This window comes from Vigna umbellata, chromosome 4 (assembly GCF_029865625.1).
Source record: "Vigna umbellata cultivar VRB3 chromosome 4, Vumbellata_1.0, whole genome shotgun sequence".
Lineage (NCBI taxonomy): Eukaryota > Viridiplantae > Streptophyta > Magnoliopsida > Fabales > Fabaceae > Vigna > Vigna umbellata.
The window spans coordinates 34581628-34716790 of NC_142168.1; the positions used below are offsets into that span (position 1 = coordinate 34581628).

The 135163-nt window shown below is 30.7% G+C and overlaps 11 protein-coding genes, 1 non-coding gene and 1 pseudogene across 17 annotated transcripts; 7 read left to right on the forward strand and 6 right to left on the reverse strand.

Moving 5' to 3' along the window:
* The first annotated feature begins 11519 nt into the window (after nucleotides 1-11519).
* LOC124827534 (MYB-like transcription factor EOBII) lies at nucleotides 11520-15156 on the forward strand. The gene is made up of 3 exons (XM_047300612.2): nucleotides 11520-11706; nucleotides 11810-11939; nucleotides 14370-15156. The coding sequence occupies exons 1-3, from the start codon at nucleotides 11550-11552 to the stop codon at nucleotides 14767-14769; spliced, it is 687 nt and encodes a 228-aa protein (XP_047156568.1). The 5' UTR covers nucleotides 11520-11549; the 3' UTR covers nucleotides 14770-15156.
* A 6287-nt stretch (nucleotides 15157-21443) lies between these two features.
* On the forward strand, nucleotides 21444-21515 carry TRNAP-UGG (transfer RNA proline (anticodon UGG)). The gene has a single exon. It is a non-coding gene; the product is annotated as a tRNA-Pro (tRNA).
* A 4246-nt stretch (nucleotides 21516-25761) lies between these two features.
* LOC124827532 (PWWP domain-containing protein 3-like) lies at nucleotides 25762-30520 on the forward strand. Of its 2 annotated transcripts, none has more exons than XM_047300609.2 (2): nucleotides 25762-26202; nucleotides 26510-30520. In XM_047300609.2, the coding sequence occupies exon 2, from the start codon at nucleotides 26551-26553 to the stop codon at nucleotides 30340-30342; it is 3792 nt and encodes a 1263-aa protein (XP_047156565.1). In that variant the 5' UTR covers nucleotides 25762-26202; nucleotides 26510-26550; the 3' UTR covers nucleotides 30343-30520. The 2 variants fall into 2 exon arrangements, with proteins under 2 accessions (XP_047156565.1, XP_087968509.1); XM_088112383.1 differs by lacking the exon at nucleotides 25762-26202 and having other exon boundaries at nucleotides 26281-27670; nucleotides 27743-30520.
* A 295-nt stretch (nucleotides 30521-30815) lies between these two features.
* On the reverse strand, nucleotides 30816-33339 carry LOC124827533 (Adenine nucleotide alpha hydrolases-like superfamily protein). Its single transcript, XM_047300611.2, has 4 exons — nucleotides 33103-33339; nucleotides 31925-32046; nucleotides 31292-31410; nucleotides 30816-31174 (listed from the first exon to the last, which is right to left on the reverse strand). The coding sequence occupies exons 1-4, from the start codon at nucleotides 33278-33280 to the stop codon at nucleotides 31066-31068; spliced, it is 528 nt and encodes a 175-aa protein (XP_047156567.1). The 5' UTR covers nucleotides 33281-33339; the 3' UTR covers nucleotides 30816-31065.
* A 3133-nt stretch (nucleotides 33340-36472) lies between these two features.
* LOC124827528 (uncharacterized) lies at nucleotides 36473-44365 on the reverse strand. The gene is made up of 2 exons (XM_047300602.2): nucleotides 44158-44365; nucleotides 36473-37595 (listed from the first exon to the last, which is right to left on the reverse strand). The coding sequence occupies exon 2, from the start codon at nucleotides 37570-37572 to the stop codon at nucleotides 37084-37086; it is 489 nt and encodes a 162-aa protein (XP_047156558.1). The 5' UTR covers nucleotides 37573-37595; nucleotides 44158-44365; the 3' UTR covers nucleotides 36473-37083.
* A 3900-nt stretch (nucleotides 44366-48265) lies between these two features.
* LOC124827531 (uncharacterized) lies at nucleotides 48266-49997 on the forward strand. The gene is made up of 2 exons (XM_047300607.2): nucleotides 48266-48707; nucleotides 49346-49997. Exons 1-2 carry the CDS (start codon nucleotides 48368-48370, stop codon nucleotides 49879-49881), a joined length of 876 nt encoding a protein of 291 aa, XP_047156563.1. The 5' UTR covers nucleotides 48266-48367; the 3' UTR covers nucleotides 49882-49997.
* A 1703-nt stretch (nucleotides 49998-51700) lies between these two features.
* Nucleotides 51701-56377, reverse strand: LOC124827530 (NAD(P)-binding Rossmann-fold superfamily protein). Its single transcript, XM_088114272.1, has 5 exons — nucleotides 55920-56377; nucleotides 53539-53705; nucleotides 52722-52916; nucleotides 52441-52594; nucleotides 51701-52203 (listed from the first exon to the last, which is right to left on the reverse strand). The coding sequence occupies exons 1-5, from the start codon at nucleotides 56167-56169 to the stop codon at nucleotides 51899-51901; spliced, it is 1071 nt and encodes a 356-aa protein (XP_087970398.1). The 5' UTR covers nucleotides 56170-56377; the 3' UTR covers nucleotides 51701-51898.
* A 1006-nt stretch (nucleotides 56378-57383) lies between these two features.
* On the reverse strand, nucleotides 57384-60173 carry LOC148199994 (uncharacterized). Its single transcript, XM_088112808.1, has one exon. The coding sequence runs from the start codon at nucleotides 60171-60173 to the stop codon at nucleotides 57384-57386; it is 2790 nt and encodes a 929-aa protein (XP_087968934.1).
* Nucleotides 60174-68361: 8188 nt separating this feature from the next.
* On the reverse strand, nucleotides 68362-69204 carry LOC148199995 (uncharacterized). The gene is made up of 2 exons (XM_088112809.1): nucleotides 68794-69204; nucleotides 68362-68685 (listed from the first exon to the last, which is right to left on the reverse strand). The coding sequence occupies exons 1-2, from the start codon at nucleotides 69202-69204 to the stop codon at nucleotides 68362-68364; spliced, it is 735 nt and encodes a 244-aa protein (XP_087968935.1).
* Nucleotides 69205-78265: 9061 nt separating this feature from the next.
* Nucleotides 78266-93362, reverse strand: LOC124842890 (Protein kinase superfamily protein). 3 transcript variants are annotated; one of them, XM_047319485.2, is made up of 22 exons: nucleotides 93029-93362; nucleotides 89618-89698; nucleotides 86724-87322; nucleotides 86124-86378; nucleotides 85731-85855; nucleotides 85599-85643; nucleotides 85388-85469; nucleotides 85218-85286; nucleotides 84958-85128; nucleotides 84809-84874; nucleotides 84602-84670; nucleotides 84340-84486; nucleotides 84154-84227; nucleotides 83385-83582; nucleotides 82814-82905; nucleotides 82590-82666; nucleotides 81981-82103; nucleotides 81849-81891; nucleotides 81725-81771; nucleotides 80295-80353; nucleotides 80160-80211; nucleotides 78266-78854 (listed from the first exon to the last, which is right to left on the reverse strand). In XM_047319485.2, exons 3-22 carry the CDS (start codon nucleotides 86889-86891, stop codon nucleotides 78810-78812), a joined length of 2007 nt encoding a protein of 668 aa, XP_047175441.2. In that variant the 5' UTR covers nucleotides 86892-87322; nucleotides 89618-89698; nucleotides 93029-93362; the 3' UTR covers nucleotides 78266-78809. The 3 variants fall into 3 exon arrangements, with proteins under 3 accessions (XP_047175441.2, XP_087968393.1, XP_047175440.2); XM_088112267.1 differs by lacking the exon at nucleotides 89618-89698 and adding an exon at nucleotides 92068-92163; XM_047319484.2 differs by lacking the exon at nucleotides 89618-89698.
* Nucleotides 93363-115044: 21682 nt separating this feature from the next.
* Nucleotides 115045-123222, forward strand: LOC124842886 (ATPase E1-E2 type family protein / haloacid dehalogenase-like hydrolase family protein). 3 transcript variants are annotated; one of them, XM_088111371.1, is made up of 11 exons: nucleotides 115052-116130; nucleotides 116722-118082; nucleotides 118772-118885; nucleotides 118983-119259; nucleotides 119614-119702; nucleotides 119787-119895; nucleotides 119971-120201; nucleotides 120328-120453; nucleotides 121294-121392; nucleotides 121848-122039; nucleotides 122339-123222. In XM_088111371.1, the coding sequence occupies exons 1-11, from the start codon at nucleotides 115735-115737 to the stop codon at nucleotides 122933-122935; spliced, it is 3591 nt and encodes a 1196-aa protein (XP_087967497.1). In that variant the 5' UTR covers nucleotides 115052-115734; the 3' UTR covers nucleotides 122936-123222. The 3 variants fall into 3 exon arrangements, with proteins under 3 accessions (XP_087967499.1, XP_087967497.1, XP_087967498.1); XM_088111372.1 differs by having other exon boundaries at nucleotides 115053-116130; nucleotides 118775-118885; XM_088111373.1 differs by lacking the exon at nucleotides 119971-120201 and having other exon boundaries at nucleotides 115045-116130.
* A 652-nt stretch (nucleotides 123223-123874) lies between these two features.
* LOC148199996 (putative disease resistance RPP13-like protein 1) lies at nucleotides 123875-127686 on the forward strand. The gene has a single exon (XM_088113472.1). The coding sequence runs from the start codon at nucleotides 124213-124215 to the stop codon at nucleotides 127684-127686; it is 3474 nt and encodes a 1157-aa protein (XP_087969598.1). The 5' UTR covers nucleotides 123875-124212.
* A 3229-nt stretch (nucleotides 127687-130915) lies between these two features.
* LOC124842881 (putative disease resistance RPP13-like protein 1) lies at nucleotides 130916-134626 on the forward strand (annotated as a pseudogene).
* The last annotated feature ends 537 nt before the right edge of the window (nucleotides 134627-135163 follow it).

Consider the following 135163-nt stretch of genomic DNA (forward strand, 5'->3'; position numbering starts at 1 on the left):
TAATTTCCTTCTATACTTTCATAAACAAAAAGAAAAGTATTTCCTTCATAAAGTTTCATGGAGCAATATAATGGAAATAATTTTCTATTTATAATAATAACTATTTTAATAATCAATAGTTTTTAATTTATAAATTAATATCTAAATTAGTTATTATAATAACTAATTATTTTTTATTTTAAAATTTGTTACTATTTAAAAATTTTATTTCGTAGTGTATGTGACACAACACTTCAAAATACTAAGCACTAATCTAAGAATCACTTTTCATGTTCCTTATAGGTTGTGAGAACCTGATAAATTAATACACACTAATTCATTCTCTGATCATCAATTAATGCACTGTGCCACGTCAAAACTCCACTCACCTTCACACTGCATGCGCCTGCCATGTGTCACGGTTAGAGCACTCTGAGAATGTTAGTGGAAGACAAGTGGTGTGTGGAGAATGGGAGTTAGTTTTTGTGAAGGAAGGAAGTGAATTTTCAGGAAAACTCTTCCCATTCTCTGCATGCAATCACCTTCTTCCTTACGAAACTCTAGCCTTTCTTCATCTCTGACTTCTCTCTAAACCGTTCCATCTTCTCTCTAAGATAACTCACTATCAATTCCTCCAATCCTATTTCAGACACCGTAGAAACCTCCTCAGCACTGTGAGCATCATTTTGATCCGAACAGAACTGAGAACTGATCTGGTAAGTTCTCGTCCCTGCACTTGGTCTGTTTTAGTTCATGCGAACCAAATCTTGGTTGCATGCATGGGTTATAGGTTTGAATCTGATGTCCTTTTTGGTATCTTAGATTTAGTGAAAGTCGTGGAGTGATTCATTGGGTAGAAAGTTGTTATTGATCGAGAGAAAACCTTAAGCATTTGGAAGTGCACTGCTAGACCAGGTAAGGGAAGCTTTAGTAATTTAATTTAATACTTGTTTGATTTGTATGAAAGCAATGAAATGTATTGGATGTCTGAACTGCATGAAACAATTGATGTTTAAGTATGCGCGAATGAGCATGGTTGCACTGGATGTATATTATTAATGTTGTTTGAACTGTATGCAGAGAATGAAATGTGTGAGGTTGAATATGATTGAATTTCTGTATGGTTTGGAATGAAAATGTTTTGAACTGTATTGATGATATGTTTGAACTGGAAAATGGAAAATTCTGTATTGATGAGATGATGATATGAATTCTGTAATGTATGAGAATTATGTTGGAGATAAATCCTAAGTTATGGTTCGTATGAAAACTGTGAAGTTAATATGAATGAAAAATCTGGAAATCTTATCTTCTCTGATTGATCATGTACGCTCGTTATCGAACGGTCTTATACCGTTCGGTTTCCCTGGAACATCACTTAGAATAAGGATTCTTTCATTTGGATAGGACTCTGATTAAGAACGAGCGTTATTGGTGTCAAGAGTTAGGTGTGAGCGTTCGGCTTAGCCTAGGGTGTCCAACAATTGAAAATAAAGTGAAGTGTAGTTAGGACGCTCGGTTTTGTTTACCAGCGTTCGTCATAAGCAGCGCTTAGTATTATACTGAGCGTTCGTCCAAATGAACTCTCGATCTTAGATTGAGCGTTCGTCATCGTTAGCGTTCGGTCTGATACCGAACGATCGTTCAAATGCGCGTTCGTTCTATTTGGTGCCCGGTCATTGACCTAGCGTTCGTCCTAAGGAGAGTTCGGTTTATACTGAACGCTCGTCCTTATTATTGCTTCGTGAGCGAACTTCAATAGTGTTCGTTCAATTTATTAATTAACGTTCGGTCTTTGACTGGCAGTGCTCGTTTCCGAATTTATTAATACTCTGATTATTTATTTGGATTCACTTAAACCGTGATGGTCCTTTTCATTTAACCTCAAGTCCTTATACTTAGAATTTTCCTAAGTATTATTCTGATATTTTAAACTCAATCTCAGTTACATTACTCCTTTGTCTTAACGTCCGTGAATGGGTAATGGTTCGTTTCTTTTGTTCAGAAACGTGACATCAGTGTACTGTAATACATTCGTCTGGATCGATTAAACGATAAACTTGGTTTAAATTAAGAGAGTGGAACATAGAATGGAAATCTGAATAAGAGGAATGTTTAACAATGTGCGAATGATAGTGTGAATGGATTTATTGGATTGGATTGTGAATGAGCGTTTCAAGGAGGAACGTTTCCATGATGTGAATATGAGAAGTAGTGTAGTATGACCATGGTAAAATCGCTGATGGCTGTTCATCCTGATATTCCGTGATTGCTCATCCTCATGTAGAGGAGAGTAGTTCATGCGTGGGAATGGCAGGAGGCACTAGTCCTACATAGTACTTTGGGCTGATAAGGGTTAACCTCGGGTGGCAGCTGATGCGAATTCCAGTTACTACATCACCCGGGTGCACGAACGCCTGCGGTTACATGGATCATACAGTCCGGACAGTCTTTAATTATGAGAATTTGCATGAGTTACTGTATGCGTGGATATATGTATCTAATGATGTATAAATGGTATGATTGATTTACTATGTTAAAAATTATGATGATTGTATTGAATTAAATTACCTAAGCTTACCCTTGCAATTTTCCTTGTGTTGTCTACTGTATCTGGATGTCCGTCTTGTCAATGCAATGATCATCCGTTGTGGATGTGAGCAGATGGAGAGGCACCCCTGGAATCAATGCTAGAAGAAGAAAATTTGGAGGATGCCAACTTGGTAGAAGTTGAAGTCAAAGCTGAGCAGTAGAGGCTCGTTCCGTAGTAGATATTAGATTTTTGTGCTGTATTTTGGCAGTCTGTATATAGTTTTGCAGAATAGATTATTCAGCACTGTCTTTGAATTGATCATGAATTCTGAACGCTGTAATTTGCTGTACGTGCTGTTTTCTTTTGGAGCAGCTGTTATAAATATTAAGACTGCACTGTATTTACTGTAAATGTGATTAGTTCTGATTAATGGTAATTACTATTTATTGGGATGTTACATAGGTGTTGTCCTCCTAAGGTTTATCTAAAATATAAAAAAAAGTGAACAAATGAAAAATGAAATTCTTCACATGTTCAACATTATTTTATTATATAAATCACTTTTATTTTGTTCCCTAAATTTAATTGAATATTTTTAAATAAGACAAATAAATAACTAAATTACTACTCTACAATGAAAATATAGGTTTTTATGATAAAAAAAATAAGTCAAGAGATCCAAAGACATATCTAAAATTATTTCAAAACATCAAAATTAAAAGAGTTAACATAATAGTAGGAAAAAACGAAAATAAATGTTTATTGATTCAACATTAAAAATAATAATTGATTCATCCTAAGTTCTTCAACCAACATTTTACAATTCATTGGGTATTCAACTTAAAAATAATAATTTATTAAATAGTAAAAAAAATCAAACCTATATTAGAACTTATATAAACTTAATTTAATACAAAATTTGCCACTCATAAATCATATATAAAAAGTGTCATTATTAAAAATAACATAAAATGTACTTTGATTTTATAAAAAAAAAAATCAATGAATGTTGATATAGGTTAGACTTCTTTCTGAGTTCATGTTTGTTAGATGTTCTCAATGAATGTCATTGTGGTTATTAAAGTTTATTATTTTTTGTTCATATTTGAGAATTTGAATAGTAATTTTTGTATTTGATATTTTTGAATTGATTATTGAAATATTTGATTTAAAAAATTAAAATTTAATAAATTTTATTGCCTCCATATATAAAATATTTTAAAAAAATAAAATATTTAAAATCAATACATTTTTTAATTTATTAAAAACTGTAAAAAAAAGTTATCCATGCACAACTTAAGCTTAAAATCAAGTTTTATATTAAGTCTTTTATATTTGTTTTAAGTGAATGTCCAAAGCAAGTTTTGTATTAAGAAGTGTGAAAAAAAATCCAAATTTTGAGATTTAATTTATAATATAATTGAATCAAATCACAGTCTAAGTTTATTTTTGATTGAGTTGGTCTAAGTTAAAAGTTAAATTGAATTCATCTCACTAAGATTAATCAAGTTAGTTTAAGTTAAAGTTCAACTCGAGTTGATTATAGCTGAAAGTCAAGCTAATATGGTACAATTATAGGTTTATATAGTTGATTTTGACTACAACTTTATCTCAAGTTGGCTCGGATCGGCCTCAGCCAAAGATTGACCCGGGACAATAATTGTAGGAGCTAGTTCGACTTGTATCAATTGCACTTAAAGGTCAACCAATGTCAACCACGACCAAATATTATGTTATGTGTATTTATTCTAAACAACTTATTTATTCGTGTTTCTTCTTAAATCTATCTAAAAACAATTCACTTATTTTCATCCAATTTATCCAAAAGTAATTTTCTCATTCATATTTCTTTTTCTTTTTAGTACTTTTTAAAGTCATTTCTATTTTTAATAAATTTATACTTAAAAATAATTAATTAAAAAAAATATATTACTTATTTTAAGAAAGAGACTTATAAAAATTATTATTTATACTAATTTTGTTAAAAAAAATAAAATTATTAAATTTTTTATGTAATCCGTTGGTCGACTCACAAATCCGCAGAAAAAACATTATAAAACATTATGTAGAACAAACAAAAAACCTAGCTTGCATTTCTTTTGCATTTCTTTAAAAAACTAATTGTTCATAACTTTTTTTCATATAAACGAACAGTGAGAATAATACTACACCTTTTCTTTATTCTCTAGCCCTTTTTTTTTATGAATACCAACATTTAATTGTTTTTTTATGAGAACAGTTACCATCAATATAAAGAGAAAATCAGAATAGCTTTTACAAAGTTTTGATTGTTCATGCTTTTTGTTGTATATCTCAATTGTTTTGAAAATCGCCTTATAAACCTTATTTTTATGAAAATAGGAGAGAATTAGTGTTAAAAATACTTGATGATAGTGACTGTAGTTAAGGACTAGTAAAGATATTGTTTAACATACTTATGTTTTTTATCACCATATATTGTATCAAGGGATGATAACATGTTTTCGATCGGTAATAAAAAAATTTATCCGTTATTAATTGAATATTTGTTTAAAAAATAAATGTGAATATTTAAAAAAATAATATTTTATAAATTTTTAAAATAAAATCTAAATAAAACTATTAAAAAATATATAAAATATCATAAATTAAATTAAATACAAATTAAAATTTAATTTTAATTAAATTTAATCTAATATAATATAAAATAATTTTAATTTTAATTTAATTTAACTTAATTTTATTTTATTTTTTTAATAAATATATGGGGATATAAATAATATAATACTTTTACTTAACTTATTTATAAGTAAATATTAAAATATCTATTACTCGTTATCAATAAATAATAAATAGTCATGTGTACTGGAGATTTTATCTACAGATGTTTGTAAACATATTTGCATTAATGTCATGAAAAGACTGACCTACTTCTATGAGATTAGTTAATATAATCATATTTGTACTTATCCTTTTCTATCTTTAGAGTTTTCAGTGAAACTATTGTTTATAATTATATTTGTTAAAAACATTTTAATTTCACAAACTCGCCAGTTAATTCTTAGTTTTCTGTGTTATATATTATTTTAACTTATATTTACAAGTTTTATAGTAATTATTTATATCCAAACATAATGAATAAATTCTCTTCTTTTTTTCCCACTGACAAGCATATTAGATTAATATTTCCATGGTTGTATCTTCTGTTTATGCTTGTATTATATAACGTTCATGATTATAATGTCAAGTACGAATCGATTTTTAAGACATTTTTGAGTAAAATATAATTTAAAAAATTCGTTTTTAACTTTTTTTTTATGAACATACACTCGATTTTGTTAAGTTTATAAATAGTTTATTTCTAGGTCAATGAAATTTGAATTTTACTTTCTTTTACAAATAATCAATTTTATATAAAATGATAATCTATTATATTGAAAAAATAATACTTTATAATTTTTTTAAATAATCAATTATGTTTAATAATAATTTATTATACTAATTCACAACATTTTTTAAGTTACATGATGTAAGAGTCTGTAAATGAATAAGGGTAACTGGATCTTGTGTGGGCAGCCAAGTCCATCAGCCTAAGGTCAGCTTAATCTTAGGAATAGCTCCTTAGAGTTCTTTTTCACTTTCCTGACCTCTTTCCCTTTCTCTCTAAATAGAAACCCTTTTTCCTAAATAATTACTCTGCCTTCTCTCTAAAAGATCCAAACACTGAACCGTTTAAATTTTAATTTGAAGGTGCCTAAACGATCGCGGTGGCAAGAGCTTCATTTTGAACCGAACAATTTCCTGTTCCGACCGGTAAGTTCCCTTTTCCCTTTCTCTTTCACTGTTCTAGAACCTAGGGCATGCAACTTTGTTGGGTTCACGTGCCTTGTACGTTTTTCCTTCCATTCTCTGTCTATTCGAGCTCTAAGAGTTATGTTTTATCACCAATTTGGTGATCTGTAGGTTCTGTCAAGTTCCGCTCTGTGTGGAGGGTATTGTTAGGGCATCTACTGTGAATTGTATTGAGCAACCCAAAAGAAGAAGGTAAAGGGAGCTAATTATTTTTCTTTGAATTTATTTCTTGAATCTGCTTTGTAAATAAAATGAATGCATGTTGAATTTTGGACTGTCGTGCGGTTTTGTACGGTACTTTGGATTTTAAGTATATAGGATGACTTGAATTGAATGGTGTAATTGATGAAACTGTGATTGATTGCTTTATAGTGAGTTTGATGAACTTAATTACTGTATTGTATCATGTTAGAAGTGATTTGGAGTGTGAAATCTGTTGTAACTTTAGCTAGGTAGAAAACTTGGTGATTCAGTAGTGTTTTAGGTTCTTTTAGAGGAAGTGAGGTAGTGAATTTGAGAGTTAGGGGTTCTGGGTATAATTGGGCTATTGGGGCAGTCTTAGCAAGTGGATTGTGACTTGTTTGAGTCACCAAATTGGTCAGAATAGGTACAAAGTGTTAGAATTGGGTTTGGGGTCCTCTAGTTATTGAGTTTGATGTTTTAGAGTAGAAATTGAGTTGGTTTAGTACATCTAATTTCTATCCAAATGACCAATGCAATACTTTACTTTCATCTATAAACATGTTTCATATCAATATTAGTGTTACAAATTTTAAATTGCTCATTTGGATATGTCTAAGATGCACCAAAACCAGAAAAATCACGTTGTTGTAAAAAACTGATAAGAATAATCGATTATCTCACTTGATAATCGATTATTCTAGTCAGAGAGTTGTATCATCTTCAAAGCTCTCGCAAATAATCGATTATCATTATCGTCGGAAAATCATCCAAGACAGTTTTAGGTGGTTTTCGGGGCTCCGGATATCATTTTTGGACGTTCTTTAGGTCATTTTAGGGGTTTTGGGCCTTTCTGGTGATAGTTTCAAAGTTATTTTCCTTGTCTAAGTATGAGTTTAAGGGGTTTTGTGTTGTTTAGTAGGTCTTCTTGGACTGTTATGTCTGTTAATGTACATGGAATGATTTCATGTGATTTTTGATGACTTATTAAGTTGTTTGTGGTCTTTTGAAGTGTAATTAGTATTATATCTATGGTTGTATGCAATGTAAAAGTGAAAGTATGTGATTTCAAAGTATGTTTGATGGACGTAATTCCATAGACCTCACAGGGGGGTTACATGGTGGTGCCTCATGTTGTGATCCACAGTAAATTCTCTTGTTGAGATTCAAGTATGTTTAGAATGAATGTAGGAGCTCAGTCTTGGGGGTCATCCTGAAACTCCAATGGTCTTTCTTCTCACGTAGAGAGGATTGAACCATGTGGTGAGGAGTAGTAGAAGGTCTTAGTCTCGGAGGTTTCCAATATGGGCCAAGGCGCGGAACGGACTAACCTCGTGAGTGTGGCAGGGTGGGGAACCCAAGTTTCATAAGCCACCACGGGTGCATGACCCGCCATAGCTCGACTCTCATTCTAAAGTCCGGACAAGTCAAGTCTAGTGTTCAACATGTTAGGATACCTGTCTTAATCTGTTTTGATTTGAGAATAACTCTTGTAGATTTTATGCTTGACATGATGCATGTTTTTATATTTAATTAGCTCACCCTTGCTTGCTTGTGTTTGTGCATGTTGTATGTGTTTCCTTTTGCGATGATCATCTACTTGGGTGGGAGCAGATGACGAGGAGGATACTTTGGAAATAGCTCTTGATGGGGACGACAGTGCTGCAACTTAGATTTGCTAGCTTTTATTTCCATGAACTCATATTATTTTTGAAGAACTTTAGTGCATTTAAAGTTTTAAATTCTCTATAATTTTCAGGAAAGAACTCTAATACTCTAGTTTTTAATTCCACACTATTCTAAGGATGACTGTAATCGTAATTACTCTTGACTGTTTTCCTATATTATGCATGATGACGTTTTTATTATATGTATGTCTTTTCTATATATTTTGGGACACATGAATAACGTATTAAGCTATCATATATTTTCCAATTTGTCAAGATAGAAATACACTTTCAACATTTTTCAAAAAGAATATCGTAATTTTTTTGAGAATTTGTATGAAGAATTTTTCTCCACACTTTGCTGAAAAAGATTTGATGAGAATATCTATATAAAGATTAAACATGTTATAAGTTTCTCTTGCAATGTTTTCTTTAATAATATTTGTCATTAGGTGATATCTTTCATCTTCTTTATATATTTTTGTGTTATAGTACATAAGTATTTGGTGTTTTATTATTAATTAAGTGTTTTCATTGTCTTTAAGTTTTTTAAGGAGTATTTCAAGAAATATTATGTTATTCTTATTTCAAGGCTTTCATGTTGGATACAGTATATGGTTTGTATTGCTGCATTTACTTTTTTAATTATAAGAGGTCATTTATTTAAACCAATTTACCTCTCCCGTAATTTTAGCTATACTTTCTTTTACATTTTCATTCTATTAAATGATACTTTTTCAAATAAGAACTAGATTAATAAAATTAATTTAATTATAACATGTACAAAGTAATGTTTGATTCAATAAAATTTTCATTCTCCAAATTAACTATTTTTTTTTCTTTTTCTAATAAACTGAAGTTAAATATTAGATCGGCTTTCCTTGAAATTGTCTTATTTTAGGTAACAACTTTAAACATAGAAGGATTATATAGATTTTCCAATTCGGTTTCACCAAATCTAATTCTAAAATTATACATAGTAGAAATATACCCTTTTTCTTATTATAACTATTGGGAGTAATTTAATAGAAAAATAATTTTATTCAAGCAAAACTAGACCCATAAATATGAATAAAAAATTAAATAAAAACACACAATAAGTTTTAAGTGATATGCATTTTAAAAACTACATCCACGAATACTTAACAAAAAATTACTGCTCCACATGCAATATTTCTGGTAAAAACTGTATCTAATACAATTTTCCTATCAAAAATTATAATTTCTCATAAAAAAAATTTCTAGACAAAATTGTGAACACTCTTATGGCACACAATTATCTAATTCCTTCATTGGGTTGTGGTGATAACTCCAAATTTAACTTTTTATTTTTATAGTATTTTTCTGGTGTTCTCTTCTTCATATTACTCGATGTAAGGTTTTGGTGAATATCTATTTGATAACCAACATATCTTTCCTTCATCTAAAGTCTTGCATGTTATGAAACAAACATTTGACACTCTTATCATAAGTGATCTACACCACACATTGACAACAGTAATCTTTTCTTGTCATCAACATCACTGGCTTGCACATCAGGCTCGTTGTCGAAAATTTATGCATTGTCATTGACAACTCATTAGTAGAATCCATCACCAACACCATATCAGCCAAATCATACCAAACTATAATGTCATTACATAAAAAGAATCATCAAATCTAATCTATCTTCAAAGGCACAACATGCAATGTTGATTATAGTTAGCATGTCAAACTTCTCGTCTTCATCCTTTGATTAGAAATTATGCTTTGATATCACCATTGGGAGTTACTCAGAAGAAAAATAATTTCTCCAAGCAAAATCACTTCTACAAATAATAGTAGAAATGTATATAAAATCACACAAGAAATTTTAAGTGGTTTGGTATCTCAATGCCTACATTCATGAATACTCAAAAAAATATTATTACTATGCAGTTTTTCTAACTATAATTACAAACCATCTCATGCAATTTTTTTGCAAAAATTGAAAACCTTCTCATATATTTCTTTTGCAAAATTGAAAATCCTTTAATAACACACAACTACCAAGTCTCTCATTGAGTTTTGATAATAACTTAAAAATTAACTATTTATTTTTATAATATTTTTTTACTAATTTTCTCTTCATATTAATATGTGAGATTTTGGTGAATATCCACTTTAGAATGAACAATATCATATGCGATGACGAAAATTACATATACAATAGAAATGAATAAAAAAACAATTTCATATTTTAGTAAAGAGGAAAAAATAACTCAAATTAAAATTCTAATTAGACAATATTAATCCAAAGTTGATTATTTCTAAATTGTGAACTCTAAACAAAAAGAAAGGTAAAAAATAAGAATGGTTTAAAAACTTATAAAAAAAATCAAATTAATAATTATAAAAAGTATATCTTACAATCGTAACATAAAAGCATAATGCAAAAGTGTCCAAACATATTAAAATGAACCAACCATAATCATGAGTCATTTCAATATAAAAAACTATTATGTCATTTAAAAATAAGTTAGTAATAAACAAAAAAAAAAATACATCAAATTTGTAAATTTTACATATCAAAATAAATAGAATATAGGTTAATCTATTCCAACCCATCTCAAAAACAATCTTATCGCATTAATTACATCATATACTACAATTTTAAGAAAAAATAATCTATAAAAATGAAATAATATTTTTATAATTTTTGGCTAAGTATAAATTTCTCTCTCAATGAACTATAAAGTATAAGCAAACTATTTTTTTATTATTCAAATGATATGTTTTTCATTTTTTTTTTTCTGTAAACAATCACATAAATGTTAATAACTTAAAAGGAAACACTTATAAAATCTTAATTAACACTTTAACAATTATTCAAACTCCTATTATACATATATTTTTTTCTTCCACTTGGTCTCTCTATATTTCATATAGATTTGTAGGCCTATAATTAATTTTTCATACTTTAAAGGACTTAAAGGTTACCTTATTCCATTATCCATAAGACTTGTGATACTTGAACTAAATGTCGTAAATTTCTTTCCTCTTTCGAAAAATGTACAACACACATCACATGCTTCTGATGCATATGCTTTTATGTCTTCAGAGGATCCAAGGGTCACTATTGTCTACTAAGTTATAGTTTATCTCACAATCAAAAAGTAGTCATTTTTCTAATATATATTAATTATTGCGATATTCATGCATGCATGCTCATATGATGAACATGGTTAGGCCGCAAAACCTAGTGTTATTACAAAAGGACAATGCATTATTATAATAAATAATCTTAAATTTAATTATCCTCTATTTAAACCCTCCAACACTCATTATGATTTCCACGTCTTCTCTTCTTCTTCTTCTTTTTTTCTCTCTCTTATGTGTATATGTACAACATAATGGACAAAAAACCATGCAACTCAACATCATCTCATGATCCTGAAGTGAGAAAGGGACCATGGACCATGGAAGAAGATTTGATCTTGATCAACTATATTGCAAATCATGGTGAAGGTGTTTGGAATTCTCTAGCCAAAGCTTCTGGTAAATATATGTTAATTATTTTCTTATTCATCTTTTTTTTTGTTATAAACCCTAATTAGGGTTATATATATATCATCATGTTGATGTATGAATATTTGTGTAGGTCTTAAACGAACTGGAAAAAGTTGTCGACTTCGTTGGCTAAACTACCTTCGTCCTGATGTTAGAAGAGGGAACATTACAACAGAAGAACAGCTTTTGATCTTTGAGCTTCATTCAAAGTGGGGTAATAGGTGAATATATATATCTAAAAATATACATATACTAGCAATAAAGTGCACATTTTCAACTTTCTTATATATCTGAATCTTGGTATGAGAGGTATGTCATTTTAATCCCCAAAAGGAAAATTTCTTCTCCAACTTTCTCCCACGATTGAAAGATAGAAGAAGATGTTGACTCTATTCTAACATGTTATTGATTAAAGTTTATAAGTTTTTTATGAGCATCATTTCTAAATCAGAAGAGTTTATCTCTGAATAAAAAGTGAAAAAAAAATATAATGGTTTTCAAGCATTGAAAGTGTTATTTAGCATTTTTCTGTAATCTGAAAATATCAAATAGTTTGTAAAAGCATGTCAAGAACATAATTGGCAGTGTCATAGAAGATTATTAGAGTGAGAGAGATCTAATTTGTTCATGGTTTTGAATTAGCCAAGAAAAGGATTGGAACACATGGGGTGTTTGTAAAATATAGGTTAAAAAAAATATTACTATTAAAAATCGGTTCTCATAAGTTTTTGGAATTCTCAAAATGGATTTAACTCATATATATGAAAGAAATTAGAGGTTGTTTTTCCCTTAAAGATACATTTTTTTTGTATACAACATGACACATGCATGCATGTGCTTGGGAGGTGAGGGGGTTTTGAGATCTTGAACAAGAAGAGAATGAAGTTTTCGAAAAATTACCTTAAATAAAAGTTATTGTTTATGATTATTATTTTAATTCTTAATTTATTTTTCAAATACAAAAAACTATTAATTTTTATATTTAAAAAAGTGAAAGGTAAATATGTTTTAAAATTTCTCTTATTTCTAGCTTTAATTTTCTTTTAATCTTTTGTAACTTATCTTTGACAGTTAAATTATAAAAAATATATATATAAGAATAAGAAGATATTGATATTAAGATTGCAATAGTTAAGATATATGTAGGAATGAATAAAAACGACGAACCCCTAAATAAATTTATTATGTGCAGATCTGAAAATAAAAAAGTGAAACAAGTTGTAGAAGTTGATAAGCTATAAGGAATTAATGACACAGTACGCTAAAAAACAGTTATATGTTCTTAAACAAAAGTATACGAACGGGGATAGATGGGGTACCTCAATAAAATAAATTAGGTTTAATTATTCATCTAAATCCAATAAATTAATAAAAATATATTGAAAAGCATTAGAGTAAATATATTATTTTTACTATGTTTCTTTTCTTCTTCACATATAATCATTTTCAAGGACCCTTCTTCCTATGAGACAAAATTTTGTACGTCTAATTTTTTTCTGAAAAATAAAATATTTATTGTAAAATAAAAGAGTGAATTTAGAAAATATAGATAAAAAAAAGGCCTAAACTTGGATAGTGCACAACTCAACTCTAGTACCTTTCCCACCCTTAGTACTTCTTCCCATCTAAGAAAAAAAAAAACTCAAATATTTAAAGGAAAATTGATAATTGTTATTATCCCTTGTAGTTGGGATAACAAAGGAGGCACAAATTTAGGACACGTGGCTTTTCTTGGGCACCTAGGTAGCCCTACTTTTTTGTTTGGTAGAATTAAAAAAGAACTAGAATGGATTATAATAGAAATGGTGTATGAAAATATAGAGAAATAAGCAAAATTTTCAAAACTTTTTTTTTATTGAAAGGAAATAGAAAAAAAAAAAGATCAATGAAAAAGTGGTAATTAATTAAGTCTACCTTATTTTATTTTACTTTTCATTCAATCATACATCTACCATCATCATAATCTTATTTCTCTATCTCTTTCTATTAAAGAGGGTATTAGAGGAAAAGGCTCAAAAGAAATGAAAGTATCATAGATGAAATGATAGAATAGAATAAATAATGGAGTTTTTTATACATAAAAGTGTACATAAATATCATAGAAGAAAATTTTATGAGATGAATGTTGGAAAAAAAATCTTGAAAATTTGTATAAAACACAGAAAAAAAAACATTTTTATACTAATAGAATCTATATACAAAATATGAGAAACCTAGGAATGTTAGAATCAAAGTACACTATATATATTTACCTGGGGATTGCATTGAGAAATATGATTTTGGTGTTCTCAGATCCCATGTTGTAGCAAAGCAAATGCATCTCCAAAGGGAGATTGAGCAACTTATAGCCAAACTCTTTTATAAGTGAGACTCAAAAACCATCATCACTTTTATTCTCAACCAAGGAACGTGGTCTCAAATATAGACACGTGAAAAATGCAGAAAAAACAGACATGTGACATTTATTTAATATTGGTGTCTGTTTTTTTTATTATATTTTATTATTACCCATATAAAACGTGCCAACACTTTCATTTAGTATCGGTGTAACTTTATCATGACATTCCTTTTACCCCAAATGCACAAATTTCAGTTTGTCTTCTCACCATCACTTCAAATTTCAATTATCTAACATGGTTTCTCTTATTAAGGTGGTCCAAAATTGCAAAGCATCTTCCAGGAAGAACTGACAATGAGATTAAGAACTTTTGGAGAACCAGAATCCAGAAGCACATGAAGCAAGCTGAGAATTCACAGCAACAGGGTAATAACAGTAACATTTCAGAGACAAATGATCATCATCATCATCACCATCAACATCATCATCATCATCATCAAGCAAGCTCTAGCACAAGCCTAGCATCCAACATGGCACTGCAAATTGAGTCTTACTCCACACCCTCATATCAAGAAACTTTGGAGCCATTTCCATCACAGTTTCCTCCAATCACTGATCAATCAAGTTCATGTACCAATCACAACATCAACAGCAACACCAACTATTGGAACATAGAGGATTTGTGGTCTATTCACTTGCTCAATGGGGATTGAATAACCTACATGCATGCATACATAAATCATATATTTATATATATATGATATATGATATATGATATATGATATATATATCTATATTTATATATATACCTAAGTTGTTATTGTGTCATCAGGCTTAACTAATAACATCATTAGGCAAGTTTATGTGGTGTTACCATGCATTTGATGTGAGTCAAGGATTAAGTTACTTATGGATTGGAGTATATTTATATATGTAGGAACTTTTATGTATATGTGCATTATTGTATGATTATCGTAAATAATATGGTAGGTGTACCATATAAGATATGTTTGAGGTTTACAAAACTTTTGAATAATATGGCATGCTCGTGTTGTAGTAAATCCTAGTATGAATTATGTTATTTGTCTCGGCTTTATGTAGCTTAAGCTCAACCTAATCAGTTCTGATAAATTTTACGTAGAAATATGATTCTCCCACCTGATTTTATTTTGCCTAATAAATTAATTTTTCAATAGTAATCTTTTTTATAACTTTATAATTAATTTAAGAATTAAACATGTTTTTAATTTCTAAACTTAAAAATGAAATTGAAATTTATTTATATCTCAAATTTTGATAAATTTTAATCCCTAAAGTAAAAAAAAAAATTTAATCCAATAATATTAATTTCTTTTTCATATTAAATGGTGTATCGGACTTTTATTTGAGTTATTTATATCATTTAACATATTTTAACGCAAATATCAATTTAGAATATTGTTGAACAAGTGAAAATATATTAATATTGTTTTTGGTTTAAAAACCTTATATTTACTTATTTTCAAAGTTTGAAGACTAAAATATATCAAAATTTCGGAGAAGAAAGTTACAAATTTACATTCAAATTTAACAACTAAAACTATATTTAATTCTTAATTTAATCGGTTGAATGTTATATTAGATAGCATACCTAATGGATTAAAATCTTTTTTTTTCTTCTTCTCTCAAATAAAAACGTATTTCTTCTATCTAAACTATACAATTTTACATCAATCCAAAAATGTTAACTAGTATTGAAGGAAAAAGATAGTATGAAGTTTTATGAAAGATGTGATTTCCCTTCTAGAATACGTAAAGAGGTGTACGTGATGACGATGTATTTAACTATAGTGCCAGAAGTAGTCTTAAGCTTTTTGATGATTCACATAAATGGAAAGACAACGAAGCCATCATTGACATGAACTTGTATTTCCATTTTAGAAAAAGAAATTGTCATCATCACACTGCCTAACTGAACCTAAAAGAAATCTAACACTTCGTGAAATCCCAACCACTAACTCATTTCGATCGGTTTTATGATGATACGTTTCGATCATAGATGAGGTCTTAGATTTTGTTTCAGACCAGAGTTCATAGGTTCACACTACATGCACATGCACACATATATACATATGCATATACATATACATATATACGTGTATGTATATCATGGCCATGCGAGGCATTGGACTTCGACGTAAACCTAATTCTCGACAAAGATAGTGCATGGTTGAAAAGTCTTCACGTGCCCTTCTTAAATCATCTACCTGTTAAATAACATTCATAACATATAATTATTTAATTAATTCGCATCCTTTATAAAAGGGTGTAGAAAGAAACAAAGTTCAAACTGTGTCTCACTTTGGTTAAAAAGTATATCAAATTTTGGATATAACTTACTTGTTCAAGTGTTTTTTTAAGGTGTGGTTGAATCTAACCTTTTGTTTTTTTTATAATAATTATTATTATATGGCTTTTAAAAAGTTAATAAACATGTTGTATTTTTTACCTAACATCGATCCTTAAATGACAAGTAAATTTATTTTTTAATAACTTTATAATTGTATCTTTTATGTAGATCGACATCCTTAATAATTAAAGGTGAATTTTTACAATATGTTTAAGTTTAATTAAATAATACAAGAATATTATAATCAAGATATTTATATATTTACTTAGAAAGGCTCTTCCAATGAACTAAACCCTATCTTTCTTAAAATAAATAGTCTTTCGTAGAAATATATATTTGACTTATTTCTTTAAAAATGTCATGTTCTCACATAAATTTGAATATTTCAAGTCATAGTTATATGGAATAAGTGACCTATTTTCACCTCTATTAATAGATAAGAAAATCAAAATGGAAGATTCCTAACAATTACTACTATTATCAATAGCAATTTTGTACATAATAATCTAGTTGTCTTAGACATCTACACTATTCTCATGGATCATGATATTGGAGAAAAAAGGGTGTAGATTACTTGTCATTTGTGAGCACCAAGTTAGGCAAATGACAACATTAGAATATGGTATTTACAATTGATGTTATGACACACTTTAATTTTGATTAGCTTAACATATATATTGAAACAAAGGGAAAAAGTGGGTGACTAGAAACTACCTTATAAAGGAAAGAATTAGGGCAAGTTACCAGTGGGGTTATAACTTTGGCATGTGTGTTTTTTGTGAAAAAAAAAAAAAAAACTTTTCTCCATATCCAAAGGAAAACTCACATGTGAAGGATAAAGATCACTCAATTTAATATGTGAAGGATAAAGATCACTCACATGTGCTAGATATTGGGGTCGGCCACTTAAAAAAGTGATCACCGATTTAACATGAGATAAGTGCAATATTAAGTTTCTAATTAGGATATACTTAGTAAAAAAATTAGTGAAAAGATTAGATAAAAGCTAAAAAAAACTAGGTGGTAATGGAAAGTTATGTTTAACAAGATTCTTTTTTTCAATTCCATATCATATTGATTTTGTCTATGACTAAATTTGATTGGTTGACTTTGTGGAGTTTCTTCTCATAATTGCAAATTTTTTTTTCATATACCAATTGAAAAACCTTTTTGACCTTAAACAATTTTTTTAATAGTTTCTGGTTTTTAGACGACCTTTGATTAATGTTTTCCACAATGCTTCTTGTAACTTTTAACATTGCATATGTCTTTTTATTTTTCTATGGCCAGACTTCATGCTTTTATGTTTAAGTTCCTGAAATAACTTTTTTAGGAAGGAGTCTTTATGATTTAGTCTCAGATTTACTGATTAAAATTTTCCTTTGCAATGGATTTGCTTAATGGCTCGAGCCTCAATTTTGAGTTACACTAGTATCAATTTTGTTTGCTTGAAATTCATTTATTTTCTTTATTTTTTTTACTTTGACTCTCTATTGGTGCTAGAAATTACAAAACAAAAACTAAATTAAAGTGAATTTAACAAAAACTTAACAAAACAAAATAAGATAAATGTCAAATTCATTATTAAAATTAAATACACTTATCATAATACAAATAAAAGTTACAAATCCATAATTAAATTCATTATCACCATGTTTGTAGTGTATCAATCAGTCCATATTAAAAGAAATTTTAAATAATTTTTTGCAGTCTTTTTGTATACTTTAGAAGAAGGTTGGGGGACATGAAAAAAATTTAAAATTTAAGCTACTCCACAAAATTAATCATAAGAACACATCATGAATCCAATTTCATATTACTTCAAAAGTTCCTCAATGAAATAATTAGAAGAGAATATCTATGTTCTTTTTCAATTGACTAACAGAAAATTATATATAATATAAATACAAGGAGTACTTAAACTATATATATATATATATATATATATATATATATATTAAATCTAAGGCTATATCAATAAGTAAAGGATTGAAAGACCATTCAACATAAGAGAAATGAAATCTTATGCTTTCTTTCAAATTAATTTAAAAAGATTTAGGCTTAATAAGTTTTATAATCCAAGAACAATTTAAGTTATTTTTTTGAAATTTATAATATTCCTATATAGCCACAAAGACTGTATTATAACAAACCAGAACACTTCCCATGCAATTTGGCACTTTTTCCTTTGAGAAAATGGTATGTTGAAAATAGTATGTGATACTCTACTTATCTAATGAAATATCTAGCCAATTGTAACTAGACATTCACATAAAGAATATATATTATAAAAAGAAGTGACTAGGTGGTAGAAGGAACACAGTAATTCTTGTGTTGTAAGTTGCATGTTCCTCTTTTATATCCTAATTTTTCTAACAATTTCCTACAAAATATTAAATAATTATATTTTTGGGATTATTAAATGAAAGACATTTTAAAATATCTCATTATCATTGTCAATATTGACCATTTCTTTCTCATGGAGCTTAGAGACGAAAAATTGGGGGAAAGCTTGTGCGGAAACAAAAATTGGGAGAATGGAAGAGGAAAATCCCAAATTTTTATTTCATTAAGTCGATGCTTATAACGACAGTCTTAGTCCTTCGATAAACTCTCAAAGCCTTCGGTAATCAGCTACTAACATGACCGTCGGTACATCCTTCAGTAAATCAACTTTACCGAAGGCCTCAGAGGCTGTCGATTTTATTCCTTCGAAAATTAACATTTTTCCTGTAGTGTTATGTTCACCATTGTAGCATGTTCTAGACATTAATGACAATCAAGATTAGTGTTGTGCATTGTTTATAATATATAAATATATTGTCAAATAACTTATTGAATAGCTTAATTTTGTATGAAAAACATTATATTTTTTAGATTACTATAAAAAGGCTTTTTCAAATAACTAATCATATTCTTTTTAACTCACTTTCTTTGATTTACAAATTTCAAACCTAAGTACTTAAGTTGGTAAAGAGTACTCCAAACCATCAAACTACTCAGGTGACTCGTAGTAAGAAGTATGTGAAATAACTTTGATTTACACTTAATTTGTGTGTGTGTGTGAACGCGTGACTTAAGTGATATGTAACAAAACGTTCGTGATAGATTAAATGATTTTGTCTTACTTTTAATTATAAAAAATGTAGGTTTTCAATATTACTTTATAAAAGGTATTTTGAAATACCTCATTATGATTTTCAGAACAACTCTATGTACGAGTTCGAACCTAAGTGTTTAAATTGGTAAGAAGTGATTCTAACCATCAAACAAATGAGGTGACCCATACCAAGAAGTATGTGAAATAACTTTGATTTACACTTAATTTGTGTGTGTGTGAACGCGTGACTTAAGTGATATGTAACAAAACGTTCGTGATACATTAAATGATTTTGTCTTACTTTTAATTATAAAAAATGTAGGTTTTCAATATTACTTTATAAAAGGTATTTTGAAATACCTCATTATGATTTTCAGAACAACTCTATGTACGGGTTCGAACCTAAGTGTTTAAATTGGTAAGAAGTTATTCTAACCATCAAACAAATGAGGTGACCCATACCAAGAAGTCTATAGTATATACAATAATTTCATGTTACTCTTAATCATATAAATCAACCATTTCAAAAATCTAATTAATAATAAATTCTATACAAAATTTAAGATTATTTTTCACAATTAATAGACCTATTTAATTATATTATATTTTTATTATTTATTTTTTTGTATGGTATTTATTTATTTTTTATCAAACTAGTGTTTCACTTTTTCTTTAAGAAAATTGTTATTTTATGTTTCCAAGATTACTTTATAAAACTTATTTTGAAATACTCAGTTATTCTATGCACTCATAGAAGTAGCCATTCATCCTTATTAAATTTAACAAATCTTATATTAAAGAAAAATTTAATATATGAAAAATTTTAATAACTTTTTACAAAAAGGTTTAGAAACATAAAAATTTAGTTAAATCTTTATTAAATTTTAAAATTCGATTAAGCTTTAGTCAGATTTTGAAATTTCATTAAATTTTTATCGGATTTTGAAATCTAGTCTTTAATATATTTCGAACACATCGCAAAACAACATATCTTACGTTTATAAGTCGATACACATTACATTTTCAAACTTCAAATGCACATATCTAAGTAAAAAAGAAAAACAACGTATACTTAGTTTTACAGTCGTCGCAGGAAGAAGAACAACCTTCGTCTTTGTCCATTCACCAACAAATCTTCACCACCACGTGCTAATGCAACCTTCTAACAGTCGTTAAGAGGAAATGGTAGCAAATGAGGGTGCAGTTTTTACTTCTAACAGTCGTCAAAAGGGTTAGTCTTGGTATTTTTTGAAAATTTGAAGATGCGGGCAAAACTGTTGGAGGTGCATGGAGAAGTAACCTTAAAGCATCTATTATTTAAGCCCAAAACAATTCTTTATTAGTTAGGCTTCGGTCTTCTTTGGGCTTTTACTTCCAATACCCCTTAATTTATTTGAACACTCCCTCGAATTTTCAAAATGATTCATTTTGTATTATGAAAAATTGACTTTCGAAATACATATTTTGGAAAATTTTCAGAATAAATTTTTCGAAATCTCCATGATAAGATTATTGGAATATATTTTTCAGAAAAAAAAAATTGGAACATGCTTTTTAAAACAACATTTTCATGGCGTTCTGGAATGAAATTTCCAAAATAAAATTTTCAAAACTCATATATTACCCTTTGAAATAAATTCTCTGGAACATCCCACATAATATATGTTTTAGAAGTTTTGGATTGAACTTTACAAAAATATATGAAATATGTTTTGGAAAAACCTTTACGAAACGATTTTTTTTTCCCTGGATTTTTTCTCTTTTTCTTCTTCTGCTTCTCTTTGTCTTTGTCTGCAATAGTGATGACGATGGAAAGGGTTTATTAAGGCTTGTATATGTGGCAAAAGATATAATATATTATTAATTAGATATAGTTAAAATCAAAATAATTATAAAAAGGGCATTTGGTCTAGTGGTATGATTCTCGCTTTGGGTGCGAGAGGTCCCGAGTTCGATTCTCGGAATGCCCCATAATTTTTCTTTTATTATTTTCCATTTTCATATTCTTAAGTTTTCAATTTGCATTTTAATCCATGAAGTTTGGCTCATGTATTGTTATTTTATTGCTAAGTTTTGCATTAACTCATTTTTTAAAAAAGTTTAAAAGTTGATAGGATTTGGTGGAGCGTTCTAGGGTTGAATTTGCTGAATTTAATGTCATTTAATTGTTGTATTTTCTAGTCATGAATATAAACAAATTCATGAGTTTTGGTTCTTTTACCACATAATAAGGGGAATATGGTCAGTTACTATAAGAAAAGTTCAAGCTATTTAAAAGTCAAACTTTATGATTTAAAAAATGTTTATTATTGAAGCATGTTTAGATGACATAAAATTAGGATGTTGAATCATAAATCAAATATTTTTTATCTCAGAAACATCAACAACTAAATAAAATATTCATTAAAAAATGGGTGTTAAAATAATGTTACAGGAAAAGAAAAAACCGCAAAGAGTGAAATATAAATAATATTTCATTGGGACTGAAATGAAAAGAAAAAAAATTAAGGATTAAAAGCAAAATTCAAAAGTTTGTAAGCTTTGAGTAAAAAACTAATACACTTATTAATTCTTATTTGCAATTAGATGATGGATGAAATCAAAATATTAAATAAAAATCTACGAGGGACTAAAATAGAAAATAAAGTTTGTTCAATTATTAAATCAAGGGTTAAATATGTTTTTAGTCCCTAAACTATTGCGTTTCTGGTTTTCGTCCCTCTTCCAAAGTAAGGTACAATTTGGTCCTCATTCTTTAGAAAAACGTTCGTTTTAGTCCTCAAAATTTTGTTTTTAGTCCTCGTTTTAGTCCTCAAAACGTTCGTTTTTTCGACTAAAACGAACGTTTTTTAAAGATTGAGGACTAAATTGTACCTTACTTTGGAAGAGGGACGAAAACCAGAAACGGTCAATAGTTTAGGGACTAAAAACATATTTAACCCTTAAATCAATGATAATTTTGTATTGTAAATTCAATTTCACGTGTTTTTATCTTTTATTTATTTTTCAAAACGAAAATAAAAATTGTTTACATGAAATTCACTAAAACTTTCATTCGTTCCTTATTTATTACTTTAAATATGAAAATCGAGAAACAAAGGAGAAAAAAAATATTTAAATCAACATGGTTGACTAAAGATGAAATAAATAATAAAGAAAATATAAAGAAATAAAGAAAAAATATAAAGAAATAAAGAAAAAATATAAAGAGTGAAAGTAGGGTATTATGTTAATATCTAGATTAATCCTTTCATTACACTTTGTGTTTTTCTCTCCGCTGAGTTGCTCTCGTTTTCTCAGGCCGCTTCTTTCGTACACAGGTAAATAAATAAGAATCATATGCTAATCTTCTATCTAATAATTCATTAACATCATAATCTTTTATATATTTTTTTTTATCATTTTTTCATAATTGATTTTGATAAATCCTAAATCGATTTTCTTCATTTGTTAATTGCTTATTAATTTCAATTAAACATATCATAATTGATTGTCTTTCTTTTTTTAATAGTTATATATATCATTGGTTTTTGTGTTTATAGATTTTGATTATAATAAGATTATAAGTTAGGGATACTATGTATTGTTAACCTTCATCCCTTTAGTGAATTGAAAAACCTTGGAATAAATTTTAATATATTTTTTTCACAATTTTTTTCTTTATAATTAAACAACTCATAAATTCACTTTATTTTTTGGCTACTTCTTTCTTCCTTATGTATCCAATTCCTTGTGTTTGATAAAATTTAGTTAGACAAAAAATTAAAACTAGAGCATATAAATACAGTAGATAAGGAGTTAAGATAAAACAATTAAATAAGAACACGTGGGTTTGACATAAAAATAAAAAATATATACTTTTTCTCTTTTTATTTTCATGTATTTTACTTATTAAATAAGATTTGTTCAAGTTGTAAAAAAATATTGAATAAAATTGGTAAAAGTTGTAATGAAGTTATTGTCTATTATGTCGGTTTTAATATTCTCTTAATTGATTTTTACATACTATGCTAACATATTTCTTTGTAGTATTGTTGATAAATTTCATATTAAATAAGATTTATAATTTTTTATTTATATTTATAAATTTTAATAAAATTTTTCTTATTTTTTCATAATTAAATAACCTACAAATTTGACTTTAATTATTCGTTATTTCTTTCTTCTTGTATGTATCTATCTTTTTGTGTTTGATAAAATTTAGTTGGGCAAAAAATGAAAATTGGAGCATATAAATAGAGTACATAAGTAAAAAACATATGTTGTTTGGTTAAGATAAAATAATTAAATCAGAACAAGTGAGTTTGATATAAAAATATAATGCGTAATGATGTGGAAATTGGATAGTGATTTGGTTTTATATTATTGGTTAGATAAAAATTAGATATGTAATTTAAAAATATTTTTTTTTCTCTTTTTTTCTCGTGTATTTTTCTTGTTAAATAAGATTTGTTCAAATTGTAAACAAATATTGAATAAAATTGTTAAAATTTGTATGAAAATTAGTGTCCGTGTCAACTATTTGTTAGATGTTGATATTCTCTTAATTGACTTTCACATGCTATGGTAACACATTTCTTTGTAGTATTGTCACTAAATTCCTATTAAACAAGATTTATAATTTTAATTTATATTTATAAATTTTAATATTATTTTCCTTATTTTTTTTATAATTAAAGAACCTACAACTGTACTTTATTTGTTTGTTATTTCTCTCTTCTTTATGTATCTTTTTTTTTTGTGTTTGATAAAATCTAGTTGAACGAGAAATTAAAATTAGAGCATATAAATAGATTACATAAGTAAAAAACTTATGTTGTTTGGTTAAGATAAAACCATTAAATAAAAACAAGTGAGTTTGACATAAAAATATAATGTGTGATGACGTGGAAATTGCATAGTGATTTGGTTTTATGTTATTGGTTAAATAAAAAGATAGAAAAAAGAATTAGATCATAATTAAAGAATAATATTTTTTCTCTCTTTTTACTCTTGTATATTTTCTCTGTTAAATAAAATTTATTGAAGTTGTAAATAAATATTGAATAAAATTATTAAAAGTTATAATAAAGTTATTTTTCATTATATATCAAATATTTGTTAGGTGTTTGATATTCTATTAATTCACTTTCACATACTATACTAACATATTTTTATACTTTGTAGTAGTATTGTCACTAAATCTAACATACATTGTAAAGAATGTTTTAATATGCTATGTCATAGTTTTCCTTAAAATTCTCAACTTTACTTTTCTGCTCATTAAATGATATTACAAATTTAAAAATGAATTTTTGTCTTGTATGTTAAAGCTTATTTGAAACTGTAAAATGTATGAGTATCACGGTACTCACAAATTATAATTAATAGTTTTTATTCAAGTATTTTTTAACATATGAAGTTGTAGTTCTTTTTAGGAAGATTATCTTTTCTTAAAACTTATATTATGTGATTCAACTAATTTATATGTTTTAAAAAAGATTAAATTTATTTTCATTATTATTTGATTCAATACTTTTATTTAAATTATACATTGAAAACTATTATATTTATATAAGTTTATATTTTAATGTTTTTAAATTAAAAAATATTTATAAATATTCATAACTATTTATGTATATAAAAAATTCAAAGATATTTTTATTTTTGATATCCGACTTGGAGCGAAACAGATAAAAAAATAATTTTTATAAATGAAATTGGTAAAAAACAGACAATACCACGTACTAATGTTTTTGATCAAGTTATCTTTAAATGATATTAATTGAGAATGAAAAAAAAAACTTATATTCATTATACATATAATCTACAACTGATATATAATGAATAATGACTACAATTATTTTAATTATCAACTTATATAACGTATTCTTAGTGATTTTATTTGAATGCTTTTTTATATCAGGCAATCAAAATAAATAATTTTCCAAGGAAAACAATAATAATTGATAATTATTTAAAAAATATTTTTTATTCATATTCATGAATTAAAATTATTTTCAAAAAGGTTAATTTTATTTAAATTTACATTTTACAGCAAAATAACCATTTTTTTCACATTCCCTCCGTGTGAGGACAAACATGGCGTGAAAATAAAGCGTGTAGTGTTTTTGTTGTGTACTCTCGCGAGTTTCTCTCTGTTTCTCTCTCTCTCTCTCTGTCTGAACGCAACACAGCACACCATGAAAGGTTAAAATATCATTCTGGTTCTGTGACAAAGACAATCTCATCCCTCCCTCGTTCCACCATCTGTAATATTTCGTTGAGTCTTGTGCAGCAATAATGAAAATCAACAGTACCAAGAAATAAATAAAAAAAATGCCAATGAACTTAATCTGTCACCATCTCGAGAATCCTCGATATTTTCAAACACATTCCATAACTAGAAAATTTCCCTCTCTACTATACCTCTCTCACTCTACTTAATAATGTAGCTTTCATTGCAGTACTAGTACTTTTTTTTTTAAATTACTTGATTATTTTTATTTCTTGAAGGATAAAGTTTCAATATTTATATATGTTTTTTTCAAATTTATAATACCCCACAATTTCATTCTGCTTTCTCAGGTCAATACGGGGTATTAAGGATTCTTTCTGGTTGAGGGCACAAGTAAAAAGCATGCTACACTAACTAAACTACCCTTTTTCATTCTTCAGGTATTCTCTTCTCTTTATATTTATTGTCCCTTCTTTTGATCGTATTAAAAAAATTTACTACACTAAAGGTTTTACTGTTTTTTTTTCTTTGTCTGTTCCTTTTGTTGTTTGGTAATAATTTATTGTTGTTTTTCTTTAGTGGGTATTATGGTTCTTGCTTCTAAGTTCTAAATCCCCATTTTGAGTTATTTACATTCTTTCTTTCATTTCTTGTAACCTAAAGCCCTAGAAATGTGAGTGTGTAGAAATGTAGACGTGTAATGATTGCGGTTTTTTTTAACATGTCTTTTGGTGTGCTTTTTTTCAGAGTAGGTTGATTTTTGTTGGGAAAAATTTGATCTTTTTCAAATGGGCACGGATGATAGCGACAGCATGGTACTGGGTTCATCTCCTGTGCAAGAAAGTGGGAGCGTGGTTCGAGGTTCAGAGCAGGCGAAGGAGGCTAGGGAAGATGTTGGGGGTTTGAGAAGTGAGGAGGGATGCGGTGGGGTTGCTGTGAATGGGGATGGTTTTTCTAGCATTGAAAACCAAGGTTTGGGTGATGAAGGGGTTGTTAATGTTGTCAATAATAGTAATGTATTGGAGGCCAAGGTTTCGGTTGTGAGTGGAAATGATTGTCAAGTTTTGGCTGATTCTGAGGTGAATGGGGTGACCTCTTGGTTGGGAATGCAAGAAAGTGATATGAGCACTGTGTTTTCTAGTGATGGAACTGAGAAGCTGGACTATGATTATGCATCTGAGAAGATGGACTATATGTTTGCTTCTGAGATGGAAGAGACTGCTGTTTTGAGTTTGGATGGATCGGTTGGGGATGGTGGAGAACATGGAAGTGATGGAGGTAGGAGTGGTGAGGAAGGAAAATATGAAGATTGTGATGTCGATAATGTCACTCTTGGTTCGGAGAGTGGAGTAGTAGAAGTAGCTGTTTTGAGTGGGGATAGTGTGGTAGGGGCTGGTGCTGAACGCACAATAGATAGGAAGGAAGTTGAAGACTGTGATGTGAACATTGGGGGTATTGATACTGAGAGTAGAGGAGGGGTAGCTGCTGTCATGAGTGTGCATAGTTTGTTAGGAGTTGATGGTTGTGACAGAAGAGAAGAGGATATGAGCGAAGAGAAAGATAAAGACGATGATGGGAACATTGTGGTTGGGTTTGATGGGCAAGGCAGAAGAGAAGAGGAAGGTAAAGATGAAGATTGTGATGGGAATGATGTGATTACTACTTCTGAGAGTGGTCCAGCAGAAGCTGCTGTTTTGATTGTGGGCAAGGAAGATGCAAGAGAAGAAGATATGGGTGAAGGGGAAAGTGGAGATGGAGACTGTGATGGGAATGTTGTGACTGTGACTTCTGATAGTAGGCTAGCAGAAGCTGCTGTTTCTGGTGTGGATATTTTTGTAGGACTTGGCAGGGAAGACAAAAGAGAAAAGGATATCAGTGAAGAGGAAGGTGGAGACCAAGACCGTGATGGTAATGTTGTGACCATTACTTCTGGGAGTAGAGTATCAGAAGATGCTGTTTTGAGTGTTGATAGTTTTGCAGGAATTGGAGGACAAGACAGAAGAGAAGAGAATACACGTGAAGAGGAAGAAGGCAAAGACAAAGACTGTGATGGAGACATTGTTGCTGTTGCTTCTGAGAGTAAAGTTGCAGAAGCTTCTGCTTTAAGGGTGGATAATTTGGCAAATGTTGGTGGGAAAGATACATTAGGTGAAGACTGTGATGGGAATGTTGTGACTCTTGCTTCTCAGAATGAAGTTGGAAAAGCTGCTGACTTTAGTGGGGATAGTGTGGTAGGTCTTGGTGCATATGACAAAACAGTGGAGGAGTGTGAAGGCAAAGGAAAGAAAGCAGAATGTGGTGGGAACATTGTGACTATTACTTCTGAGAATAGAGCAGAAGATGCGGCTGTTTTGAGTGTGGATGGTTCAAAAGTGGTTGGTGTTGAGGAAGCAAAAGACGGGGGAGACAGTGAAGAGGTAGAAAAAGACAAAGATTGTTCTGAGAACATTGTGACTATAGAGGTTCCAATTGCAGAGACAAGTGAGAACATGGATGTAGACGTGGAGGACTTGAGCGATGAAGGGTATGGTTTTGCTGTTGGTGATTTTGTTTGGGGTCAAGCTGATAGTAAACTTTGGTGGCCTGGCCGAATTTATGACCCATCTGATGCATCTGACGACGCATTGAAGCTGAAACAAAAGAACAGACTTCTGGTTACCTACTTTGGGCATGGAACCTTTGCATGGTGTCATCCATCACAGTTAAAGCGTTTTGAGGATAACTTTGATGATATGGTTAAACAGAGTAGCTGCCTCGATTTTGCCAATGCTGTGCAAGAAGCTGCAAGTGAGGTCGGAAGGCTTCTGTCTATGAAGCTGAGTCGTTTAGTTGTTGACCAAAAAACAGGTTCTGAATCTGAATCTATTGTCCTCTTGGAGAAAAATTCTGGAATCAAGGAAGGAGTTGTTGTGCCAGAAACTGGCATAGATAGACTTTTATATAGTCAATTTGAGCCAGCAGAATTACTTTCTCATGTGAATCGAATTGCAAGAATTATTGATAGTGGTAGTAGTATTATGGAGCTGGAGATCTTAAAGGCTCGACTTTCTGCATATTATCTGTCAAAAGGGCATAAATTACCTGATTTTATGGATACCCAGCTGGTGCCTGGAGTTGGAGATAGTCTAATGGATGAAACAGTTGCTGTGGAGAACAGTAAAAGTACTGTGGAAGCCCCGACCCAAGGACCATTTGATGAGTTGGGTCATTCTCCAGGGCTTTCAGGGAGCATATCGAACCATGTAAGAAAGCAGAAAAGCATTGCTGAAATTATGAGGGAGGACAAAGATGTTCATACAGCAAGTAGGGAGGTGGAAGCAATTGGCTCAAATGGTGGAAAGAAGAGAAAAGGTGGTGAGGATGGTATGGCATCTAAACCTGTTCAGAAGAAAAAAGAGTTGCTGCTTGTAGACACTGATGAAGATGTGTCAAGTGCTGAACATTATGCCAAGGAAAACAGTGGTAGCATTGGCTCATGGCTGCGGTCAAAGGAGAGGAAAGAAGTTTTAGATGAAGGGAAGAGCGAAGAACGAAGCAGGAAGGGTAGTTTGTCTAGAGAAAGGAAGAAAAGTAAGTACTTGTCCCCTCCTTTCACTACTCCAATCAGGGGGCAAAGGGAGGAAAGTATGGAAGCAGAATCCTTTACAGTATCCAGAAAAGTTAAAGCATCACAGACAAGTGCAGTGGCTGCTGTTCTGCAATATCCTCCAGTTTATATGGGGAGGTTTTTTGATAGCTCAAATTACCAAACTGAAGAAGATGATGGGAAAATGGTTATTGATCCAAAGAAAATCCAGGCTCCTGTGGAGGAAGTTCTGTTCCAAGTCCGTAATGCAGCTATTAGTCCTCAAATTCGTAGGGAAGGCACTTCTCTTGACCAATTTGTTGACTTCACTTTTGTCTTTCGAAGTTCATTATATTCTGAAGGATCTTTACTTGATGTGTACGAGAAGAATGAGCCTGGAAGGAAAAGAAAGAAGCCAGAATCTGAAGAAGATGGAACGTTGAAAGAGGCTCATATACCATCAGTGAAACAAAAATCTGGGACAAAGAAGAAAAGAAAGGAAACTGCTTCAGGTAAGAAGGGGGCTGATGAAAATGCTGAAGGTGCGGTTCTTGTTGTTTCATTTTGCCCAGGAACATCTATGCCTTCAAGATCTGACCTTATCTCAGTGTATAGTAAGTTTGGAGCTCTGAATGAAGCAGAAACAGATATGCTCTACAATGACTACACAGCTAGAGTGTCCTTCCTGAGAAGTTTTGAAGCTGAAAACGCCTTCAACCATTCTAAAAGCAATAACCCTTTTGGATCTTCTGATGTCACTTTTCAGCTCGAGTATGGACAAGATGGTGAAAGATCAAAGAACACGCCTTTGCTAGCAGCTACACCACCATCAGTTTCACTGTCACAGGGTGGTGAAGCATCCAGATTGATCTTTATCCAGAAGAAGCTTCAAGGTCTGACTTTGATTCTGGAAGCATCAGGTGACAAATCTCCCGATTTGATGGCTAAACTACATAGTGAGGTGAAGGCTCTTCTGGAGGATGTCAACCAAATGGTTGAAGCTTCTCTGTTTTAGTCATTATTTAGCAATGATTAGGGTAGGTTTTGTGACTATATGCCCTTCTTTTTGGTTTTGTCGTTGTCTGAGGCCCCTTTTTGGGTTGACCTTGGCCTAGCTTTATTTGACATAAAGTTAGTTGGTATAGTTTGATGCGGGTCATGACATTTGGTATTTAATTTTATGGACATCGACATCTTTAGACTTTTCATTCTCATGGTAGTAATAATCAAACAGCTTTTTCTTATAAAAAGGTTATTCTATTCTGTTCTGATTATTTTCGTTTTAAATATATCTATGGTTCGACACTTTTTATGAAGTGTGTTGGTAATTGACAGAAGCTTGGAATGTTCTGATGCAAAATTTTCATTAGATTGTCAAGCTGTTATTTGAAACCCAACCATCTCTATCTATCTGTATCATATTTTAACAAATGGTTTATAATAAAAAGTCGAGACACGTGAGGTCCGACGTTACTTTTACTCAATCCATTGAAGAAAAGGATTATGGCTTTTGGTAAAATAATGCCTGCATCACATTTAAGAGTAATATAACAGCATCCAACTTACCGAATTACAAACACTTATGAACACAAGATAAAAGGAACAAGGGCAAAGAAGCACCAAAAGTAGGATTTTCTGCTGTTGTTCCTACTACTTAATCTTGAATGGTATTCATTTTTTTTTCTTATCACCAAATACGCATAGGTAATCTATCTTCAATGTCTGGTGTATCAAAATATCAGTCATCAACAGGGTCCTGGGGAGTTTCATCAGGTTTGCGTTTGATAGTAATCACAGGGCATTCAGCATGCTTCCAACAAAATTCACTCACAGTGCCAACAAAAACCCTGCAGAAAACGTTAAACATGATTCCTCAACAACACATCTCAAACTAAATTAAATTCTAGGAACTTTAATGCACTTCAAATCTCAGTATTTCTAACAAATAAGCGATTGGGGCATACTTTTGAAAAGGGCCGAGACCTCGGCTGCCCACAACCAGAAAGTCTGGCCTTAGTCGTTTCACTTCATGACATATTACTTCTTTGGGATCACCCTGCATTATCCATGCTTGGCAGACCACCTATAAATACATCAACATTTAGCTTGCGGAGAAGAGTATTATAAATAGATCTAATAAATAATAAATTTCAGCCCTTAAGTTGTAATATCTTCCTTAAATTATCCATAAAGTAAAATAAACAACTCAAGTAATCCTAAAAGTACTAAAAATCATGATAAATATTGGTTGTTGAACCCTAAAATACCACTAAGGGACTAAAGTGATGAATGACATTCAATTCTTAGGGATTACTTAAAGAAATTTCAATACCATAGCAATTACTGAAGAAAAAAAGTAATAATTCAAAGACAAAATTGATAGTTTATTCTTTATCATGCACACCGTCACTGAATAAAATAAATTTACGTAATACCTAATCAGATTTGATCATTTTTTAGGTCATCATATGTTCATGATTGGATGGCTGCCTAAAGATATTTTACAGTGATAATTTTGAAACCTATTTCACTTAGCATGTAATCTAGGAAAGAAGACAAGGACTAGAGCATGCGGGGGTTCAATAGAAAACCATTACCCCAATTTCGTGACACCTGTTGACAAAGTATTCCAGCAGATGAATCCCTCTAATTCTATCTCTCTGCTTCATGTTCTTAAAATCTTCAGGTGATGCGTAAATACTGTCTGTTTCATCAAAACCTAGCAAAAAAAAAAAGAGAATAAGAACAGCAGCACCATCAGATTACACGCTCCTTTCACTTCTCCCAGTACAACAAAACATAAATGCCCACTTCATTAGCTCCAAATTCAAAGAAAAATGACCAAACAAATCACAAAACACCACCAATTATCATCATAAAGTTCTCAAACTCAATCTATACTGAGTAAAATAAGGGCACAATCTTTTTCCTTTTACACATAAAAAAGTTAGAGCTAGAAATCAACCTTTGATGAATGAACATCTTTCCTTTTTAATCTATCCCGCCCAAGAAATAATCACTCAAGTCAGGTAGAATCATTATGTTTTCTTTTTCTGAATAATTAACATGCCTCCATCCAACCCTCGCATACTCAAGACTCCACATTGAAATCACTGATCAAACTAAAACAACCCTGTGCCTACATGGTGGTGTGATGTAACATCTATCTACATCACTAAACATCTACTGAATTAACTAATTTCACAACTCAATTCGGAGAGTAAATTAAATTTCATAAAACTTTTTTTCAAATAACTGGTTTGGGGTTTCCAACGTCTTTGACAATGACTAAATTTCATAACATGTTCGATTACCCTAAAAATTCGATCACACGTCAATTTTTTTGTTGGAAACTCAGTTTCGTAGAAGCAAAACTTGAGTCACTTTTTGCAAACTCAAGTTTCACCCAAACTTAAGTTCATAAATTTTAATCGAAACATACACTAAAATCTACAACTAAATGATTTTAACTAAATGCTCACATGATCGGTCCTAAGTTGAAGAATTGATTTTGAGTTAAAAACAATTTAATTAGGTTTCACATTCAAACAAGAACTTTTTGTATTGAGTTTTACTACTAACTTAAAATTAAATCAAATCACACACTTAAAAATCAATCTCACTCAAAATCAAATTAGCAAAGGTTCAATTTCACCAATATTGGACCCACTCTAACAGAAATTATAGGAATCACTTAAATCGAACCACCACTAACATAACAATCTTCACACAATCAGCAAAGAACAATTAAAAAATAGAGAGTGAGAGAGAGAACCATCTTCATCAGGAACTTGAACGTGAAGAAAGAAAAGGTTGAAAGCAGAAACGTTGCTACGAACAATCTTGTTGATGGTCCATTCGAAAGCCCCTCTGCTGCTGATCGAAGGGTGAGGGTAACCCTTGATGCTAGACTCGTTCACCGCCACCATTACCCGAGTCACCTCGTCTCCCATCTCTGAGTCAACTCGCTTCAACTCACTTCAACTCGCTTCGCTCTCTCCTTCTACTTTGACCTCGCGCTTATATTGAACGACCCCTGAGGCGCCAGCGTGATTAACCACCCCTGCGTAGGTTAGTCAATCTCAACCTGAGTTTGCTAAACTACGCGTGGACCCCTACTTCAAAAACGGTGCGTCGTTTTCATGTACGAATGATAGTGGGCCCTGGGCCCTGGGCCACGAGTCGTGCTGTCCTTTCTTTTATTCCTGGGCCGGGGCCCGAAACATCGAGAACAGAGCAAAACGACAACTTTCACAAAATCACATGCAAAGAGTTAAAAGGACAAAACTTAAAGGTAAATTTTACATGTTTTTTCCTAAAATACCTCCTTTTAATTTTTAAAACCTAAATTATTAATAGTTATTTTTTATAAATTATTTCTAACTTTGATTTAAAAAATTAAAACAGGATAAAAATAACCCACAAAAATAGTTCCAACTATTTGAAAGAAAAATAACATGTTCAACGCAAATATTTAAAATGTTTTCTTTGACAAAAGAATAAGTTTAACACGTTTACGTTAACTATCGTTGAGCATATCAACGTAACATAGTTTAATTAATGCATGTTGTATTATAATAATACAATACTTTGCGACTAATATAAAAGTCAAATTAATTATTTTAAGATTAATTAAAGTAACCTTGTTTAGGATATCATGTAGTCATAGTATATATTATATACAATAAAACTATGAGTTTATGATAGTTATTTTGAAAATTATATCCAAAATAATTTCTAGTCGTGTGAAAAATGTAAAGTATTTATACTTGCTGTTTTAATAGTTAAAATTTACATTCTTATTACTTAATTTTTTTTATAAACACATCTAACAAATACATCGCGTATTAGGACTTTGTTTCCCTATTATATTTATTAATAACGAAAACAGTTTCCTATAAAACTACCATTTATTGATTATATCTTGTTATCTGCAAAATCCCTCCTTGGAATTACCAGAATTAATATGACCATATATTTTGATGAATGATAAAAATGAAAATTTTGATAATTGATTTCTTTAATTATAAAATTTTATCAAGTTAATTATCATACTATATAAATTAAAAATTACAAAAAATTGATTATTTTATTGATAGATTTCATAAAACTGTCCTATACCTGTTGTTTTTACTTTTATTACTAAAAATTAAGTATTTTTAAGAATTAAAAAGTTAACGTTTCTATGAGAAAATGTGGGAAAGATTATTGTACTACAAACTGTGTTGAAAGGAATCCAATGAAGTATTTATATTTCAAATTGTACTACGTTGATATTATTATTATTATTATTATTATTATTATAGAAGGGGTTTTTTTAATTTGGTGTTGATTAAAGATAAAATAAATTTATAATATAAAACTAAAAATAAATTTCATTTTAAAAACTGTTAGAAACTAATACAAATCCTAAGTTTAAAGTTCACTTATTAAATTTGGCATCATTATTTTTATTATAGGAGTCTCTTCGTACTAAATCAATCTTTTAAAGTTGTATTTGATACTAAACAAATAGTGAAACATTTTATATTTTAGAAAAAAATGTGTCTTTAAAATTATTTAGAAGAATTTGATAACCTTTGGGAAAGTTAAAGAAATTGTGTTGAAAATTTTGATTCAAAGTTTAGTACGTGACATTATTACGGTCAATCACCATATATTTAAGATATTGTCTATTTTAAAAATACAAGGATCATCATAATTTTACCTTTAAAAGATATTTAAAAAATAAAAAGATAAATAATTATTTAATTTGTTTTATGTTTTAAACCTTGACTTCTCGTCATTGTAAGATTTTTAGACATTGAAAGAAATATTAACTTTTAGAGTAATGGTATCACAACATGTTTTTACATTCATTTGACACAGAGTACAAGAATAAAATGATCATAAAAATGTAAACTTTTATATTTTTTTTAAAAAAAGAGAGAATAAAATGTAAGAAAATATAATATCAAATGAATGTAAAAAATTTAGGTGTATCAAATAATCGTTACTCTAATTTTCTAATTTTTAGACAATGAATAGGAAGAGCATTTGTTGTTTGTTCCCATTATTGAAGTGTGTGGAAGATGGTGGAGAAGGATGTGGCATGGGGCCAATAGGAGAACATATAGGTTTAGGGTTGTGTTGTTAAGGACCAAACATTGCTCTGACTTGTACATCACTTGTCTTTGACAAGGTGCCTCCTTGACTCAAAATCTGGGACATCCTATTTTCCATTTTGAGTTCTAGACATGCCCTCTTCATAAAACATGCCAGTACATTACCTTATTTTCTTCCCCTTTTTACTATGTTGCCCCCAATAATTTAATGCATTACTCTATCACCTTCTCAGTAAGAGACAGCTACAGAATCATTTCTCCTTCAAATTTAACTTTCTCAAAAGGAAATATAAATCAATCTCACTTTACTCTTCTCATTTCTTCATTTCTTGTCATTAATTATATCCCTCTTTACCATTATTTCAATTTCTTAACGTTAACTTTCACAAATCATTCACAAGAAACTTGGCATAATCACATATCCTCTCCCATCTTTCACTTAAACTTGATCAAGGGAAAATGAGATTTGTCATATATTTCATTTGGGATGTTGAAAAACTCTACCTTTTCTTGAAAAGTTTGGTTATTTTGAAGAACACATTTACACATTGAATTGAATTTTTGTCTACAAAGAATCAAGATTTAGGTTGCTCTTGTAAATTTACTAGATTACAAACTTATATTTTGATAGGCAAAGAGGATTTGATGGAGACACAACAATAAATCATATGAACCTAAATTAATTACATAAATAATTTTCATCACTTTTAATAAAAAAATCTTTATAATAAATTTATGAATCTTGATAATATATTTTAAATTTTTAAAATATATTTAACATCTTAATAATTTATAGATCTTTCTCTTTATTTATAAGAAGTACCTTCACACTTAAATTTTTTAAAAATCCTTAACACAAAGTTAATTTTACAAACCTTATCAAAGCATATGCACTCAAAAGGGTATATTACCATGCAAACACTACTACCATTTATAGATAAATCATTAAATTAGAAAATAAATATCTCAAAAAAGTTTGCAATGAGTGAATAGAGAAGGTTAAACTACACCTAACACATGGAACCTGTAACAGTTGACTTGACAGGTCTAACTCCAAATTTCATTGGATCTCATCCCAAACACAATCTCAATTAGACTGCAAAACAAAATGTGTCTCAAAAAGACCTAATTGTACTACTTACAAAATGTTACATCGCCCTTTGCTCTAAAGATCCCATGCACAAAACCAAGACAACAATGTATAGACAAAGGTCACGGATCAAAGTTAAAAGCACCTGTCTTCAACGCAATCCCTAATAATTCATTCAGTGTGGGAGAAATCTACCATAACTACATTTTTCAACCTCCCAAAAATTAGGGCAAAAACAACCTTTTAGACCCTTATGAGATAACACAATAATACCCTTTTACTTCTTCAAAACAAGATCATCTCTTTCCAACTCTTCCAGTTCCTTCATCACATTAACACAGCATGCAATCCTTATTTCATAAATGATGAACTACAAAGAGATACACTTTTTGTGGAAAAAAAGAACTAAAAAGAAAACTTTGATCTATATCTATCTATATATATAGATATAGATATATATATATATAAAGATGAAAATTTTGTTGAATCCTAAAACTGATCAAATTTACCAGATGACGAACAAGAGCAATCTTTTCCATGATTGAGTGAATGGTAATGAATACTAATCATCATGTGAGGAAGAAACCCTCCCAAAATCCAAATGGCCAATCTGATAAAGCTCCCTCCAAACTTTCTCTGCATCAAAACCAGCATTGACAGTGACACTATCCATTTCCAAAACAACATCAGAACCAGAAACATTCTCCTTCACTTTTTCTTCATCATCATCATCATCGTATTCATGTCCCTTTTTCTTGTTCTTGTTCTTCTTCTTGCCCTTCTTCTTTCCCAACCTCAAACACTTTCTCCCCACAAGAAAAGGCCCTTTGACAAGAGCAAGAACACAGCAATGCAGCACAGCACAGGGACAGCAACACACTGCAACACAATCAGCTATATATCCGCCGCAGCTTGACCCACAATGCTTACCCGAACACCTGATCATTTCCCCACCACCTTCCTCTTCCTCCTCCTCCTTCACGAACCTTCCACGTGGCTTCTTCTCCACACCATCGTTCTTCTTCTCGCCATGATTCTTCTTCTTCTTCATTCTCAATGTGCTGTTATTCTACCCTGCAATGCAATGCAAGAAACCCCTTTTATTCTTCCAATCACTCACTCACTCAACAGTTCCATAGTGTTATTCTCAATACATTACCATCACAGTGTTTCTTCTCTCATTGTTCATAGGCTGTGTACATATATTTATATGTGTATGTGTATGTACGTATGAAATACGTACATGTGATCTTCATGCATTTAATGTATTATTTTATTGTTTGTTTAGATTTCCAAAAAAGTTTAAAATTCTTGGTAGAATTTGTTAATGAACACTGTGGTTTCATTTAATTTGGTGATTTAAAATAGAATACATTGTCACTGTGATCCACTCACATATACCATTTGTTGACTTTTATAATGACTACTTGAAATGTATTCCAACATTTTTTTTTATTTTTTATAATACAAAATTGGTACACATAAATAATATGCTCTAATTGAAGAAAAGAGATTAACTATGTTTTTAATCTTTTAACATAATTTTGATTTTCGTATATATTTCAAAAATTTAATCTTTCTACTTAAAAAAATATAGTTATAATCTTTCTCATCCAAATATATTAATGATATTTTTAGTGATAAACGACGACTCACGATAATCTTTTAAAACGTTGACAAAAAGAAAAATTTATAAATTATATATAAGGTGATTTGTCATTTGTATGTCAAAAACCAATTAATGCTTTTAGAGGAAAAATACTCCATGCATTTTTAAAATACAAATATCTAACATGATTAAAGTTTTAAATAGAAATCAAAATCAAATCACATTATATTTAGAAACTAAAAATATATTAAATCCAATAAAAAACAAAACGATATTGCTATCCGTATACACAGTTTTATTCATTCTATTGTTTATTTTTCAATGGCTTATTAGAAAACAATTAAAACGTGCTCATATTTAAAAGGGTTGGCTTGTGATTTAAAAAAGCTTTTATTAAAATTTAACTAATAGTAAAAAGAATATAAAAAAAATATGCATTGCTGCTAAACATAACTCTTAAAGATTATTAATATGGCCATGTTTAGAAAATTTTTTCATTACCATTTCAAGAAAAGAAAAATAAGAAGAATTAAAATAAAATAACTTTTTTTTTTCAAAAATTGTAATAAGTTACTTCGTACAACCCTTCTCATGCTAATTTTCCTAAAAAATACAGTTTTTTTAAGTCTATAAAAAAAATTATTTCATTATTTTCTTCATATAGAAGTGCTTATAAAAATACATTAAATTTAATCTCATCTCACTAACATGTACCACTCTTACTGAGAAATAAAAGAAAAGTTAGATTTGAATTATAAGATTTATATGAATCCATCCATAGAAATCATAAATGAGAGGGAGAGGTTGGTGCATTTGTGCTATATTTAGTGAAACATGCAGAGGGTTGAAATAGTTGAGTAGTGTTCTTGGTTTAAGGATACAGTGACTTGGTACTTGTGTTTGTGTGAAGTTGTGTTGCACAGTCCCTTTGAATAATGTTCTCATTGAGATGAAAATGGAACTGCTTTATCCATGTTTACCATTTTCAAGCTAAAAGTTTAAGCATTTTCTTTTTACTTAAACTCTTCATTAGGGTTTGGTATCAATACTAATAAAAAATAGTTTTGAAAATAAGCTCCAATTAAAGAAAATATTTTAGAGATGAAAGTAAAATTAACTTTATACATAAACTTTTTTAGAATGTAATTAATACAATAAACCTTTTATTAAAAATACAATGTTTTTTTGTTAATTACACATATTTTTAACCACTAGATTCAGTGCACATTTTCCCATTCAGAATATTATAGCACCACTCAAGTGCCTCAATGAATGTGGTCAATCCAATGGAGTAAAAATTGCTACTTCCAAAGTTAGCTCAATCTAAGGAATAAAGTCAGTACATTTTTTTTTTACACACAAAATTCAAACATTGAAAAATTCAATCTCATGATATTCCAAAAAAAAAAAGGATTTTATGAAAAATATTTATTGTAAAACATGTGCAATATATACTTTTTAAAAAACAAATTAAAAGTGCATGAGCACTTTAGCTTTTGCTGGTGAGTGAAACTTTTTGCTCTAGGTGAAAAATAGGGAATTTCACCTCTGTTGTGCACTTGTTATAGCCATTGCAGGTACAGAAGAAAGAAAAATGGAATCAATTCTTTAACAATGTGATTTCTACACAGATGAAACACAATAATGAATATATTACTTGTTGAAATAATTTTATTAAAATAATATGATGCTCTCGATAAATAATTATTTTTGCCTGTTGTAAATACAAATATTGATGCAATTTCTATAAAAATAAATTAAAAACAAAAAACTCATTTCAAACTAGAGGGTTAATCAATTTTATTTTTTTAAAATACCTAAAATTATTTAAAAATGTATGAAATGAAATAGACGAAAAGGGTAAATTAGGAAAATCACTGTGGTGATAACATGTTTTTACCTAAAATAAAAAAGTTATACTTTATGTGATTGTGATGAAACAGAACAATTAATTTATCTCTCATTCCTATTTTGGTTTGAGTTTGAAACTGCTACTCTTGTCTATATGCACTGTGCAGACTCTTGTTTTATGCCTTATTATTATTTATTATTATTATTATAAAGCATCTTGAATGATTCATATTATATGGACATAGAAAGAAGTAAAAAAATTGAATTTTTTTCATGCCCAATTGCAACTTAATGTGAATGGAAATGGCAGAGAAAAAGGTAAAATCCCATCAATTGCCTAATTCTTGAAAGGTCACTCAGTTTCTTTTTGCTTTGAGATTGAGATGGGAAGGGAAAATAAGAAACCCTAGTCAACATGTGTGACATATATGTCATACAAAAATTGCAATTTGAAATAAAGTAATTGAAAAAAATAAAAAAAAAATAAATAAATCATGTTAGAAGTGAAGAAAATGTATTTAACAAAAGAAGAAGAAAGAAAGAGATTTGTATATGGTTTAAGACTATGTTTCTCAGAAGACAAAAACACTATAACTGGCACAAAGATTCTCATTCACGTGGATTCTTGATCTAGAACAATATGATAAATATATAGGAAGAGCAAAGTGATGACCATTCTTGATCTAAACTAATTGTATATTTAGAAAAATGTAAAAAAATAAAGTAAATATTTGAAATAAGAAAAAAAAAGTTTCTTTTGCTTACTTGTTTTGTTTCAGTTCATGTATAATGTTGTGGATTTTTTGAGTAATTAGTGTAAATTTTTTACTTAAATATAAAATTTTACTTAAAAGATGGAATTCATTTAACTTATTGCTATGAATGGGTCTATATGTAAGAGGGTGTTGATAATTTTTGAAGACGTGTTAAAAATTAATTGATAATTTAATTGATCTCGTGAAATGTATTGAAAAAGGTTACTAATTGACCACATGTTATTTATTTATTTAATTAATGCATATCATCTTTAAGTTTATAACATGATCAATGTCGATGGCATCGCATTATTATTATATATCAAAATATAATGCTTAAATTCTTGAAAATAAGTGTAAACTCACGAATTTCCTAAGGATATTAGCAAGCATCTCCATGCTTCTAAGAAGTTATTTACTCAAAATAATCAATCATATGCAACGATTACTATCTAAATTGCTATCTTTTTGGATGTTTTAGAGCTAATAATTGCTATTTAAATTTGTTGATGGGTGTAAATTTTACATCTTAAATATATTCATGTTGAGTTTTGAATAACAAAAGCAATAAAAAAATGATTAATTGAAGAGATTATGTGAACCAAATAGTGGGAAAATATGTTTCAAACTTGACATAAGTGAATTGAAGAGTTCAATAGTTGTTTAGAGTATTAAATTTTAAAAGTGAATTAAATTAGGCTACTTTTGACTTGTTTGTTAGTATTAAATAGGAATGAGTTGTTTAAGTTTTTATACATGCATTTTAGAATGTAAAAAAAAAAAAAAGAGTTTAAGTTGTAGTTAAAGACAGAAAGGTTAGATTTTGCTAATTTGGAATAATATGCATTGTGGATGATTTTCTAAGAAATTAGTGGATTTCATCATGAGACCTAAGAAAAATGCTTTCTAAAATCACTTGTAGGAAATTTAATTATTTCAATCAATCACTACAATAAAGTTATTAAATAGCTACCAAGATATAAATAATAATAATCATTATATTAATTAACTTAGATACTATTTTATGAACAAAATGTATTAATATTTAAAATAAACTCTATTATTAATAAAACATTATAATTAATATGTGAATTAGAATCAACTATAATATAAGTAGTTAAAACCTTAATAGTAGAAAACAATTTATAGTTTAATTTATAAATTAAGTATAATTTTTTACTAAAAATTATTTAAATATTAATATTTTTTAATTAATAGAATAGTATTTAATATGATCAATATTTTAATTTAAATATTTTTAATCTTCGAAATTGATTGTTATTTAGTGATTTTTTTTCAAAGTAAACTCACCATAATGTACTTAGCTAAATATAATTGCCCTTACAGCAAAAAGTAAAAGAAAAAGAAAATTACACATTTGATGAATCGGTAAAAGAAAAAAAAAACTTAATAAAAATTGCAAATAATAATTATTAAGTAATAAATATATGGAAAATATACAACAAGGTGTACTATAGTCACATATTTGTTGACAATTAAGGTATATGTGAAATTGTAGATGTAACTCTATCTTGAAGTGATTTAGTGGAAGAAGAAAGAAATAAAATGAGAAATTAATAAAAAGGGTAATGAAGTAAAATGGATGAGAAAAATGAATTAATTTATAATATTATTACATCTAGTGAAAGACAAATACTCTCTCAATATTTCTATTGGAGTTTTCTCTTCTATATGGAGCAGTTAAAAAGCTCATTAAATTTATAAAATAATAAATAATAAATATGTGGCCTGAAAATTTTAATTTAATGTATAGTTCTCCCAAGAGATCTGCATCTGCCAGTAAACTTAATATATATATATATATATATATATATATATATATATATATATTAATTTTAATCTTACTATGATTAAATTAAATAGTTACATGTTTCATATATTCAGTAAATTTTATTTTTATATTTTAGTTTCTGAAATTAAAAGTTAATCCAGTTTTAGTTTCCTAGATAAAAAAATGATTCAATCTTTTGATTTCAAAACAATATTATTATAATAATAGCTTCAAACTCTTGTTTAGAAATTGAAAACGGTCTGAAAATGAACTTTAAACCTCTAAATCGAGTATTAAAGACCACAAGTTCATTTTTCTAATAAAAATCGAAATTAGTTCAAATTTTAGAAGTTAAAAGATAATTAAACTGTATCTCTATTCTTAAAACAAGAATGTATGTTATATTGTTATCTGACTAACAAGAATGAGACAGTCTTTAGTAATTTTAAAAGTTTATTAAATCAAAATTAATAAAATTTAAAGTTTGAAAAATTAAAAATATATTTAAATGTTATATAAAAATCTGCATCATTGGCCCCAATTCTACACACTATCGAGTAATAATTTGACAGTATAACAGTAGGTTGAGTGTGACATTCTAGCCACTGCTACCATAACCAATAATTTTCTCTTTCAGAGAAGCTATTATTGTTTACACAAGTGGATGACTTTTATATAATAAATATGTTTTTTCATCATAACATTATTTACTACATTTTTAAATAGTAAATCACCTTTTACATTAAAAAATTAAATATATGTAATTATATATTAATAAAAAAAATGCTACGTCAAATCTTTGTTAACAACTCTATTTAATTTAATTAATCTCAACATTTTAAATTAAATAATATAATATAACAGATCCTAAACCAGATTATAAAAAAGATTTTTCCAAACAGTTCATAAATAAAAAATCATGACAAATCTATGACTTTTAAAAGGTAAATATATAAAAATCAACAATCTTATTATACACTAATCTATACTTAGTTGACAGTGTAAAATTTTACACTCACATCACATTATTTTCTCAATATAAAATATTATATACATACATACATACATATATATATATATATATATATATATATATATGTATGTATATAACTAGTATTAATGCAGTATTAAATAAAAGACATGTTGCAACCCCCCAAACCTAAACCAAAACCAGAAAACAGAAACTCCTTCACATTCTAATCAAAGACTCATTACCAAGATTCAAGATTGATGAACAATGAGAAATTAAAAGTTTCACATGCAAAGCATACTGAAGAATGAAGATCCAAAATGCGAATACAAGGTATTGTAGGGAAAACTATGTGTATCTATATATATATATATATATATATATATATATATATATATATATATATATATATATATATATATGTATGTATGTATGTATGTATGTAATATGTGTATCCATGGAGATCTACTTTCAAATTTTCATAGCAGATTTCAACTGAAAACATCATAAACAAGGTTTGCATGCATGTTTTGAACCGAACACAGTTTGAAGGTCAAACTAAAGCAGCAGATAGGAAAAATGCAGTGGTGAAGAACAGTGAAGCTGAACTAAAAAAGTTGAAATGATTAAGAAAAAGAAGAGCTGAAGAAATTGGTTACCTCAGAGAAAGAGTTATATATGGTTGACAATGAAATTGGCGACTTCAACATTCAAGTGTAGGAACTCCAAAACTGGTTCTGAATCTTCTGCTGATAGAATGATGAATCTCTTTGAGGGTTGATCTGGTGAGTGATATATAAGAAAAACCATGGATTTGATGTAGAAAGAAGCCATGTTTATTATCTCAGAGAGGAATCTCCTTTCTCTCTCTGTGTGATGGTAGTTTATAATTTATTTTTATGGTAGTCTGAAACACTTTGTTTAATTAAATGGTAAACCTATTTTATAATCATCAAAGCTCAGATGAACAGTGTAACTTATTACTGTGTAGAAAAACTGTCTCAGAGAGTGTGATGAAGAGTTCCAATGAGAGGGAATTATATATATTTATATTTTCAGTGAGTCTGATCATATCGTATAGTTTGATTTTCTTACCATTTATCTGACCAATACTGAGGCACGTGAGAGGCAGAATGCACGTGCCCCCACATTGTCTGCTTTTGTTTTGCTTCTTTTTTTGGTTTTCCATGTATTCTCTTTTTAAGACAACGCTATTTGAGGCATTAAACTCGACATTTCTTTTAAGGAAGATTCAAATTTTGTTCACTGTGCTGTGGTAAATGAATTTCTTCTGTTGTCAGTCCCTTTAAATATTTGGTTTATGACAGATTTTTATTTGAATTTTTCAGTTTGGTTTGAATGAGGTTTTCTTTTAAGATAAGTTAAGGAGTTCCAAAACTTTACTTCTTTTTTCTTAAAGTGATTTTGTAACGACGCCAATTTATATACCATCTCTATTAATTTATATCATTTCATTTATTGAAAACAAGCACAATATACACAATAATAAGTATGAAATTTTATATTACAAGATTTTTTTTCATAATATTTTCATGGAGAGTTATTAAACATAATTATTTTCTAAACAAACATCATATAGAAATTACATATATATAATACAAGGAATAAACTTGTAAGTTTATTTTACTTTTAAGTTCTAACATGGTTGAGATCATCTACTTCCGTGCACATACATAATCACCGCAAAAAGAAAAGTACATTTAAAAAAAAAAAAGGAAATAGTAAGTCAGAAATTGATTTAAAAACTTAGGCCGTGGATTTGAGGGAGTGAATTTGAGGAGATTTGAGAGAATTTGAAGATAAATTTTTTTGTCATTTATTTGAGTGAATTTTGAGGTAAATGAGAGTGAATTTGAAAATAAAATTTGTGAAAATTAGTATTAAATTGTAATGACGTGATAAATTGTAAAAAAATTAGTTGAGAGTTGAAAATGAAATAAGCTTAAACGATGAAAGAATATATATTAGTTTTCACAAATCATAAACTAATAAAATTAATTTGTCGTCTAGAAATTTAGAATTTAAGTATGCAACTATTAAAATTCTTACATAAAACATCTAAAATTCAAAATTTTTCATAATCTCATTTATGTCCCAAATAATCATACATATAATCATCATAAACAAAATCATAGACACCAACTCTAAAGAATTGATGTATAAACTAGTATTAAGAGATTTTGTATCTATTATTTCTAAATTTCTTTTACACCCATAAGTCATAACCATAATATGTACAGATCGCAACCAACTCATTAAAAAAAAATTTGTACCCAAAAACCATAACTAATATATATATATATATATATATATATATATATATATATATATATATATATATATATATATATATATATATTGTTTCGGTTATGGGACTGAGTCACTGAATACCTTCACAATTTGTCCTTCCTTGTCGTCCAGTCTTGTTTGCTCGTCCGGCATGACAATGACAGTAATAAATGCACAATAATTTCCTCTACCTACCTTTTATAGTTTTTGGCATGGGCCTAGGTTAACAATATTTTAATCTCAACCCAATCCCGGTCCAATACCCTTAAACGCGATTTACCTTAATCTCCTTAACATTAATCATCTATGCTTAAGAGGCTAGCCGTCCCTGCTGGCGCCTTGTAACCAACCCTTTAGATATAGACCTCTCTCGACTCACCAGTCATAATGATTTCAAAAATACATTTAGTGTCATTTATACACCAAACTATGATTCTACATACAATAATTTTTCCTTAAGAAAATATAATCTCAAAGTTCATAACTAAATCACAAACTAAAGATCATAATTTTCTCATTCACCAATTCAACAATCCATATAATATACTTGAGAACATTATATATATGAATTGTTATTATTATTTCAAAGTATCTTCTTCCCTTCTTTTATATTTATTATTATTTTCCTTTTATATTTATTACTTTTTTTTTTCTTATAAACATTTTTACAATTAAATATAACATTAAAAATTATCATTTTATATCACTTTAATAATTAGGGATATTTTGGTAATCTTCAATTTCTATTAGTTAAACAATTTTGTTTTATCTGTCACATCAATCAAATCCTACACTAATTCTCACAAACTTTACCTTCAAATCTACTCTCAATTACCCACAAATCCACTCAAAAAAACAACAAAAAAATTATCCTCAAATTCACTCAAATTCATTCAAATCATCTCCCCCAAATCATCTCCCTCAAATCATCTCCCTCAAATCCATCTAAAAAAACACAGCCTAAGCGATAATTTACTCTCTTGAGTGAAAATTTGATAAAAACAATCATATATTAATTTCAACTTAGACTCGTATATATATATATATATATATATATATATATATATATATATATATATAACTTAATTTAGCTATGAAATCAACTTAGAGGTACCAATTTCACAACATAATTAACAATATTGAGCTTAAAGAAATTACAAAAAAAAGAAGAATTCTAGCTTCCCTTAACTTAAAATATCGATTTCTTATAGTTTAACTTTTGCTAAATGCTGACAGAACTGTCTTCTTTAGAGACTTTGTTTGAAAAAATCAACCAGTTTAAAATGCTCGACACTCTAACTATTCAGAGGTGCAATTGATTTCTAAAATGGATGAATAGAGGATGTAAATTTGAGCGCCCATAATTTTTTATCTCCTTCCTTCTTTTGTGTTTATTGTTTTATTATTATTTTTCTTTTATTATTACATTGTAAATGTTGTACATAAAAAACAACGTAAAAGCATTGATGGACAAATAAGATCAAAGTATATTTTAAAAATTTAGCATAAAAAGAAAAAAAAAGTTAGTGTTGAAGAATGAGGTGAAAGACGAAAAATTTGAGTAATGAGGGTTCAAAATGAAATTTACGGAAGTTACAATTATAACATTCAAAAGTGTTGATGGAAAAAAAAATTGTTTAGACCATTACTTTGCATAACACAAATTGGTTATATTTGAACATATTCACCAATGCATTTGTAACAGCTGAATAATATATTAAGATCCTGCAACTAAGATTTTGAATATATGTATGTTACTTGATCAAGTAAAAGTATAAATCTATTTTTATCTGATGGTTCTAAATTACTGAATGCACATGTATGTGTCAAACGCATGATATGTCAAATGCATAACATCTAGATTTTATATTACTTGATGTAGTATCTATTATTTGGACCAACTTATTTGAAAACTTTAACATGGAAGAAGCTAGGGGAAAAACAATTATATAAAAGAAAAAATAAATATTTTTAAACTTCTGATGAAGCTACAAGTGTTGATTTTCATTTATAATCGAAATTGGTATTTTATATAAATTGTATTTTTTTAAAACAGATTAATTATGTTTAGAAAAACCTACTAATTTGGGAATGAATTACGTTATTTTTTATAGTATTTTTTACAACCGTAGTAATAATAGTCAGCAAATACTGAAGAATATATATATATTTTTAATTGTTAAAAAAATGAGAAAAGAATAATGTTGTATTATGAAAAAAGAAAAGACTTTGGTAGATATCCAAATTTAAATTATTAATCTCTTACATAATGTTTTTTTGTTTTATGAATCGCCACTTCCCAAAAGTTAGGAGGTGCATTTAGTAATTATGGAGGTGTATAAAGCAAAAGCCTCGTGATCAAAACAGAGCAAAGCAATTTGGCATGGGCTTTATTTGAGAGCCCAAACCCAATGATCGAAGAAGACAAGAGAAGAGACCTAATTTCTTGATTTTACAATCGGGTGCTTCTGTGTTTGTCTAGGTGTGGGCGTTTCTGAGTTACAGTGAGTGTGAAGCGACAGAGAACATAATCGTAGAGAAGAAAGAAGGATTGCGGCGATGGCGGCGCATCACGCGGAACCGACGAAGTTGCGGTGGGGCGAGCTGGAGGAGGATGACGGCGAGGATCTGGACTTCCTCCTCCCGCCGCGACAGGTCATAGGGCCAGATGAGAACGGCATCAAGAAAATAATTGAGTACAAGTTCGACGACGACGGAAACAAGGTCAAGATCACCACCACCACGCGCACACGTAAGCTCGCCAACGCGCGTCTCAGCAAACGTGCCGTCGAGCGTCGGTCCTGGCCCAAGTTCGGCGACGCCGTCCACGAAGACGTTGGCAGCCGCCTCACCATGGTCTCCACCGAAGAGATCCTTCTCGAACGCCCCAAGCCTCTTGGTAACACCTCTCTGTGGAATCCACCTTTCTTTACCGTTTATATTACAATTTCTCTGTTTTCTTTAGCAATTGCACTGTGGAAATGTCTCTCATAAAAAGCTATTGGAGAAAATGCATAAACTGCAATTACATTGAGTAATCTCTTTCTGTTCGCAATTCTGGATGACCTTCAGAATTGAAACGCGTCATGATTTGTAGCATTTTTTTTTAACTTTCAATTTGATTTTCCGAAACTGACAATTACACACTGTTTTATAGAGGTTGTGTATGGGAGAAATTGAACATCATGAAAACTAAACAAGAAAGGAGAATTTCTCTATCAGTTGATTCTGATTTTTTATTTCAAAACACTTATATGTCTTGAACAAATTTATAACCCAGTAGATTTTGGATGAGAAATTGATTGCTGAATCTGTAAAGAAAATTTAGGGAAACAGTTTTAACACAAGAAAAATTACGGGGTTTTTAAAAACCTTTGGTTGTGCATGAGAGTGAAAAGGTGAACTTGAGATCAGTTTGTTAAGCATAGATATCTAGATTTCTTCTAAGTAATTATAGGATTGTTATAGAGGAGGATAATAGGATTGATCTATCCTATCATCAGTATTTAATTACTGTGTTTCTGTGATTGTTATAAGGCTCGAAAACAGAGGAGCCGAAGACTGGTGGAGACCCCTTGGCTCAATTCCAGAAAGGTGCTGTTCTCATGGTGTGTAGGACATGTGGGAAGAAGGGCGATCACTGGACCTCAAGGTGTCCATACAAGGATCTTGCCCCACCATCTGAGGGATTCGTGGATAAGCCTGCAACATTAGATGCTGCAGCAGCAACAGGTGGTGCAACCAAGGGAGCCTACGTGCCTCCTGGTATGAGGGCAGGTGCTGAGAGGAGTGGTGGATCAGATATGCGGCGCAGGAACGATGAAAACTCTGTGAGGGTTACCAACCTCTCTGAAGACACAAGAGAGCCTGATTTGATGGAGCTGTTCCGTCCTTTTGGTCCCGTAAGCAGAGTTTATGTTGCCATTGATCAGAAGACCAGCATGAGCCGAGGTTTTGGCTTTGTTAACTTTGTCAACAGGGAAGATGCTCAACGGGCTATCACCAAACTCAATGGGTATGGATACGACAATCTCATACTCAGAGTTGAATGGGCAACTCCAAGGGCGAGCTAGATGCTTTTGTGCTTTTTTTCATTTTTGTGTTTTGAAGAAGGTCCATCTATTTTTGTAAGTTAATGTACTTGATTCCTTTTGATTTACCATTTAAAAGTATAGATTTGAGATTTTAATTTGGTTATTTATAAGTGTAGAAGGGTATACATTTATAGAGTATCCTAAATATATTAATCTATCTTACTTAGGGTGAGTCGATCCACTGCATTTTTTACTGTTCGATAAAATCAGGTTTTGAGATTATTACTCATTAAGTATGAATACTTTAAAGTATATTAGTTAGAAATAATCGAGATATTGAAAATGTAAAAACTTTAGAAAATTATTATGAATTATTAATAAAAAGATATTCTTCAAATAAGTCTTTGTAATTTTTTCTCATAAATTTGATCTCCCTTGATAGTTTTATTGTATTCTTTGGAACCTACTCTTCAAATAAAAGTTAATGAATGTTTATATTGCTGCGTTAACATGTTTAATTGTAATAGATATAAATTAAGGGTTTCCATTGAAAAAGTATATTTAAGCTATTTAATTGGTGGTTTTAACATATCCAATACATTTTATCAAATTCAAAATCAATGTAAAATATTCATTAATCCATATTACGTATTGTATTCGTTGACTTATCAATTAATTATATATAATATGAAATTTTCAAAAAAATTAAACTTTAGAAAATGCATTTTTCGCAACCTCTTCTTACCTTAAAGGTTATTTTAATCTAAGTAAGATTTTTTTTTTCATTTAATAGTTCTTTGAACTAATTCTTAAATCCATCTTCAATATTAAAAATTATTATATCAATATTTTAAAATTAATTTCGTTTTTGAAACACATACAATATTAACTTTGTTTTTAAGTCATTTTTTTTATGAAATATGTCCTAATTTCTAATACACATTTATATAACAATCACAAGTTAAATCACCACCAGAAATAGAATCAAAGTTTAGAATTTGAAATTGAAATATACAATTTATTAATATGTTGAGGCTAGTCTAAAGGAACATTTGAGAACATTAATAAAATAATTCAAGATTTAGAATGTTTTCTTTTTAAGACATGATTCAATATGTTAGTTGGAATGAAGACAAAAGTTGTTAGTAGTTATGTTGAGTAATCATATCTTTTTGTGTTTCTTTTCCAATCTTATTTCTTATGTCATTTTCTATTTTATCTTTTTTTTTTAATGAATTAAGCTCACTCAAAAGTCAAAAGCAAATATCTTTCTGAACTATAATTTCTGGTGTAAACAATTTCTCAAAAGAATTTATAAAATTGTAATTTGTTTAATCTAAATCAACCATTTATTTTTTTATTTTTAATTTCATTTTTTTAAACTAAAGCATTAACAAATCACAGTTTAAGGCACTACATTCACCATTTATTGCAGTGAAGCAAATGGCATATACATTGACTTTGTGAGGTGTATAGTATTGCAATAAACTTTAATATGTTGTATACCAAATTCTGTTCTTCATAATCCATCATTTTTCTTTTCTGGTGCAACATAGAACCTACCACCAACTGTCACATTGTTGAGAAAACATAAACCCTACCTTACCTTTGAAACTGCTAACAATTCAATTGTTGTAATCTTTCACTTCTAACATGCTAAATTTTTTAGTTTACACTTCAAATCTACCTCACCATACTGATTTTAGTTTCCTGTATGAAGAATATTTCAGTTAATTCAGATTTAGTTATTCCTCAAAGCATTATTAACTGATTATTTAAATATTATTATTATTATTATTATTATTATTATTATTATTATTATTATTATTAAAAATGCAGTAGTAGCCAAGTTCAGAAGTCAGAAAATTTGCATGATTTGGTATACAGATGAATAGAATTATATATTACAATTAAACCATAAATGAATACAAACATTACTAATTACTGAATATACTATATAACATGCCTCATCTATTTTTCTCATCTAATTATATGGCTAAGGCAAACCATAAATAAATAAATAAACCAACCAACTTTCCCAGCAAACATAGTAACATTATTTCATCTGATATTCACTGTAACACCTGAGTGGCCTTGACATGAGTCTGCATAACTTCTCATTAGATAGTTCAAATCTTTGTACAGAACTGTTTGATGTTTCTCCACATATTTTCTCCTTAGGCATTCCAATCTCCTTGGCCAAATTCTCTGCCCCACTTTGTGAATCTATTACTTTATCAAAGCAAATGTATCTACCAGAAGCATTGTTGTTCATTGCCTTCAACACACTTGCATGAGCTTCTGCCAATTTGGTCAAATCCACGGTTGCTAGCAGACCAAGAGAATACATTTCTTGACCACCTACATCAGCAATTTTAAGGTTTTAGATTCTATTATGCTTTTTCAAAATAATAGACAATAACCAGTTGAAGATTGTTCTCAGATATATAACTTACATCCTAAGAACTCAAGGTAGTATATATACTAAAATAGCAGTTACATGAAAAATGAGATATGAGTTAGCAAAATACTGATTAAACTCAGAAACTTGATAGCCAATGGAACAAGAGATTGGACCGTTTTGGTCAATAGTAGTACCTTTGAGGTAAGCAATTGTTGCTGTTGGATTCCTGTGACAAAATTGAGGACCTGTAATTAGAGCTGGGCAAATGGTAGTGAGTTTCAAACCCCTCTCATTGGCTATTCTCCAAGCAGCCTTCTCTGCTCTCATCTTCCCCAGTGCATACCAGAGCTGCCATACAAATTCAAAACACAAAGCATGGTCATGAATGATCATTTTTTACCTACATAAACATGTTAGATGGTAAAAAAATCTAAGAAAATAACACCAATGAGGTGAAACCACTGTGCAAAGTTACCTTCTTTTCTATGCAGAATGATTCACTGCTCCAAGAGCCATGATTAATAACTGGGGTGTGGTCTGATTGTGCAGTGTCTTGCCACACACAAGCTGCTAGTGAGGAAGTGAACACACATCTGTTTATTGAAGGTGTTCTTGCACATGCTTCCATCACATTCTCAGCAACCCTTACTTCAATCTCAGCCATTGATTTCTAGAAATCAGACAAACAATTGCTCAGATATTATACAGTAATTTTTCTTCTAGATATTGTTAATAATAGTTCCTTGATGGTGTTTACATGAATGTAGCTCATTGTGATTTCAGAAACTTCTCTAAATCTTGCTTAGTGTGATTTCAAATCAGTGTTTAAGCCAAACCAGGGATAAAAAAGTATAAACATCTCTTTTATCTGTCTAACTAACAAAGTTTTGTGAAATGAAAATTTCAAAACACAGAGTAATTTGTTCAATCATGCACATGCTCATGAGCTCTTCTGTAACACTTATCCTGCAATAAGTTGTTTATGCATTTATTGGTGTTGTTGATGTCACCTAACCAAAAGGGTTTTTTCCAAATAGCAGTTATTTCCCAAAGAGACAGGTTTTTGGACATTCCAGTTAGGTAGATGAGGTGTCACATTTAGAAGGGTAAATAAAAAATTATAGATAATTTAATCAATCAAATTGCAGATTTTTCTAAAATGGAAAGACACTAAAATCACACAGTAAAAAAACCAGTTTACAGAATACAAATTTAATTAACCTAAAGTAATAAATCTAAAACCCTAACGAATTGTAATCTAGAAGCATTACTGCAGAAAAAAGTGTTCTTACCGTGTATCCAGAAAGACCTGCAGGATCTGTGAATGCAGAGGTGTGAAAAACTCCACGACAGCCCTGAAATGCTTTCTCCAACCCATCAATGTCAGTTAGCTTTGCCATTATTGCTTCCAACTTTCCTTCTGCAGTTTTCTCAATTTCCTTCACTTTCTCCATCTCCTCTGCACAGATCAACCAACCATTCTTAACTATTACCATCTTCTACAACATTCACTCAACAATAGAATAAAGATGAATTCTTTCTTCCTTTCTGTATCATTATTGTTGCTGCATTTATTGTTATGTTCATTGCTATTGGTGTTGCTGTTCCTCCATAGTAATTCTTAATTGTTTTACTTGCTGTGTTTTTTATTTATAAAAAACCAAATAACATATAAAAATAAAAGTCTAGAAATTTATTTAAAAATACTTAAATTAATAAAATATTTAAATCTTAATTAACTCTACAAAAATATTAATAATCACATGAAAACACATTGAAAACAATAGAAAAAGAATTTTCATGCATTTTAACTTTAATGAAAAAATAATTTTCACCTTTCACCCTTACACAACATCTACCATAAAAGAAATATGATTAAATGGCTCAATATATATGATGTTAAACATTTTAGTTTTTATATATACCATTTTAAATATTCTTAAATCTCCATCATCGAAATTCATGAAATTTAAATATAAAAAAATAATGAAATTAAAAATACAAGAAGTAGAAGTCAATAATTGCTCAAATTAAAAAAAAAAGTCATCTGAATCTTTTAATGTATATTATTGCAGTCAAAAAATATATCATATCACATCATATGCAGAGACATCTAATAATTATTGTGGACCGTCGAGATTAATTTGGATATGACGCGTACCAATTATATCCATTTGTATAGTTTGTTATGGGTTTATATTATCATATTAATTAATACAGATTATATATAGCACAGAAAATTATTTATTAGAAGAATAATTTTTTAATTAATCTCCAATTATATTAATATAATTTTCCCCTTAAATTAATGGAGGAAAAAGAACGTGTATTTTTTTTTATTCGATAACTTCTTGCATCAGCACTCTTTGGTTTGTCAGCATACACGATACACTTTACTACACCACAATAAACAAAATACTAATATGAAGACATTGAATTTATATATTTATATATATATATATATATATATATATATATATATATATATTTATATATATAATTTAAATAAGTCAATAAAAATGTTAGAAAAAAATTGACATAAAATTGGTAAATATTCTTTATTAAAAATATAAAAAAAATATAAGGAAAGTTTGAAGGAAAATAAATAGAAAGCCACTAAAGAAAGTATAAGATGAATAATAATATTATATATTGAATGTGATCTTTGGTATATGTGACTTATTCCTCATTCAAAATTTGCACACTAGAGTAATCAATTTGCTCATCTTATGAAACATATAAAAAAATTGAAAATTTTTCAATATATATAATAACATTATCTAGCAACTACTCTCGATACTTTGTTTATAATTAAATGTTGAATTTGTTCTTTCAAATATTAATATACTAATTAATATGATTTTATTACCCAAATATTTAATAAAAAAACTTTGAAAATTCAATTTTTTAAACAACTTTTAACATTCAAATTTTAATATAAAAAAAGATAAAACTATTTCACCAATTTGAATATTTGTTCCTTTGTGGACATGAAATTGCCAACTATGCACACTTTTTCATCACACAATACAATCATCTTCCACGCAACAAGTTTGAAAAACTCAAATTCATATTAAGTTTAATAAAACAACAAATAACCTAAATTTTGCAAACAAATAATTAATCAAAATGCATCTCACGAGTTGAGTTAACCCTGACGGAACTCTCTCATGGCAGAAGAATCAACTGTTTTTTTTAATAAATCATTTTTTAAATGTAAAGGTTTTTCATTTTCACACAGAAAAATTCATAAACTATCTAGTTAGATTAATTAATGAACTATTAGAGAATAATTAACGAATAAATAAAACGTTTATGCTACCTAAAGTTTGGAAAATGCGAATTAGGTGTTGAAATTTTTTATAAAGATCGTGTTTTCTGAATCTCTTCCCCTGTTTCCATCACAACTACCCAGTTAAAAATTTCAGCTTCAAAACATAAATTCAATGAGAAAATCATAAAACCATAAAACCATAATCAAATGGATCGTACCCAATAAACAAAACCCAGTTCAAGAAAGAACACCTAATAATCTTATCATAAGCTTTTTTCTTAGCTTATTCATGAACGAAAAAGAAGCAATTTTTCTGAGTTTTTAATTCGATTTTTGAAGTTTTTAAGGTTGAATCAAAGTGATTATGGAAAAGGAAACGAAAGTTGATGAAAAGTTTACCTGGGTTTTCAACTGTGATCCGAAGAGAGTAACCTAATTGCAAGAGATGGTTGACCAAGGCAAGTCCAACATAAGAAACACCACTTGTAACACACAACAATGTCCCTTTTTCATCACCATCTTCATAGTAAGAAGAAACAAGGTGGTGGTTTCTTCCCCCTTCATCGTCTTTTCTGGCGGCCACCACCAATTTCCGGCAAAAGGCCTCCATCTCCGTCTTCTCACTCTCCCATGTGCACATGACACCCATTATATTTAGACCAAAGTATAATAATATAAGATATAATATAAGGTGGTAAAGATTAATATGAAATCTAGGGAAAGGATTATTGAAAAAAGTGAAAGGAATTTGATGAAGTTGAAGATGATTTTAGGGTTTTGGTGGTTGATGGAAATGAAAATGGTGGTAATTTATAGAGGTTTAGTCCAAAGGGTCAAGTGAGAGGCTTGGTTGTGCTACTTTATCGTCAAAGTCCAGCAAGGTGGGTATATACCTATGAAATAATAATAATAATAATTAATAATTAATGATTAATAGTAAAAGTTGTAAAAGTTGCTAGATTCAAAGGAAGAACAAACTAAGAAACTAAAAGGAACAAACTAGGAAGTTTACACATTAGACCTTGTTTTGTGTTTGACTTTATTACTTTGCTTCTTTATGTTAGTGCACAAAAAAGACTTTCTTTTTAAATATTTTTCAACTAAAAGTGTATTAGGGCATTTACCACTTAAGTTTTATAAAAAAGAAGTTCCTATTAGAAAATATTGATGTGACATAAGTAAAAATGTTTTCCAATCTTGAAAATGTCTCGGACTTATTAATATTTTGTTTTATAATTGTTTCAGTAGGGATGTAGGGACCAAGATACGAACCTAACAACCTTACTTTCTTCCTTCTCTGTGTTGCTTTCACTATGTCGTCTTTCTCTCTTCTCCAAAGCTCTGAGTACGGTGGGCTGGGTACCTGCAAAGGCACTCCGACGCTCAAGTCAATAATGGTCTTAGTTAGAGCAACTGAATCTTTCTTAATTTTCTCTTAGGGGAAAAACGTACCTTTTTTCTGGTATGCTGTGTGTATTTAAAGGAATAAAATAAACCGTTTACCTGAAATCTCGGGTGGTTACTGGAGTTGGCTATCTATAAGTTATAACTGCTAGATATTGAGTCAAGTACTTCCATGATTCACGGCGCTTGTTAGCCAATATGCGTAACTGTTTATTTGTAACCGCTAGATCACGATGTCGCATATTGTATGTCGATCATCATGCGTGTCGATCTGGGCGGACGACGTGTCGATTGTCGAGCCTCAACTGGACGACAACGCCACATGGTCGTATGTTATTATAGTCGGTTGTCTAGTGGTCGACCACACTAAGTGGTCGGATGTCATTACGGGCATGAGAATGTCCTGCATTGGTTTAATTGTCGTCGGGTTATTGGTCGACAGTTGGAGGATTAGGTATCCTATAGTACAAGCCCCCCAAGTCCGAGTAAATGGGTGATGACAGAGTTATGAAGGACTTTTAAGTAATGTGTGAAGTGTATGACAGCTGTACGGGGCGTTACGAATTTTGGGTTTTCCCGCTCCTGTAGGGAAGTGAGGGGACGCGTCGTAACAGCCGTTAGATTAGAAAGGATCGGACGGCGCCTGACGATTACTTCATCCATAAGGCGTTGATAAGTAGCTCCGGCGTTCTTCAACCCGAATGGCATTACTTCATAACAGTAATTTGCGCGTTCGGTAATAAAGGCTGTCTTGCTTTGATCGGGCTCGTACATCGGAATCTGGTTATAGCCTGAGTAAGCGTCGAGGAAGCTTAGTATTACATGACCTGAAGCTCCATCTACCAGACGATCGATGCTGGGTAAAGGGTACGAGTCTTTAGGACATGCCTTGTTAAGATCAGTGAAATCGACACACATTCTCCATTGGCCGTTGGACTTTTTGACCATAACTACGTTTGACAGCCACGTAGTGTACGTCAATTCTCTGATGAATTGGGCATTCAGCAGTTTCCCAACCTCAGCTTGGATAGCCTGGCGTTTCTCTTCCCCGACTCGTCGCTTCTTCTGGGCGACAGGTCGTGCCTCCCGGAAGATGGATAACTTGTGGGCCATGACCCCGGGATGGATGCCTGGCATATCAGCAGCTGTCCATGCGAACAAGTCTGCGTTGTTCCGTAGAATGCGTCCCAAATCGTGCTCTTCGCTGGAGGTGAGGTCTCCGCCAATGCTAGTGGTTTTGGATGTGTCTGTCGTTAAGGACAGGAGTTTGACTTCGCCTTGCGGATGTAGACGCTCGTCTACGTTGGTGCGGGGGTCTAGATCGGCTGCCGCTGCCTCGGGTCCTTTTGTCCTTCTGGTTGGGACGAAGGGAGTGATTTTTAACCCGGCGACATAGCACTGTCGAGCTGTGCGCTGATCGGCCCTCACAGTACAAATGCCACCATGGTCTGTTGGGAACTTCATGGCGAGGTGAGGAGTAGATACGATTGCCCCAAACGCGTTCAGACAAGGTCGTCCTAGCAGGGCGTTGTACGATGCATTTGCCTCGACCAGCAGGAATCGAACTCGAAGTTCTGGTGCCTCTCGACTCGTTCCGAGCCGAGTCCGCAGGTCAAGGTATCCTCTGGTATCGACCCGTTCTCCTGAGAATCCGACAATCTGCTCATTAAACGGGGCGATGAGGTCCTCTGATAGGTCCATTTTCTGAAAAGTGGACCAATATAAAATGTTGACCGAGCTTCCTTGGTCGATGAGGACCTTGCTGACATCATACCGAGCTATATTAGCTGTGATGACCATAGGATCATCATGATCAGGATCGGGGGCATGGAAGTCAGCGTTAGTGAACGTGATGTCAGGGATCGACCGAGCCTGTCGCTCGACCATATGGACCGACTTCAACTGTCTCAAATGTCGCTTCCTCGCCGAAGCCGACACGCCTCCCCCCGCAAAACCACCAGATATGGTGTCGATTCGGCCTCGGACTGAGCGCTCTCTCTCTGTGCGTCGAGGTGGACTGCGCGATCGCCTACGGTGTCGATCATCTTTAGGGGGAGATCGCTGGGGACTGCGCCTAGGAGGATCTCTTCGGCGAGGAGTTGTTGCTCTAGCGGAAACTCTCTCCTTGACGTAAGTCTGGAGATAACCTGCACGAATGAGTCGTTCTAACTCGTCTCTTACTGCGTTACATTCGTCCGTGTCGTGCCCACGGTTCATGTGGAACCGGCAAGTTTTGCTGTTATCCGTGTTCTTTGGGGTGGCGCTCCGCCGCACGGTGAGAAGCTCGGCGTGTAAGGCCTCTTCTAGCACTCTCGCCCTTGGTGCGTTGAGAGTCGTGTAGCGATCGTATTTAGACGTCCACCCCGACTCCTTCCTAGGTGGTCGATCTGGTCTGTAGTCATTGGGGGGTCGTTTCGTTGGTTTTCCTGTTTCACGGTTAGGGGCATCTTGCTGGTGTTTCTTCCTGGAGTTACGGTGATCTTCGATGCGGATGAATTTCGCCATCGTGGATTGGAGTTCCTCCATGGATGCTGGAGGGTCAGCATATAATTGTTCTGAGACTTGTCCTGGCCTTAGGCAGGACGACAGGTTGCTGATGATAAAGGTGGGAGTAATATCTGGCACGCGCCGTGCCGTCTCGATGTACCGCTGCATGAAAGCTTTCAGGGTCTCATCTTTCTCTTGCCTGGTATGGACAAGCTCAGTAGCAGTCATCGCTGGTTTTTTATTGGCTGCGTACTGTTTTCGGAATAAAGATTCGACGGTTGCAAAGCAATCTATGGAATTACGGGGGAGTTTATGGAACCATTCTAGAGCTTCCCCTTTAAGGGATAAGGAGAAAGCTCTGCATATCACCGGATCGCTGTCAGTATAGAATGCCATGGCATCTATGAAATTACGTAAATGGTCATCTGGATCTTCAGAGCCATTGTAGCGTTCCAGAGTTGGAGGGGGCTTGTCTGGCATGGTTGCTTGCATTATGGCCTCTGTGAATGGAAACAGGTTAGTGAGGCGCATAGGAGTAGGCCCCCTCCTTCCTCCACCGGCTCGTTCAGAGGCTCTCCCATGATGACTGGCCTCGTTATCCTCCTGTCTGTTGGAGGCAGATAACTCTGTTGCGGGGATCTGTGCTCGCAGCGCGGCTATCTCCTCTGCGTGTTTACGTTGAGTCTCCTGCATGGTTTGTGCTTGTGCCTCAATTTGCGCCTGCAATTGCCTGATCAAATCGTGCGTATTTGAATTTTCCATTGCTCCGGTGGTCGTTGTTGGGATAGTAATCTCGGGCCCCACGGTGGGCGCCAAAATGTTTCAGTAGGGATGTAGGGACCAAGATACGAACCTAACAACCTTACTTTCTTCCTTCTCTGTGTTGCTTTCACTATGTCGTCTTTCTCTCTTCTCCAAAGCTCTGAGTACGGTGGGCTGGGTACCTGCAAAGGCACTCCGACGCTCAAGTCAATAATGGTCTTAGTTAGAGCAACTGAATCTTTCTTAATTTTCTCTTAGGGGAAAAACGTACCTTTTTTCTGGTATGCTGTGTGTATTTAAAGGAATAAAATAAACCGTTTACCTGAAATCTCGGGTGGTTACTGGAGTTGGCTATCTATAAGTTATAACTGCTAGATATTGAGTCAAGTACTTCCATGATTCACGGCGCTTGTTAGCCAATATGCGTAACTGTTTATTTGTAACCGCTAGATCACGATGTCGCATATTGTATGTCGATCATCATGCGTGTCGATCTGGGCGGACGACGTGTCGATTGTCGAGCCTCAACTGGACGACAACGCCACATGGTCGTATGTTATTATAGTCGGTTGTCTAGTGGTCGACCACACTAAGTGGTCGGATGTCATTACGGGCATGAGAATGTCCTGCATTGGTTTAATTGTCGTCGGGTTATTGGTCGACAGTTGGAGGATTAGGTATCCTATAGTACAATAATATTTTTGATTTATAAAATCTTTAGTAGTAAAATTTGAAAAAAACATTGTTTAGAGTTGGTTGTATCGAATAGAAATAAGATCAATTTAGAATATATAAATGAATAAAAATCTTATTTTACAAGTTGAATTTAGAGTATATAAATGAATAAAAATCTTATTTTACAAGTTGATTTTTATAAGATTGAGTTAGCTTATCTGTTTTAACTCGACATGTGTTTATTATTTAACTATTTTTTTTTTCTTTAAAAATTGTTATAATTTTTATTATGCAAATTATTTATATGTTTTGTCATAATTTGTTTTAATGTTTTGCAGCTATCCGTAAAATAGTACATGATGAAATGATTTCGAAAAATCATAAAGAAAATAAGATAAAAAATAAATTTTATTTTACAAGTAGATTTTTGTAAGGTTGAGTTAGCTTGTATACCTCGACATATATGTTTATTATTTAAATTCTTTTTCTTTAAAAACTGTTATAATTTGTATTCTTATCATGTAAATTATTTATACATTTTGTCGTATTTTCTTTTTAAGTTTTTGCAGCTGTCCGTAAAATAGTATATGACCGAATGATGTTACGCAAAAAAAATCATAAAAATAAATAAAATGAGATAAAAAATAAATCCATAATAATTCCTATTTTTTTTTCTAATAAATTTAATCGGTACATTTAAAATAGTTGAGCAAAGAGTTGGTTGTTAAAATCAGCTTTTATCTAAAATTAGCAATGGAAAGTCTTTTACTTTATTTATGCAAACAGAAAACAAATACAAAATTGTCTTTTATGCTTGTAAACCATTTTATTATTTGTTGGGATTAATTTACGTAACAAAGTATCCTAATATTTTGAGAAAACGCCAAGTTTAGTGTGGGTCACCGTTCCTTTAATTCTTTAAGTACACAATTAGTTATACCTTCTATTAATTAATATAGCTTTAATAGTTTTACCTAAAATATGATGTATCTATTATACACTACTTTACATGTTTATATTTATTTTATTGAAATTGAATCTGTATAAATATATTATTTAAATATTCTTAATTATATGTTAAGTATGGTTCGAGAATTCATAAAAGGTAACATAATATCTTATTAAGATAGATTTCATATATGATTCTAATATTAAGAAATAGAAAATTTTAATTTAATTTTAGAAAATTATTTATAATATGAGGTTTATATTTATATTTATTAATATATTATAAATATTTACAACAATCTCCTATCATTTCATTTTAATAGCATAATATAATTAAAAATAAAACATTTAATTATTAATATTTAGAAAACTTATTATCTAATGTATATCTCATATATTCATCCAACATATAAGACTATATTAATATAAGACATATTCATGTTAAGTTTATCCAACATATAAGACTATATTAATATAAGACATATTCATGTTAAGTTTCTAACTATGGTTCTGTTCCAAAAATATACCTAATAAAATCTATGATTGTTCCACAACTCAGATGATTGGTTGATAATCTCTCAAAGAAAATCCTAAATTTGTATATTCATTTGCTCACACTAAAAGATGATCATTGCAAAAAAAAAAATACAAACATATAACAAACAAATAAGAGAGGATAAACTAATATACAAAAGAAATTTTATATATTCATAAAACATGTTTATATGATAAAATGCACTCCAAAATCTCATACAGACATAAAATATAAAATCAAAGACTATTCTAAATTCAATTATTTAGATATAAACATTGATGTCGAATCTCAGAAGGTTTTACACTTCTAGTGGACTCTACTACACCATAGAAGATAGGTTTCACCTTACCACTCACAAGGTTGATCTTATATTGTCATGAGAACTATATTGTTCTTTAGAATAGGATCTCCTAACACTCTCAACCCCTCAATCATTTTTCTCTATATGAGTTGAATGGTTAGTAAAGTGTTAAGATAATTTCCAACTCTAGACTCCCACATCAATGCATATACTTCCCAAAAACTAGAACTTCTCCATGAAATTCCTTTCTCCAAAAAAACCACACTTTACTTCATTTGTATAACTATTATCTCATACAAAATCCATTCATCTACACAAAACATAACAATATATTTCATACATTCATAGCATCAATACACAAGCATTCATACATCAACAAACCACTATAAGCATCATACATGTTTATAATCATCAATAATTTCATCATAAGTAAATCATACCTGTCAAACAAGTTCTTATGAAATTTCAACAATGGAAAAAAGATTTTATGATACCATTGAGTGTCACAAAACTCACCCACCACCACGAATCCAGAGGTGACTCTAGAAGGCTCCCACCTAGTGCCAACCACAATGGCGATCGACGCCACTTCTCACCCAACCAGCCTACGACTCATCCAACAAGACCACCACTAGAGCTCCCAGGATTTAAATATGGAAATGTCGCCCAATGGCAGAAAGTGGCGCCTAATGACAAACCAAATAGAGAATCCCTACACAAGTAGTGCCCATCGATTTTGATCAACGCCCAACAACACCAAGTCAGTGAGTTCTCTAACTTTAATTTGTCAAAGAGAGAACCAACTCATAGAAGCCACTATCTTTGCGACGTCCGCTATCAGTGGCGTCCAAAGGCATATCAAAAATCAAATTTCCCCATTTGAGCTTTAACAAGGTAATTTGACACTTAAGTTCATTCTCATTTCATAAACATTCTATTTTCATAAAATTTTGTGTCCTTAAATCAAGTAGAGTCATATTACTTAAAGGATCTCACATGGGTACTTTTAGCCAACAAAATCACTAATACATGACAAATTCAACAAGTCAAATAATACAGACCACAATCAATAATAATTCATAACTCAAGCTTAAATCACATTCAAATTATAACTAATAATTAAAATATACAACACCATATAAAGAATGCAAATTTAGTTTCCATTACTTATTAGGACAACTGAAACAACTCTAGACAATCAAACACCTCTAGTTTCACAGAATACTCTATCTATACATTATAAAGACGATCAGGATATGTCGTTATGATAATTGATTAATAGAGAGCCATATAGAAGATTAAAAAGTTGCATACAAGTAGAAGAAGATTTACATGCAATAGAAAACATAAATAGACTAAGAAAAGAGTTGAAACTCAATTAGATGAACAAGAATAAAGAGAGAGAACAAAAAAGTTAGAAAACTTTAGAAAAATAATTTCTAAAGAGATTGTGTGTTTTAAAATAATAAAATTAGTTTATAACCAAACTAATTATATTAAATCATTTTAATATTAAAATAATCAAGTCTCACTGTTTTTAAACCACGGTAAATTCTAAAATTCTAAAATGTCATTTTCTAGATTTTTATATCTCATAATTAACATTGAATGTATCACAGCTTGATTGAATTATGTATCCCAATTATATTGAATGATTAAATTAACTTTTTTTGACAGAATTTTATTAAAAAATATTATACTTTGAATTTCGAATGATCACCCAATTTTATTTTATTTTTTGGAGAGAGATACAAGGTTAATTAATTTTTGTATCACTCTTTAGGTAAAGATTATAACACATCATCTTCCACTTTTTCAATAATTATTATATACCAAACACTATGAAAAAAAAGTAGAAAGCCTAAAGAGAGGGGTTCTACGTATGCGCCATGAAAGTAGAAAACTGGTTTAACAAACCCTATGAAAAAGTCAGAATCATCAAAATCAAAGTTCTTTTTTAGTCAATACACATTTAGTTCTTTTAGGGTTTATATGTTTTCCTTTGGGGGAAAAAAAGAAAAAATAAAGAAAGTGAAAGAAAAAAGCAGTATAATATTTTAGGTTATTTAAGTGTAACAAAAATGAAAGGGATCATCTGACAAATTTGATTGTTAGAAAATGAAAGGAAATATAGAAAAATGTATAAAATGACTCTATCTAATCCCTTGATTTTCAATCTATTCGATAAATTATTAACTTATTTTATAGAAAACGTTATCAAATTATGTGAAGAGAAATCATATTACTATAACCGTAACACTTTATATTACTAATTGTTGATTTATTTCAAAATTAAAGAAAACATAGATCACTTTAATTATATTCTATACCTCTCTTTGCTTTACAATTAAATTACAATCACACAGTAATTTACATAACATAAAATAATACATATATATCATACTACAATTTTATATTATAAATAAAATATAACACGATTAAATAAATTCATCTTGTTTAAACGACCTTGTTCCTTTAATATAAAACTAATGATTAAAAGTAAAGTAAAGTGTAAATAAATGAGCGTTTACTTGTGTAATTTTTTTGTTCTCATCTTTTAACTTTAAAATTTTACGTATGTTTGTTTGTTTCAAATATTTATACAGATTTTTTTTTGGTGTTAACTTTTAAAACATGAAACAGATTGAAAGCAATATATGGCAACTTTGCAATTAAAAAACAAAAAATTAAAACACAAATAAACAGATTCTACTAAACTCTCCACTGATCGAAGAAAAAAAACAGCAAGAGAAAATGCAGATAATGCAAGAAAATAGGTTCTAATTACAAATGAAACATGTCCAAAATCAGCATCAACATCAAATTTATAAATTAAAAATAATATTTTGACACATAAAATTTTATCATTCATTTGATATTATCATTTTTTACATTTTACTTTCTTTTTTCTCAAAAAAAAAATACAAAAATTAATTTTTTTATGATTATTTTACTTTCATATTGTAATATTGTATGTTTACTTCACTCAAAAATTACTCTTATGAATTGGGTCATATATGATTAGCTATAGGTAATGCATATATAGTAACAAAATATTAATGTAATTTCAACTTTTAATTTTTGTTAAATATGATTATTTAAATTACTGAGTAACTCATTTTAGTCGATTAATAATATATTATTATTATTATTATTATTATTATTAAATGTACAGGTGAAGCATCCATTTTTGTTTTTGAAAAGAAAAGAAGAAGAAGAAATGTTTAAAAGTTGGTTAAAATTGTTATATGTGTCTTTTTCTTTCATTATCTTGGACTTAATAATTCTCGTAGGCTTAGCTTTGATTGAAGGATGAGAATGGAAAGTGATGAAATCACGTGCAGTGTTTATAGCTACCACCATGGACCACTGTAAATAAAAAATAAAAAAATTGAATGTGTTTAAATTTTCAATGATTTAATAGTATTTTTTTTTATTTGTAGTAGTGATTCAATATTTTATTAATTTATTTAGTGTGAAATTTATATTTTTTTAAAACATCTAACATGGTACTGTCTGTAATATCTATGTTAGTTTAGATAGTGATGAGCTAACTAATACAACCACTCACTCTGTATTTCTCATGTAAAGAACAAAATACGAGGAACGGTGTTATTGTTAATACGAAGAACCATTTGACTTTTTTTAAAAAAAATACAGGAAAATAAAAAAATATTGAATCAGGCTATAAATATAAATATAAAATTTGTTATTAAACTAATTTAAATACATATAGTCTTTTTTGCTTTAAATTTGAAAATAAATTATTATTTTTAATTTGAAGATTAAACTTTACGAAATTGAAGTTAAAATGTTATATTTATCATATGATAAAATGATTTTTCATCGTAATTGCATGAATTAATTAAGATACCAAAATAATATACAAGATTCGTGACACTAATTTTTGGAGTGAAATTATCCCAAAATATTTTATTTTTTAAAATTTTATATAGTCTTTTTTTGCTTTAAATTTGAAAAAAAAAAAACTTATTTTTCTAATTCGAAGATTAACTTTTACATCTTCTTTAAGTGGAAGTCAAAATGTTATATTTGTGATAATTCATGATAAAATGGTTTTTCATCGTAATTGCATGAATTAATTAAGATACCAAAATAATATACAAAAAATGTTATATTTTTTTAATTTTATATGTAATTTTATAAAAACAAAAAAATTGTTAAAAAGATAATGAAAGAGTTTCATTAGTGAATCATATTAATACAGAAGGATAAAGTATCTAAAATTTAGTATGATAATATAATAAAATCATTTAGTGTGTAATTAATTGTAATAACAAAATTATTCTAATGTTATTCTATACTTCATTTCATCAAATATACATGAGCATGCATACATCTTTATAGATTATGAATCTATCTAACAAAAGAATATTTTTCCAAAAAATATCTATTAATGTCTTCGTGAAGACAGTTGAATAATATTTTTATAAATTAATATTTATATTATTTAAGTATATTTAAATTTTATGGATTAAGAATAAATTTAAGGTGTAAAAAATCTAGAACTTGTAATGTTTTAGATGTGTAATTATTTTTTTTTTCAACATCTTAGTCTGTATGGTTTAATATATATGAATATGGCGTTGCAACACTACCTGACGCAACAGCGTACCAAACACGACTTTGAGCATTTATTTATTTACTTATTGGCACAGTTGAATGCTTTATCGGTCAATCTTCTAAATAGTCGCAATCGTGTTCTCTTTTTATAACATCTTTGGATCAGAATTTACAGGTAGGATAGAAATCATATAACAAAATATCTTATTAAAAATATAATGTTTTAATAATATTTAAGAAGTTTCATGGTGAGATCAAATACAATATTTCTTCAAATCCAATTTTATATTTAAGATAGAATTGGACTTTAAGTCTAATTCAAGCTTACAAAATCGGTTTGTAAGGTGAGATTTACACTCATTTATATATTTATAATTGGTAGTCAGATAGCGGTCCGGTAGCGGGTGGAACAATATGTCCAACCAACAACAGATATTATTAATGTTTCTGTTATGTGATTAATGCTCCTGAGAAAATAAAACTAGATGTTGGGTTCCTTTTGAAAGGTTGCAAGTAGTAGAGTCCTTTGTACACATTAGCACATCCAATCATCCTCAATGTAGAGCTGTCCTGAATTTGACACATCTAAGAGGAAAAAGTTAGAGTACAATTTATATCTCTAGTTAAACTTTGGACAGATATAAGATTGAAAGTAAATTCAAGTATATATAAAATATTAAAAATTATGAATTTAGTGGAAAATTATATAGTTCCTGCATAGTGAGCTGTAACAATAGAATTGTTTGGCAGTCTAACAAATATTGACTTTATTTTAGTGAAAGTTATGAATTGATTATTGTCATGGGTCACATGATCAGTAGCCCCTGTGTCAATAATCCATGAGAACATACTTTGTTTGTCCTCTGCAGTGTCTTTATGTATCTGCTGACACTATGAGAAGGGTTGTCCACCTTTTCAAGCATTTGCAATAATTTTTGCATCTGTTCTAGAGTGAAAGAACTCTGAACATAACCCTGTTGGCTGATTTGTGAGGCAGTAGAAGTAAAGCAAGCATTGGCAGAACCACATTCACTTTGTCCCCCATTATTCTGACTATTATTGTCATTTTTCTTGTACCATGGTGGATATCCATGTTTAGAATAGCATTCATCTACTGTATGGTTCATTTTATTGCAATGAGAACACTATTTCCCATAATTTGGGTTTCTTTCTCTCCCTCTTCCCTGACAACGAGGGGCAGTTCCACGTCCATGACATTTCCAACTCTGGTCACTCCTCCACTGACTCTGTTTTTCAGTGGTGTTGGCAAGAACCTTAATATCATTGTGGTTGGTGAGGCTAGAGTCATGTTTTTCCTGTCTTTCTTGTTGTATAATGAGAGAAAACACACGATTGATGCTGGGTAGAGGCTCCATCAACAATATTTGTGTCCTCACATTATTGTAACCATCATTTAAGCCCTTTAAGAAGTAGATCACGTGTTCCATTTCTCTGTATTTATGAGAAATCTTAGACAACTCACAACTGCAGGGAATCTTGCAACTACAACTTGGGATGGGTCTGAGAAACTCCAGTTCTTCCCATAAGATTTTCAAGTCAGTAAAATACTAACTTACACTTCTTTCTCCTTGTTTAATAGAGTGAATTTCTTGGAGCAAGTCTGAAAGCTTAAAGTAATCTCCCTTGGAGAACCTTTCTTTCAATTCTTCCCAAAGTTCTTGGGCATCTTCCACATATATAACACTTTCTGCTATTTGGGCAGAAAGAGTCTTGATGATCCAAGACATCACCATCATGTTGCTTCTTTCCCATGAGTCAAAAAGGGGATAATCTCTTTGGGGTTTCTTGATCCCTCCATCTATGAATTTTAGCTTGTTCTTGGAGAGGAGTGCTCTTCTCATATTTCTGCTCCAAGAAGTGTAATTGGATTCATTAAGAATCTGAGAAATCAAAGAGGTGCTTGGATTCTCTCCTGGATGAAGATAAAAGGGGCTGGAAGGATTGTTGGATTGATCCACATTTTCCATAATAGTAAGAAAAGCTTAGAGATTAGCACCAAGAAGAGCAAAAAAGATTTAAGTGCAGCAGAAACAGGGCCAGAACAGGTACAAGACTTGTTATGGTACCATATTAAAATAGAAGCCCGAATCTGAAATGGACAGAGGCCCAAATGGCTTAGGCCCAAAAGTAAGAAAGTAAAGCTTCGCTAGAAGCTTCCTCAAGTCAGAAAGTTGGTGAGGTCTTGCTTCGTGTGTGTGTGGCTCGCGGAAGAGAGAAAAGAAAGAGGGCGAACTCTGGTCAGCACTCCAGCGAAGCTTGCACCAGCGATGACGAAGCAGAAGTGGGACAGAGGATAGCGGAGAAGAACAGAGGTAAGAAAAGCTTGAATATTTCTTTATTAGTAGAATGAAAAATTGTAGACTTAGTCAGCTTGCACACTTGTCCCTCTGTATTAGTTTCCAATCCAGGTAGGGGTTCCATATAAACATCCTCTTTTAAATCTCCCTGTAAGAAAGCTTTGTCTACATCAAGTTGATGTAAAAACCAGTTTCTCGAGGCAGCAAGGGCAAGTAAAAGTCTGACAGAAGTCTCTATATGGGCTAAAACAGGCTAGCAGACAATGGTTTGAAAAGCTATCTAACTTTCTTATTTCTGCTAACTATGTTCAGTCCAAATCTGATTATTCTCTTTTTGTCAAAAAAGACTCCACAAATTTCACAGCTTTACTTGTTTATGTAGATGACATTGTTCTAACAGGAAACTCTATGAATGAGATCACTCACATAAAGGCTCTTTTACATCGCCAATTCCATATTAAAGATTTGGGAGAACTTAAGTATTTTCTAGGTTTTGAGGTTGCTAGATCTAAGAAGGGGATACACCTTTGTCAGAGAAAGTATGCCCTCGACATCCTTAAAGAAACAAGAATGTTGGGAAGCAAACCATGTTCTACCCCTTTTTTGAGCAACACAAACTCCTTATATAAAACAGAAAATTATCTAGACAATCCCAATGCCTATCGCAAATTAATAGGGAAGCTTTTTTATCTAACTAATACTAGGCTTGACTTATGTTTTACTGTCAACTTATTAAGTCAATTTATGCAGGAGCCTACTAGTTATCATGATCAAGCCTTGCAGCATATTCTAAGATATGTCAAGTCCAGCCCTTCAGAAGGACTCTTCTTTGTAGCTGATTTTGACATACAGATTAAAGGGTTCAGTGATTCGGATTGGGCCACTTGTCCTAACATAAGAAGGTCAACTACAAGTTATTGTGTTTTTCTAGGATCCTCGTTGGTTTCATGGAAGTCAAAGAAACAAACCACCGTGTCAAGATCTTCTACTGAGGAGAGTATCGTGCCCTTGCTGCCACTGTTTGTGAGATGCAATGGCTTCACTACCTCCTTCAAGATCTTCAAATTCAGCCCACTGCTACTACTATCCTCTACTGCGACAACAACTCTGCCAGACACATTGCCCACAATCAGAGTTTCCATGAGCGGACCAAACACATTGAGCTGGACTGCCACGTGGTTCGTGAGAAGATTCAATCCAAATTTTTACGTCTTCTTCCCATTCGATTAGGAAAGCAACTTGCTGATGTGTTTACCACATTTCCTCACCGAACTCATTTCAAATCTATTATCCCCAAGCTTGGATTAGTGAATATCCACCATCCAGCTTAAGGGGAGAGTATTAATGTTTCTGTTATGTAATTAGTCCTCCTGAGAACATTATTTTGTCTTCTAGGGTTTTTAGAATAGGGATTTTCTGTTTCAGTTAGAAACTCTAATTGTTTTATGTTTTGTTTGTACTTATCGGAACCCTATATAAACAGGGTTCCAGTGTGTTGTTTCAGATAAAAAAAAAAGAATACTCAATAATACAATTTTCATTCTACCAATAAAGAAATATTCAAGCTTTTCTTACCTCTGTTATTCTCCGCTATCCTCTGTCCCACTTCTGCTTTGTCATCGTTGATGCAAGCTTCACTGGAGTGCTGACCAGAGTTCGCCCTCTTTCTTTTCTCTCTTCTGCGAGCCACACACACGAAGCAAGACCTCACCAACTTTCTGACTTGAGGAAGCTTCTAGCGAAGCTTTACTTTCTCACTTTTGGGCCTAAGCCAGTTGGGCCTCTGTCCATTTCAGATTCGGGCTTCTATTTTAATAGATATAGCTAGGATAGACTCTAATCATACCTCTGATACCATGTTAAGAGGTGAATTTTAAATATAATTCAACCCCCACAAAACCAACTTGTAAGGTGATGTTTGCACCTTATCTCTAGTCGATGAGAGATTTCCAACAAGCTAATAATAATAATATAAAGAAAATCACATTATTGATTATATTGAAATGTACTAGAGTTTAAAAAATTGCATTTTAGAATGGATCAGTGATTAGAATAATAAAACTCAATTATTTTGATATTAAAAATTCAAAAGTAAAAACAATTTTTATAAATTAATTTTATTATTTTAAAACATTTTTTTAGAAACTCTCTTAAAACTCTTTTTTCCTTCTCTCTAAAATATTTCACCAACCGACATCTTATTGAAGATCAGAGGCTATAGGATTTCTTCTGACGATGAATCCGATAAGATCATTTGATTAGTTTTTTCAATAGAGTAAGTTAATTATCTGCCTCTTTCGTGGTCAGTTGTTCTTTCTCTTGCATATGTGAATATCTATTTATCAGTAGTTATAGTGTTGTGCCCTAATCATTTTTGCGTTTTTTACAGGAGCAATGTGGGTTATCTATGCGTCTAAGGGTGCTTATGGATTCTTGAACAGTTTTTGGTCATTTGTCAGGTAAGAGAAGCTAATTATCTTGCTTTAAGTTTCTGATGCTTTGAAAGTTTGAACTGTATGTTTAGTTTGTCTAAGATTGGTTTATGTTCTTATATTGGTGGTTAAACCTATTGAATTTAAATTGGTTGCATGTGGATTGTAATTGTTTGAATTGATGTTGAATTGAGAGAATGAGAATCTGGCCATTTAAGCAAATTGGTATGCAATTCAATAGTGAAATCTTTTTTTTTGAACCAAACACAAAGTTAGGAATACCAATTTAATAATCTAAATAGGTCTTTGTTTCTCCAAATCATATAATGGAGTATACTAGTTTCCGATGTGGCGTTGAGTGGTGTTGGTGTGGTGTTGAGCTATCATTTTGCGAAAGCTTTGGCGCTGAACGGTGACAAGGTACAGTTGACTGTAGGTTTAGAAGCATTTTAATTATAATTCGCTAAGCGATAGACTAGAGTTGTTGAACGAGTCAATTTGTGAGAATAATGGCATTGACCGTCATTCTTACCACTAAGCGCTAGTTTCATGCTTTTGGTTTATTTTCTTTGGTTATTTGATATGGATTTGTATCATTTTGATATTGCTTATAAGTAAAATGGTTATGATTATATATATATATATATATATATATATATATATATATATATATATATATATATATAATGGCATATGTCTTGCTATGACCTAGCACATTCATGAAAAGTTGGAGGTATCTATGGAAGATGGACTTAGACTCTTTCTTTTGGGTCATCTTAAGTCATCATGAAGTTTTAGTAGAGTAAGAATAATTTTGGATCTTGTATTTTGGACCAAGTAGTTTTTATTTCGTTAAATTTAAACTTATTAAAATGATATTAGAATCTAATACAGTTAAGTTCATTGAAATTATTATAGGTATTAGACTTTTCTTACCGTAAATACAAATATCATGTTTGAAATATTCAATGAGGTGAACTTTGTAATAAAATGCACATCAAATAAAAATAAAACCAAATTATAGTGTATGTATACTTAAGTGAACTGCGACCATCAAAAATTAATTTTGTGATATTGATTGAACATCAATTTATATACTAAATAATCATGTAATTATATTTTTAATTACTAAAAATTAAAAAAAAGTTACTTTTGGTTTTTTAATTAAAAGAATTAGTCCTTCAAACCGTACAAAATTTTATTCTTAAAAGACTATTTAACTAATTACACAATAAAAATAGTTATAAAAAGGATATTTTTTAGTTCTTCGAATTACTTACTAGATCAAAACATAGTTAATTGAACATATTACAAAATTAAGCATCAAAATCAATGTTGAATGAGAATATTATTAATTAAACAAAAAATTTACAATATTATTAAAAAATAGTTGATCATTGACATTGTAGATAATGACAAAAAAATTGCTATTATTTCATCCAAAGTGACTAAAAAGGTGAAAATTACTGAAAAGACAAAAGAAAAAATTAATGACTTGGCAAGTGGGATTGAATGCAATGAATTGGAAAGAGAAAAGAGAAAAGAGAAAACTTTTGTTGATGATGATGATAAGGCAAAGAAAATTCTATGGTAAACTAAAAGACAATAATATCATAAAATAAAAAATCTAAGTGTAAAAGATGCAATGAATATTACTTGATAATGCAAAGGTGACATTGAAAGTTGAAACTTTTGTCCTAATTTCTTGCTAAAAGTTATTCATGTTGCTATCTTTTGTTTTCTTTTTAGGGTTGTTTTACTATTAAGTTGTACAAATGTTACTATCTTTGTTTTCCTTTTATGGTTGTTATTATTTAACTTAATTACAATTTTGATATTCCTTTAATATATTTGAGTTTGGTCTTCTATTTTTGTATGATTTTATTTCCTCAATTTTGAAAAATACATAATTTACTTTAATTATTAAATTTGTATACTTTTTAGTATTTTAATTAATTGATTATTTTTTTAAATATTCTTTAGAACGACATCTCATACCTAGAGTTCAACTCAAGAAAAATGAATAATAGAATAACTTTTTTTATGTGCTAATATGAATATGTGAAATCATTTTTTAAAGTGATAATTTAATTTAAATTAATTATGTCTAAACTTTAAATTATTTAATTATATACTAAAGGTGATGGTTATGTTTAAGTTGAGAAGTGAGAATAGTTATTATGATTTTTTTCTCTCTCACAAACTCTTAATTTCAAAAATTAACTTTATTAGTATAAATTTATTTAGAGTTTGTATTGTTCCTCATCAATATTAAAAGAAGTATAAATAAAAAACAAAAGGAATAAATAAATAAAAAATAAAATTAATTTTCATTTTAGAAGTTATTCTTTTATACAAAACTTATTATTATTATTATGAGACAATGGAAATATACTCTTAACTAGCAATAAAATAATTATTCATAGAATTAAGAAGGGAAATACTCTACTATTTCACCAACTACTAATGAATAATTCTAATTCTTTTTATAACATCTTCTACTACTCTTATATTCTTTTTCAATTTAAATGATTGTGTATTAGTTACTCTTAATTATAGTTAGGGATTATATTTAGTAACATAATTGAAAAAAAAATATTGTTTTAAAATAAACACAAAAACCTATAAAGACTTTTCCTTAAAGAGATAAAGTTATATCTATATTTTTTTCTTTTTTTCTTAAAAATAACTTAAAGAGAATTTCTATAAATTAGAATACATTCGGAAAAGCTTCTCATAAGAAAAAAAAAATTCTTCATATACAAAAATTAACTTATCTATAAGCTAATTTATAAAGGGTCCTTTATATAACCTTTTTAAATTCTTAATTTAATATGTGCATAAATAAATTTTAACTTACACATAAACTCGTTTTATTCATATTTAAACATACTTTTACGCACAAATTAATCTAAATTTATTTTATTTTATTTTATTATTTATTTTATAATAAGTCTTCTAGAAGAATTATGTGAAACACACTCCACTTGTCTTAACTAATCAACTTTCAAACTCATCTATTCCACACATTTGACCTTTGCACTCAGTTTGACAAAGAAATCGTGCTGCTTTTGTTTTAAGTGGAAGTAATAATAAATATAGATAATGTGAAATATAACTGTATATTTTATGCACCCAAAATGAAAAGGGACTTATTAGTTAGTTTTATTATTATTATTATTATTATTATTATTATTATTATTATTATTATTATTATTATTAACATGTGATCATAAATTCATATTAAAGTATTTCAATGGGTATTCTATTGCTATATTCTATTAATTTTTGAATAATAAAACTCCAGAATCTCACTAAATATAGTAAATCACTCATAATATAATAAATCATACTATGTATAATTAGTTTTAATTAACAAATAATAAACCACTAAAAATATGTCCAAAAATGTTATTTACATCTCTCTTCTACAAATATCATTACTGAAGTTTTCACTTCTAAACTAATACATTCAACAAGAAATATTTTAGCAATTGTAATTTGTTTTTCACATAATCAACCTTTTAGTTTCCATGGTTTACTCTGCATAATGAAAATTCATGATAATTTTTCCTAATAAAAATTGTATAATATACATTAATATGAATTTTAACATTTTATATACAGACACTCTAAAATTTAATAATCATATACATTCATTACAACAAAGAAAATGTGTAATAAAAGCATAGAAACAAAATTAATAAAGACGAAGGCTCATATTTAGTTCACCCAAACCATGTTGAATAGGAAAAGGTTCCGCAGTCCAGAATTCTCCATAGTTGTTTTGGGAAAAAAATCTTGTCTCCTTGATCATCATCTCGTTCTCGAAATCCAACTCCTCAAATATATTCTCAAAACCATCATCGTAACCGTTCTCAAAATTGTGGATCCCAATTAAGATTATCAAAATCGAGAGTTTACGTAAACTTGTGATAATCAAATAAACTCGACTCTTTAGATAAAAAAAGTTTACACAGAAAATGAGTTTACTTTCGAATTAACTTAGAAACTATATGAAACTCGTACGAATTAACTCGAGAGTTTAATAAACATAATCTCAATATTATCATCATAATCATCATTAGTGTTAGAATTATTTTGATCAGCTTCATCCAAGCTCCCAATATATTTGCTAAACCTATTCTTCCTTCTCTCTTCTCATTCTCTTGACCAAGTCCATCCATTTATCCTGTATAGATAAAATCTCTTCCTTCCCCAATAATTCACCCTTCTCACTAAACCCCTCGACCAAGAAAACTGAGTGTCGTTGCCCTCTCAACTTGTTAGGGAAGCCAAAGTCCTTTCTGAAATGAGTCAAGTGGTCTATTAAAGTCTTCTTTTCAATTATCAGTGCAAGAATCTCCCTTACTACTGCACAAGATCTCTTTTCTGCCTCTAATGATTCCTTCGGAAAAGCCTCAGTAGGATTCTTATAGGGACAAGTTTTTGGTATATCTTCAAATCTCAACAAGAAAACCTGGTGACGTCTCTTTAAATTAAGTCCCTCTCAAAGCCTCAACTGCTTGAACTTCAAAGGACGATCTATTAAATGTTTTTTAACAGATTTCAAAATCTATGGTATCGGACTCACGTACACAAATTAAAAAAACATACATCTCATAACAACTAAGCCAAACTTACTTCACTAATATCATACTCATTTTATTTCTATTTAACTTATTACTTTTCGTCTATTTCATATTTTTCACACTTTAATTCAACAATTCATTATTTTATTTTATTTTCCCCACACATAGTTATTTTTCCAAGACCTTTACCCTATTATACTAATTTCTAACTAATTAAATTACAAGACATTTTTATCAATTTAATATTAAAACAATCAAGTTTTCTATTCAACTCAAACTCTCAATGACATCTATAACTAGGGTCTTACAGTATGGACAATGCTTTGTGGATTTGTCGATCAGCCAAGCTCTTTAAGTTTATTGGTCACTCAGTCGAGCTCTTAAGTGCATTGATCATTTTATCAAGCTCTTTAAGTTGATGAGCCATTTAGTAAAGCTCTTTAAGTTGATTGGCCACTTGACCGAGCTCTAAAGTAGATTGGTCATTTTGCAGAGTTCTTTAAGTTGATGGTCTATTCGATCATGCTCTTTAATTAGATTGTCCATTCAACCAAACTCTTTAAGTAGATTAGCTATTTAACCAAGCTCTTTAAATTGATTGGCTATTTAACCGAACTCTTTAAGTAGATTAGTCATTCAACCAAGCTCATTAAGTTAATTGATCATTCAATCGAGTTTTGAAGTGAATGGACCAATTGCCAAACTCTGAAGTAAATTGGCCCTTCAACTAAGCACTTTAAGTATATTGGTCATTCGACCGAGTGTTGAAATAGATTGACCATTTGAAACTCTTATAATTGATTGGCCACTCAACCGAACTCTAAATTAAATTGTTCATTCGATCAAACTCTTTAAATGGATTGATCATTCACTGGAACTTTGAACTAGAATGACCATTTTGTAAAACTCTTTAAGTAGATCGACTTCAGCCGGATTCTAATATAGATTTTTCATTTGGACAAGCTATTTAAGTTTATTGACCACTTAAACCAAATCTAAAGTGAATTGGTCATTTTGCCAAACTCTTTAAGTCTATTGACCACACCCAACTCTGAACTAACTAAAACCAGCAAAAAAAATGTTTATTCAAGTTTTTGATAAGAGATATATACCTTGAAAATATGAATAGAATAGATTTGATAAATATTGAACAAACCAAACAATAGAATGAATAAAACAATATATACACATATATTAAGTTACCTTGATTATAAGTACTTTAATAATTTAAACGAAAATCAAAGCTGAGTATTGAAATAAGAACCATGCAAATATATATATGTATACATAGACATCCATATCTCTCTACCCTATAAGAAAAATAATCAAATATTACTCCTACTCAGGCAATGCAAAAAAATCAACGAAGATAAATTCTCGGTTCATTTGTCATCACTAATTGGATTATAAGAATAATAAATTATATGTATCCTAAAAACATCAACTAAATAAAACATTAATAAATGAAAAGACACTCCCAATAAAATAAATGTAACAAAAAAGTTTTAAAAATTATATAAAACAATAAAATTTAAAAAAAATAAAAATTGTATATTATACCTCTTGGAATGAAAATAATCATCTGTTGTTATTATCCATTCCATTTTTCTCTTACCGAGAAAAATACTATCACAATTAAGCCACGCTGCAAATGACACATTCAGTGAAGAAAAAATATCTAGGTCACAATTTCAAAATTCACAAAAATAAGTAACAAATATATCTTTATACACATAAGTTTCAGCTGCAGTTTATATGAAAAAAATACAATCCACCCGGAGAATTTATTGTCAGCAATATAAATAAAAATTTGAATTTACATCAACCATTGGAATTTTACACTTGAACACTAGCCATTTCAGCCAGCATTCTGTGTATGTGTTTGGTTGTCAGGTGATATGAACTTATTGAAAACACAAGACAGATTGCTACATCACTGAGCTATGTAGTTATATGCATTCATGTGAACTCTGATGAGTAAATTTTAGGTAGAATAAGAGAAAATGAGAAGTTTAAATTACATGATATCATTATCCCAATCTCAATAAATTACATTTTACAGGCGACTCAAGGAATAGCATCTCAAAATTAGTGTCTGCCGCAAACAAAAGTTCACACCACACATGGTAATACAATTGAGACGTTCCTCCATCCCTCAAGTACGTCGTAAATCATCTTTGAATGTTATCAATGAACGTCAGGGGTTGTCTAAATATCAGTTAAACCATCATCATAACGTCCATAGACTTCTTCACTTCTCCATTTTGTTAATCATACTGCTCAATTGTTTCTCTAACTGCAAAGCAGACAGAAGGTGAGACATCTTAGACCATGACTTGACTGCTGAATTCAAAATACCAAATTTTCAGAAAGCAAATGTGTGATAAGCTAATCCATGGTTGATAGAAGATTACTAGTATATGAGAGGAGAAGGAAACGTTAGTTCTTTAACTGTTTTAACAGTTAGACAAAGGCGGGAAACAGTTCTTGATTGGAAACCTAACAATGGTTGATCCTTGAGAGACTAAGGAACATCTTGGTAGGAAACATGCAGCTTTGGTAATAAATTAGTGCTTTCAAAATTTATGAACTATACGGCTGCAGGGACAAGTCTTGGCACAAAAAAGGTAGCAGTCTTGGTAGGTACAATTTAATAAATTTACCTTTCTTGGAACCCACTGTATAGAAGGAGTTTAATGAACTAGTCCCTGTCTAAAACATGTTCCTATCACCTCCTCATGAACATGGGAACAGAGGGGGTCTCATAGCAGATGAAACACACTCAACAAAATTTTACTAGAATAAAGTCTAACATCATATTAGAAGGTAGACTTCAAGCTAAACTTAATGTCACAACACTAGCTTAGTAAGGTGGGATTTGCACCCACCTATTTATAATATATATTTGGTCATATCTCCAGAGAATGTCAGGGGTCTCTAATTGGACTTTGAATTTTGATATTATTTGCCTAAGTCCCCCATCATGTAGTATGGGACGCTTGGTTAAGCATTTAAGTATTGGATTGTCCCCTTTAATAGTTATTGAGGATGAGTTCCCCAAGTTATTGGGTACGTTGTCTCAAAAGAGGCTCCTCTCTTAGGTACAGTCTTATGATAAGGGCATGGGAATTAGGAAAGTCTAATTCCCACATGAGTAATATGCTATCTTTGGTGTAGTATTTATGTGTTTATTAGGTTTTGATAGCTAGGTTACTGAAGTGCTTGGGTACTTATCATAATTACAATTTTAGGTCCAATAATGGAATTCTAATATGAATAAAACTAATATTTTTCACTTTCTAACATTTACCTTATGAATTACAATTTTTCACCAATCCTAATCTCATGTCAATGCACAGTATAATTTCAATATGCCCCTAAACAGAGGCAACCAATTGTTCAAATTGAAGAATGGTTTTTACGTGGATAGATTGTAAATTTAGAATTTACCTTGCAAAGGCAATGGATAAGGAATTTGAATAGAAGTATATTGAAGAAAAAACAAAAATATGTGGTGTTACAGATTGAAACTAAAACATGGCATAAACAAATTGTTTGAGATGAAACAGTAAGAGTAGGATGGACCAAGATTAAAATATACCTGAACATTTTTCATCTTTTGTCTTTGTAATTCCTCAACAAGGCTTCCAATGCTGACATAAAAGTTGAAACTAAGATGTACATTGAATTTAAATTTTATAAATTAAAGAATAAAAAATTCAGTTGTATCATGTACCTCTGTTGGAGTTGAACCACCTGAAAATGCAGCTCCTTCTCCCTGGTTGTTGCAGGTACCTGCAAGTTGTACAAATATGAAACCATTTAACACAACAGTACGAATATAGCATAGCAAAATAAAAATGTTTCTTAACCACCCCTTCTCATCCATCGTTTTCTAAAACACTACTTTTTATTGTCTTTGTGATTAATCCTTGACCTGATTCTCAAATTCATATCGGAATTGTGTCAACCTCGGTTCCAAACTTCAACGTGTCAAATTCCTTTAATATTTATTATGGGTCTAATCATGGTCAAGAAGGTCTGCTACAGCAAGAAGAAAGAGGACGAGGATAAGTTTAGAAATAGGATGTCAATGCAAAATGGATTTGAAGAAAAGAAAACAGCAATCAAACACCTTTTGTTGGATATGCTAAGTTTGTGTAAAACTGGAGTCAACGTAAGAAAGATGGCCATTTATGCGTTTGTATTTCTAGTAACAATGTTCTATTAAACTTTATAAGAGTGGCTTGTGACTAGAATGATTATAAAGTAGAAATATTGAATCATTGTTGTGTTATAAGTATTATGTTATACAAGGTTGTTAAACTCAAGATTCTACCTAGGATAGGGAGGAAATCAAAACTCATTACTCAGGGATAGCAAGAAGGATTGTAAGATTCTTACCTAAAATGCAACAACAGGATATTTACTTTATGAATATGCTTATATATTGTAGAGATCTTTATAGTTTTATATTAGTATAATAGAAAGAAAAAACTTCCCATTGTGTTTAGGCCCAACAGCCACTGTAACCCAAATGACAACAAAAACCCTAGTTTCATTCTCATTTTCCAGCTACAGACCAAGACGGCTGCTGTGGAAAAATGCTCAGACAGTTGCAAACAAAGGATAACCCCAGAGGAAGCAGAGTCAGAAGCGAGGAGGGTCACACATGGGGAGAAAGAATTTTGGAAAGAATACATTCAGTTTTTCACCCACTGTCTCTCCCTGACAATATTGTTCATGAAAGATCAAGATCCTACTACAATACAGCTCATGAATGACCCACGTCATGATTCACCACAGACGAAGCTGTTTGGCACAAAAGATTGTGCAATTTCTTGATCTGACTTATAATTTTAACAATGGTAGTGTTATGCAAATACATCATTAATAGTTTTTTAAAGTAAACTCTCATAAGATTCAACCAGTCAAGTCAATAATATAAACTGATAATTTGCATAGACTCTCCAATTTGACAACGTTAAGCACACTAATAATTTGGATAGTTTTGTGTTGGATGTTGCCACGAAGTGCAGAGAAATTTTCCTTCTGGGGTATTTTAGTCTCCCGAGTTTCTAAACTTTCTCCACATTCCCTTTGGATGATGCTTCTCATCATTAAAGAAAAAGTATGACGAGAAAAATTTGTACCAGAGTAATTTACCTGCAAACTATCAACTGCCCCTGCCTCTACGGATTCTGCATTCTTACCTGTAACAAGTTAAAAATGTTAAAGTAAACAAACTGAATTGCCAGAAATTTTAAGGGTCAACACAAAGAAGCATTACCAGAAGATTGCTCTGCATACTTTATTAATTTTATAATCTCTTCCTAGCAAAACCCATTGGAAAATAAGGTTATGATATATACTTGTCAAGAGTAAAAAAGATAGATAACTAAGAAATTCAACAAAAAAGTACCCTTTGCAAACCATTCTGTTGCAAGATGCACTGAAGCGATGGAAGAATAGCGCCAGCCATGAAATTTTGATTTGGTGGGCTGGTAGGACTAACAACTGGGCCAGAAGCATTGTTTGAAGGACCCTAAATGAGTAAAAGAAAAGGCAATGATTACAAAGCCATTGCGTAAAACATCACCAAGTTCCATCTTGGTAATTAATGAAACAATCATTCAAGCAGACAAATTCAACCACAATTTTTATAATCTTATGTTAGCAAAGGTGCAATCTTTGATAAACAGTATAGTCTGCATATAATGACTCTAGCAGATCAATCCAGAAATTAACAAGATCTATAACTCATATATGATGGCACTATTTGAAGATTCACCATACACAAGAAAAATGACAATACACACTCCTTTCCACAAACTCTTCAATATAAGGTGGATTTCATGTTGGTCCCACTAGTTAATATAAATAAGACGTTACCACCCACATGATTTAGTGGGTTCCACATTACTTTCACCCAATAATGAAGTGCCAAGAAAACTGCCTTACTAATCTCTACAAAGAAATCTTCATCATGGATAAAAGTAATAGGTAAAAATATCTGCCATTTGATACAGACCATTGGACTGAGATCAGCCGATGTGACCTTAAACCGCCCCCTGCGCTGGACAAACGCTCCATCTGATGTGTCATCAACTGTGCACAAAAAAAAACGAAGAAAAATATATACAAGTAATTTCTTAATGCATTCATTTTTAGATAAAGTAAAAATCTAGCTGGCACAGGAGAAAGAAAACTATAAAGATTATTAAAATATCAAGCAGACTAACAAGATACACCTACCCAATGGAAGGTTGTTGGTATCTCTCTTCTGTCGATATTGCAATGGCCCACTGTGATTCCTCTCCGAAGCATACTTTGTTTGTAGGTAATCCCTTTAAAGAAAAACAGAACATATGATAGCACATTGCAAACAAAACATGCAGCAGTAGTAAAGTAACAATAATGTCTAATATCACAATTCTCTCGATCTCAGATCAATAAAACCAAGCTTTCAACACATACCAAATTTTCAGAAATTATTAGTAATCATGTTTCATTTCCTAATGAAACCAGTGCAACCGCACAGTATGTTCAACAAAATCCAAAATATAAAAGTGATAAAGATAAGCACAAAACAAAGTGTCACAGAGATTGTTAGGACTTAGAGATTCCCGAATCCCTAACAGAGATTGTGCAACATGTATAGTAGGCACAAATTTTGGACAATTCAGTTTGCTCAAATCCTTTTAAAAAAAATTCTTCATTTCCAAGAAAGTGATTGAAAATGAGAAGTTCTATTAACAGGTCCAGAAGAAAATGGGGAAGAAAAATAATGAAGCTGCAAACAATTGATGTAAAAATGAAAAATTACCTGTCCCCGTCAGTGACAACCTTTTTGGGAAAAAGAAAATTATCAGGTAGCAAAGAACCACTTGGAAACTTTTTTTGCTGATTGTTGGTGTTTTGTTGTAAGGAAGAACTTGGCCCAGAACTTTCATTTCCATAATCATGATCCAGATCTCTTGGACTGTTGTTATTAACGTCATCCTCACACATATCAAAACATCCTCTGCATAATTTACATATAAATAAGATCAAATGTTCTATAATGGAAAATGCACTGTTATTTGCTAAACTATAACATAATTGTAGAAAATGCTAGGAAGAATTTAAATTGGTCACCAAAAGAATACTGATTCGAATAATTCAATTATACATCCCCTTTGCCACATCCAAAATTTCTCTTTAATTCTTAATTAGACAAAAAAACGTAATATAAACAAGTATATCATTCTATATTTCTATTAATAAATGGAGAACTGAATCTAAAAGAATATTATTGCTTAAACTTCTACATACAGAATATAGTAAGATTTAATGAATTGATTTGAGATGAAGTGATAGCACAGGGCTCAGTTTGTACATTATAAGTAATTTACCATAAATAATTACTAAAAATAAAACGAACAACCCAATTTCTAACATACAACCAGCAGTGTTTCAGCCTGCAATACAAGTTACCACATAAGTGGAAACATATATGATATCATAACCCAAATCTCAAACACATTGCTGCTAACACTTGAAAATTCAAAAAGAGAAAGAAGATGAAAGGGAAAGAATGGAGAAGATAAACATACTTAAGTGCTTGAAGAGGTTTACTAGGAAATGAAGCAAGCGAACCCTCCAAATCCTGAAGATTATTAAATCCATCCTGAAATAGGGATATGGTGTAAATCCTGTCCAGTATACTTAAACAAAAGTTTTATAGTTCATAAAGCACAAGGTAAAATAAACATTAGATCACTTTTGGACAATAACAGCACCTCCTTGTTCTGACTGGGTGCATCATCTGAATGATTAGCTGTTACAGATGATAACGTCTCTGCAGAATCCCTGAAGTCATCCGATCTGACTTTTTCCTTCTTATCCTTTTGTGGCTCATCTACATTAGGTATGTCATCATCTTGAATCTGTTGACAAAAGAAAAATTTACAAAATGATAACAATGTCCAACAATGCTTAAGTTTCCAACCTAATTAAAATAAATAAATAAGACAAAGTAGGAAGGAAGGTAACAATACTTACAAGAGCAGCTTGACTTTTTAAATCTTCCAGGTTAAAATTCCAGGCACTAATTCCTCGAATATATTCTTTCTGTACGTACAATACAACACAACGCAAACACAATGATACACTAAAGTGACATAATGAGAAACTGTACTCATAAAACATCACCTTGCATAGACAGTGCCACAAGCAATCATTTACACACAGAACTAAAAATAAACCTACCTGAGATAACTGATCCTTATCCTCATAAAGAGCCTTGTTCTGCACCAATAAATCTGCCTCTTTAGCCTGGTAAACAAGCAAGAGAAATGATAATAAAAACCCAATTAATCTATACATAAAACAGAGGAATTTGCAAACGAACAGCAAACCTTTAGCGATCTAAAACGATCTCCTAAAGGAGCAAGCCCATCTAGAATGGTGCGAGCAAGATATTTGCTAGCACGTGCATGTCTAAAGAAGTGGTGCTTTAATAGCTTTTCTGAACTGGGACGCTTTTTTGGGTCTTTTACTAAGCAGGTGGCAACCAACTCCTTGAAAGCCTGAAAAGAGACGAGGAAAAGTTTAGATATAAAAGAAGAATACAAGTAATAGATACAAACTACAAAGTGCTTTAGTAAACAACACAAACCTTTGAAAATCTCTTGTCTCTTTCATAATCAAGACCTGGAGGGGCATTTTGTAAAGTCATAAGCAAAACCTGCATCCAGAAAAATAAGTGAAAAAATTCAACCATGAGCTCACAGAAACAGAGGCATGCAACTGAAGGCAATTGCAAATATTTGAAGACATGAAAATTACTTTCATAGGTGGATACTTGGAAAATGGGGCATGACCATGAGCAAGTTCAAGTGCTGTTATACCAAATGACCATATATCTGCTCTGTTTACAGAAAAAGAAAAAAAAAAATAGAGAACCCAGCAGAGTGTAAGTTATCAGGGACCAAAACAATGACAATAACAAAAGTATTAATTAAGCATACAAGGGAAGAAAAGAATAGAAAACACTTACTTAAAATCATATCCATGTAATTGCTGCATGACTTCGGGAGCCATCCTGTGAAAATAAAGACAATTCATAGCTTCAATAATCATTCACATGATAGTAGCCAGACAAAGAACTAAAATAAAGGAGGGTTAATACCAGCAAGGTGTTCCAACAAAAGTGTTCCTTGAACGTTGCCTGTCTCCAGTATCAAACATACATGCTGACACTCCAAAATCAGCTAGTTTGACAGCACCATTAGAATCAAGCAGAATATTCCCCGCCTGCACAGTTACAAAAACTTAAAAGAGGAGAAAAAGAACAGAAAGCCAACAAACATGAAAAAAGGGGAAAGATAAAAATAAGACAGTTGTTGAGTTCAGCAACAGTTTTACAAGCACCAAAACATAAGCAAACGATAATCTCAGATTCAATTCGTTAATGCCGTTTAGTTTAAAATTAAGAAATCTAGCTGTAAGATTCTCAATTTTCAATATCACAAGGGTGCATAGGTTTTAAAAAATGAGAGGGCAGATAGCTAATGCATCACACCTTAACATCTCTATGTATGTGACCATGGGCATGAAGATAAACAAGAGCTTTGAGAACTTCATGCAATAAAGTAGCAATAACTGGCTCTTCAAAACCTTCTGGATAGGCAGATTTCATTATATGGAGGCAAGAACCCCCTGCCATGTATGGCATTACAACCCATAGATTGTGTCCAGTAGTAAAAGAGCAATGTGCCTGTAAAACATTTGGATGATCAATCAAGCTCATCGTCTGTACCTCTCTTCGAATTCCATCCTGCACAATTTGCAGAAGTATCAATAAGAATGTATCCAATGACAGATATAGAATATAGTCACATAGATGAATAGACAAATAATTATCAAACAATGAATTAGAGATTGAATTGATAAAATTATCCTTGTATTAAAGCAAATAATGCAACCCACATAATTCAACAGACTTAAAGAGTGATCAAGGGAGGAGACAAATACATAAATTAGCACCAAACAGTGTAATGAATAGTGATGGTTGAGATCATTCTTTCATAATTTCATAAGCCCCCGAATCCAAGTATGAAGTAACAGCACAATTTAACTGAAAGGAATGTGACGTGAAATATGAAAATAAATATCTACATACCAAATCATTATTGCACTTCTCTAGATCCAGAACCTTGATTGCAACTATCTCGTTGAGAGGAACACAAAGAGCCCTGTATACAGAGGCACTAACGCCTTCACCAACTTCTTCATATAACTTGTAATCTTCTGCATTAAGAGGGAATCTTTTTTCCAAAACATGCTCCATTTTTCTTCTTATAACATAACGTCAATATGTTTATTATTAAATGCGCCACCCAAAATAATTTGATCACATACCGAAGTGGTGAAATCAATGTTATAATACTTCCAGGTTGGTAGCATTTGCCCTTGTCTCAAAACAAACTAGAAAGTGCATCCAACAACTTTACAAGGATGCTCTTTTATCCACAACCAAAATGCACCTTTCAACACTGATAATGTTGTAACTGATAAACGCTCTCATTCAATTTTAATTAGTACTGCCAATCTTGAATTTTGAGATATCCGCCTACTTTTTATTCAGCAAGGTGTAACAAATTAAACAGGCACTATAACATATTACACAACTAAAACAGCACGAGATAAGAACCAGAGGAATCCATTTAGCACCGCATGCAGATAGGCAGGTGAATAGGGAATCACATCAATCTCCAATATCTGCAGCAATGGTCACAACAAAAAATTCACTACACAAGAAAATAAACAATTATCCACACAAATTAAAAAATCTTACAGAACAGAATTAGAAGTGAGATCCATACGTGCAATAATATCACAAAGATGATATCCATCGTATATCCATGCATACATATGCAATGCAAGTATCATGAACTAGCAATCTAAAGCTTAAGCTACTAGGTGAAGACACATTAATGGGTTTATAATATATCTCTCTACCATGCATCCTCAGTCAAGAGCTACTAGATAATGCACATGCCTACTTAACTTGTTCTTAAATTTAACTTTTCATTAGAAGAATGAGTCTGACAAGAATAAAACTTAGACCACTAAGAGAAAAACAATTAAGAAAATCGGGAAATTAATTTCAACTGTTAAAATAAAAGTAATGTTTCTTCCTCGCTTATTTAGGGCTTCAATTTTGCATAAAAGGATATTTTGATCCAAAAAGAATTTTTAAAAGATAGTATATTTTTAATGAAGAAAACAAAAAAGAATGAGCTTTAAAAGCTCTAACTTAGGAAACTCTTGACTTCAACTCCTCTATTTCAAATCAAAAAATTCAAGAACACATTATCCATGAAACTTTAACTTAATAATTAATTTTTAAGCTTAAACAATTATAAAATTACCAAACAGACTACAATTTTATTTCACATGGTTTTACTACCATTAAAACTCTTCATTCCTAGATGATGGGTAATGGCTCAAATCAAATGTCTACTTTTGGGAGAAGATTACTGGTTTAGATATGCATGGCAGTATCAATATTCTTTATTTTTCGCCTATTTGCTTTGTTCTTTGCTCTTACATTATGGAAGATTCCTTATGCTTCAAATGAAAAAAAAAATGATCCTTAAACTTCAAAGCTCCCAGTCCTAGCTTAGGCAACTTCCATGATTGAGGCAGTAAAATAGACTCAGATTCATTTAACCACCTCAACACACATACATACACAACGGAAAACCAAAATAATCCAGTTCCTTATCCATCACTCATTACCAACAAATAAATGTAACTTGTCCAATTCATCCCTTGTAAAGTCAGTAGCAATCACTAGAAACAAACCTTTGTCAGTTCAATCACATGTCAGATACGTTGGATGCTTAAATACACACCAATTGCCAACATAAAAAAATAGCACCAATATGCCATTGGAAATTCCAACCTAAAACACAAGATTTATCAAAGTTTGTTCCTAGTGGCAATGGAATATGTTTCAATCCAAAATATATGATAAGGGTTTCTTGTACATTTTTTAGTGCTGCAATGAAGTTCCTAGCAGCATATAAAATTCAACACAACCCCTGCCTCCCTCTCAAAATCCACTGCTCATAGGGAAGCAGATGGTTCAAGGTACGGAAATCCTTCTTCCCAATTCAAACAGTATTTCATTAAGCTTAGCACTCAAGACTTGAAATGCTAAGTCATCTGAATCCTTTATGCTTCCAAAGATCTAATAAGACATTATTCCTCTCTGCAAGACCTGATAACTAAAATAATCACTGAGCCAGAGAAAAATCCACATTCTTTCAATGTGTTAGTAAATTTCTCTTTTTTTATTATAAAGGAAAAGTAAATCCTTAAATCTTGAAAGCTCATTGACCTCCAAGCCAAGGAAATTTCCCAAGATTGTGCCAGAAAAATAGATTCTAAGATGCAGGTAATCTCCTCAACATACAAGAAGAAGCAAAGTTAAAATCATCCAGCTCTACATTCATCCTCTCTGACAACAAATAAATGTAATTTGATTAATGCATGATGCATCCTCTGTAATATCAGAGTCATTAGAATTTAAACCTTCAGCAGTTCAACCATACTAGTCTTGTTGCTGCTAAAGTACATCTCCAACTGCCAACACAAAATAATGCCTACGCCATGGCCAATTCCAGCATACAACACAAGATTTATCATAAAGGGCTTTTCATAATGGAATTTTCTTATCGAAAACATTAGATACAAATTTATTGCACATCCTTTAGTACTGCAATGGATTAGCAAGCAGCATAGAAAATTCTACAACAAATCCCCCTTTCTTCTCAAAGTCCTCTCACGGGGTAACAAATAATATCAATGCATAAGGTACACAGCACACACTTCAGCAATGCTTTGCTGTTAGCACTCAAGCTTTGAAAAGCTAAGTGTTTTAGATACAATTAACCATGATAGATCTAATAATACTTGTAACTATACCCTCTTCCTCTCCACAAGCAATTATTATTGCAATAAACTGAGCTACAAAAATTCCATATTTCTATGTTTGACATAATTTACCTGATCAAGGACTGCTATTATCAATGCACAAACTTTATTCCCGTGCAGAATTTATTCCTCTATTCTCAAATATCTATCCACCTAAAAATCAGTAAATGCAAGAAGATTATTTATGCTTCCAATGGACTTCTTTGTATGTTCTCAAACCACCATAATCATGGGACTCCAAGTTAGTCATCCAAAGCTTGATATGGTTCATTTGAGTAATTAAGTGATCACTTTCCTAGAAACTCATTAATAAACACGTCACCAAATTTGAAAGCAGAAAGAAAATTAGCATGGAATTTAAGGACAACAACATGGGGAGATTGAGGTGTGTGTATTCATATAAAAAAAATTCTGAGATAGAAATATCATTTATCCTCAATAATTAGGCAGAGATTCCATGCGTGTTATATATTAAGAAAACCTAAGCAAATCAAAGCAACAAATATAGTAGGTATGGCTTAGATAAAAAAATGGGTGAATACACCGCAATCCAAGCTTCTCCAGTTAGGTAATATTTGATCTAGCTAAATTTGGGCTTCTCTTTTCCTCAAAAGGAGAATTTGGAGCAAAAAGAATTTTGAAAACATAAATGTTTAAAGAGCAACTTATTTAAGTGAAGAAACAGTTAAAAGAATGAGCATTTAAGAAACTAGTTTTACATGCAGTTTTAAATTTAAATTAACGCTCTGAACTTCTACTTCAACTTTAAAGTTGCTTTTATGCTCCACAAAGGTTAAAAGACTAATCATACAAATATATTCTGGTAAACTATGCTTTCCTTGAGGGTGGGTAATAGATTCCAGTTTTGGGATGACTGTTAGGTAGAAGATTAGCACTTGATATATGCTTATACACATCTCTATTGTCTTTCTCCCTAACAATTCTTTTCAAACATGAGTTAGAAGTTAGAAAAATGATATGCAAGAAACCATGATAACTCCCTAGAAGAGTCCACGGATCAATTCTTTCATATGGGCTAGAACTTAGAAGATAATATATGGAATCAAGGAGACCTAGATCAATTTTATGTAGTTTTCAATAATCCTTTCCAGAAACTCAAAGCTCCACCTAACATCACATCTTTTACTTGGTTTGCTACAGGAATAGAATTATTTCAATTAACATGTTGCAAGTTTTTAGGCCACATACAGCTCTTTCCTCTCATATGCAAGTTATGGTGCCTACTTAGGATCCATTCCACATTTGTACTTCCACTGCTCAGCCAGTATTTCTGTATGGAATTCCTTGATTTGCCTTCTATTATTTCAGACATAGGCCAAGTCCCTGGACCAATACTTGATAATACTTATCACGATTGTGGTAAACCAAAGGAGAATCTAGACCTAAATCTGTTTGGTAATACGAAAACTAAATTTGGTGCATTTGGTTGGTGAACAATTCTCTAAATTTTAAGGCAGTTAACATGGGAGAATAGATGATTTGGAACAGGACTAGGCATTAAATATTTCCTGCTTGGAGTAAATCACACAGCCTTTCAACAGGCTTCTCCAATAGATATGCCGAGGGTTGGAAAGCTTTCCACCAGTAATGATTTATTTTTCTTTGTTACTTACTACCTTTTTACTTTGCTCTTACATTATCCTCCTATCCCTCTTTGTTTCGCTTTTATCTTAGTTATTTCACCTTTTCATTATAGGGGAGAAAAACAATTTCCTTAAAACTTGAGAGCTCGAAGTCCTAGCCTATGCAATTTCCGATGATCGAGCCAGTAAAATGGATTCAAAGATTCATTTAATCTCCACAGCATACAAGAAGAAAATCCAAAATAATTTGTCTGCCCATCACTCATTTTCAACATATAAATATAATTTGTTCAACCCATCCTTCATCAAGTCAGAATAAGACTATCAGACTTTCAGCAGTTCAACAACACATCAGCTTTTCAAGTTGGTTAATTACATCTTTAATTGCCAAGATAAAACACCGTCAATAGGTCATTGGCAGTTCCATTCTACAACACAAGATTTATCATAAAACCTTTTCCTAACAGAATCTGTTCAATCCAAAAATATAGATGCAAATTTCTTGTCCATGCTTTAGGACTGGAATGGACTTCCTAGCAGCATATAAATTTCTACTAATCCCCTCCCCTTACAATTTTCTTTTTGGGGGGAAACCAATGGTTCAGGGCACAATGTGTAGACATCCTTCTCCACAATAGATAAAGAACTTCAAAAAGTCTAGTTCTCCTTTATTAAGGAGAGACAAAAAACAATTTCCTTAAAAAGTAAAGATTTGAGAGCTCCTAGACCTCTGAGCCAAGAAAGCTTCCCATTATTGATCCAGAAAAATAGATTTTAAGATTCATGTAATACCCAGCATACAAAATGAAGGAAAACTAAAATAAACCAGTCATATCCATCCATTCCTCCATGACAACAAATAAATGTAAGTTGTTTAATCCATCCTTTGTAGTAAAGTCAGAGTCAATAGAAATAAACCTTCACCACCTCAACCACACATCAATTTTGCTAGTTGCTTAATTACAATCCCAATTGCAAACACACAGCATTTCCCGTATCATGGACAATTCCAACCTACAACATAAGATTTACTGTAAGGCCTTTTCCTAATAGAATCTGCTGAAATTAAAACACTAGATAAGGAATTCATTTCTTGTATATCATCTGGTGCTGCAGTGGGTTTCCGACCAGCATATAAACTCAACAACAAATCCCCCCACCCTCCCACTCAAAATCCTCCTCCCACAGGGAACAAAGGCCATAAGGTAAGGCTACAGACTTCCTACCGATTCAAACAACATTTCAGTATGCTTGGCCGATAGCACTACAGCTTTGAAGAGCATAATTTTTTAGATCCCATAAAAAATTAGACAGATCCATGAACACATTAAAGTATACCCTCTTCCTCACTCCAAGCCACAACTACTATGATAAACTTTGAGCCATGGAAAAATTCACCTTCTTTCTTTGTTTGTCATTATTTACTACAACAAGACCTACCATTAGTATCACGAACTTCAATTCCATGCAAAATCTATTTCATCATTCCCAAATCTCAAACTTGCATTAACTCAGATACACAACCCAGTGAAGTCAACCGACGCAAAATCCAACATTTTAGACCGTGTCTAGTATAGCTCCAAATCCAATCCCCAGACATAAAAAAAAAAAAAAAAAAACACACACACACACACACATCTTTCGAAGATTTTCAACATTTATTATTGTGAAATTCAACAGACGCAGACAACCCATAGACATTTTGATCAACACAAATCACCGGTAAAAACAAGAACAAACACTATGGTCACCACGAAAAGGGAACAGAAGAGAATTACCCGTTAGTCAATGATAAAAAAAAAACATTCAAGATAGGTAAACGACAGGTTAAGCAGAGAGAAAATCCGTGAATTGAAATGAGAGTTGGGAATTGACGAACCTAGGGTTTCCGAAGAAGAAAGAGCGTTTACTTGAATCTGACCAAGTCAGAAAGATAACAACAACAAATGAGAAATCGAATACACCTATTCAGCAAAATTCAGTTGCTCCTCTGATCAACCAACCGAAGGAATCACCATGGATTGATTGCTTTGTTTTCACTTTTCTCCAATTTCACATCAGAACTCTCTCTCACTGTGTGTGTTCTTCTCAACTTTGCTTCGGTTTTTGTGCCACAACACACACTTCAACCTCGATTCGATCTCAGTACTGACTGGTCTCTCTTATTTTAGGGACACAATTTAAACAAATTCATGAAAATGAAAAACCATAGGAATAATTGTTAGTCACAGTGCTTCTCCTCTTTTATACTGCTACTCTTCCTCATTCACACTTCATTATATTAATTACACTGAATAAATTAACTGATGCTAATTACTACCATTATATACAATTAATTCTTCATTCATTTTTTTTCAGCATCAATGTGTTTTCTGCATTAATAGTAAATTAAAAGAGTAATTAATTAAACAAATAAAAGGTATATGAAGAAGCTACTTATTTTATTTTATTTTCTAAATTATAGTTTTCATAAAACATAAACAGCTATGCTTCTTATGAAATTTAAAATATTAATTATATTTTTGAGTATTTTTTTAAAATGAAACAGATTAAATGTTTCTTAGGAATTTCCTATAATGTATGTTTTATTAGTTTTCGTTCATTTTAATTTGAAATTCTTCAGTCTGAAAATGATTATTATAATTTGAATTTTATAAAAAGTAACAGAAAGATAATTTGATTTTAATGTATATGAAAAAAAATTGAGAAAAAAAATCTAATAAATGCTGAAGTAAGGCCCAGTAGGAGATTTTCAATTGAAGTAGGTGAATTTATCAGGTTCTTTTGAATTTATCGGCAAATGTTGGTGTCCTTTGAAACGCTATTAATAAAAAAAAAATAACATCCACTGGGCATAAAGTTGTTTTTACTTTAATTAATGAAATTAAATATGAGTTTTAAGTACAAAGTTTAAAGTAATCGTAGTATTAAATTTGAGATTTAAATTCAGAGATTAAAACAGTGGTTGTATTAAATTTTAGTCTTAAATATAAAGTTTAAATAGGTGGAATTTTTTGTCTTGTAGTGTAGTTTAAGATTTTTTTTATACAAGTTATAAATAGTTTTATTAAAATAATTATTAAGTTTTAATGTATATATTATTTGTATGTATTAATTAATGAATTTATTTATAAATGGCGTCATAAAATAATATATGATAAGTATGATTTATTGAATTAAAATAATAAATAAGTGCAAATACAACTGTCAACATGCATGCATATGTGTTCATTTTTTTCTTATAATAATACAAAATAAAAAATATATATTATTATAATTATTGAAATAAAAAAATTATTGATATTTATAAAAATAATTAGTTTTATAATTTTATCACTAGCAGTTTTTTTATAATAAAATAATTAGTTAAGTTTAAAAAACTTACAAAATAAAATTTGTAAGAGAATACAAGCTACAGAAATTATTATAAAGAAGATTTTTTTACATTTTTAAATGGATAGTAATTTAAAAATAATAAAACTTGATTATTTTAATACTAAAATATTTTAATATAAATAATTTTGTCACGAATTTCATTATTTTAAAATATATTATATTTTTAAAAATTATTTTTTTAGAGTTATTTAATATTTTCTAAGATTTCTTTTTTTGTTCGTCCGATTAAATAATCGAAATTGTATGATTTAGTGAGCTCTTCAATTTGTACCGATTAGTTTCTCTGTTTACCTAAGTTAGTTTTTCAACCATTTTTTTCCTCGTTTTCTTTGTTTTATCTGTTGCATGTGGGTTTTTCTTGCTTGCATGCCTTTTTGTGTTGTGTTTCTTGAATCTCTACAAATGAATGTCTTTGTTGGCATGGTTAGATTGTTTTGATGTTGTCTCTAGGTGTAGAAAATGAATAATTTGTGAGTTAGGAGGAGTTGTCTTAGCTCTTTGAGGTTTGTTGAGCAATTTTGTCAAAGGGAAGTTAGTTGTTTTTTATGTGCATGAGTTTTATAAATTTGATTATCTATGTATATTGTTCTAATGTAATTGGAATAAAATTTGATTGCTTTTTATGAATTTAGTATGTTTTGAATGATTGTCATGTTTGAGTGTTTTAGTTGATTTTATGTTGATCGAGGGAATTAGAATCTGACCAATTGAGTCAATTGGTAAGTGCCCTAATATTGAGAATTTCTTTGACCAAAACGGAATAACAAATTGATCAATTGAACAGGTCTCATTTCTCCCAAATTGCATAATTTCATCTGTTGTTTTCTATAACAATGCTAAGTGGTGGTAGGCTGGTGTTGAACGACAATTCATTTTGACAGATTTGGGAGCATTTTAGCTTTAAGCCTTTGAGTGCCAGTTTTGAACTGCTAAGTGTTAAGTGATAGCAAGATACCGCTGAACGCCATTTTGCACTGCAGGTCTAAAACAATTTTGTTTTAGAATGTTGGGCGGTAGAAATGTGTCGTTGAGTGTGACTTGTTGCGAGAAGAATGATGTTTGAGTGTTGTGACTGGCGTTAAATGCAACCTTTTTGTGAAATATATGACATTGAGCGCCATCTTTGAACATCATTTTGTATGTTAGATTTTATGTATGTTTATGATTATTATTGTGTTTGATTAAAGTGATAATATGGTTATGGACATGTATAGTGATGATATTGAAGGAATTTCTATTAAAGGAATTCCAATGAGAAAATTCTTGTGGAGATAACTTTAGTGTATATCTTAACATATGAGATTCCATGAAAAGGTATCTTGACGCTCTAATAACCATTTACTTTAAGTAGAATGTGTTATGTCGTGAAGAGTAGCAGGGGATTATAGTCTATTGACAGTGTTTAGTCCTAGGCGCAAATGGGATTAATCTTGTGTGTGGTCGGGTGATAACCCCTTGAGACTAGATTTTACAGAACTTAGAAACCACCACATGTGCATACCTCTAGTGAGTTTCGATATTAAGGACATTTATTCGAATAATTGAGGTCAATATCAACTATTTATATGTATTTATATGATTTATTATATTTAATCAATGTTTAACTTATATTTGATATGACTTAATTGTCTTATGATAACTCTTTTGATATTAATTTATCCTATAGTATCTTTTGTGTTTTCTTGTGTTTGTTTGTCTTTTTTGTGATTATCACTTCACTGTATGTGCAAATGAGGGATAAGTGTTGATGTATCCGCAATGAGATGTAATGATGATGCGAGTTCTATTTGTAATAGTTATCTTGTATAAGAGATTTTAAAACTCTAAATCATTCTTAATTGTTTTGTATGCGTTTTACTTTTACCATTATTTACTTTTGGAGATACTTATATTAATTCTATATATTTTTTGAAACAAATTGATCTTATAATATTTAATTTCTATCAGTTATAAACTACTAAAAATGAAATATACAATATATATATATATATATATATATATATATATATATATATATATATATATATTACTGATTTCAAAAAATTAGATATTAAAATCTATAAAAAAAATTACGACGATACAAAGATATAGTTTAGTTTATATTAATAGTAGTAACTCTAAAAGGGAAAGGAACAAATGAGCTCGTAAAGAACATACCAAAAAGAAAAAACGTTACATTCAAATAAAATATGATAAACATGTATATCCTCTCCTTTTTTTTTAAATATAATTTAATATCTTTTATAAAAAATAAAAAATGAATATTTTTTTACAATTTTAATAAAATATTTATAAAATTGTATATTTTACTCCTTCTATTTCTACATCACGAAATATATATATATATATATATATATATATATATATAAACTAATTAAAAAATTAGCCGAAAGATAAAGATAGAAATATCAATATAATAATTCATATTTTCTTTAAAATTAAAAAATAATAGTTAAATTAAATTGAAAAAAGTACCACACTTAAAGAATAATATAGTTTCACACAAAATGATTAATAATGTTATTTTTTTGTTCTTATCCTATCATTATTTACCTAAGCAATTTGTGGCATAAAATATGGTATTGAGTGTGAAGTTGATGTATTTATGGCATCATTATTATTGGATCTCTATTATTCAAGTAAGCATGTTGAAACATAGGAGAACCATTAGGTCATGGCCAAACAAAACATGTCTACTCATTCATATGTCTCTGTCTCACCTGCACTGTGTTTTTAGGCTTTTTGTTTAGTCAAGAGTACAACTCCCAAAAACTAATAGAAAAAACTTAAGTACAATCACATCACATGTTCAACACACCCTGCTAGTCTTCTTTCAACAATTTCTCCAACAAAAACAAGAAAATTGTTCATTTTTATATGTAAAAACCATGATGACATGTTTCTCTATTTTCTTTTTTACTTTTTAAGATAATAATTATAGTTTATTTACGAAATTTTTATTTATAGAACGAATAATCTTTATATAAAAAAACACTCATTTTATTTTATAATTTTTTTTCTTTTTAATCATGATTTTTCATTTGTAAGATTTAAATTAGAAGCAATCCTAATTCTTTGCACCTTTTCAATATATCCAAAATAGTAATAATTAAGCTTTAAATCTAACTTAATCTCAGTGTAATAACGTTTACACTCATTTATATATTATAAATTGACTTTATCTCTAATAATTTATATCTTATAAATTGACTTTATCTCTAATCAATGTGTAACTTTCAACATTTATTAAAAAGTTAGTATAACAAAGTATTTCATTAGTTTTTTAGATAACTATAATACTGAGATTAATTTTAGTCTATTAAGATTAATTAGTATGTTTGAATTTTTATTAACCCTACCCTTCTTAAGAGTATTTTCTAGATTCAAAATATATGAAAAAATCTATAAATTTTTTTATCAAAAAAATTATTTTTTGGTGGAAATATTTCACTATCTAAGTGTCTTTCCAATTTCAAATATATTCTTCCTTAAAATCAACCTTTATTATAGAAAGCTCAGTAACAATGATATAACACTAAGGTTATGGCTTTCTAGATTCTGACTTTTCCTAGATGATATCCTTTGTCATTTTCGAAGTTGCTTCCTATATAGAGGTAGGATTTATAATGTCATTATCTAAGAAATTATTTTAACTTTTGAGAGGAGGAAGAGTATTGGTGGTGTTAAAATATACTTGGAATAAATGTTTATAACAATGTTTGTGATAAATATATTTTGAGAAAGTTTAAGTTATTTCAACCATTATTAAATATATTTTGTGCACAAAAAATTGGATTGATTAATCGCAAATATTTCACTTTTACAATTTATTTTATATATTTATTGTAATACAAGTGGATTAACTTGATCCATTTGATTAATTTATTTTATAATAGTAAAGTGAAAATATTTACTTAATTCTTTAAATATTATTATATAAATAATAGTTAAAAATTAAAATATCAACATATTAACAAACAAAATCAAGTAAGGATCAAATTATGTACTTATATATATATATATATATATATATATATATATATGTGTGTGTGTGTGTGTGTGAATAAGCAATTAAAATAACTTTATCCTTTAGTATAATAATAAAATTATATTTTGATGATAACATTAAAAACACTGGCTTAAATGTGAGGTTTTAATTAATTAAACTTTCACTCTTCCTATTCTCCATTGGTTATGTGACAGTGACATTTATGAATAACATTAAATGATATTTATGAGAATAATTAAGTATTTGTATTTTATTCTGAGTGAGGGCACATGGTTTTGATGCTACATTTTTATGAAACCAAGTTTAATATTTCAAATTACAAAAAATAATTCATATTGGAACCAATATCTTTGCATTCAAATAAATAATTGGCTCCAAGTTCTTTCATGAAAGGGTTTAAATCTATAAACATGACAATTGAAAATGAAAACTCTATTTAAATTTGAAATTTTAAAAACGATAATCAAATTTAAGAAAAACCCAAAAAATCAAATATTATTCGACAAAACCGAAATTAAAATCGAGTTAGAAATTCAACACCTAATTTTGTGAAAAAAAAATTATATATGAGCAAGGTTTCAATAATATTAATTTAAAAAAAAATAAATATCAATGTAAAATTTTTTATTTCAAACAATGAAAATCATCATGGATCAATCCTTTCAAATAAAATAATATTAAAAAAATGTTCGTATACGAAGCTGAGAAAAATATTCTAGAAGCAAATATATTCTGTTTCTAGTTATTTTCTAGTTTTCGGAAACAAATCTTTTTTTTTCTTTATCGAATACATTTTTAGAAAATATCAGAATTTTAAAAGCTTGTTTTTATTATTATCGGTGTGAGAAGAAATCATGAAGTTGAGAAAGAAAAAAGTCTATAAAAAAATTATTTTGTGTTTTTGTATTCTGATCCAAAAGTTTTCTTTCTTCAAAAAGGCCAACGGGCCCAGTAACCAAGTCAAACAGCAGCTTTTCAAACGATACTTATTGTCGCACCATCTATTTAAGTTTTTTTTATTTATTTATTTTAACTACGATAGTTTTTTCTTTCTTAATTTTTAAAACTAAAAAAAAATATCCCTGTTTAAGGGTGTGTTCTTTTGGGGTATTTGGGGGAGATGATTTGAATGGATTTGAGTGGATTTGAGGTTAATTTTTTAGTTGTTTTTTTTTAGTAGATTTGTGGATAATTGAGAGTGAATTTGGGAGTAAAGTTTATCAGAATTAGTGTAGGATTTAATTGATGTGATATATTTTAAAAATTAGCTTAATTGGTAGAAAATGAAGATGACCAGATTGCCCTTAGTTATAAAAGTATTACAAAATGTTATTTTGTAATGTTATATTTAAGTGTAAAAATGTTTATGAAGAGGAAAAAATTATGAATAATTGTTTAAATTAATGTTTAAAATGTTTCATCACGTGGCTGTCCACGACGGCGACAATGAGGGGGAAGAATTCGACGACGATTTAAGACGAGCTTCGGGCGCAAGGTCTTCGGAGGGGCTTCTTCCGAAGGGAATTGCGAAGTACTCGTTGAACAGAACAAGTGGGGAATTCGAGGTGTGGATGCACTACGATAATATACAGCGAACTCCTTTCACTGCCATATCTGGATCACTTCTCCGCCTTCTCCATGCAGTGCTTCATGGACCTCTGGATGTGCATCAACCTTCTGACCACAGCACTCAACACCAACCATGTTATATATCAAATCATCCACCGGAAGAAGCATGGAAGAACGATCAAGCTTGGTGGAGCACAATAACGTAGCCCGTAACCGAATCCACCTCTTCACCACGCTTAACCAAAAAACACGTAACCGATTACAGCATCCAGTAACCGAATACACCACCCACCATTCATATATATTTGTAGCGTAACCGATTACGCAGTTCCCGTAATCGAATAGACTGATTCAACATTTTTTCTAATAACTGTAACCGGACACAACGTCTGCAACCACATCTGGAATCGATTAACCCATCTCAGAATTGTATGTTATTTTTCCCTTTTCTCTCTGCTGTTATTATCAAATGTGTTAAGGGCAAAAGTGAAATTTTATTCACAATCAGCGCAAATCGTCGCATATATGCGAGTGACCATATACAGACGTATCTCGCAAATCTACTGTAATCCATCCTCGCAAATCAGCAGAAACGAACACAGTCGCGTTTTATTTCTTCGCTCTCAAACCCGTTTGAACAGTATAATCTGTTCAAACGAATAGAGGCTAAATAAAATGGATGAGAGTCAATGTTTCTTTCAGAATCAGGTGTGGTTTATAAAGCATTTTGAATTAAATTTCTGAAAAAATGTTTGATATATTTCAAAATTTAAACTTAAAAAAGTAATTATGGAAGAGTGTTTTAGATGAGTTTTGATATTTAATTCTATAATGTTTTTAATCATTTTTAAAAATTTAATTTATAAAAGATATTAGAAACGTATTCTTCAAAAATGTCATCCCGTTTTATTATGCATAAGAATAATTTATGAGTAAAATTATAAAATGATTAAAGTATGGTGTAACGTACAAAGGAAAATATGGTATAAATATTTTTTTCTTTTACATTAAAAAACATTTTATATTTATATTTGTTTTAGAAAGTGTTGCTAAAAAAGTGAAGGCAAATTTTAACAAGAAAGTGAAGGCAAATGGGCCTGTCCAAAGAAGCCCGTGTTTAACATGAAACTTATTCATTCATTTCTTCTATATAATCTAAATTTTTAAATTTCAGATTTTATGTTCAGACTATGTTATAAATTATTTAATTCAAAACACAGTTTATAATTAATTATGAAGTATTACAAAAGTTGCTTATCAAACTGTACTCGCAGGACCGACCGCCGTACGAAAGGACATCCACGTCATCGGACCGGCCGCCCACCCACCCACATTACCATATGGGACCCAGAAAACTACCCTTTTACTTACTGATTGGGAAGGGTTACGTGTTGAAGGGCGGACGGGTCCGCCCATACTCAAGACTCACCCGAAGCCGGCCGCCCAGGCCGTGGACCCGTCGGGACCGGCCGGTCTTGAGGACAAGGCCCGTGAGGACGGTCGGTCGCGTTACTAATCATCTTAGTTTAAGGTAAGTAGGGTTTAAAAGCTATTGGGCTGAATTGGGCCATGATTAACTTTTCACTAATCCCAAGCCCATAGCGAAAACTATAAATACAGATCCAAGGTGAGTGGTAGAGAGGTTGCATTTACTGCACATTTATTATTGTCTGAGAAAAACGACATAGCTCTCAAATGACTTTGGCATCGGAGAATCTTTTGCAGGTCTCCCACCGATAGACCAAAGAGATTACCATGGAGTAAGTACGGAGGACCAGACGTACGAAACGCGAGAAGAGAGTGACGTGGAGACGTGGAACCAGCACAGCCCCTCACATCCGAAACACAAACAATTTTTATATTATGGAGATAGAAAATAATAGTAATAATAATAATGAAGAAATAAAATGTTAAGTGAGAAATAACCATATTTATTGGCATTTGGTAATATTTTTTATGATACAATTTATTTCTACTTATTATTAGTCTAACAATTTTTATATTTATTATTAAATAATAAATTTTGAAAGCACTCATCTACTTGCATAGAGCTAAATGAAGGGGTCATTGAAAAGATTTGAAGATTAAAGAAAATTGAAATTGATTTAGCAAAACAAAGACTATACAAATATATTTGCACAGACTTTAATAAGATAACTTATAACAGTATATTACTATTTCTTGTAAAAATTTAGATTAAGAAAAAGTCAATAAAAGAATAATATTCATTTCACTTAATGATTTGTAATCTATTGTGAAATAAGGATATGATCAAGTTACGATAATATAGACATTTTTTCAATTCTTAGTCACATGAAACAATTAATATAGTTTGACATGATTTATTGATAAAAATATATATTAAAAGATGTCAATCCATTTAATAAATCTCAATAAAAAAATATTATTTCTAGTTTCACAATCTAAATTTCATATTCTTATATAACAATATCTAAATTTATTAGTTATTAAATATTCTTTTCTTTTCTTTTTATCTTTCTACGTGTCTTTTAATAATAAAACGATCGTCTTTTAAAATATGTTTTAAAAAGTAGAAATAAAATTTAAATTGCGTTTAATCGTGATTTTTTATATGTGATAAAAAAATAATTGGTTAAAAATTTAATTATAAAAATTTCACACATAAATAAAAATAAAAATGTTAAATAATATAAAAAATAAATCATAAATTCATTTACTTAATATTTTATATTAAATATGATATCAAATATATTTTATAAAAGAGATTATTGTGAATTGAAATATAAATCTAAACTTCATAGTGTTACTTAATAATGTTGAATTCCCTTAAAAAGACTCATCAAAACAACATTTATTAAAAGCAAGATTTTAGCAATCCAACCCAAAAGCACAATTCCAAACTGTTTGTTTTCTTAAAAAAGCAAAACTATCTACATATAATAAAAAAGCACTTATTTTTCCTACAAAGAAAGCCGTGAGATCCACGTTTTAGATGAAAAGGCACAGCCAATAATCTCGTTGTTGGTCGAAAATCTTGTCAGAATAGCTTCCACATCATCCAAACAAAACTTGCATGGTTGGAACTATTGGAAAGGCACTTCTCAAGACTTTTGCATCAAAATGAGTTAAGAATCCACATTTACAAAGTGGAGTGCATTATACGTTTGAAAATTTGAACTAATGTGTCCAAAATTAGTTGCATTTTTGTCACAATCAATAGAGTGTTCAATAGTACCTCTCAACAAGGGAATTTTCCCTTTTTTTTCTTAAGAGTAGTAATTACTATGCTGTTGCTTTCACTTATCAACATCTTTATCCATAATTTATTGTATAGTTTTTTGAGTTCAATTCAATAATGTGGATAGTTACACTATGACTTGCACTATTTTCATTTTTCTTTTGCTAAGTCAACTTTATTTTTTATAAAAAATTCTTTGTTTGACAAGAAATAATTGGATACATGTAATTAAGGATGATAACGAGTTGGATCAGATACAACTAATGCTTAACCATTATTCGATTTGCAATAACAAAATTTATCCGCTTCTTGTGAAAATACTTGTTTAAAAAATATTTGTAAATATTTTAAAATCCACAAGTATATATGGATATTCATGAATATTTAAAAAAATGTATTTTATAAATTTTTAAAATAAAATTTAAATAAAATTACAAAAATTATATAAAATGTAATATAAATTAAATTAAAATTTAATTTTAATTAAACTTAATCTGATAAAATATACATTAATTTTAATTAAACTTAACTTAATAAAATATATATTAATTTTAATTTTAATTTTAATTTTTTTACAAGTAATGGATACCCTAGATATGGATAATATAGTACCGCACCTAACATGTTTATAATCAGGTATTAAAATACTTACTATCCGTTACTGTGAGTAATCAATATTCACCGATACCAAATATTTATCCTGGATTTTATATACAGATACGAATACTTTTGTCATCCTTACATCTGGCACACTCTACCATTTCTTTTAACTTCATAAGTAAAAGGAAGGGTAATAATTATTTTGCCTTTCTAGAAATATATTACTCACATTTTAAAATAATTTCACACTTTTTATTTAAAAAAAAATGCCATCAATAATTCTTGATTATTTGATCTTGCATCTTTTCATACTATGAGCATATAGATAATAAAATCATTCAAATTTGAAAATAATTTAACCTTCTAACAATATAGGTGCCATCTTGTTTGATTTTTGCTATGATAATATATATATATATATATATATATATATATATATATATATATATATATATATATATATATATATATATATATATATATATATATATATATATATATATATATATATGAAAAGGTACTTATATATTAAAAGTAAAATAAGAAAACAATTTATTTATACAGAATATGAAGACATCATATATATTATATACTTTTTGATTTATTCATTGATTTAACGTCTAATATTTTTTTAAGAAAAAAAATACTAGCTAGTGTGCTATATTTATAGGTCATAGTAACAATTTTGTTAAATAAGGTTGTGACAATAAATAAATAAAAATCATACCGTTGAAATCAATCTCCCAAAAAAAATTGAATAGCAAATTTAAATTTCAACAATAATATGTATGGAAATGAAGAGTAATAAAGTTGATAAGGGATGCTCTCGTAGAACCCCACATATGCAGTTTTTATTGAAAGCATTATATTCTCTCTTCAATTTTAATCTGATTTTCATTCTACATTTTCTTAATTTTCTCTTTATTTGTCATAAGATAATTTTTATCACAAATATTCTTTATTTTCAACTTTAGATATTTTAAAATGGTGAAAACAAGATATGAAGAAAAATAACAAAAAACTAAATAGAGAATTAAGAAAAGCCAAAAGTTTCTGTTTCAGAAAAGAAAATGATTGTTGAACTTGCAGTTTAGGACAAAAATTTCAAACTTTTTCTTAACCTAATGTTCATGTGTATGTGACTTATCTCATAAATAAATTAATGCCATGCAAACTTTTTCAACCAAAGTCCTTGCTATGCAACTAATTTCATATTTATGTTCTTTAATTAAAAGTTTGAAATTCGAAATTTAGACTTTAGGACACAATCACGATGGAAAAGCATCTTCATTCTAAAACAAGTTAATATACTATGTATAAAATGTTGGTTAAGAAAATCATGTAACTCAATCTAAAACGACTATTTTTAACATCTTAATTATTAATTATTGTAATTATTATTATTATTAAATAAATATATGTATGTTAAGAATATGTTTAACTTGTAAATGATAACTAAATAAATTGATTAAAAATGTTTATTTTAAACAAAATTATTGAAAAATAGTAATTGATAGTGTGTGTGTGTATATGTTTCGGGTATAGGGTTGAAGTCCCTTGCTCAAAGCACTTCAGGTTGTCTTGAAGGCTGAACGAACGTTGCTTAAAGAACTCTAGGTTGTCTTGAAGACTGAACGGACGTTGCTCAAAGAACTCTAGGTTGTCTTGAAGGCTGGACGGACGTTGTTCAAAGAACTCTAGGTTGTCTTGAAGACCATACGAACTTGCTAGTTGTCCTCCATCCTCTAAGTAATGCTGCTCACTCTCCCTTCTCCTTGTTCAAGTCGGATGGACGGGTACCTGTCAAAGGCACTCTGACGCTCAAGTTAGTAATGTAACCGAGCGGTTGGCACACTAGTAATGCATATATTGTGCATCCTGGTCTAAAGTCATACCTAAGACCTTTATTTATACTAGTTGTAATGGACTTTTACCTTTCACTGGCCTAATAATGGCCCAATCACACCTTAATCTGCCTTAGGGTTTTGATGAGTTATTATCGTTTGTAATCTAACCATGTGGTTGGTCTGGTGGTTGGTCGACCTGAGTGGTCGGCCTAGACGTCTAATCGGTTGGTTCCCAAGAGATCGTATTGTACAATATATATATATATATATATATATATATATATATATATATATATATATATATATATATATATATATATATATTTGGTGTCCATTTTGACGTCTATTTTCTTGTATATCTTTGGTGTCCATTAAAGGGGACCCGACGTGTATATGTATTTAGACGTTAGGACCCCTCCATGGTTGACGTCTAAATGGTTTTTTTATATACGAAACTGTCATTGGTCATTTTTAAGGTTTGATTTTCGATGGTCGGATATTATATGTATGATGTTACTACAATAATGATAACTATACATATAGACAATGTAGGTAATATATACTTAAGCAGTCACGTTTTTTAAATTATTGGCGAAGAATAGACTACAATTTAGTTAAAACCATATTTTACACAATAGACTACAATTTTATTATGTTAACCATATTCTATATTGTTCTCAATAGTTTAACCTATTCTATTTTTACTCTGTACAAAATCCGCTTCTTGCCATCACTATTGAATGTAAACTTTTCCTCCTTCATCACAAAATATTTTCCTCTCTTCTTCTTCTTACTTTAGCTTGGTACCATCTCATTGTCTTTTGTTCAGGTTCATGTCTACTTCATCCTTATTTAATTTTTCCTATCCCTTAACCCTAAATCTTAAATTCTAACCCTATATTATTTATTCTTTTCCATCTCATTGATCATACACATTATTACTATCCACTTTTTATGGTTGTGTTGCTATCCACTTTGGTGTTATTCACGTTCGTAGGTTTACATTTACACACAATTTTAATAAAAAATAATAACTTATTTATTTACTACAAATTTTCAAATAAATAGTTGTTAAAGTTCAAAATTACTTTTCATCCCTTGTTCCATGTGTTTGGTTAGAGTATTAACAACAGGTGATAAATTTCACATATAATTTTAATAAATAAATAATAAAAAATTTATTTACTAAAATTTTCAAATAAATAGTTGTAAAATTCAAAATTGCTTTTCATCATCCCTTGTTCCATGTGTTTGGTTCAAGTGATAAATGTCAAATTTGACAATTTTGATGAGAAACATTATTACTGAATAGAAAGATCCAGTAGAGGGAAAACCTATGATAGAAGTAAAACTTTTGTGAATTAGAAAATTTACAGACTTTTTTAAGTATTAAGAAAACAATCTAAAAAGTGTATTTAAGAGTAAAGAATTTGGTCCAATCAAATGTAATATTATGCAATAATTAGTATAATTTGATTTTGAAAAAGAAGGATGTGTGCATGTTTCTCCACCACAAAAATATTCCAACCACCTCACTTTAGACACATTCCTATACATTTGAACCACCCAATAATCTATTTGAGCCCACGATCATTGACTTCTTAGCCATATCTAAATGCTTTTCCATATACCCAACTTTAATTATTGTTGCCAAATTTCTCTAATTTTTCTACACTATAAGTTCAGTCAATTCTATTGACATTCAAGATTTTTATTATACTACTTTTTATTTATTTAATTCTATGTAAATTTAATTTTTTTAAGCATACTCCATTGGTAATTTCTTATTACATTACACATGAACCTAAGTTTTAAAAAATATTATACTTATATCTATCTCTTTTGAAGTTCTATATGGGTATATTGTAAGCTTCCAATAGTATAAAGATTAAGAAAATCAACAAATCTATAACTTTGGTTAACTTTATTACAAATTTTTAATGATTTGAGGCTATTGGAAGATAATGTTGTGATCTGAAAGGAAATTATTGAATCTGTTTATATAACAATTTCAAGTTACAAATGGACTCTCAACCACATTTATAGGTCCTAACAAAATTCAACATTTGACAAACACTCTCTTTAATACTAACACGGCCTACTAATAGAAAAAAAAAAGATTATCTTGCACCTTAATTCTTGTGTATTAAATACTTTAGTTAAGTTGAAATCATTATTAACATATTGAGATACTATCTTCGATTAAAAAAAATCACATTTTTAGTAATATGAATATTTAGTTTTAGTAGTTGCTAAAAAGTGAACTTTAACTAGTTTGGTAAGTTATTGTCCGCTTTGGACTAAGTTCTCACGAATTTGTTTTTGGTAGCCCTCCAAAAAACCTCTTATTAATGAAGCTATCTTATGTGTATATAAACTTATGTCTATCTTTTATTTTATTCGATATGAGACTTTGTTTGTATCTAACACGTACAAACCAATGAAATAATAGAATTTCCTCACCATATTATTGAAACATATGCAATTGTACTTAGCAAATCATTTTGAAATTTCATTATTATTTCATCAACATAGAAATCAATTTATAAACAATAAATTATATAAAAATAATAATTTTCGCTTGTATTATAATTGATGAAAAAAAATTATAAATATATATATATATAAGAGAGAATATCTATAATTATATTATTACGTTGTCATAATTCTACAATACAATCTACAAATCAACTAATATATTGTACTCTTTTATCCAAAAATATAGGAATACGATTGATTTCTGAATAACTTGTACTCTTGGTATACATTCTTTATTAAATTAAATATATAACAATAAGTTCTCATGAATAACCACGATGGAATTAATTGTTTAAAAAATAACAAGGCATTCAATTTTATAAAATGATTCGTATAAGCAACCTTTGGTTTCAGAGGTTTGAAAATATTTAATTTATTACCCTACATATAATTACAAAAAGGAATTTTAGCATAGAAATTTTTTTCTCTTTGTGTCACATGCATGTGCATGCAATTATAAAAAAAAAAGAATATACACTTTCCCTTAAAGAGAGGAATAACTTGTGCTAACTATACAACCAAAGAATACAAAACATTTTAGAGACCAAATTGTTCGAAAACCAAAGACAACACGCCATAGAAAATTCTTCTTATCATATTACATACCCTGATTTGAAGCAAGACATCATGCACATCACAATGTATGTTCCAAGGTTTCAAACTTATCAATAATTTCAATCATGTCCATTTAATATACTTTTCATGCTTTTGAAAATTAACAATATAACAATTCTTCAATATTATCTCTATTTTTCTCTTTCTATATATTACTCATTAAATTATGGATAAATACCACGTCCCTATCTATCCATAATGTAATAAAAAAATGTCATTTTCCTCTCTATTATTTCTTTCACTTTTGCAATATAAACAAGAAACCATATAAATATGCACATTAATTCCTTTATACAGAAAGAAAATAAATGGCCAACACCATTGGAGTGTACACCAAGCTCTGTATTTCTTTTCTTTTTTGTCTTTTCCTGATTATATATTATTCTTTTCATTTTTCTTTACCACTTTTCATCCATTATTTCAAAAATTATTAAATTTTTACCATTAAATAAAAAATGTTGATGCACAAATAATGAGAAAATAAATTAATAATAAGGAGGGTCGTGACAGGTTATTTGCACGTTGTAGGGTTTGAGACGTTTTACTACAACCCTAATTTATGCTGACGTGGCCCTACATGTTAAGTGGGCCATATGTACACGTGGCTCTCTTAGCACCATGTTGTATACTGCCTAGTACCTTCATCATATTTATTGTTTATTAAATTTCATGGTTTCGATGGATACATTTATAGTTTGAGAAAGAAATTCAGAAAAGAGAAAAGAAAAAGAAAAAATTTAAGAAAAATGGAATGGAAATATCTTCTTAGATGAATGGAAATAAGAGATAAAATTTTATTAAATAAATAACTTCATACTCATAAATAGTATTATAAGAAAATTATTAATAAATAAAATTTTAAAAAAAATTAATTAATATAAATTAGACATAATTATAATATCTAAAATAATTATTTTAATAAAAAATTATAATTATTTTTTATAAATTAGAGTTTAAATTAATCTCTAATTCCTTATTATTTATTTTCTATTATTAGATTTTAAATTAATCACTAATGAATTAAAATTTAAAATTTAAATTTAATTAGAAACTAATTTAAAATTTAAATTTAATGAGAAGCTAATTTAAAATTTAAATTTAATGAGAAGCTAATTTAAAATCAATCAGTGAAAATAATACGAAACAAAACAACCATAGAAATCAAAGAGTGACAAATTCAAGGACGGCAAAATGTCTTGTCTACCCATCTAATTAGCAAATGGGTCAATAGCCTCATGACCTTAAAGCTGAATGTTACAAACCCTACTTTTCAATAAAAATAATAATTTAACACCTGGGAAAAGTAAACCATCAAGTAATAACATCATAATAAATATTAACTTATTAATTATCAAGTTCAAGTGAAAATGGTTTTATTATAGATATATAAAAAATATCTTTAGTTTACAGACACACACACACATATATATATATATATATATATATATATATATATATATATATATAAGTCCTTAATTTAGATGTAAATTAGAATTTATTTTTATCTAAAACTTATATATTGTTTCGGTTGTAGGAGCTGAGTCGTCAAATATTTTCACGCTTGTTTCTTCCAGTCTCTCGGTCGTCCGGTCTCGCTTCTTACACTTCGGTTCACTCCTATGCATGCAGGTGGGGGAGACCTGCCAAAGACTCTCCGATGCCAAAGTCAGTTTGAGAACAATGGTGTTTTCAATAGAACAGTAATAAATGTGCAGTTTATGCAACCCACCTACCACTCACCTTTGACCTGTATTTATAGTTTTTGTTATGGGCTTGGGATTAGTGAAAAGTTAATCACGACCCAACTTCGGCCCAATAGCTTTTAGCAGCTACTTACCTTAATCTTAATCATAATCTGGTCAACTGGCAGTCTGACCGGCCGGCCTCCTGATATTAAGTCTTACAGCCGGCCGGCTCATATGAGTTGTTGTCCATCCGGATGACGATCGGCAAGGTCGCGTAGTTGGGTAGTCATTGGCCATACGGGCGTCCGGTCTATACGCTGCCCGGTCCCTCCGGATGACGAGTGACATGGTCGCGTAATTGGGTACATTGGCCATACGGACGTCCGGTCTATACGCTGCCCGGTCCCTCCGGATGACGAGTGACAGGGTCGCGTAATCGGGTAGTCATTGGCCATACGGACGTCCGGTCTATATGCTGCCCGGTCTCTACTGGTACAGATATATTCTAGTCACAAATTTTAAAAATAAATGAATATTGGAAGATAGATTTAGAAGAATAAATGAAAAGATTTGAGAGGATAAAGAGAATTATAGTATTGTTTATTTTGGACTTAAGAAAAATTTGTGAAAAATTTAATGAATGTAACAAATAAAAAAGTAATTATGATAGATAAAATTAAAAAATTACACTTTTGTTCTCGCGGTTAAAAGTAACATAAATAAAAAATTCTTAGAGTAGAATTAATTTAAAAGATGTTAATGATTAGTTTTTAAATAAAGAAAAAACCGGTGTAATCTTGATATTTAAAAAATCCTATAATATATTAATTAATTTAAAAAATTATTCAAATCAAATAAAAACCAATTTAATCATTATTATAATGTTGGGTCTATCGAGGAGAAGGTTCCGTGTACGTTACACAAACACCAATAATGTATGAACTAACTATATAAGGGATAATGAGTCTTTCACCTTTATATACTGCTATACTTTCTCATTTCTATCCAATGTGGGACTTGGACTCACACTTAGATTCCCAACATTATAGTGAATGCTAAAAACAAAAATATGAGTCTATGAACTATATGAATGACGTAGAGTTAGTTAATAATTACACACAAACTCTCTTTCCTCATATATCATTTTTTTTATAAGTCGATTTTGAATTTTCAATATCACGCAAATCAACTCACTCGTTTCCAAATCATTTGAAGTAAACAACATAGAATATCACAAATTTGTCTATTGGAATAGTCATTCCCTGAGAGTCCTTTTAACCAAACATGATTAATTTTTTTGCATGTTAAATCGTGTTTTAAGCTAACATTTTGGATATAACGTGTTAAATGGTGTAAATAAGTCAAATGCACAACATTTGACATGTAAAATTTATTTTTAACTTAGTTGGGTTAGGAAGATTATATGAAATGTCGCGGTACAGGTTCAATATTTTTAATAAAGTTGGACTGCTGAATTGGCCTAACTGATTCGCGGGACTGACCTCTTGGACTTGATAGGCTAGGTTGGTTTGGATTCTCAAGTTGAAAGCACTATCCCGACCTACCTTTTTTTAGCCCGGCTGACTCACCGAGTTTGACCCTTTTTGCATTCTTTATTTTAATATGTTTGAAGACTAAATTATATCAAAATTGGGCCAATAACTAACATAAAATATCAATTGATTTTTGATAGATGTTAAATGAATTCATTTACTGTATCAAAGTGAACTATAAATTTTGTAGTTTGACACTATCAGAAGTTAGTAAATTAAAAGAATTAACTTATATAAATATTTTGTTTTTTAATTTGTTTTATATATTTATTATAACATTAAAGTGGAATGATTCAACCCACTTATTTATGAAAGTGTTTACCTATTTTAGTAAACTTTATCTAGATTAGAAAGTGACATTACAAATATCAATAAGTAAAAATAAAAATGTTAACTTATATAATTAGCTGAATAAATAATTTAAACATTCAAAACATTTAAATACTACTAACAATATCCTAGTATTAAAATAAAAAAGCCAAAAGTGTCAACCTATGTAACTAAAAAACAGAGAATAATTATAATAAAAAAAATAAAAATAAAATTAACGTTAATGAATTGTATATGAATATCCAACTCGATTTAATCTCATTTAACTTATAAATGAAATGAAATGAGTAAATTTAATCCACATTTAAAAAAAATATGTTTTCAACAAAACTTAAGTCCATTTAAATCAACTAGCAATGTCAATGCTCCAATATATTAGTCAAACTCTTATATATTTTTTTACACACCATATATATGCTATTATAGTGAGTATAGTTTCATCAATTACAATAAAAGTCAATACAAAAAATTAAAAAAATACACGAATAAGCAATTGATCTTATATATAAATGAAGAATAAATTAAAAATATATAGTATTTATACACAATAAAAGGATAACAAATGGAGATTGAGAGAAAGGTGGCGAAGATTACCCGATAGCATGTGTCATGCCATGTTTGGGAATTTTCCGACTCAATTCAAATGTGCCAACTGCTAAGTTGCCCTAAATTTTAGGAGAGGACCACATGTCACCATTACACACATATATATAATAATGCTTATTTCTTTATAACACAATACTTATAAATTAATTATCATTTTTATATCATGGTTTAATCACAATGGTTATGTTTAATTTTTTTTTCATATATTTTTCTATATGATCATGAATGCAATGCTTACTAATATACTTTATGAAGGGTTGTGTTGTTGTGATATAGGTCTAGGGTAGGGCCCACCCACCACAAAACTTCCTTATCTCTTTAAACTATTATATAGTATCAAAACCTTATATTATAAAGTCTACCAAATTTCATACAATTAAAAAAGAAACCTTGTCTGAATAAAGAAATATGAAAAAAATATTAAAATATTAATCGTGAAAAATGCAGAAAATCTTTTTCAAAAGTATAATAAAAATGGAAAAGCTCTGCCACAAAATCCACGGAAAAGTTAAAGCAAAAATAATTGCTAGCTAGGTGTTATTAACGTCATGCTTTTTAAAATACTTTTATTTCAAAAGTCTGTCCTAATTAAAAAAAATCGCTTAAGTTTGTATAGTTTTAGATGAATCTAGTTTTGCCTTTTCTTTTTCTTAAAACCTTTTAGTCCTTTAAATTTGAAAAAAAAAACATTTTTAACTTTTAAACAGTAAATCTAAAGAATTGAACTAGAAAACATAATTATATAAAATATATAATTTCAGAGTAAGCTTTTTGTTTAATGATAGAGTGAAAAAAAAGGAAAAAAGTATAAAGTAAAATTATTCAAATAAAGCAAAAACAGTAAAAATGAATTTTATTTTACAAATGATTTGATTAAATTGATAAAATAAAAAATATATTATGTTAATGGTAAGATTTAAAATTACAAAAAGCGCTTTAGAAAACTATATGAGAATGACATTCAAGGAAATTGAATATAATTTTTCCCTTTTATCAACTTATTTCCTTTCTTATTTAAGGAGTGAAGTTGAGCAAGAAATTCACAGTTCCTTTTTGATGTAAATCTGCATAAATCAGAATAAACAGATAGAAGTACTTCCCTTCAAATTCATTGTATTACATCTACAATAAATTCTAAAAGTTTTCCTTTTGATTTACATATATATATATATATATATATAATATGTTGGATATTGGAGGAGGAAGCAGCAAATGACAAGGGTTTAATATGATTTCCCAACATATTAAATGGAAGAAGATGCAGAGGCACATGCCCTATACTTGTGAGGTTGTGCAGGGTCACATGCTCTTAACTTGTCATGGTAACTTTTGGAAGTTTCTATTCATATCCAAACGTTATCACCTTGCATGTCCATTTCCAGTTTTTTTTCTTCATGGCTGGGATGATGGTGACTCCTTTTCTTGTTTCTTACTGTTGGAATCAACATGCCATTGTTCTGATTTTTAAAATTAAGAGACTAAATTATATTTTTAAAATACCAAATAAATTAAATTACAGAAGTTTTTGACCAAATTTGGAAAAGATATGATAGATAAAATTGTTGAAATAATAATAATAAAATGAGAAAAAGTAGAACGAAGGCAATAAAATATATTAACGAGAGGAAGTGAGTGAGAGTTGTGACAGAGGACAAGGAAGGAGTATCTATCTGTATCAGGGTTTGTTGTTGTCAATGTAACAACACGTGTTACAAAGCAACAAACAAAAACGTCAAAGGTGTTTGTGGATTGCACCAACTTTTCGATCTAAGTGCTACTCTTCTTCATGCAAACAAAGGGTACATTATACTATGATACTGTTTCTATTATTGTCATTAATTTTTTATTCAGTATTCACCCCTCTTTTTTTTCTGTTTTTTTGGTCTACTTTTATTTTGATTTTTGTTATGTTTTCTTTGGTGAATGAATTGAAAGGTGAAGAAGTGAAGCAAGACAGTAATTTTAGCAGAGTACTAAACTAATAGTAATGACCAGCTCGGTAGTCGGTTCTATCAATGTTTCTCTGTCTCTCTCATTTGTTTGCTTTTAGAAGCGGCAAAGTTAACTGCTACTCATACCAAGCTCTTACTTTTTGATCCTTTCTCTCTCTCTCTCTCTCTGTTTCTCTCTCCACAAACAGTTTGGTTGGACTTGCAAGGAAGAGACATCTGCAGCTTCCATTCAGGGGAAGGAATTCCCAAAGCTTTATCTTAAGGGGTTTTCAAATTTCAGAGCACACTTTTTCTAGCTCATTTTGGCTGTGATTGTGGTGTAGTTGATGTTTTGTGTTCTTGTTTGAAGGGATCAAAGCTTGTTTGGTTTTTTCTCTGTTTTCGTTTTCTTATCTTTGACTTGCCATGTTGGGTAGTTCTTTTCATATTAATTGAGTGTAGCCATTTTTAGGTGAAGGGGTTGGCCTAATTTTCATTATTATTATTTTTTTTTAAGTATCTGGCCCTGCACTTTGGTGCTTTCATTCTGCTTATAGAAGGTGAGGATCAAAATCTGTGCTTGAGGGGGTTATGAATGATGGGTGCTTCTTTGATCCCATGGAGAAGTAGAGGAATAACTGGGTTTTTTGTGTGAAGATAAGACATTTAGACACCCCATTTGGAAAATGCCTGGAGGGAGCAGCAAAAGAAGGATACATTTTAGCAAATTGTACAGTTTTTCTTGTTTGAAATCTCGTTTCAGAGATGGTCATTCCCAAATTGGGCAGAAGGGGTACTCCAGGGTTGTGTACTGCAATGATCCAGATAACCCTGAAGCAGTTCACTTGAGTTATGGAGGCAATTATGTTTCAACAACCAAGTATACAGCTTTTAATTTTATCCCCAAGTCTTTGTTTGAGCAGTTCAGGAGGGTTGCAAATATCTACTTTCTCATTGTTGCGTGTCTTTCATTTAGTCCATTGGCACCTTTTACTGCTCTGAGTATTGTTGCTCCGTTGCTGGTTGTGATTGGAGCTACTATGGCCAAGGAAGCTGTGGAAGATTGGAGGAGGAGAAAACAGGTATTGTTTTGTATAATAAAAGTTATGAATCAATAGAAAAATGAGAGTAATTTTCCCCTTACTAGTTACTACTGATGATCAAGGAGTAGTTTCACAACATTCATTATCTTACAATTCTCTAAAATTAGAAAATTATTATGTTATGGTTTAATTGGTATAAAAGTATATTTGAATGCTCTTTTCTTTCTGGAAAGTGGAATATAGGGGTATTGCAAAACTGTCCTTTCTCTTTGAACATATATAGTATAATATAATTCTTGTACATATCAATTTGTGTTTGAAAATTTTCATCTTTCTTGATCCATAAAAAGGACAATTCTACGAGATGATTCTGTTGCATATTATTATTATGTCATGTAATTAAGTGCTGCTATATGCCTATGTAAATTGTTTGGCCTTCTTAGGATATTCTTTTCTCTGTTAGTCATTTGCTTAGGATGTACTTGACTTTTGTGTTTTGTCGAGTCACCCTTTTGGTTGATTTCTTTTAAATCTTTGTGTTTTCTGGAAAGGTTTTCCCCCCATTGATGTACCCTACATATCATTCACAGACTAGAAGTTTTCCTGGCTAAAATTCATGTATTTCTTCAGGATGTAGAGGCAAACAACAGAAAGGTTCAGGTATATGGTAGAAACTATACGTTTACGGAGACTAGATGGAAGAAACTCCGTGTTGGGGATATCATTAAAGTGTACAAGGATGAATACTTTCCTGCTGATCTTCTTTTGCTTTCATCAAGCTATGGTGACGGGGTTTGTTATGTGGAGACTATGAATCTTGACGGAGAAACTAATCTAAAATTAAAGCATGCTTTGGAGGTGACAGTTCATCTTCATGATGAAAAATCCCTACAAAAGTTTAGGGCTATGGTTAAATGTGAGGATCCTAATGAAAATCTGTACTCATTTATTGGAACTTTACAACATGATGGTAAAGAATATCCTCTTTCCTTGCAGCAGATCCTGTTAAGAGATTCTAAGTTGAAAAACACTGATTTTATCTATGGCATTGTTATCTTTACTGGCCATGATACGAAAGTTATGCAGAATTCCACTGATCCTCCGTCCAAGAGAAGCAAAATTGAGAGGAAAATGGATAAGATAATCTACATCCTCTTCAGTACCTTGGTTTTGATATCCTTTATTGGTTCAGTCTTTTTTGGTATTGAGACCAAAAAGGATATTAGTGGTGGAAGGTATAGAAGATGGTATCTTCGTCCAAACAATGCAACAGTGTTCTATGATCCCAGAAGGGCAACACTTGCTGCTGTTCTTCATTTTTTGACTGCCATTATGTTGTATGGATATCTAATTCCGATATCACTTTACGTGTCCATAGAAATTGTGAAAGTTCTACAGAGCATTTTCATCAACCAAGACCAAGAAATGTATCATGAAGAATCAGATAGGCCTGCTCATGCACGTACATCAAATTTGAATGAAGAACTTGGCCAGGTTGACACAATATTGAGTGACAAAACTGGTACTTTGACATGTAACTCAATGGAGTTTGTCAAATGTTCAATAGGGGGCATTGCATATGGTCGTGGTATGACAGAAGTAGAGAAGGCACTTGCTAGGAGAAGTAAAGGTGGAGAATCTGATGTTGATAGTGGATCATCTGATTTCTTGGGCCAGAATAATGAGTCAGTTGATTTTCTGCATCCAGTTAAGGGCTTTAATTTCAGCGATGAGCGCCTAGTGAATGGGCAATGGGTTAATGAACCATATCCAGACTTCATACAAAAATTCTTCCGAGTTTTAGCTATTTGTCACACAGCTATTCCAGACGAAGATAAAGAATCCAGAGAAATTTCCTATGAAGCCGAGTCGCCAGATGAAGCAGCTTTTGTCATAGCAGCAAGGGAGCTCGGTTTTGAGTTTTTTGCAAGGACACAAACAAGCATATCATTGCACGAATTGAACTATGAAAGTGGAAAAAAGGTTGACAGGTTGGCTAGCTCCTTTTACCATGTTTTGTTTTAGTTATACATATCAGCCCCATCTTCTGATATGTTTCCAACAAAGTTGGTGGCCAAAGTTGTCATCTCAGATTAGATTATATAATTTTTATTTAATAGAGTAGTTCAGCTTTCTGTTGTCACAAAGTTTTATCAGAATTCTCACTAAAACAAAATTATAATAGGATTTTCAAAGTTTTGGTTTGCCATTCCGTTTACATCTTCATATATCTTTTCAACTGATTTCATTGTATATAAGACCCATAACAGAAAATAAGTTCAATTATGGATTTTTTGTAATTTCTTGGATGATGTAAATTATAGTTATAGGGAAATTTTCTTTTCTGCAAAATCACATGTAAAGGTAAAGATTCTCGTCTGTGCTCTTAAATCTGTTTTTAGGATGAAAGATTGAGGGGAAGAATTAAAGCCTTTCATGTTTGGAAGAATATTGGCTGAAAAAGGATGATAGTAAAGGTCGTAAGATTCAATATCTTGAAAAAGAGAAGCAAAACCACTGTGATAGGTTTGGACCTGTTTGATACATTTGGTCCACACAGAGAGAGTGATTTAAGAAGCTTTGAGCAAGTCTTTACATATCATATTATAGTTTTGTTGCATTTTCATATTTTTAAAAATCTGTGTTTAATTTACTGTTCGTTGGTTTAATTTTTGACTAGTAGAGTGTACCAGCTTCTGCATGTCTTGGAGTTCAGCAGTTCCCGCAAAAGAATGTCAGTGATAGTGAGGAATGAGGAAAATCAATTATTGCTTCTATGCAAGGGTGCAGACAGGTTTCAATTATTGTCCCATGTTTTTTGAATAATGGAGTTGTTAGTAGTAAGTTGCGTGTACTGATGTCAAGTTGTGTACTTCCCTGCATATATTCAGTGTAATGTTTGAAAGGCTCTCACAATATGGAAGACAATTTGAGGTTGAAACGAGGGATCATATCAAAAGGTATGCCGAGGCTGGTTTAAGAACCCTTGTAGTCACATACCGTGAACTTGATGAAGAAGAATATAAGTTATGGGATAAGGAGTTTTCAAAGGTCAAAACTTCTGTAACAGAAGACCGAGATGCACTTGTGGATGCAGCTGCTGATAGGATGGAAAGAGATTTGATACTTCTTGGTGCTACTGCAGTTGAGGATAGACTGCAAAAGGGGGTAAGTACAAACTTTTTAATCTTACTAATTCTAGTCATGCAAGTCTTTGCATTTATTATTTTTAGAATTTGAATAAAGGGTCGAATTCAATCTCACAAAATCAAATTGTAAAATGAGAGTTGTCTAAGTTTTATTTAAGCCATATTTCTAGTTGATGTGAAATTAAAGTGGACTAGGGGTGACTCGAATGAAGGCAACTTTCTAAAATTTATATACCCAGTGAGAATAAAATGGAAGTTTCTGACAAAAAACGAATTTCAGCTTCAGACATAAACCACTGAAGTAGGAAAAAAGAGTTATTAAACACCTTTGTTCTTGATTATTTAATAGAGCTTATTTGACATGGAAATACAGGTTCCAGAGTGTATTGAAAAGCTTGCACGGGCAAAAATCAAGTTATGGGTATTGACTGGAGACAAGATGGAAACTGCTGTCAACATAGGGTACATTACCAAGCTTGTTCTAGATTCTTTTTATGAGAAGGTTGTATAAAATTGAATTTATTTTCCACCCTTTTCTTTGTACAGGTATGCTTGCAGTTTACTAAGAAAAGACATGAAACAGATAGTGATCACTCTTGATTCGTCAGATATCCTATACTTGGAAAAACAAGGGGACAAGCAGGCTTTAGCAAAGGTACACGGCCTTAGAATTTATTTGGAATTTAATTTTCTGTCACTATTGTAGATCTTTGATACGAAAATTTCTTAGGCTTCTCTTGAAAGCATTAAGAAGCAAATTGGAGAAGGAATCTCACAAATTAACTCTGCAAAAGAGAGTTCTAATGCAAATAAAGGAAGTTCTTCTGGGTTTGGCTTGATAATCGATGGGAAGTCCTTGGATTATTCTCTTAACAAGAATTTGGAAAGGTCCTTCTTTGAGCTTGCCATTAATTGTGCTTCTGTCATATGTTGCCGATCTTCACCCAAACAAAAAGCTCGTGTGAGTACTATGGGTGTGCAATTTGAATTTCTGTCATATAAATAATATACATTCCTTGAGTAGTTGCATATAATCATAGGTTGGGTTGTTAAAATATTATAATCATGTCAGCAAAAAAATATGCAGGTTACAAAGTTGGTAAAATTGGGAACAGGGAAGACAACATTATCTATCGGTGACGGGGCAAATGATGTTGGCATGCTTCAGGAGGCTGATATTGGAGTTGGTATCAGTGGTGCTGAAGGGATGCAGGTCTGAAGATATTGTTATTAGCCTATTCCAGTTACTTCTATATTCAAATTTATGGAAAACGATCTTATATGAGATAATAACTTCTTGATGATGTGCTTAAATAAGAGTTTTTTACCTTAATCTTAGCAGTCTATATGTTCTTAACGCTTTTGTGCTGCTTAACATTTTGTCTTACTATGTCATTGCATTTGGATTATTTCAAATTATGGAGAAATTCACTTGAGCATAATCAACCAAGCTGTCAGACCAACAGGCATGCAACATAAGTTATCAGTAATGTTATTATGTACAGAATAGAGTTGATAGAAATGACTATTTTTACGAAACTGTGTCCAGGTGCCAAACCCAATGAAAATGTTTAATAACAATCAGACTGCCATGTAGATAGTGCCTAAACTCAGAAAATTCAGCATTGTGATGAAGTTGGTTTTAATTTTCTATGTTGGATTTGGTGATTGGTGGAGTGATCTTATTACTCAGCCTTTGGATTGAACACTTTTTATGAACACTGAACCAAGTTGGGTGTGATTGACATTTAATATCTATTCATTACCGTGGGGAGGAATGCTGGGAAATATTCTTAACAGGGTAACATTACTATCTAGTCTTATAGGTTGTCTTGCCAATTACTGTCCATACAAGTAAGCATCATTAAATAACAAGTAATAGGTATATAAAAACATTTGATTTAGTAACAACTACTCCACACAGCAGTCCTAAACTCTTCATTAATATTTCTGAATAGACATGCCATTTTTTTTGTATGATAAGCTAATGATGAATTGAGTTTGAATGACACGGTCCCAATTTCTGATATCTGTGAATAAATTTTGTCTGCAGGCTGTAATGGCAAGTGATTTTGCAATAGCTCAATTCCGGTTTCTAGAGCGTCTTTTGTTGGTACATGGTCATTGGTGTTATCGGCGTATATCAATGATGGTAAAACCATGCATCCATCTATTTCTCAGTCTTAAAGATTTAGTGTTCACCTACTCAATGCTTTGACAGTTCAACTTTAGTTTCCTCAATGTTCTGAGGTTACAGAAAAGAGAGAATAACAACATTCAAGAAGTAACGTAAAAGATAGAAAAAAAACTTTATTTGATTATTTGAAAACTAGTTTTACAAGAAGTTCTAGTTGCTTCTTACATAGAAGTCTGTTAACATAAGAAAGAGACAGCTGTATAAAACTTATTAATTATTTTGCCCTTTTTCCTCAAAATTTTTACTCTCCGTGAGTAGATTGGTTTAGTCCAGATGAAAAAGATCTTATAATTTTCTGTCTGCTATGTAAGAGTACATGTGTTTGGGATCATACTTGTCTAGATAAAAAAGAGGCAACTTTGTCCCCAAAAAAAATTGCTGCTGATAACTTGTTGAATTTTTTTATGCAGATATGCTATTTTTTCTATAAAAACATTGCATTTGGATTTACCCTTTTTTGGTTTGAGGCGTATGCTTCTTTCTCTGGTCAAGCTGCTTACAATGATTGGTACATGTCATTTTACAATGTCTTCTTCACTTCACTTCCAGTGATCGCTCTAGGTGTTTTTGATCAGGATGTTTCTGCCAAACTTTGCCTAAAGGTATTATATATATTGCTTTTTTTAAATTTGCTTTTAAAGGATATTTAAGAATCAGCAGATAGACATATATGGTTCTTCTTCTTAGAAGACATATTTAAGCATTATTGTGGCACTATAATGGTTGTATAGCAACATTGATTTTAGGATGAAATCTAGCTAACACATTACTCTGTAAAATTCTAATGCTATTGTATGGCTGACATGTCTACTGATTTCTCCTGTTGCTCTTGATTTTAAATAAAGATTGGTTGAAAGCCAAGCTTCTGTGCTAATCAATAATCATATGGTCTGTTTTACAGTATCCCTTTCTATATCTAGAGGGAGTAGAAGACACCCTGTTCAGCTGGCCCCGAATTCTTGGGTGGATGTTGAATGGAGTCCTTAGTTCTTTAGTGATATTCTTCTTAACCACTAATTCTGTGTTGAATCAAGCCTTCAGAAGAGATGGTAAGGTGGTTGATTTTGAAATACTTGGGGTCACAATGTATACATGTGTGGTGTGGACTGTGAATTGCCAAATGGCATTATCCATAAATTACTTTACTTGGATACAACATTTTTTTATATGGGGCAGCATCGCTTTCTGGTATGTATTTGTGTTGGTCTATGGTTACTTATCTCCAGCAATATCCACAACATCTTACAAGGTTTTTGTGGAAGCATGTGCTCCCAGTGGTCTCTATTGGCTAGTAACCCTTTTGGTTGTTGTTTGTGTGCTGCTACCCTATTTCTCCTATAGGTCTTTCCAAAGTCGGTTTCTTCCAATGTACCATGATATTATACAGAGAAAACAAGTAGAAGGGATTGAAATTGGCTTATCTGATGATGACTTACCTAAACAGGTCCAAGGAAAACTAATACACCTCAGAGAGAGATTGAAGCAAAGGGAGTTGTGAAATGTAAATGCTTCTAAAACTACATTCTTAGACCCTTGAAATTGTATTTGATTTCTTGCAAAGGGGCATTGAAGTAGTGAGAATTGCCAATAGCTTTTAATTTTTAATTTTTTTTCTTTTCTTCCTTGGGTTTCCATTTGTTTATAAAGTTAGAAGAGGTAGCAGTCACCTGATGTAGATTAGCTATGTAAAGCTTGAGTATTTGTTGTACCGAAAACGGTCATTGTATTTGTTAATGGAAGAAGCAATAGATGTTTTACAATATATTTTATACGTAAATTTTATTATCTGATGGAAGTTCCAAAAACAACTAGAAACATGACATACCTCTGTATTTCAGTGAGGTTCAAACTAGTGCATAATAAATACATGTTGGAAGAAAGAAAGTTTAGTATTTAATGGAAATGAAGCCATGTCAAAATGTGGTTAGATGAGATATAGTTATAATAGAATGTTCATCTGTAAGAAATTATTATAAGCTATCCACACAAAAGCATAGGTGTTGAAAATGAAGATAGAAGAAAATTTAAGAAGTATGACTAAAGCTCGACATATAAATGAACAATTAACAAATTTCATAGTGACATACAATAGGATTCTACAAACTTCACAAGACCATTTAATTTTCTCAACTTGGATATTTGCAGAGATTGATCTAAGTTCCATGTTAGATGACTGACACTTCTAAAATGAGAATAAGAATTTCTACAATATTCCTATGTTCAAGAAAGAACCATGTTGCAACTACATGAAAACAGTTTATTCAAGAGGACTTAAAGTTCGTGATACTTAAAAGGTTATTGTTTTATGTTTTCATTGTAAAATAACTGCAGGGTCTGAGGCTATAAATTTTTTCAACTTATCATAGATAAATCAAAATATCATGAAAACCATTAATACCACTTATCTAAATTAACAATCATAGAGGAAGTAAGATGACACGGCTTTTTTTTTTTCCTTTTTATTTGTCACGGCTGAATTGTTATTGTCAGACATCCATTCATGGATTACAGCTGTGAACATTTTATGATCAGAAAGGGTCAACAATTATTGCTTCACTGGGTCCCACAATCCGCTTTCCATTTCATACTTTCATTCATCACAGCCGTTGAATGAATATCTAACTGCTCACATCTTATATTGCTTAGTCACACTTATCCGATGTCACTAATTACTGATTTCATCCGTATAGTATCTCTTCACTGAATTACAGTTCGTAAACTTCGATTTCAAATTACACACTTCCATTCAGCATCCACTCCAATCCAATTCCAACCATGGCAGCAGAACTTGTTGGTGGTGCTCTTCTTTCCGCTTTTCTTCAGGTTGCATTCGACAGGCTGGCTTCTCCTCAATTCCTAGACTTCTTTCGTGGAAGAAAACTTGATGATAAGCTGCTCGGCAACTTGAGCATCATGCTGCACTCCATCAATGCTCTCGCTCATGATGCAGAACAGAAGCAGTTCACAGATCCAAACGTTAAAGCATGGCTTTTTTCTGTCAAAGAGGCTGTCTTTGATGCAGAGGATCTCTTGGGTGAAATAGATTATGAACTCACCAGATGCCAAGTGGAAGCTCAATCCGAACCTCAAACCTTTACTTACAAGGTATCAAATTTCTTCAACTCTACTTTCAATTCGTTTAACAAGAAAATTGAATCAGAGATGAAAGAAGTCCTAGAAAAACTAGAATATCTTGCAAAGCAAAAGGGTGCTCTTGGATTGAAAGAGGGTACTTATTCTGCTGATAGCTCAGGTGGTAAAGTCTCACAGAAATTGCCATCATCTTCTTTGGTAGTTGAAGGTGGTTTTTATGGCAGAGATGCGGACAAAGAAAAGATTTGTAACTGGCTCACATCTGAAACTGACACTCATAACCATCCATCAATACTTTCCATTGTGGGAATGGGTGGGTTGGGTAAGACCTCACTCGCCCAACATGTATACAATGACCCAAAGATTGAGGAGGCTCAATTTGATATCAAAGCTTGGGTTTGTATTTCTGATCATTTTGATGTTTTGACAGTGACAAAAACAATTCTTGAGGCAATCACTAAATCAAAAGATGATAGCGGAGACCTAGAAATGGTTCATGGAAGATTGAAAGAAAAAATATCAGGAAGGAAATTTCTTCTTGTTTTGGATGATGTTTGGAACGAAAGACAAGAAGAATGGGAAGCTGTGCGAACTCCTCTTAGCTATGGGGCTCCAGAGAGTAGAATTCTTGTCACAACACGTATTGAGAAAGTTGCTTCTAACATGAGATCTGAAGTGTATCACCTAAAGGAATTAGAAGAGGATGAATGCTGGAAGGTTTTTGAAAAACAAGCACTAAAAGATGATGATCTTGAATTGAATGATGAGAAAAAGAAGATTGGTAGAAGCATAGTTAAGAAGTGCAAAGGATTACCACTTGCTTTGAAAACAATTGGAAGTCTTCTCCGAACAAAGTCATCAAGCTCATATTGGAAAAGCGTATCGGAAAGCGACATATGGCAGTTACCAAAAGAAGTTGAAATTATCCCTGCTCTACTATTGAGTTATCAGCACCTTCCTTCTCATCTGAAGAGATGCTTTGCTTATTGTGCATTATTTCCAAAAGATTATGAATTTGATAAGAAAGAATTAATTTTGCTATGGATGGCTGAAGGTTTTCTCCATTACTCTCCGCAGAACAACAATTTAGAAGAAATTGGTGAACAATATTTTGATGATTTGCTAACGAGGTCTTTCTTTCTTCGGTCAAACATCAAAATGCATTTCTCCATGCATGACCTTCTGAACGATTTGGCAAAATATGTTTATGCAGAATTCTGTTTCAGGTTGAAATTTGATAAAGGAGATTGTGTACCCAAAACAACCCGTCATTTTTCATTTGCTCTCAGAGACTTATACTATTGTGATGTAAAATATTTTGATGGTTTAGGTAGTTTAAGGGACGCTAAAAGACTGCGTTCATTTCTTCCAATTGTATATGACGGTAAATATGGTAACGTTCTTTCTTCTCGATTCAAGATTTTGATACGTGAATTCTCTAAGTTGAAGTTTTTACGCGTCTTATCTTTGAATGGATATTATCACTTCAAAGAGATCCCTGATTCTGTTGGTGATCTTAAACATCTCCATTCATTGGACCTTTCTCGTACTAGAATTCGAAAACTACCTTACTCAGTAGGTTTGCTCTATAACTTGCTGATATTGAAGTTGAATTATTGTTCATATTTGAAGGAATTGCCTTCAAGTTTGCATAGACTCACCAAATTGCGTTGCCTGGAATTTGAAGATACAAAAGTGAAAAAGATGCCAATGCATTTTGGAGAGTTGAAGAATCTTCATGTACTGAATAAGTTTTGTGTCGGTAGAAATAATGAGTTAAGTATTAAGCATCTAGGTGGAATCAATCTTCATGAAAGGCTATCAATTAATGAGCTGCAAAATATTGAGAATCCTTTGGATGCATTAGAAGCAAATTTGAAAGATAAACACCTTGTGGGGCTAAAGTTACTATGGAATTCGAATCACATCCCCAATGATCGAAGGAAAGTGAAGAAAGTGCTTGAGAATCTACAACCTTCTAATCAGTTGGAGCATCTTTTAATCAGGAGCTATTGTGGTACAAAATTTCCAAGTTGGGTATTCGATAATTCGTTATCAAATTTAGTATCCTTAGAGTTAAAAAACTGTAAATATTGCCTATGTTTGCCTTCCCTTGGACTATTGTCATCTCTGAAGACCCTCCAGATTACACGACTTGATGGAATAGTGAGGATTGGTGCTGAAGTTTTTGGGAGCAACTCTTCTTCATTCAAGTCCTTGGAAATATTGAAATTCTACAAAATGAAGAAATGGGAAGAATGGGAATGTAAAACTACTTCTTTTCCACGTCTTCGACATCTTGTTATTGTTCGATGTCCTAAGTTGAAAGGTCTGTCAGAGCAACTTCTTCATTTAAAGGAACTCTTTATTGAGTCATGTGGTAACCTCGTCATTAGTGAACACAGTGAAGACACATCAGCGCTTGAACTCTTGAGAACTCGTTCATGCCGACTTGTGAATATTCCCATGACCCATTATGATTTCATTGAAGAAATGACAATTAATAGTGGTTGCGACTCTCTTACAATCTTTCAGCTAAATTCCTTTCCAATGCTCCGTAATCTTTCTCTCCATAGATGCAAAAACCTACAAAGAGTTTCCCAAGAGCACGCTCATAATCATCTCAAGGTAATGTCAGTGGGTGAATGTCCTCAATTTGAATCATTTCCCGGTGAAGGATTATCTGCAGCATTTCCATCTCTTACTCATCTTCATATAGTTAATTGTCCAAAAGTGGAGAAGTTCCCAGATGGAGGTTTGCCATCAAACGTAAAACACATGTCTCTTTCAAGTTTAAAACTTATCGTCTCCCTGCGAGAGACCTTGGATGTCAACACATGTCTTCAAAGCTTATCTATTTACTCTCTTGATGTGAAGTCTTTTCCCGATGAAGTTTTGCTGCCACCTTCTCTTACTTCTTTAAGAATCGATCGTTGCCGAAATCTCAAAAAGCTAAACTACAAGGATTTCTATAACCTCTCCTCTCTCACACTTAGTGGTTGCCCTAAACTCCAATGCTTACCTGAGGAGGGTCTGCCCAAATCCATCTCTTCTCTTTATATTTGGCGTTGTCCATTGCTGGAGCAGCGTTGTCAGAAGCCAGAAGGCAAAGATTGGAGAAAGATTGCTCACATTCAAAATCTGAGTGTTGGGTAATAAGATGAAGCAGAAGTTCAGAATTAGATGCTGACTTGCTAACAGGTGTTAATTCTTCTCACTCTGTAATTGCATGGCTTCGACAAACTCTTCTTTGTTTTGATGTTTTTTCTGTTAGAGTGGCATCAGATCTCTTAATTTGGAATTTTATTTATTTGTTTGAACGATGAAGAAAAATAAAAGATTAATTTTTTAAATGGTACGAATTATTATTTGTGGAATGATAAGATGAAAGAGCGGTTGTTGTACGAAATTTGCTTGTGGTTGGTCTTTTATTTATAAATTCATATATAGAAAATATTTATTTTGAGTGAAGAATTTTTTTTTTACTAAATTTGTAAACTTAAAGTTGTTTATCTTTTACTTTATTTTTTTATTCATTTATCTTTTAATTCCTTTGCACATATGTCATCTCCAACGAGTTGTTGCAACTGATTATACAATCATTAGTTGTTTCTTCAAAATATAAATTGGCTTTTAAAAAGTTCTGTCCGAACAAGACACAGAAGATTAAAGATTTTTATTATATGATTAACTGATGATGTATAACGATATAATTAACTCATATTGGACTTGGTCACTCTACATAACTTTTGGAATTATGTCTATACATTACATGAATCATATAAGAAGCTTTTAGTATTTATGTACTTCCATCTTTTCTCCATCACCAAGTTCTTTTATTACAATTTTTCTCTCACTGTATTAATTTATGGTACGGTGTAAAGATAACACCAATGTTTATTTAAAAATAGAATTTTATTTCATTCTTTAATAAATAATTTAGTGATCTTTGTTAATGTTGTAAAACGTTAATATTAGTAACATTTTTACAATATTTCCTTTATTACAAAAATACTACCAAAGGTTTTAAAATAACATTTCAATTGTTATAAAATAAACAATACTAAAAACTTTTAATAATATTTTTAGACTGTTCTTTCTCTTGAATAAAGTTAATAAAACATTTTAATAATATTTTTGTAATGTTGTTTTTATTAAAAAAATTACTAAATTATAAGATCCATAAAAGAAAAAGTTCAATTATGTATTTTCTGTAATTTCTTGCATGATAAAAATTGTAGTTACAGAGAAGTTTTCCTTTCTGCAAAATTACAAACTATATAAGAGAATCATGTTTACCACAGGGGTCATCTAACTCAATTAGTTGAGTAGTGTGTGTGGGTTGTTGAAAACCTCCTCCTACCTATATTAAATTCCTATGAATAAAAGAATCATCCTTAACTCTTAATAAGAGAAAATTCTACATTAAAAACTGAAACTAGTATGATGCAAGGCTGCAAACTAAAAACTGAATGCCCAATCATCAAAGATTTAGAAAAACTACTATTCATTGAAGGAAAATCAAATATGAACAAATATGAAGGAAAACCCAGTTTATATCGGATGGAAGCTGACACAAAACTGTCTAAACACATAGATAAAGATCGAGTTAATGCAAGCATGTATCACAGTTTAATTGAAAATTTGAGATACTTGACAAACATGAGGCTAGACTTGATGCTAAGCATGGGGATTACAAGTCGGTTTATGGAGGAGTCCAAGTACTCTCACTAAAAGAATATTAAGATACGTGAAAGGAACAATAGCAGTTTATATCAAGTTGGATGATTACCGGCTCAATGATACTCGGACAGGTGTGGAAACATAGATGACCGAAAAAGCACGAGAGACTATGTTTTCTTTATCAGGAACACTACCTTCACTTGGCTTTTGAATAAAAAACTTATTATTGTGACATTGTCGACATATGAAGCCGAGTACCTTGCAGCATCTTGAGTATATGACATGCAATTTGGCTTAGAAATCTACTAAGCAAACTGGAAATAAGACAAGAAGAGCATATGGTGATCCGAATAGACAACATGTAGGCCATTGAACTAGTAAAGAACCTGGTCAATCATAAAAGAAACAAACATATTCATGTCCGTTTTTATTTTATCCAAAAGAAAATAAAATAAAGGAAGGAAGTGTGGAACTCAAATCCGTAGGAAGTAAAAGAACAAATAGTATGCAAGATGCTGATAAGAATGAATGATGGAAAAATTTAAGTTTTTACAAGAGTTTTGTTGAAATAAATTTAAATTTGAATGGTTTATTTGTAATTTCGTTTGAGTTTTATTTTATTTATTTTCTATTGCCGTTGGTTTATGTTTTTCGTTCTGTTTTTGTTAAGATCGGTGTATTAGTATTATTTTGTGTTCAGGTGTGTTATAATTTGCGGCTATTTAAAGGTTTGTTTCATTCGATGGAATTAGAGAGTTAGTTACAGAAAATCATTTGCATACAGAGAGGTATGTGTAGTATATTTTACATGGTTGTGTATTGAAAAGGTGGATGTGGAGTCCTTTCCAAGTGAAGGTTTGCTGCCATGCTCTCACCTCTTTACAAATCCTTAATTTCCCAAATCTTAATTGCTATAAATCACTTCAATAGTAATATACAGCATATGTACTCTTTATATGTGTAATTTGAAAATGAAATCCTTTAATCTTTATCTTATACACATAACTACATATATATTGATTTATCCAAATTAATAACGTTCTATTCTCAATAATTCTATAATTAAGAATAATTTAAATTTAAATTATATAAGACAAATTTATCATTATTATAGCCTCTATTATAATAATAAGTCTTTAATTTTAATCAAAAAATAAAACTGTAAATCAAATCTGAATTTTATTATTTACAAGACTAAAATTTTACCAAAGTAATAACTGAACTAAAAGTATATCTAGAAACATGTTATTAACCTTATGAAACAAAAGGAAAACCAACGAAGTACATGAATCCCTAAATGGTATTATATTTAGAAAAATCAAGCCTGATGCAGAGAAATTTTATGTATGGCACAAATGTGAGCATGGATAAGGAGAAAAAATCAAAAGGCAACCGTTGGTTTTAAAATATTGTATGCCAAGTCAGATGTCCCTGCCAATTTCTTATTATCAGACATCCATTTCATGGAGCTCTGAACATTTTTCTTATCCGAAAGATTCAACAATTATTGCTTCACTGGGACCTACAAACCTCTCTATTTAGAATTTCGTACTTTCATTCATCACAACCGTTGAATGAATAACCAAGTGATCACATTTGATATTGCTCAATCAAACTTATCCAATGCTAGCTAACTACTCATTTCGTCAGTACAGAATCCCTGTCCATTATCCCTGTTAAACTTCCATCTCCAACTCCTATCATGGCAGCAGAGCTTGTTGGTGGTGCTCTTCCTTCCGCTTTTCTTCAGGTTGCATTCGACAGGCTGGCTTCTCCTCAATTCGTTGACTTCTTTCGTGGAAGAAAACTTGATGATAAGCTGCTCCGAAATTTGAACATCATGCTCCACTCACTCAATGCTCTGGCCGATGATGCAGAACAGAAGCAGTTCAGAGATCCACACGTGAAATCATGGCTTTTTTCTGTCAAAGAGGCTGTCTTCGATGCAGAAGATCTCTTGGACGAAATTGATTATGAAATCACCAGATGCCAAGTGGAAGCTGAATCAGAACCTCAAACCGTCATTTACAAGGTATCAAACTTCTTCAATGCTACTTTCAGATCATTTAACAGGAAAATTGACTCGGGGTTGAAAGAAGTCCTAGAAAAGTTAGAATACCTTACAGGGCAAAAGGGTGCTCTTGGTTTGAAAGAGGGTACTTATTCTGGTGATAGATCAGGTAGTACAGTCTCACAAAAATTGCCATCAACTTCTTTGGTGGCTGAAAGTGTTATTTATGGCAGAGATACTGACAAAGAAATGATCATTAACTGGCTCACATCGGAAACTGACATCTGTAACCAACCATCAATACTTTCTATTGTGGGTATGGGTGGGTTGGGTAAGACCACACTCGTCCAACATGTATACAATCACCCCAAGGTGGACGATGCTAAATTTGTTAGTAAAGCATGGGTCTGTGTTTCAGATCATTTTGATATTTTGACAGTCACAAAAACAATTCTTCAGGCAATTACAAAATCTAAAGATGATAGCGGAGACCTAGAAATGGTTCATGGAAGATTGAAAGAAAAAGTATCCGGAAAGAAATTTCTTCTGGTTTTGGATGATGTTTGGAGCGAAAGGCGAGAAGAATGGGAAGCTGTGCGAACTCCTCTTAGCTATGGGGCTCCAGGAAGTAGAATTCTTGTCACAACACGTCTTGAGAAAGTTGCTTCTAACATGAGATCTAAAGTGCATCGCCTAAAGCAGTTAGAAAAAGATGAATGCTGAAAAGTTTTTGAAGAGCAAGCTCTAAAAGGTGATGATATTGAATTGAATGATCAGAAAAAAGAGATTGGTAAAAGGATAGTTGAGAAGTGCAAAGGATTACCTCTTGCTTTGAAAACAATTGGAAGTCTTCTCTGTACAAAGTCATCCCTTTCAGATTGGAAAGGCGTATTGAAAAGCGACATATGGGACTTGCCGAAAGAAGTCGAAATTATTCCTGCTCTACTATTGAGTTATCAGCACCTTCCTTCTCACCTCAAAAGGTGCTTTGCTTATTGTGCAGTATTTCCCAAAAATTATGGGTTTGACAAAAACGAATTAATTTTGTTGTGGATGGCCGAAGGTTTTCTCCATTACTCTCCGCAAAACAACAATTTAGAAGAAATTGGTGAACAATATTTTGATGATTTGCTAACGAGGTCTTTCTTTCTTCAGTCAAACATCAAAATGCATTTCTCCATGCATGACCTTCTAAATGATTTGGCAAAATATGTTTATACAGAATTCTGTTTCAGGTTGAAATTTGATAAAGGAGATTGTGTACCCAAAACAACCCGTCATTTTTCATTTGCTCTCAAAGAGTTATATTTGTGTGATGTAAAATATTTTGATGGTTTAGGTAGTTTAAGGGATGCTAAAAGACTACGTTCATTTCTTCCGATTGGAATTAATAATGGTGACGGTCGTCGATTCGAGATTTTGATACATGAATTCTTCAAGTTGAAGTTTTTACGCGTCTTATCTTTGAATGGATATCATCACTTCAAAGAGGTCCCTGATTCTATTGGTGATCTTAAACATCTCCATTCATTGGACCTTTCTCATACTAGGGTACAAAAACTACCTGACTCAGTAGGTTTGCTCTATAACTTGCTGATATTGAAGTTGAATTATTGTTTTTATTTGAAGGAATTGCCTTCAAGTTTGCGTAAACTCACCAAATTGCGTTGCCTGGAATTTGAAGATACAAAATTGACAAAGATGCCAATGCATTTTGAACAGGTGAAGAATCTTCATGTACTGAATATGTTTTGTGTCGGTAGAAATAGTGAGTTCAGTATTAAGCAGCTAAGTGGAATCAATCTTCATGGAAGGCTATCAATTAATGAGCTGCAAAATATTGTGAATCCTTTGGATGCATTAGAAGCAAATTTGAAAAATAAACAGCTTGTGAAGCTAAAGTTAATATGGAATTCAAATTACATCCCCGATGATCCAAGGAAAGAGGAGAAAGTGCTTGAGAATCTACAACCTTCTAATCAGTTGGAGCATCTTTCATTCAGGAGCTATTGTGGTACACAATTTCCAAGTTGGGTATTCGATAATTCGTTATCAAATTTGGTATCCTTAGACTTAGAGGATTGTAAATATTGCCTATGTTTGCCTCCCCTTGGACTATTGTCATCTCTGAAGACCCTTAGGATTGACGGATTTGATGGAATAGTGAGCATTGGTACTGAATTTTATGGGAGCAACTCTTCTTCATTCAAATCCTTGGAAAGATTGGAATTCTACAACATGAAGGAATGGGAAGAATGGGAATGTAAAACTACTTCTTTTCCACGTCTTCGAGGTCTTTTTATCTATGAATGTCCCAAGTTGAAAGGTCTGTCAAAGCAACTTCTTCATTTAAAGGAACTAGATATTGAGTCATGTGATAACCTCATCATTAGCGAAGACATCGAAGACACATCAGCGCTTGAACTCTTGAGAACTAGTTCATGCCCACGTGTGAATATTCCCATGACCCATTATGATTTCATTGAAGAAATGATAATTAATGATGGTTGCGACTCTCTTACAATCTTTGAGCTAAATTCCTTTCCAATTCTCCGTTTTCTTCATCTGGAAGGATGCCAAAACCTACAAAGAATTTCACAAGAGCACGCTCATAATCATCTCGAGGTAATGTCAATCCGTGAATGTCCTCAATTTGAATCATTTCCCGGTGAAGGATTATCTGCAGCATTTCCATCCCTAACTGAACTGACGATAATTAATTGTCCAAAAGTGGAGAAGTTCCCAGATGGAGGTTTGCCATCAAAGGTAAAAGTCATGTCTCTTTCAAGTATAAAACTTATCGCCTCCCTGCGAGGGAACTTGGATGTCAACACATGTCTTGAAAGCTTGACTATTGAAAATTTGGAGGTTGAGTCTTTTCCCGGTGAAGTTTTGCTGCCACCATCTCTTACTTCTTTAAGTATCAATCATTGCCGAAATCTGAAAAGGCTAGACTACAATTTTCTCTATAACCTCTCCTCTCTCACACTTTTTGATTGCGGTAACCTCCAATGCTTACCTGAGGAGGGTCTGCCCGAATCCATCTCTTCTCTTCGTATTCGGCGTTGTCCATTGCTCGAGCAGCGTTGTCAGAAGCCAGAAGGCAAAGATTGGAGAAGGATTGCTCACATTCAAAATCTGGTAGTTGGGTAATAAGATGAAGCAGAAGTTCAAAATTAGATGTGCACCTTCTCACATTCTAATTGCAGGGCTTCGGCATCAGATATCTTAGTTTGGAATTTTATTTATTTGTTTGAATGATGAAAAAAATTAAAAGATGAATTTTTTAAATAGTACAAATTATTATTTGTCTACTGACAAGATGAAAGACCGATTGTTGTGAAGAAATTGCATGGTTAGTGTTTTATTTATAAATTCTAGAAAATATTTATTTCGAGTCAATTTATTTTTTCTTTTTACTAAATTCGTAAACTTAAACTTGTTTATCTTTTATTTTTAAATTTTTATTCATTCTAGTTCTTTATCTTTTAACTCCTTTGCACATATGTCATCTCAACGAGTTGTTGCAATTGATTATACACATTAATTAAGGATCATTAGTTGTTTCTTCAAAATATAAAATGGCTTTAAAAAAGTTCTGTACGAACAAGACACAGAAGAATAAATTTTTTTATATGATTAACTCATTACGTATAACGATTTAGCGCAAATTATTCCGGTGATAATGTAATGGTTATAAATGAAGAGTAAAAGTAAAGAATATTTTTGTAGTTTTGAAGATTTACATTGACATAAATTTTGAAATAATTTTATTAAAATATTACTTTTATTAAACGTTTTAAATATCTATTTTTTAAAATAGACAATATGTATTAAAAGGTGAGGTCCACGAAATAAATGAAAACAATTCATTCTATTACTAAAATAAAATATTATGCAGGCCATGTTTGGATCACACAATTTAGGGTGCACGGTTAG

Excerpts from the sequence above, each read along its gene's own strand:
- LOC124827533 (XM_047300611.2), bottom strand. The coding sequence starts at position 33,280 with ATGGGAGACGAGGTGACTCGGGTAATGGTGGCGGTGAACGAGTCTAGC. Across the intron at positions 32,047-33,102 it reads TCAAGTTCCTGATGAAGATG|GTTTTGATGAAACAGACAGT; the intron begins GTTCTCTCTCTC and ends TTTTTTTGCTAG. Across the intron at positions 31,411-31,924 it reads ACAGGTGTCACGAAATTGGG|GTGGTCTGCCAAGCATGGAT; the intron begins GTAATGGTTTTC and ends ATGTATTTATAG.
- LOC124827534 (XM_047300612.2), top strand. The coding sequence starts at position 11,550 with ATGTACAACATAATGGACAAAAAACCATGCAACTCAACATCATCTCAT. Across the intron at positions 11,707-11,809 it reads TTCTCTAGCCAAAGCTTCTG|GTCTTAAACGAACTGGAAAA; the intron begins GTAAATATATGT and ends ATATTTGTGTAG. Across the intron at positions 11,940-14,369 it reads CATTCAAAGTGGGGTAATAG|GTGGTCCAAAATTGCAAAGC; the intron begins GTGAATATATAT and ends TCTCTTATTAAG.
- LOC148199994 (XM_088112808.1), bottom strand. The coding sequence starts at position 60,173 with ATGGAAAATTCAAATACGCACGATTTGATCAGGCAATTGCAGGCGCAA.
- LOC124827528 (XM_047300602.2), bottom strand. The coding sequence starts at position 37,572 with ATGAAGAAGAAGAAGAATCATGGCGAGAAGAAGAACGATGGTGTGGAG.
- LOC124842886 (XM_088111371.1), top strand. The coding sequence starts at position 115,735 with ATGCCTGGAGGGAGCAGCAAAAGAAGGATACATTTTAGCAAATTGTAC. Across the intron at positions 119,260-119,613 it reads AGGATAGACTGCAAAAGGGG|GTTCCAGAGTGTATTGAAAA; the intron begins GTAAGTACAAAC and ends ATGGAAATACAG. Across the intron at positions 120,202-120,327 it reads CACCCAAACAAAAAGCTCGT|GTTACAAAGTTGGTAAAATT; the intron begins GTGAGTACTATG and ends AAAAATATGCAG.
- LOC124827532 (XM_047300609.2), top strand. The coding sequence starts at position 26,551 with ATGGGCACGGATGATAGCGACAGCATGGTACTGGGTTCATCTCCTGTG.
- LOC124827531 (XM_047300607.2), top strand. The coding sequence starts at position 48,368 with ATGGCGGCGCATCACGCGGAACCGACGAAGTTGCGGTGGGGCGAGCTG. Across the intron at positions 48,708-49,345 it reads CGAACGCCCCAAGCCTCTTG|GCTCGAAAACAGAGGAGCCG; the intron begins GTAACACCTCTC and ends GATTGTTATAAG.
- LOC148199995 (XM_088112809.1), bottom strand. The coding sequence starts at position 69,204 with ATGGAAAATGTGGATCAATCCAACAATCCTTCCAGCCCCTTTTATCTT. Across the intron at positions 68,686-68,793 it reads TTAAACAAGGAGAAAGAAGT|ATTTCTCATAAATACAGAGA; the intron begins GTAAGTTAGTAT and ends GAGTTGTCTAAG.
- LOC148199996 (XM_088113472.1), top strand. The coding sequence starts at position 124,213 with ATGGCAGCAGAACTTGTTGGTGGTGCTCTTCTTTCCGCTTTTCTTCAG.
- LOC124827530 (XM_088114272.1), bottom strand. The coding sequence starts at position 56,169 with ATGGGTGTCATGTGCACATGGGAGAGTGAGAAGACGGAGATGGAGGCC. Across the intron at positions 52,917-53,538 it reads CAGGTCTTTCTGGATACACG|AAATCAATGGCTGAGATTGA; the intron begins GTAAGAACACTT and ends TCTGATTTCTAG. Across the intron at positions 52,204-52,440 it reads AACAATTGCTTACCTCAAAG|GTGGTCAAGAAATGTATTCT; the intron begins GTACTACTATTG and ends TTGCTGATGTAG.
- LOC124842890 (XM_047319484.2), bottom strand. The coding sequence starts at position 86,891 with ATGGAGCATGTTTTGGAAAAAAGATTCCCTCTTAATGCAGAAGATTAC. Across the intron at positions 85,470-85,598 it reads TTACATGGATATGATTTTAA|AGCAGATATATGGTCATTTG; the intron begins GTAAGTGTTTTC and ends TTCTGTAAACAG. Across the intron at positions 85,287-85,387 it reads CCAAGTATCCACCTATGAAA|GTTTTGCTTATGACTTTACA; the intron begins GTAATTTTCATG and ends TTCTGGATGCAG.